The sequence below is a fragment of the Emys orbicularis genome, chromosome 5 (genome assembly GCF_028017835.1).
Source record: "Emys orbicularis isolate rEmyOrb1 chromosome 5, rEmyOrb1.hap1, whole genome shotgun sequence".
NCBI lineage: Eukaryota > Metazoa > Chordata > Testudines > Emydidae > Emys > Emys orbicularis.
The window spans coordinates 125,571,895-125,716,073 of NC_088687.1; the positions used below are offsets into that span (position 1 = coordinate 125,571,895).

At 41.7% G+C, this 144,179-nt stretch overlaps 3 protein-coding genes across 4 annotated transcripts in view; 2 read left to right on the forward strand and 1 right to left on the reverse strand.

Annotated features, from left to right (window-relative positions):
• Positions 1–379: 379 nt before the first annotated feature.
• GRK4 (G protein-coupled receptor kinase 4) lies at positions 380–70,408 on the reverse strand. 2 transcript variants are annotated; one of them, XM_065404697.1, is made up of 16 exons: positions 70,357–70,408; positions 48,692–48,784; positions 46,605–46,717; positions 37,077–37,154; positions 33,617–33,717; positions 29,433–29,525; positions 28,070–28,133; positions 27,535–27,675; positions 13,170–13,360; positions 9,300–9,337; positions 7,184–7,273; positions 5,277–5,485; positions 4,146–4,283; positions 3,220–3,357; positions 1,823–1,954; positions 380–433 (listed from the first exon to the last, which is right to left on the reverse strand). In XM_065404697.1, the coding sequence occupies exons 1-16, from the start codon at positions 70,406–70,408 to the stop codon at positions 380–382; spliced, it is 1,725 nt and encodes a 574-aa protein (XP_065260769.1). The 2 variants fall into 2 exon arrangements, with proteins under 2 accessions (XP_065260769.1, XP_065260770.1); XM_065404698.1 differs by lacking the exon at positions 70,357–70,408 and having other exon boundaries at positions 1,817–1,954; positions 48,692–48,782.
• Positions 70,409–70,947: 539 nt separating this feature from the next.
• Positions 70,948–117,097, forward strand: NOP14 (NOP14 nucleolar protein). The gene is made up of 18 exons (XM_065404974.1): positions 70,948–71,471; positions 78,187–78,321; positions 79,818–79,959; positions 82,132–82,277; positions 84,010–84,147; positions 88,644–88,766; positions 90,131–90,262; positions 91,702–92,008; positions 93,222–93,352; positions 93,627–93,712; positions 95,531–95,666; positions 97,617–97,718; positions 105,213–105,366; positions 108,307–108,466; positions 111,310–111,457; positions 114,817–114,935; positions 116,279–116,434; positions 116,847–117,097. The coding sequence occupies exons 1-18, from the start codon at positions 71,274–71,276 to the stop codon at positions 116,944–116,946; spliced, it is 2,613 nt and encodes an 870-aa protein (XP_065261046.1). The 5' UTR covers positions 70,948–71,273; the 3' UTR covers positions 116,947–117,097.
• Positions 117,098–131,872: 14,775 nt separating this feature from the next.
• MFSD10 (major facilitator superfamily domain containing 10) overlaps positions 131,873–144,179 on the forward strand; it is a 31,231-nt gene continuing 18,924 nt past the window's right edge. Inside the window, exons 1-3 of the mRNA XM_065405620.1 lie at positions 131,873–131,886; positions 137,292–137,484; positions 142,234–142,330. Coding sequence (XP_065261692.1) covers positions 131,873–131,886; positions 137,292–137,484; positions 142,234–142,330 — 304 coding nt within the window. The remainder of the gene's footprint in view (positions 131,887–137,291; positions 137,485–142,233; positions 142,331–144,179) is intronic.

Genomic DNA, 144,179 nt, shown 5'->3' on the forward strand with positions numbered 1-144,179 from the left:
AATAATATTCTGAGGAATAAGAAACAGTGCCTTTCAGTAGAGTTGCCAGGAACAACAACAACATAATCCCCAAAGCCAAGTAACATCCATATCACAGATAGCATAAGTTTCTGTACTTTAAAACCCTTAAGTATTTCCAGCTTCATTCCAATTAAAATACATAATATATCACACATACATGCTTACACTTAAGTGGCACTCATGACTTTTGTACAATAAAGATTTAGTGAAAATATACATCTTGACACTTAAAACTAAAGTACAAATATACAATATCTGTAAGCCCATACATAATTTTTTACATTTATAATACACTTTACATAGATAAAAACATTCAGAGTTCACTCATCCTTTTATTTTTTGGCTACAATTCTCTGATTTAGAGTCTAGAGAACTCCTCTTCATCATCAATGTAACCAGATTTAAAACAGACCTGAGAAAGAGACAAGACAAAATGGCTGCATTTAGTTAAATAAGTGCAAAGCAAAACTGTGGTCAAAAGACCAACATTTTGACTGCAGCCATGCTAGCCTAGGAACTATTGGTACATTTGCAAATTATTTTTCATTCACTAGCTGGGATAACACAGTGCCTGCAAAAGCTGAAAACAGTATTTTGTTATGTAGTCTCCTGTGGATCAGCCAGAGATAACTGTACTGGATGAATCAGTAACAAAATGTCATATTACTGTATAAATTAACCTACATATTTTGGTTCTATGTTTCAAGGCCTTAGTGAATTTTCTGATACTCGGACAGTGTAGGGATTAAAATATTTCTTCTTTTATATTTCTCATAAGAATAATTGAATGTCCACATTCAATATAAACAGTTTCAAATCAAAATAATGCAGATGTCTAGTCTTCCCTCAGTGTAGCTATCTAGCTCTCAATAACTTAAATGGGAATCATTCATAGGCATCCAAAGACTAGATTCCTGAATAAGGTATAGGCAGGTAACACATCATTCCTATGTTAAAAACAAACTGGAAATTTTCTTATAGGTATAGATCAAATATATTTTCTAAAAATGGTACTCTGTTGTTTTTCCTTGTTTAAAAAGTCTTTTTTATCGTAACCAAAAGGTCAGTTCACACCAACATTCAAATGCCCAATCGATGACAAAAATGTTTAATGTGCTATTATAATGCACAGCTATAATGTGGATGCTTCATGATTTGTTCCTAGCAATTTAAAATAATTAAATCTCTATTGAAAGCCAACATTATTTCTATGGTTCTTTACTGGGATGAACTCATCCTTCCCAAAACAATTTCAATCTGAATTTGTATATGCAGAGCAAACAAAATTGTATATGCTGGTCTGCATGTGAAACACACTAGTAAACAGCCTATTTTGGTCAAATATATATGCAAGTAGACTATATTAAAACAACCTATGTTTCTCATGTCTTTTATGGTAAATATTTTGAGGTGCGATTCCTAAAGATTGCTCAATTTTAAGATATTTTAATATATTTATTAAACATTAGGTCTTAGAAGTGGAGTCAACTTGCTCACTGGGGAACCCATGTATATCTATACCATCTCCCAAACAACAACTTATCTCAAAATATACACACACCCCTAAAATATCCTGATGTTTGTCTCCTAACATTTCTTCTTCAGAGTCACTGTCCATTCAGTGATCATATCAGACATCTACAGTTTTGATGATTTTTTTCCATTATAAGACTTTTTTATAAATAGTGAGAGACTGTCATTTGATAAACATTTTAAATTAATTTAAAAAGCAAAGGCAAAAAAGTATTATATATTTGTATTGTAAAAGAAAAAAACAAAAAGCCATAGGTAGTACTCTTACCCCTCCCATGAAGAGTCTGTGAAAGAAGCCTCTCTTTGGTCTAGGAGTATCTTTGCTCATATCTAGGTCTCGTGACAAAGTGACATCAGTTTCATATATATTGACCTCTTGAAAGCATTCTGTTTCAATCATCTACATGGAAAGAGAAGATACACAAATGAAAAACTCAGTCATATAAAGACCCCCAGACATTATTCCAGTTCATGCAAGATGCATAACAACTGGATTCTTTGCTAAACCAGGGCCACACAGAGGAAGACACAAAATAGCTTTAACCACCTTTGTGCAACCTAAAAGGTATTTTATTTTACAATTAGCTTCTCTCAGTCCCGGAAAGCCAACACAGCTGACAGGGATCAGCAGGACACAGCTGTTTCTCTAGCCACACCCTCTCTATTGCACAGGCAAGTCCACTAAATTTATGGCTGCTTTGTGACAGTGATCATGCAAAAAGCAGAGACAGCATAGCCATAAATCTGGGCCCTTATGTGAAGAGACTAAGACCAGCTTTCTATAATTCTTGTTTGAAACATAACATAAAAGCACTCTTATAAGAGTGCCCCACATCCCTCCGCCCCAACACACACACACACTTTGCTGCTGAATTTCCATTGCCCAAACTGCAACATGCACAACTTCTTGAACTGGATTTAATCCATGCCAATACATAAACATGGATATCTCTTTCTCCCATCTTCTGTTTCAGGGCAGCCTAACCTGGAGTAGGTGAAGCTGGATATGCAATCTCATTAATTACAATCAATCCAGTGTGCCAGCCACATTGGTAGGGGGAATTAACTCTATACATAGTCCTAAATGAATTCATTCATTAGTCAGTTTGGGATACTTATTTAGGAAGCAATATCTAGTAATGTTTGATTAAAGTAATAACTGCTTGTTCTGAAAACCTAGAGCAAGGATAGTCCACAGAGTTTCACTGTGGCTCCTGGCTGCTCTCAACATGAATACACAGGTATGATCTATTTGAGACCCCTGTAATAACAGCTAACGTTGAGTAAATTTATTTTTTTGTACTTTGAATGGCACTCATTCAGGTCCCACTGCTTTGAATGATAATATTAGAAATCTTTCAGAGACAGGATCAAAACAAGAAGTGTGCTCATTGTAGCGGATGCTATTGTTTTCTGGGCAGCATTCACTAAAGCATAGGGTGATTCAGCTTCCATCTGTTCAATTTTATGCAAGTTAAGTGTGGTCCTTGGGCTCCTGTCAAATCGTCAATGGGGCTGTTAGTTGGGAACATTCTGGAGCAAATACCTGAAGTAAAAAGGAAGTTTCATCATAAAGCCTGGTTAAGGAAAATTAAACAGTTTTGTATTTTTTAATGTTTATTATTGTTACACTAACACAAACAGGACTTGTTCAAAGTACAGTACCTCATTTTGCCAAGGGATTGAGACGCAACCTGTAACAAATTTGGAATAGAAGTCATCATCTGTAGTATCCAGGTTCACTCCTTTTACTGTGGAGAATTGCTCTATATCCAAGACATCCTTACAATACACTGCACGTGGCTGCAATATGAAACAATGATTGATTCTTTGACAGAATTTTTATTTTCAGAGAAAACTGGGCAATTAAAAAAAAAAAAATCTTAGGTTCACATTGTTGCCTATTCACTATTTATTTACCTGAACACCAAAAGGATACTACTACACCCTCTAGCCTAGTACTGCTTAACAAGTGGTGTGAGACCTGTAGGGGGTCATGAAATGACACCCAGTGGGTTGCATGCAACGAAGAGCAGCAAAATTAATGGTCACTAGGACCCAGGGGGAGCCCTGACAGAGAAAGGAAATACTATAGCAACTTGGTCCCTCTCACATCCTGAGGCTGTGGCAGTTGACTCCTGCTCTGCCCACTGACTCCCAATCCCAGGGAAGTTTCTCAGTGCCCAACCTTCATTTGTCAGGGTAGGGGAAGTAGTGATTTAAAGAGCTGGGGACCAACTTCACAGCCCCTTGGAGCTGTACTTGGACATGGGTCTCAAAACCCTTTACAAAAGGAAGTGCCATATAAACAGCTAAATATCATCATTAGACAACACTGAATTACATTTGCATTATGTTGCCCATTTAAATAATTTTGTCAGGACTCTCTGGAGATAGGGCTCTCTTAAGTCTTTGCACAAAATTCAGGTCAATCATCTACAAATATTGCCACCTCCCTATTCAACCCCCTTTGCAGATAATAACTAGCTTCTGCATGCACCCTTCCTATTTTCCAGTGCAAATTGATTTAATTAGCACAGAAGTATATTGTGTCTATTTAAGTACTAGATACATCTGTCTCATCTACTTACATCTGGTAAAAACGGAGGTTCTAACATGTTTGCTTCCAGTCTGTTGAAGTTAATATTCTTGAAAATGGGATGCTGCTTTACAGCAGCAGCCCCATCTCCAGTGCACCCCAATCGTTCCTTTGGATCTTTGGCAAGTAACTGCACAGAAATAGTAAATATACCACTGATTAGTCTTTTATACTTGCCCTTTTAAAAATTATCTTTACAGTATTTTTCAATAGAAATATATATATAGGATTTTTTTGGCTCCTTTGCTTACTGAAATCTGCAATTGAATGCTGTACCAAAGTGTTAACTTTTAAAGAACTGGAAATCTGAAATATGTGGCTTAAGAGCATTAAAGTATTTTCGTTAGACCAGTTTAAATTACAAACATTCTGCTTTTTAATTATTATAGGTTCTACCCATAGTTTAATGAGCTGCTAAGTTATCTCTATGTACTTATGTTTATATACTTGGTGATCATATATGCTTTGCCACATATCTTGCTTTCCTCAAATGCAGATCTAAAATTGTTTCAGTATGTTAGTAACTCTAGACAAGATATTTTTGTAAATCAACCATAACAAACATATATATTATAAATATTATTTTTCTAAAAAACTCTTCAACTGTGTAAATGCATGTTATCTACCAAATTTAACTGGATTTTACTTCAGTCAATAAAGGTAAAAAACCCAAGCTGTCCTATTACATGGTCTTTTTCTTTACACAAGAGAACTAATATGCTGCTTTTCTACCACATCTTCCCCATATTAAATCCCAGTTTTTTTCTGTTGAGATGGCTTAACTCTGCCCTTGGTTATGCTACGTTCAAACTGTGGTTTAGCTTGAGGCTATGGACTACCACATCTATAAAGTACACCATTTTGTAAGTTACAACGCAACAAACATGAAGAGAAGTCCTCAGTTCCTAAGTCGACAACAACAGCATGGAACTGTTTATGGACTTCTATCATATCAATAGTTGAATCACAAAAAGAGATGAAAACGACCTATGCAGGTCACCTAAGCCATGTCACCTGAATTATGAAAAATTTCCAACAAAATAAAGACACTAAAATTTAAAATTTCAGCTCTTTAAAGAGTGTTAGAAATTTAATTTCCAAACCTCTACGTCTCTTCACCCACCATCCTGCAGATGGATTTTGCCTCCTCTGAGAATTTGTCCGAGTACACTTCCTGGTCTTCCTTCACTCTTCGGTCTATCTCATTCAGTTTGACCTTTTCCTTACGCTTCCTGAATGGTGATTGTCCCTGAATCATTTCATAAATTAGGCAGCCAAGACCCCACCAGTCAGGGCTGAATGTATAGCTTTCATTGTTGAGGATTTCTGGAGCTACCAAAAATAAAAAATAGAAAGATTAATGTGTTTTAGTTTTTTTCCATTATTTGATCAGTAAAACATATCCACTAAGCTAACATTGCACTCTCCTAAAAACAGTCTGTACAGTAATAGTGGATGTCCAGAATTACAGGAAGTCCTCATTCCCATATTAAGGACTCTTTTGCTCAGCTAACTGTAGGTCCTTAATTGCTTCTTTTCTAGATCAATATGATCCTTAAGCCATTTTTTAAATGAAGGTAAAATTTTCACAAGCTAAGCACCTAAGTGACTTAGGAGTCCAAGCCACATTTTCAAAAGTGACTTGTGCACTTAGGAGCTTAGAGTCAAACAATGTCAATGAGATTTAGGTGCTTTTGAAAATTTTACCCAGAATAATTAACTTTCTGAGATGGCTACATCTAAAATTTAATTTTGTAATTTTATCAAACATGACCTTGTGAAGCTGGCAGACCAGGTGCCAGCTCATGCCAAGGTGCCTAGGCCTCATTGAACACTTTCAAATGCATCGCTGGAAACCATTCTTGCTTACTTGTTTGTTAGCATTATCAAAATAAATATTAGAGTTATAACAATGTGTTTAGACTTTATGGAATGCTTGTGGGATGCTGCATGTATTAATCCTACTTATATCTGTATCCCATGTTATAAGGTAATGTTTAAACGTTTTCTCTGTAACTATAAAAATGTTTGTTAAGACTGTAAATTCCTCTCAGTCAGGAGACAAGCATTACCATGTGCGAAATATTAATTTACCCCAAGAGGTGTTATTTCCTGGCCATCTGGAAGGACTACTGAATCCAAATGGGCCACTGCGGAACAAAGACTTTGTCAATTGTTCTCCCCACCCACCCATGAAGAGGTTATGTGCAGGAGCACTTATCCTATCAGCTTGGATTCTATGGGGGGGGGGGGAGAGAGATAAAAATCCCTGACAAGGAGAAACTGAATGTTTTATAGTTTCTGGACTCTCAGGGACAAATATTCCTAAACATAAGCAAGAGATCCCCATGCTGCCTAGCATGGGCCAGCCCGAAAGGACATATAGAGCTGCTTATTATAGAAGCTTATAGTACCTTTTTAACCCTAAGGCTAACTCATTTGTGTACATATGTTTTTTAACCTTGTTAAAAAAAACAACTCTTATTTATTTTCTTAGTTAATAAATCTTTAGTTAGTTTATTACAGGATTAACTACAGGTGTTGTACTCAGATCTCAGCCCAAAGACTACTGACCTGAGGTAAGAGACTAGTCCTTTGGGACCGGGAGTAAGCTGAATTTTGTGATTTTTGGTATAAAATGACCATCTATCACATAGTCCAGCTTGCCTGGGTGACAAGATAGACTGGAATGCCCAAGGGGACTGTCTGTGACTGCATAGTAAGACTGGTTAGTATGTTAGTAGTTCACACTTGTTACTGGGTTGGTGAAATCTAATGATATAATATACAATCAGATTGGGGTTTCTACCCTGCTTTTTGACAGTCTGCCCTGAGGCTGGAACTCACGGTTGTGAGCCATTACAGACAGCATGACACACCTATTCACATACTGTATCTTTTCTTCACACTAATAATGTCCCAAAACCAAATCAAACCCAGTATGATTCTGTATTCTAGAGTCACCTATACTTAAGCAAGTGTAATTGACCTCACTAGTATGGTTTAGCTAGCTACAGGCATTTTACATACCCATGTATCCAACTGTTCCAACCCGCCCTCGGACTGTTTCTCCTTCTGGGATCTGCACAGCTAATCCAAGATCAGAAATCCTGATGTGTCCTGTTTACATTGAAATTAATTACACAAATTCAACAAGGAATGAAGTATTAGCATTTTCAAATATATGGGATTTCCATAGTATCCTTCACCCTCCATCCCACCAAATCACTTATTAGACCTAAGACATTACCTACACAGACAGAAGGGCTTCTCCCACGGGCATAGGTAGTATATCTCCCCGAGAGGTGGTATTTAGTTCAACCGAAGAATTCTTCGGTCTACCTAGCGCTGGTCTATAAGGGGGGTTAGGTTAGTATGGCTACATCTCTGAGGGGTATGGATTTTTCACACCCCTGACAGACTTAGTTATCCTGAAGTAAATTCCACACCCCTGAGAGACATAGCCATAAGCTCTTTAATCAATTTAATCAAAAAACATCTTTGTGTCGTCTTATCCTTCCATTTTACAAATTGGAAAAAATGAGGCACAGAACTGATATGCTCAAATTCACACAAGAAATTTGTGGCTGAGCATGGTACAGAATACTTCACATGAAAACATGACTGTAGGCTGAATAGGCTTTCTGAGTTTCCATTTCAACTCCTATGTTTATTCAGCAGCCACAGGAATGGCAATATAGTATCATATTTAAGTCTTTATTATACTGTATTAAGCTTCTTGACTTCTTAGTAGAACATTGGAGCTTGCTCCATTTCATTCTTTACGTGAGAAAGATTATGCAAAATTGTCAGTTTCCTCTCAAAGACATTGTAATAACTAGAACAGAGTGAAAAGTAGAATATCCATCCCACAGGAAATTCTGATATTTCAACATTTGTTTCACATACTGAATCAAAATGTTTCAAAGAACAAGTTCCAAATCAAAAATTTTTGAAAGTGTAAAATTAAATTTAATTAAGTTCAAATCAGTTCATTAAACTGCATCAGCCAATGGTTCTGCAATGCCTCAAGGAGTTGTAATTCAGATGTGTCATGCCCTTATTCCTCTGCATAGGCCAGGCTCTCTAATCAGATTACGTCTACTATAATACACTACACTCATTTAACTCCCATAAGGCACCATGTTGCTTGGTGAGAGGGGAGACCACAGGGCATCAGGGGAGAGAGTCCACCCAGGGAGCCCATTCCATAGGGAAAAATGGGAGCAACACAAATTACCCAAACTACAACATTCATGAGATACTGTGTCACTGCAGGCAGTTGAAATTTAATGTTGAACTGACTCAAAATTAAATATTTTGGTTCAGTTCAACAAACCAAAATATTTTGATTTGGGTTGGATCTATTCCTAACAAACTAATTGATTTTTGTGCTGCGAGAAAAAAATCAAAATAATCAGGCAAAAAATCTAAATTTTCCCCACACAAAAAAAAATCAGTTTGGTAGAAACTGTATTTTCCATTGGAAAAATCATTTAAATGGAAAATTTCCAATCAGCTTTAGTAATAAGATAAAGAAAACACATTTTGATAGCTTTTAGGACAGGGGCAGTGTCTTCATACATGTTTGTACAGTGCCTAGAATAGTAGGGCAATCTCAGTGGGGGTCTCTAAGCTTAACTGTAGTATGAATATTACATAATTTTGCATAGAGCATTTAGAAGCAACTGATAAAAATTAAGAATATCAAATATAAATTAGCACACAAGTGGAAGATCCTAGACGATGATGCCCCATTTTGTAAATGTCTCAGACCAAGTCTTTTACTCCTGGGGGAATTCTGTACTACTGTGCATGCCTGTATGAATTCTTGTTTGCAGAATTCAGGTAAAATTGTCTTCCAGTCAACACCGTGAAGACCTCAATTAGCCACATTAGATCCAGTGCTAAAAGCTGTCTGAAAGAATCAAGGAATGAAATTGCAGTGTGTTCTATTACTTTCGGTAAAGCAAGAACAGCCAATCTTTTTTCCACTCATATAAGCACACTTGCATGCTAATATTTTATTAATTATGTCTCTGGTATTGTAGAGAAATTGCTAAACCACCTTAAATATCTTTGCACTATACACAGAATACATTTATACATTTTTAGTGTACATGCCAAGAAGTTTATGTTTATTTACCACAGTCATCAAGGAGAATATTTTCAGGCTTCAAGTCTCTACAAAGCAAACAAAACAAAAAGCCAGTTATCTAAAAGGGAAAATTATAGCCACTATCAAGTGTGGGTTTTGCAGAAACTACAAAATTGCTTTCCGTAGAAAACCGTGACTTAAGTGTGAAGAGACTATAAGAATCTCAAGTTTTGCAACTTTATTGTTTATAATACATATTTAAACAACAACCTGATGAACTATAGATTAAGAAGTTTTAGAGTAGAAATTGTCAGAAACTGATCCCCTTCCCTGCAGAAGACTTTGATGAATTCAAAACAAAATTTCCCTGGAAAATGTTGACTTTGGGAGATGGGGGAAAATCTAAACCCATACACATCCAAAAGATGTGAAAAAGATTTTAGGCAAGACCCGGGTGTTGAGTGTTTTGACAGAAAAGTTGACTTTTCCTTGGAAAGCAGATACTCTTCAGGAAAAATAAAATGTAGCTGATTTTCAATGAAACATTGAGTTTTCAGCTACATTAAATTTTTTTAACTTGAATCTGATACCAATATAGGTAGAGAACATAAGAACATAAGAATGGCCATACTGGGTCAAACCAAAGATCCATCCAGTCCAGTATCCTGTCTGCCGACAGCGGCCAATGCCAGGTGCCCCAGAGGGAGTGAACCTAACAGGTAATGATCAAGTGATCTCTCTCCTGCCACCATCTCCACCCTTTGACAAACAGAGGCTAGGGACACAATTCCTTACCCATCTTGACTAATAGCCATTAATGGACTTAACCTCCATGAATTTATCTAGTTCTCTTTTAAACCCTGTTATAGTCCTAGCCTTCACAACCTCCTCAGACAAGGAGTTCCACAGGTTGACTGTGAGCTGTGTGAAGAAGAACTTCCTTTTATTTGTTTTAAACCTGCTGTCCATTAATTTCATTTGGTGGCCCCTAGTTCTTATATTATGGGAACAAGTAAATAACTTTTCCTTATTCACTTTCTCCACACCACTCATGATTTTATATACCTCTATCATATCCTCCCTTAGTCTCCTCTTTTCCAAGCTGAAAAGTCCTAGCCTCTTTAATCTCTCCTCATATGGGACCCGTTCCAAACCCCTAATCATTTTAGTTGCCCTTCTCTGAACCTTTTCTAATGCCAGTATATCTTTTTTGAGATGAGGAGATCACATCTGTACACAGTATTCAAGATGTGGGCATACCACGGATTTATATAAGGGCAATAAGATATTCTCGGTCTTATTCTCTATCCCTTTTTTAATGATTCCTAACATCCTGTTTGCTTTTTTGACTGCCGCTGCACACTGCGTGGACGTCTTCAGAGAACTATCCACAATGACTCCAAGATCTCTTTCCTGATTAGTTGTAGCTAAATTAGCCCCCATCATATTGTATGTATAGTTGGGATTATTTTTTCCAGTGTGCATTACTTTACACATTTATCCACATTACATTTCGTTACCCAATCACTTAGTTTTGTGAGATCTTTTTGAAGTTCTTTACAGTCTGCTTTGATCTTAACTATCTTGAGCAGTTTAGTATCGTCTGCAAACTTTGCCACCTCACTGTTTACCCCTTTCTCCAGATCATTTATGAATAAGTTCAATAGGATTGGTCCTAGAACTGACCCTTGGGGAACACCACTAGTTACCCCTCTCCATTCTGAAAATTTACCATTTATTCCTACCCTTTGTTCCCTGTCTTTTAACCAGTTCTCAATCCATAAAAGGATCTTCCCTCTTATCCCATGACAACTTAATTTACGTAAGAGCCTTTTGTGAGGGACCTTGTCAAAGGCTTTCTGAAAATCTAAGTACCCTATGTCCACTGGATCCCCCACGTCCACATGTTTGTTGACGCCTTCAAAGAACTCTAATAGATTAGTAAGACACGATTGCCCTTTACAGAAACCATGTTGACTTTTGCCCAACAATTTATGTTCTTCTACGTGTCTGACAATTTTATTCTTTACTATTGTTTCAACTAATTTGCTCAGTACTGACGTTAGACTTACCGGTCTGTAATTGCCGAGATCACCTATAGAGCCCTTTTTAAATATTGGCGTTACATTAGCTATCTTCCAGTCATTGGGTACAGAAGCTGATTTAAAAGGACAGGTTACAAACCATAGTTAATAGTTCCGCAATTTCACATTTGAGTTCTTTCAGAACTCTTGGGTGAATGCCATTTGGTCCCGGTGACTTGTTAATGTTAAGTTTATCAATTAATTCCAAAACCTCCTCTAATGACACTTCAATCAGTGACAATTCCTCCGATTTGTCACCTACAAAGGACGGCTCAGGTTTGGGAATCTCCCTAACATCCTCAGCAGTGAAGACTGAAGCAAAGATTTCTCTTTACATGCCTCTTCCCCAAAATATCATGTTAATATGTGTCTGATAATTCTGTTCCTTACTATCATTTCAACCAATTTGTCTGGCAATGAAGTTAGGTTTATCAGCCTGTAATTGCCAGGATTGCATCTCAAACCTTTTAAAAAAAAAAAAATCAGTGTTACATTAGTTACCCTCCAGTCATCTGGTACAGAAAGCCGATTTAAGTAATAGGGTACATACCACAGTACATACCACCGTTAGTAGTTCTTCGATTACATACATGAGTTCCTTCAGAACTCTTCGGAGAATACCATTTGGTCCTGTTGACTCATTACCATTTAATTTAAAACTTGCTCAGCAACTAGTGAAAGCTACTGCAACTGTCATCCACTTCTATAAACGCTCATTTCACTCAAACCATTTAAAAAAGGAAAAGGAATCAAATGCTGTTTATGAATAATTGGCATATTGCTTCTTAATTAACCAAGAAACACACTAGTACAGATATAGACAGCAGAAAAGCCTTTTCATTATTGTTATGATAGACTACTAACCCAGTATGGAAGAAACATCAATAGTTATATACTATTAAAGAAAGAAAATTGAAGTACTTTCAAATTAAAAGTAAGATTAAGGGAAGAAGGATGATTTTGTATTGAAGCCACAAGTCTGAAAGACCTGGATTTTATCTCTGACTCTGCCATTGACTTCCTGTAATACCTTGGGCAAGTAATTTGACCTTTGCATGTCTCAATGTCTTCTCCTTTCCCAACATTTTATCTATGAGGAAAAGAGTCCCATTTTTTTATAATTTTATGCACACACTCACAAGCCCAGGTTATACTAGGTGCTTTACAGAACAAATAAAGAGGCAAGATCCTTGACCCAAAGTGTTTACAATTGAGTTGCTCCTCACTCATTGCAGCGCATCTAATGTACAGTAGAGGTTAATGACAGACGCAGACCATAACAATAAAGTCACATGGTTATTCAGTTATGGTCTGTGCACATCTTGATGGTTCCGTTAATTTAATAAAAAAAAGTCTTGTGGGAGCCAGAGCCTGGGCTAGGGAGGCTGCCATGGATTATGAGACATATATTTTAGATGGGTGCCATGGCAAGGGGCATTCCCTCGTTGTACAGCATTCACCACCACTGAATTTGTACATGCAGGGATCTCCTCTCTCCACATCTGAATATTGCTATGTCCCTGACACACATCATTTTCCAGGGAGAATTCTTCTGTTATTTTATAGTCAACCATGGATCAATGCTTATTTTAAGTGTATACAGACTTTTTGGATCAGAATTTTAACGGAAGAGGGACTAGGAAACAGCATTTCCAATCTACAGTCAGAAAAAAAAACACCGTACAATTCAATGGAACTAATAGATCATTAGCACACAGAAATAGGTATACAAAATAACTTAACAGCTTTCAATAAGAAAAGTCAATTTAATCCTATATGCAAACATGCAGAGTTGACAAGTTTCAAGGCATACATTCTTGCAGTTAACACTTACCTGTAAACAATTCTCTCTCTGTGTAAGTCCTCCAAGCCGCAGCAGAGCTCTGCAGCATAGAAAACAGCCCTTTCTTCATCAAAGCCAGGATTTCCCATGTTGTAAATGTGAAACTTCAAATCCCCTCCATTCATAATGGTTAATACTAAACATAGGGCATCTTTAGTCTCATAGGTGTAGGATAAACTAACCTAAAGACAAAAAATACTTGTTGGTTCATTCATGACCCCCAATTTCATCCCTTCTTTCTAATTCAGTCAGTAGATAGTACTTTTATAATCAGCCAATTAAGCAATAGGTTAACTCTGCTAAAGTTATGTTTTGGACAACCAGCCATTTTAATTTCCCAGAGAGTACGGGGAAAACCCACAATCAATCACCACTGTTAACTTTGGGGCAAAAGAGTCCAAACTGATTATTAGCCGAGACCAATACCACAGTATGATGAAATCTTGTACAGGAGAATGGCTTATGCCCCCTGAAACACCACCCAGATATTGGATCTCTTATTGGCTGTGCCCTTCCGTTTTCAGTCCACATGGATGAAGATAACTTGCACACAGAGTACCTTTCCATGAACACTTAGAAATGCATAATCACGGTTTGTAAAAAGTGAGACTTAGAGAAGCACACAGAGAGGCTGTAAATTGCCCCAAGTCAAACAGTCAATGACACACCATGATATATAACCCAGAATGCCCAACTTCAAGTCCCTTACTCTAGCCACTAGAATAGTTATTTCCTTTCTTGATAACAGCATCCTCTAACAGTGAAATGAAGAGCTGCATGAAGCCAAGCATAGTATCTCCTCTCATTGGTTGGCTGGAGGCACAGTATCCAGAATGAGGCATCAGCAGGGCAGGCAGAGAAGTGAAAAAGCCATAGGGGTAGGAGGAGACAAACAAAATAAAAATACAAAGTGGAAAAAATCTACATCAGAACAGCCACAGGAGTCTGTATAGCATCCTGCATACAAAATACATCTCAAAATGTTTGATTAAAATTCAATACAAACAGAAACACAGATCATACATTGTCCAAGAAGTGAACTATGGACAGTATGGTAAATAAAAGTGAAACACTCAGTTATAAAGCCAATACCCAGACACTTAAGGTATGTCTACACTGCAATTAAAAACCTGCAGCTCCTGGGGGTTGCGCTGCAAGGCTGTTTCATTGCAGTGTAGGCTTCCAGGTTCAGGCTGGAGCACAGGTGGGAGAGTCCTGGGCTCCAACCTGAACATGGAAGTCTACACTACAATGAAACAGCCCTGCAGCTCGAGTCAACTGGCACAGGCAAGCTGCAGGTGTCGTCTAACTGCAGTGTAGACATACCCTAAGAGCCACAAACAAGAAGAGATTATGTGCTTTAAGAAATAAAATGTTGATGAGATGAAGAAATATAGGGATGCTGTTCCAGACCACAGAACTGAAGAAGGAAGCCTAGTACCTGTGGCAGGATTGTGTGAAAAGAGGTAAGACTAGAGAGACACCTTGTGGCTATTTCTAGACTAGAATTCTTGCTGAGGCTGGTACTCAAGTTAACTGGCAATTAAATGACTTAACACCACAAACATTTGTTCCAGGAAACGGAACATTGTGGTTTACCCTAGAATTCAGTGGGTCTTAATTAGCATTTACAAAGGTGTTAAGCAACTTCAGTTAACTGGCAGTAAAATCTCTAGCCTAGACATATCCTGTATGTGAAGCAAAACTGTGGAAATATTTAAAAATGCAGAAGGCAGTTTTAAACTGGATCCTATTCAATGTACCTGGGCAGTGGCAATTTTCCTATCAAAACTGTGTCTCATTCATATTCCTCATCCTGCCCATGTGCTATACAATGGCCTGATCTACACTGGGGAAGGGGGGGGAAATCTATCTAAGTTACGGAACTTTAGCTACGTGAATAACGTAGCTGAAGTCGATGAACTTAGATCGACTTACCATGGTGTCTTCACTGCGGTGAGTCGACTGCTGCCGCTCCCCCGTCGACTCCGCCTGCACCTCTCGCCGAGCTGGAGTACAGGAGTCGACAGGAGAGCGCTCGGGGATCGATAAATCGACATACGCTGGGATCGATCGCTGCCCACCGATCCAGCGGGTAGTGTAGATATACCCAATGTGTTCATGTCTGTGCATGTTTGGGGAACTCAGCTATTCCTTGTTTCCTCAAGGTGCAGCAAGACAGAAGATTGTTTCGCACATGAAGCAAATAAACTTTGAGATATCTTCCTACACAAAATCTTGGGCAATAAGGTGACTGGCTAAGAGAGGTACAGATGGTTAGGCTGATGCATCTATGCAACAGAAAAACTAGGTTAGAACCAAGTTGCAGCCTGATAATCCCATTCCAGCCCTGACTGTAAGTAGGGATGACACATGATACACTCACAGTATTAGAAATAGTGTGTCAAATAGGGGCAAAAGTCAAATGCAGAGTCAGTCATGTTATAACCTTATAACTGCAATGTAGACAGGTCTTTAAGGTGTCCTGCTAGTCCCACTAGACAAATGCAACTCCCAAGTGAAATGAAGTCTGAACCAGCCTCTAATTCTTTCACATATAAATCCCATGTGAGGGAGATTCAATATTACATATTTTATTTCTCAGAGACAGACAGAATGGTGGCCACCCTTATCAATTTTTCAGCAGATTCTATATTGACAAATTAGGTGATACATGAGTTAGTGCTTAAAATTAACTGGCCTTCATTTTTGAATTTGAACATTTTTGCTTTGAAAACTAGCTATATGCTCATTACCATGAACAGATGGGTTTAGCATTGGTCACAGAACGGGAAGAGAGTCAATAGTATTACTAGATTAAAGCCAGAGGGAACATTATGATTATCTAGTCTGCTCTCCGGCATAAAAAACACCATAGAATTTTTTTATGTGATTCCTGTATCAAACCCAATAACATCTGTTTGAGAAAGAGCATATATTTTAGAAAGACATGTATTCCTGTCAAAAGATGGAGAATCTATCACATCCCTAGGTAAATTGTTCTAACAGTAAATTATGCTCACTTAAAAATTTGCACCTTATTTCTAGTCTGAAGTTGTCTAGCTTCAGTTTCAACCATTATATTATACCTGGTCTACTAAATTAAAGAGCAATTGTCCAGTGTCCAATTAGCTGATAAACCAGTATTGGAAGGGGATTTAAGGGAAGGTCTCCTGTAAAGAAGCTTGGGGCTCCTAAAGTCTGATACAGTGGGGAAACAACCCTCCCCCCCTTTCCCCAGCCTCCCTTAACTTTCATATGAGGAGCAGGCAACAGGGTCCCAGCAATGGCCTGGGACCAGGTTGGGAAAGGGGAGTCCCAAATAGATGGAAATAGAAGAAAGAATGAAGACCTGAACTGTATTCATAGATTCATAGATTCTAGGACTGGAAGGGACTTCGAGAGGTCGAGTTCAGTCCCCTGCCCTCATGGCAGGACCAAATACTGTCTAGACCATCCCTGATAGACATTTATCTAACCTACTCTTAAATATCTCCAGAGATGGAGATTCCACAACCTCCCTAGGCAATTTATTCCAGTGTTCAACCACCCTGACAGTTAGGAACTTTTTCCTAATGTCCAATCTAAACCTCCCTTGCTGCAGTTTAAGCCCATTGCTTCTTGTTCTATCCTTAGATGAACAAGTTTTCTCCCTCCTCCTTATGACATCCTTTTAGATATCTGAACACTGCTATCATGTCCCCTCTCAGTCTTCTCTTTTCCAAACTAAACAAACCCGATTCTTTCAGCCTTCCTTCATAGGTCATGTTCTCAAGACCTTTAATCATTCTTGCTGCTCTTCTCTGGACCCTCTCCAATTTCTCCACATCTTTCTTGAAATGCGGTGCCCAGAACTGGACACAATACTCCAGTTGAGGCCTAACCAGCGCAGAGTAGAGCGGAAGAATGACTTTTTGTGTCTTTCTCACAACAAACCTTTAATGCATCCCAGAATCATGTTTGCTTTTTTTGCAACAGCATCACACTGTTGACTCATATTTAGCTTGTGGTCCACTATAACCCCTAGATCCCTTTCTGCCGTACTCCTTCCTAGACAGTCTCTTCCCATTCTGTATGTGTGAAACTGATTGTTCCTTTCTAAGTGGAGCGCTTTGCATTTGTCTTTATTAAACTTCATCCTGTTTACCTCAGACCATTTCTCCAATTTGTCCAGATCATTTTGAATTATGACCCTATCCTCCAAAGCAGTATGATTTATTGCTGGGTAATCCCAGATAAGTTAATACAGCTGCCACCTAATTAAGCTACATCCATTGCATACTCATCCTGAGTGGCCAGGATAAAGAGGAAGTTGTTTTCCTAAAAAAAGTTCAAAGTAGTACCAATGCAAAACAAGATTTAAATCAATGAATTAAAACAAGGTTTCTTGCTTTCTAATTAAAAATCATGATTAAAATTGGTGATTTAAAATCAATGTGATTTAAATCAATCCACCCTACCTGTAATGGTCTCAGTCATGCCATATAACATGGTAATATTGCCTCCCTATTTCAACTTGATATATTCCTACCTAGAGATCCAAGGATCACATCTGCTCTTTTAGCAACCACATCACACAGGGAGAGTTAGAGTAAGATTACTTTTATTCTTTTGAAGTGATGTTACACAATTGGAATCTCCATCATTGGAGATTTTTAAGAGCAGGTTAGACAAACACCTCTCAGGGATGGTATAGATAATACTTATCTTTGAAAAGTCACAGAAGACGGGAGAGATTCCAGAAGACTGGAAAAGGGCAAATGTAGTGCCAATCTATAAAAAGGGAACATAAGGACAACCCGGGGAATTACAGACCAGTCAGCTTTATTTCTGTATCCGGGAAGATAATGGAGCAAATAGTTAAGCAATCAATTTGCAAACATCTAGAAGATAATAAGGTGATAAGTAACAGTCAGCATGGATTTGTCAAGAACAAATCGTGTCAAACCAACCTGACTGCCTTGTGGATGGGGGAGGAGGGGGAAGCAGTAGACATGGTATATCTTGACTTTAGTAAAGCTTTTGATACTGTCCCACATGACCGTCTCATAAACAAACTAGGGAAATGCAACCTAGATGGAGCTACTATAAGGTGGGTCCATTACTCTATGGGAATGGTTTTCCAACCAGTTGTTATCAGTGGTTCACAGTCATGCTGGAAGGGCATAATGAGTGGGGTCCCGCATGGATCAGTTCTGGGTCCGTTTCTATTCAGTATCTTCATCAACGATTTAGATAATGGCACAGAGAATACACTTATAAAGTTTGCGGACGATACCAAACTGGGAGGAGTTGCAAGTGCTTTGGAGGATAGGATTATAATTCAAAATGATCTGGACAAACTGGAGAAATGGTCTTAAGTAAATAGGAGGAAATTCAATAAGGACAAATGCAAAATACTCCATTTAGGAAGGAACAATCAGTTGCACACATACAAAATGGGAAATGACTGTGTAGGAAGGAGTGCTGCAGAAAGGGATCTCGGGGTCATAGTGAAACACAAGCTGGGTCAACAGTGTAACACTGTTGCAAAAAAAGCGAACATCATTCTGAGATGTATTAGCAGGAGTATTGTAAGCAAGACACAAGAAGTAATTCTTCCACTCTACTCCGCGCTGATTAGGCCTCAACTGGAGTATTGTGTCCAGTTCTGGGCACCACATTTCAGGAAAGATGTGTACAAATTGGAGAAAGCCAAGAGAAGAGCAACAAAAATGATTAAAGGTCTAGAAAACATGACCTATGAGGGAAGATTGAAAAATTGGGTTTGTTAAGTCTGGAAAAGAGAAGACTGAGGCCTGGTCTACACTATGACTTTAATTTGGATTTAGCAGCGTTAAATCGAATTAACCCTGCACCCGTCCACACAACGAAGCCATTTATTTCGAAATAAAGGGCTCTTAAAATCGATTTCTGTACTCTACCCCGACGAGCAGAGTAGCGCCAAAATCGATATGGTCATTTCGAATTAGGGTTAGTGTGGCCGCAATTCGATGGTATTGGCCTCCGGGAGCTATCCCAGAGTGCACCATTGTGACCGCTCTGGACAGCAATCTGAACTTGGATGCACTGGCCAGGTAGACAGGAAAAGCCCTGCGAACATTTGAATTTCATTTCCTGTTTGCCCAGCGTGGTGAGCACAGGTGACCACAGATAGCTCATCAGCACAGGTAACCATGCAGGCCGATAATCGAAAAAGAGCACCAGCATGGACCGTACGGGAGGTACTGGATCTGATCGCTATATGGGGAGCTGTCGGAGGCCTGTATCCCGAGAAAGGGAAAACGGTTCGTAGGCAGGAGATTTAGACCGAGCTGGATGAGCGAGCATCTCAGAGGGGTGATTAAGAAAAAACAGAAAGCGTACAAAGAGTGGAAGAGGGGAGGGATCAGCAAAGAAACCTACCTTATTGAGGTCAGAGCATGTAGAGATGGAGTGAGAAAGGCCAAAAGCCGTGTAGAGTTGGACCTTGCGAGGAGAATTAAAACCAATAGTAAGAGGTTTTATAGCCATATAAATAGGAAGAAAACAAAGAAAGAAGAAGTGGGACCGCTGAAGACTGTAGATGGAGTGGAGTTTAAGGATAATCTAGGCATGGCACAATATCTAAACGAATATTTTGCATCGGTCTTTAATGAGGCTAATGAAGGGCTTAGGAATAGAGGCAGTGTGACAGAGGGGAATAAAGGAGGGGGGGTTGACATTACCGTATCCGAGGTAGAAGCCAAACTCGAACAGCTTAACGGGACTAAATCAGGCAGACCGGATGATCTTCATCCGAGAATATTAAAGGAACTGGCGCGAGAAATTGCAAGCCCGTTAGCGATAATTTTTAATGAATCTGTAAACTCAGGGGTGGTACCGTTGGACTGGAGAATAGCTAATGTGGTTCCTATTTTCAAGAAGGGGGAAAAAAGTGACCCGGGTAACTACAGGCCTGTTAGTTTAACATCTGTAATATGCAAGGTCTTGGAAAAAATTTTGAAGGAGAAATTAGTTAAGGACCTTGAGGTCAATGGCAATTGGGACAAATTACAACATGGTTTTACAAAAGGCAGATCGTGCCAAACCAACCTGATCTCCTTCTTTGAGAAAGTAACAGATTTTTTGGATAAGGGAAATGCGGTGGATCTAATATACCTCGATTTCAGTAAAGCGTTTGATACGGTACCGCATGAGGAATTATTGGTTAAATTGGAAAAGATGGGGATCGATATGAAAATCCAGAGGTGGATAAAGAACTGGTTAAAGGGGAGACTGCAGCGGGTCGTACTGAAAGGTGAACTGTCAGGTTGGAGGGAGGTTACCAGTGGAGTTCCTCAAGGTTCGGTTTTGGGTCCGATTTTATTTAATCTATTTATTACTGACCTCGAAACCAAATGTAGAAGTGGGCTGATAAAGTTTGCGGATGACACAAAGTTGGGAGGTATTGCCAATTCGGAGAAGGATCGGGATATCCTGCAGGGAGATTTGGATGACCTTGTAAACTGGAGTAATAGTAATATGAAATTTAATAGTGAGAAGTGTAAGGTGATGCATTTAGGGATGACTAACAAGAATTTTAGTTATAAGCTGGGGACGCATCGGTTGGAAGTAACGGAGGAGGAGAAGGACCTTGGAGTCCTGGTTGATCGCAGGATGACTATGAGTCGGCAATGTGACGTGGCCGTGAAAAAAGCTAATGCGGTCTTGGGATGCATTAGGCGAGGTATTTCTAGTAGGGATAAGGAGGTGCTGCTTCCGTTATACAAGGCACTGGTGAGACCTCATTTGGAGTACTGTGTGCAGTTCTGGTCTCCCATGTTTAAAAAGGATGAACTCAAACTGGAACGGGTACAGAGAAGGGCCACTAGGATGATCCGAGGAATGGAAAACCTGTCGTATGAAAGGAGACTCGAGGAGCTCGGTTTGTTCACCCTAACCAAAAGAAGGCTGAGAGGGGATATGATTGCTCTCTTTAAATATATCAGAGGGATAAATACCAGGGAGGGAAAGGAATTATTTCAGCTCAGTACTAATGTGGACACGAGAACAAATGGATATAAACTGGCCGTCGGGAAGTTTAGGCTTGAAATTAGATGATGGCTTCTAACCATCAGAGGGGTGAAGTTCTGGAACAGCCTTCCGAGGGAAACAGTGGGGGCGAAAGACCTCTCTGGCTTTAAGATTAAGCTTGATAAGTTTATGGAGGGGATGGTTTGATGGGATAACGTGATTTTAGTCAATAGGTCAATAACGTGCCATCGCTGATAATTAGTATCAATGGTCAACGAGGGTCTGGCTGGAAAATCTTGCCCGCATGCTCGGGGTTCTGCTGATCGTCATATTTGGGGTCGGGAAGGAATTTTCCTCCAGGGTAGATTGGCAGAGGCCCTGGAGGTTTTTCGCCTTCCTCTGCAGCATGGGGCAGGGGTCGCTTGCTGGAGGATTCTCTGCGACTTGAAGTCTTTAAATCATGATTTGGGGACTTCAACAGCTGAGTCAAGGGAGAGAATTATTCCAGGAGTGGGTGGGTCAGCTTTTGTGGCCTGCATCATGCGGGAGGTCAGACTAGATGATCATAATGGTCCCTTCTGACCTTAAAGTCTATGAGTCTATGAGAGGATTCAGTGCTAGCAGAACTTCGTTCGAAAAGACGAAATGCCAAAACTTTTGAAAAAATCGCCAAGGGCATGATGGAGAGAGGCCACAATAGGGACTCAGATCAGTGCCGTGTGAAAGTCAAGGAGCTCAGACAAGCCTATCAAAAAACAAAAGAGGCAAACGGTCGCTCCGGGTCAGAGCCGCGGACATGCCGCTTCTATGCCGAGCTGCATGCAGTTCTGGGGGGGGCCACCACCACTACCCCACCTCTGACCGTGGATTCCGAGGCAGGGGTAATCTCATCAGCTACACCTGAGGATTCTGCGGACGGGGAAGAGGAGGAGGAGGAGGAGGACGAGCTTGCGGAGAGCACACAGCACTCCGTTCTCCCCAACAGCCAGGATCTTTTTCTCAGCCTGACTGAAGTACCCTCCCAACCCTCCCAAGCCAGTATCCAAGACCATGACCCAATGGAAGGGACCTCAGGTGAGTTTACCTTTTAAAATATAAAACTTGTTTTAAAAGCAAGCGTTTTTTAATGATTACTTTGCCCTGAGGACTTGGGATGCAATCACGGCCAGTACAGCTACTGGAAAAGTCTGTTAACGTGTCTGGGGATGGAGCAGAAATCCTCCAGGGACATCTCCATGAAGCTCTCCTGGAGGTACTCCAAAAGCCTTGCCACAAGGTTTCTGGGCAGTGCAGCCTTATTCCGTCCTCCATGGTAGGACACTTGACCACGCCATGCTAGTAGCAAGTAATCTGGTATCATTGCATGACAAAGCCTGGCAGCGTATGGTCCCGGTGTTTGCTGGCATTCAAGCAACATCCGTTCTTTATCTCGCTGTGTAATCCTCAGGAGAGTGATATCGCTCATGGTAACCTGGTTGAAATACGGGAATTTAATTAAGGGGACAGAGGTGGCCGTTCCTACTGGGCTGTTTGCCTGTGGCTGAAAAGAAATCCTTCCCTGCAGTTAGCCAAGCGCAGGGGGAGGGGGGAAATTGGCCCTGAGCTTTTCGCATTTGGCTAGCAGGGATCTTCCCTGATACCAGCCACGCGGTGGGGGGAGGGATAAAGCGATCATCCCAGAGAATTGGATGGGGTGGGGGTGTTAGTTTGTTTTCTGCTGCTGAAGGTTAACAGGAAAACCGCAGCAGTCAACGGGCTTTGCTTGGTATGTGGGAAAGGAGGGCGCAGAAGCCGAAAGACAATGGCTTACCAGGGCCGCATGCAAGCTGAATTCTGTTGCCCGGACCTGCGTCTGTGATCTCTAACACCAAAGCCACAGGCACTCAATATTAAGATGGAAAATGCGACCTTGTACTGAAATCACATGTGCTATGTAATGTGAATAGTGTTGTTCACCATGAAAGAGTATAAGCATTGTTCTGTAAAATGTATCATTTTAAAAACTTCTCTCCTTTTTTTCAACCCTCCCTCCAGCAGCTGCAAATTTTTCAAGCCTCCCTCCTCTGTCCCGAAGGCTATCTCAGATAAGGCGGCAGAGAAAGAGGATGCGAGACAAGATGTTCTCGGAAATAATGGAATGCACCTGCAATGAAAGAGCTCATTTGAATGAGTGGAAGGACACGGTATCTAAATACAGAAAAGATGCCAGTGAACGTGAGGTCATGAGGGACGCTCGAGATGAGAGGTGGCAGGCTGCAACGCTGGGGCTGCTGCGTGATCAAACGGACATGCTCCGGCGTCTGGTGGAGCTTCAGGAACGGCAGCAGGATAACAGACTGCCGCTGCAGCCGCTGTATAACCTCCCTCCCCCCTCACTATGTTCCATATCCTCCTCACCCAGACGTGTAAGAACGCGGGGAGGGAGGCTCCGTGCACCCTCCCACTCCACCCCAGTGGACAGCCCAACCAAAAGGCTGTCATTATATTGAATTTTTTCAGTGGCCTTTTACTTCCCTCCTATCCTCCTCCCAAACCTCACCCAGATTACCTTGTCGGTTCTCTCCCTATGTTTGTAATCAATTAATAAAGAATACATGATTTTTAAACGATAGTGACTTTATTTCCTTTAAAAGCAAGCTGTGATTTAAGGGGGGGAGGGTTGTTTGCTTACAGGGAATGAGTCAATCAAGGGGGCAGGTTTTCAACAAACAGAACTTTCACACCGTAGCCTGGCCAGTCATGAAACTGGTTTTCAAAGCTTCTCTGATGCGCAGCGCTTCCTGGTGTGATCTTCTAATCGCCCTGGTGTCTGACTGCGCATAATCAGCAGCCAGGCGATTTGCCTCAGCCTCCCACCCCGCCATAAAGGTCTCCCCCTTACTCTCACAGAGATTGTGGAGCACACAGCAAGCAGCAATAACAATGGGGATATTGGTTTGGCTGAGGTCTGAGCGAGTCAGTAACGAGCACCAGCAACCTTTTAAATGGCCAAATGCACATTCTACCACCATTCTGCACTTGCTCAGCCTGTAGTTGAACAGCTCCTGACTCCTGTCCAGGCTGCCTGTGTATGGCTTCATGAGCCATGGCATTAAGGGGTAGGCTGGGTCCCCAAGGATAACTATAGGCATTTCAACATCCCCAACGGTTATTTTCTGGTCCGGGAAGTAAGTCTCTTGCTGCAGCCGTTTAAACAGATTAGTGTTCCTGAAGACGCGAGCGTCATGAACCCTTCCCGGCCAGCCCACGTTGATGTTGGTGAAACGTCCCTTGTGATCCACAAGTGCTTGCAGCACCATTGAAAAGTACCCCTTGCAGTTTATGTACTGGGTACCCTGGTGCTCCGGTGCCAAGATAGGGATATGGGTTCCATCTATCGCCCCACCACAGTTAGGGAATCCCATTGCAGCAAAGCCATCCACTATGACCTGCACATTTCCCAGAGTCACTACCTTTCGTAGCAGCAGCTCAGTGATTGCTTTGGCTACTTGCATCACAGCCGCCCCGACAGTAGATTTGCCCACTCCAAATTGATTCCCGACTGACCGGTAGCTGTCTGGCGTTGCAAGCTTCCACAGGGCTATCGCCACTCGCTTCTCAACTGTGAGGGCTGCTCTCATCTTGGTATTCTGGCGCTTCAGGGCAGGGGAAAGCAAGTCACAAAGTTCCAAGAAAGTGCCCTTATGCATGCGAAAGTTTCGCAGCCACTGGGAATCGTCCCACACCTGCAACACTATGCGGTCCCACCAGTCTGTGCTTGTTTCCCGGGCCCAGAATCGGCGTTCCACGGCTATAACCTGCCCCATTAACAGCATGATCTCCAAAGCACCGGGTCCCGCGGTTTGATAGAATTCCATGTCCATATCCTCATCACTCTCGCCGCCGCGCTGCCGTAGCCTACTCCTCGCCGCCTGGTTTTGCAGGTTCTGGTTCAGCATAAACTGCACGATAACACGCGAGATGTTTACAATGTTCATGACTGCTGTCTTGAGCTGAGCGGGCTCCATGCTTGCCGTGGTATGGCATCTGCACTGTTCACCCAGGAAAAAGGCGCGAAACGGTTGTCTGCCATTGCTTCCCTGGAGAGGGGGGAGGATATACCCAGAACCACCCACGACAATGTTTTTGGCCCCATCAGGCATTGGGATCTCAACCCAGAATTCCAATGGGCGGAGGAGACTGCGGGAACTATGGGATAGCTATGGGATAGCTACCCACAGTGCAATGCTCCGGAAATCGACGCTAGCCCCGGTACATGGACGCACACCACCGAATTAATGTGCTTAGTGTGGCTGCATACATTCGACTTTATACAATCTGTTTCCAAAATTCGAATTATATAAATTCGGATTAATCCCGTAGTGTAGACATACCCTTAGAGGGGACATGATAACAATTTTCAAGTAGATAAAAGGTTGTTACAAGGAAGAGGGAGAAAAATTGTTCTTAACCAATGAGGATAGGACAAGAAGCAATGAGCTTAAATTGCAGGTTGGACATTAGGAAAAACTTCTTAACTGTCAGGGTGGCTGAGCACTGGAATAAATTGCCTAGGGAAGTTGTGGAATCTCCGTCATTGGAGGATTTTTAAGAGCAGGTTAGCCAAACACCTGTCAGGAATGGTCTAGATAATACTTAGTCCTGCCATGAGTGCAGGGGACTGGACTAGATGACTTCTTGAGGTCTAGATGACCTTCCAGTCCTATGATTGATTATACAAATTAAAGTCACGTTAGCATTTTAAAACTTTTATACAGGGAAGAGTGTTACGTATAGGTAGATATAGGAAGATCAAATAAAGTTCCAGTTTTAATATCCAGTGCAGCCTTATAACTTATACTTGTGGGAAAATGATTGTGGACTGTGAGCCTTGTCACAGGTGGAAAAATATTATCCTTTATAAAAGAATCTATTTATGCATGGCTTAAGATGCTAATGAGATTTCTTTGGCCAACATGGTTTCCCTTCTTTAAGATACCAGAATTCTATGTTTGTTTAGAATAAACTATCTTCTCCTATGCAGAATCTATAAAAGCAAAAACTTAGAAGCTCAAGCGCTTTAGAACTCTCTCTGAAACATAAAACAAAATACATCTATTAATGGATTTTAACTAGACATTTACCTATAGCTAATCTTTAAATAATAGCAATTCACTGATAAAGATAGATGATCCTAACTGGAAAAACAGTTTTCTTAACATATGTATTCCTTGAGTATTTTAGACCATCACATCTGTTGTTTAGTGATCAGGGCTGTGAGTTGGTCATAATTTATTGGGAAATATCATGGTGAAAGAGTTGAGACATGGAAATGATGTGGAGTTAAAAACCATCAGCACTCATACTTTTTATTTTATACCCAACGTAGCTTTTCAATCCACCTCCCTTTCAACTTTATTGCATAGGCAGTGAGAACTTTCTGACATCGAAATTGTTATAGAGCAGCTACTTTTCATGATTCCCCTAGGATGTATATGGCATTATTGTGATGAATGTGACTGAAATATCTACAAATATAAGAAACAAATATATACATTTAAAAAACTTATCAGAGAAATAGGTGATCTTATAGACCTTCGGGGAATTATAGTTCTCACTAGTCTAGTATATTGTACCACCACTGTGTTGTCATTGACCTCCTGGTTCCCATGCAGTCCATGGTTGAACTCTGCAGCTCTCCATTATTACCTCTCAGTATTCATCCACTTACCATACTATTCACCCCCATAGCATTCAAAAGAGTCTTAAGAAGTTAAAAGTTGGGTATTTTTGTTGGGGGGAAAAACTGATCATGGAAACCATGATTCCAATGAAAGTCAAAATAAAGGTCCAACCTCCCAAGGAGCTGATATGCATTGAAGTTAGCCCTACCGTAAATACACTTTAATTCAACTGAATATTTCCTCTCATGAAAGTAGGAGGTAGAAGAAGCAAGTATAGATTTGGGGAGAGATGTGGGGCAATAAGACTAAGGAGAACATTACTAAATTGAGTGGCCATATTAGCAATCATTGGCTGCAGCAAAACTAGGATCACATTCATCATTCAGATCACAGTCTGGCCCTCTTTTAAACAAAGAGAAATTTACCAGAATGATATACATTAACATAAGACAAAGCACCTTGACCGTAGACTAGACAAAACTGATAGGCCAGAGATAACACGCACATCCCACGCAGACCTAAAATGTACAGGGTAACATTGCAAAAATAATTGTGTAACTGAACTATTAAGCACAGTTGACCCGATTTTAATTATGAAATTATTATGCTGCCCAGCTGCCACTGGAAGAGACAGGAATAAAGAAAGGCCTATGAGAGACAAACTTGTATATTTCACAAGGCCAGAAATATATACTTACTACAAATCTACTATTCACTTTTTCTAAAATTCTTTTTTCATTTAATGCCATCGATTCTCCTTTTCTCTTCTTTATTCTCTTTTTTTCTAGCTTTTTACAAGCATACATTTTTCCTGTTGCCCGCACTTGGCAAGCGCATACCTAATGGAAAGAGGAAAGATATGTCAGATGTACCAGGTTTTACACTGGAACAAAAACAGTTCTCTCTTTTCTAACCCCCTTGGGAGCCCTGAAGACAAGTAAAATACAGGAGAACCAATTTAACTGTTTCATGGGTGGACACACTGGGTTGTTTGGTTTTGAGGGGTTTTTTTTGTAACAACAGTGGGAAAGAATTGTTACACGAACCAACTGTCTTGTTAGATGCAAGTGTTTAAAAGAAAAAATGCTGCCTTTTCAATTTGGTAAATTGGTGAATTACAATTGATCTAATCAAATCTGTTATTTATTCAAGGAACGAAGAGTGTAAGTTACCTTTTCCCCCATGTTCCCTTCAAGGAGTTGCAAACACAAGTAGAGATCTCACAGTACTCACCTCTCCAAATCCTCCTTTGCCTAGTACTCGGTAATGTCTAAATGTGTTCTTGGTTACTGGTTGCCTAACAGACAGAAAGGAGTCAAGTATCAGAGGGGTAGCCGTGTTAGTCTGAATCTGTAAAAAGCAACAGAGGGTCCTGTGGCACCTTTAAGACTAACAGAAGTATTGGGAGCATAAGCTTTCGTGGGTAAGAACCTCACTTCTTCAGATGCAAGACAGAATGGAATAATTGCTGGTCTCATTTCCAATTATATTTTTTTGTTTTTCTTTCAGAGCCCTGTTTGTTTCTGTTTCTTCTTTCTTTTCCTATATAACTTCCATGACCACCAGACTACACAATGCCTTTCCTTCACTTGAGTGGATGAAAGGATTAGAATACAAACTGAATACCAAAGAAAAGGTGCTTTTGCTCATGGACATGGCTCCCCCTTGTGGGCAGCAAGCAGTCGCTACAAGCAGAATGAACAAAAATTTAGGGTCTATGTCACCGCCACGCATGTTGGTTGTTCTTCTCATGCATGGTTTGTGAGGAGACTGTTTCAAGCTGGGATTTTCAAGTGTTCACCACTGACTCAATTCTTTTCCCACTGAAGCCAATACAAGTTTTACCACCTTGCTTGTTCTATATTTCAGAGGTATTTGGTCTAGAGGTCTGAATAAAAGTTTCCTAATTTTCCTCCTGCATCTACCTCTAGCTTGCTTAAACAAAGATTTTTCCAGTAATAGAAGCCTACAGTGAAAATCATGGTTAGGCACCTAGGAGCCTAAAGGAGTAGGCTTGATTGTCAAGAGTACTGAACATCCAGCAGGGGCCACTGACCTCTATGGAGCTTCTAGGTGACAGCTCTTCTGAAAAAATCAGGCCACTTATTTAATGGCTTAAAATATGGATTTAGGACCCTAAACATAGGCCCCTATTTTAAAAATCTTGGTCTCTATGGTTGGGCAAGTCACTTAACCAGTGCCTCAGTTAACCCACCTGTAAAATCAGTTAATTACCTTACCATACAGTGGGCTGTAATGATTAATATAATTGTATTATAATAGCACCCAAGGCCCCAATCAAGCTCAGAACCCCATTGGGGGCTATGCACTATACAAGCACACAGAAAGATTTTTAAAAGTTTAGAGTAGTTAAATGTAAAATGCTTTGAGGTCATTAAACAGATGCTTTCATTATTAATACATGTCTACCACAGCTCCATTTGTTTGTCATCTCATCAGCCCATTACATCTTGTCTTTTAGACTGTACGTTCTTTGAGGCAGGGAATGTCATTTACTATATTTGTACAATGGGGCCCCAAGTTGGCTGGCTTTTATGTACTACTGCAGTAAGTGTTAAATATAAAAATACCTTACCTTTCCAACCATTTCCACTGTAAAAAACGGGAGAAATAGATGCTTTGTTGGTAAGCCTCAAAAGGTGCTCCACTTAAATAATCCTGGACAATCCTGCAAAAACAATCCACGTTTATGTTGGCAGACTGGTGCTATCAGGGATGAGAAGCTAACCACTTCATTAGACACCAATTTAGATGTATCAATTAATCTGTCGGGAGATGGAGTGAACATATTACTGCACTACACTACACAATGAGTTTACTGTGCCTGCCTCAGAGAGAGTGAGCAGCTAGTACAATTCCATTGAGAACTGCACGTGTAGGGTCACTAATGAGTGCAGAAGTAACAGATCTTGCTTATTTTAGCAAGTTGGAAGCTTTAAAATAATTCTTGAGGAATTAGAGATCAAAATGACTGACCCACCAGCAGAGCTAATTTTAAGGTGGCATGGGAGGTGAGACATCCCCCCATAAGCATGGCCTGTTTGGGAATTGCATGTAGAGGCCTGCACTCCTTTCCCCTTTCGATCATAAGGAGATCCAATTTTGGGACAAGAGGTGAGGGTATCAGGTGTGGAGACAAAAACAGAAGCACTTCTCAGCAGCTTTCCAAGGCCAGCCTGATCAGAGGATGTGGCTCACCTTGAGAGCTGGTATCACTGTCCTATCATGAGTATAGATGCAGCCATTTTAAAAGATATCTGTACATCAACAGATAAGATTGCAATTTAACTAGATCAAAAATCCCTGAAGTGCTCCCACTGTGCTTTTATTTTTTACCCACAAGCATTCCTTTCCCAGAAAGTCTCCATCACCTATACCTTTCCCAGAGATAGCATCAACATAAAGTTACTTTGGCTGCAGTTTCTAACCTCTGCCCATAATTGCTTTTAGAAGCATCACTGAACAGTGCAATCTCCAGCTTCCCACCTACTCCTAAAATCTTGGTATCTGTGTAGTCAGGGGAATGAGTTATCAGACCCAGCTCAGCAGGATACTATGCATCAGTTATTATTTTACAACTGGAATAATTGATTGTTACAGTTTCACTTACACGAAAACATCTCAACCAACTGGGACACAGTCTATCAGGTTACATTACAACTGCCAAAAAATTTCATAGCAAAGTTAGACCTCTGAAGACTCACAAGACAACTGGCAAACACATTTTAAATCAGAGTTATAAGCAGCACAGTTAACAAGGCCTTTGAATTCCCAGATGCAGATCAATGATACAAACAGAACAAAAGTATTTTGTGCCTTGAGATGAAAAAACTCTTTAAAGCACAGACTCTGGTTTGACATAGTTAACCTGTTCAAAACAAGTACACTTAAAGGACTAATTGTTAATAGTTTAAACATGGATTTAAGGCAAAATTCTCCTTTTAAGATCAGTTTGGCACATTACAGAGAGAAATTGTTTTTAAAATGTGATTGAGTACTCAATGATTTTTCCTGAATTCTTTTCAAGAATAATCCAGCTAGGCAGTGGGTGTGTTGAGAATGTTACTTATTAATACTAGACAATCATTTCAGATGAGTTTTATTAAAACTGTTAAAGTGATTTTGGAATATAAGTTCCATTGCTAAGGTGACAGGGTTGCAATGCACAATTTTGCATCCACATCTTTCATTTACAGATTGCATGTAATTGTGCCCACCTAAATAAATGCCTTGTTTGGCGGGGGGGGGGGGGGGAAATAAAAGCCTCTCTTATGCAGAGCAGACAGGGCCTCAGTTTTTAAAGACCAATACGAAGTAATTGCCTAGCATACAAATTATCTGCCTCAGAAGAATATAGAGCTGAGCGGACCCTTCTCTGGGATTTGAACTTGTATCATTAAAACCACTCTTCCAAACCTGATGGTTAGGCCTGTACACCACTTCCCTCAAACTAAGCAACAAAATGCAAGACGAGATAAAAGATGGGAAAGCCTCATCTTGCTGAACACAGACATTCACTGGAAGTCCAAAAAAAGAGGAGGTTATCTGTTTAACTTCTTAGTAGTGTGTATTCTGTGCATCTTTTTTATCTCTTATTCTCAAATTATGCATAGTATTTAGTTTTCAGTTGCTGGGGAGGTGACCCAAGCTGTGACTCAAATGTTGTAGGCTTTTTGGCAGACATGATTAAGCATGCCTAGAAGAACCAGTAATATTAGAAGTGTAAGGGCTCTAGAAGACTGAACATTTGTAAATATGTACTATCCTTTCAAGAAGAGTCCTTTGCCTGGTGTAGGTATCTGAAATGCCACTGTATTACTTGAGAACAAAACAAGTTGTGCTAAATAGTCAGTAATGTTAATCATGATCACTCATTTAAAACTGATTTTCATCCACAATATTGAAATACTGTTGTTGGCCACAGTCACATGGATTCTAAATCTGTATCCCTTTGTTTATCCCTGGACACTGCCAACTTGAAGTCTAGACAGTTTCCAAAAAATTACTTGATAGAAGTTTTGGGTATAACACAAGTCTTGATTTATGATTTTACACTTTCCTTTTTTTAAAAAGGAAAAAATAGTTTCTCTCCTTTACTGAAGTAAAAAAATAGTTCCCTACAAACGAGAGGGGGAAAACAATGAAACTATACATAAAGTAAAACTGGAATAAAGAGAAATATTTTTCTAATCTATTTCAGCTAGAAAAATCTTAGTTCTTACCATTAATAATGGGTACAAAAAATTCAGGAAGTAGTGTGATTTTTTTCTTAATCTTATGTTTTTAAATGCAGTAAATCAGAATATTTCCCTATCAACTTGATTGGTTCACAAGAACAAAATAATTAAGAGAAATGGAAAGGCAGGTTAACAAAACCATGCAGGCAGACTCTGCTGCCCATGAACAGCTCTAAAGACTTCAGCTGGACATTGTGCAATCAGAATGCTCTGCCTCCATAGATCACTTTGAAGAACAGGAGCCTTTATCCCTTCCCACCTTTTCCACAAATATATGCGATTCATACAGCTAAATTCCAGAAAGTTAGTTATTCATCCCCTGAAGTTCAAAGAAATTTGTCCTAAACCACATTTAAATGTTTAGGATTTTTTAATTTTAAATGATGAGCACTCCATCCCCTCCAAATTCCCCTTCCACCAGCAACTCAGATCCCCAGTCACGATGCACAGTGAGGAGGCCTTCAATCCTCATCAACTGTGTCTGCAAAAGGAACATTTGCCTAGGTGAAGGTCTTCTAGCTTCCACCAGCCAATTTATTCTGATATACTGCTTTGTTTCAGTAGAGGTGTAAGTTGCCACCATCTCTCAGAGCCAGCCACTAGTGGGTTCTTAAGAAGCAATAGTTTTTACTGTCCTTGAAGTGACAATCTCAGCTTCCAGAATCATACCTTGTCCTATTTGTCTGCTATCTTGAGATTGGAGCACTTCAAGGACAACATAATGCCTCTTGAGCTAGCAATGTAATTAGTGTTGCCATCTCTCCTGAAAATTGTATGACTGTCCTGCTGTGTAAGCATTGGGCCTGCAATCCTTTTATAAACAGGCTGCTCCAATAAAAGGATTTTCTAGCACAGTCTAAAAACAAGACAAGGAAACTGTCCTCAACACATCTCTGTACATCTAAAATCCTGACTTGTAAGAGGAAGAGGAAAAATATACAGTTCTCCCATATTCAGTTTTTTGAACTTGTGAAAATACCTTCCTGGTAGTGTGTAGTGTGCTATCTATTAAGTCAATATGGAGGCTCCAAAAAACTCATTTAAAATGACAGAGGGGATTTAACTGTTTTTAAGTGCAAATTTCATCAATTTTAAAAGTAGAATCATTACTGAATCCTCCATAAATACTAAAAGGGGTCTGCAAACAATAACAGTTGCAGAACTTCCAGAAACCAAAAAACCTAGTTTTAGCTCGATAAACATGTTTTTGGTCTGTATGTATTCTGCTCTCGCATTGTATTAGTGTCCCAGATTCTTCTGTCTTTGGACACATTTGCACAACTCCCACTAAAGTCAAAGGCACAATAATAACGTCACTTCTGTTACAGCACAGAAGCAACTCTAAGAACAACATGAGTTCTGAATACAGTACACAGGAAAACAAAGAGCACTAGATTCCTAGTTGTGTCCTCACCAGAATTCATTTGATAGTGTCCCTTTAAACTTTCCCTGTAACCGCCCTGGAAATACAAATTTTCAGTGTACTTTTAGCCAACATTTTTAGTCAACATTCATCACGTACCTAGTGCAGTCATTAAAAAGATCTTTGCAAGGGTTCTGCTCCAGTCTTGTTTTACATTCATTCACTGTATCCTGAGGTATTTCCGGTAAGTGGGCTGCAGACTTTACATGATACAAACCAAAAACAATAATGAAAACAATTAGTAATCTAACAAAGATAAAGAATCATAAAAATGTAGGGCTGTAAGAGACCCTCAAGAGGTCAACTAGTCCATCCACCTGCACCCAGGCAGGATCAAGTATATACAGACCATCCCTGAGAGGTCTTTGTCCAACCTGTTCTTAAAAACCTTCAGTGATGGGGATTCAACAATCTCCCTTGGTAACCTAGTCCAGTAGGTAATTAGCCTTTATAATGAGAAAGTTTTTCCTAATATCTCCTTTGCTGCAGATTAAGCCCATTACTTCTTGGCATACCTCCAGTGGACATGGAGAACAATGGATCACCATCCTCTTTATAACAGGCCTTACAATATTTGAAGGCTTATCAGTTCCCCCCCTCCCCAGTCTTCTTTCCTTAAGACTAAAACATGCCCAGTTTTTTTAACCTTTCCTCATAGGCCTGTTTTTAATAATATCATTTTTGTTGCTCTGGCCTATCTCCAATTTGTCCACATCTTTCCTAAAGTGTGGGACCCAAAACTGGACACAGTACTCCAGCGAAGGTCTCACTAGTGCTGAGGACAGCCGGGACAGTTACTGCCCATGTCTTACATATGACACTCCTATTAATACATGGTATTTGCTTTTTTTTCCCCCCCAGCTGCATCACATTGTTGGCTCATGTTTTATTTGTGATACACTATACTCCCCAGATCTTTTTCAGTAGTACTACAGTAAAAGCTGTTTTATCCAGCATGTTGAGGAAATGGGGGGTTCCAGTAAGTGAAAAATGCCAGTTAACAAAGAGGGAGGGTGTTTGGGTGTGGGGCTGGAGCTCCCCCATTCTTTGTAGTTCATCCTAATTGAGTGACCTCAGTTGGCTCCCCTGGGAATCCAGTCACACCGGTTTAGAGAGCTTTCTGGTTGGTGAAGTGTCGGATAAAACAGCTTTTACTGTACTACCTAGCCAATTATTCCCCATTTTCTATTTGTGCATTTGATTTTTGTTTCCTAAGGCTATGTCTATTTACAACAGTGTATAGAGTACATACACTGCATGCCCTTGAGCACAGGTACAAATAGCAGTGTAGAAAGTGAGGCACTGCTTAGATGAGTTGAGCACAGACATGATGTCAAAGCAGTATGGTCTTTCAACCAGTTTTGCACCCACCTTATAGCTATTTCATCCAGACCTCATTTCCCCAGTTTGCTTATGAGTATGTCATGTTGGACTGTGTCAAAGGCCTTACCAAAAATCAATATATATGTCAGGTTTGTTTGGCATGATTTGTTCTTGACAAATTCACGTTGGCTATTACTTATTATCCTATTATCCTCTACGTGCCTACGAAATGATTGTTTAATAATTTGTTCAATTCCTGGAAAGATAGTGGAAGTTAAATTGATTGGCCCATAATTCCCCAAGTTCTCTTGTTCCCTTTTTAAAGATATGTGATTTTTTTTTGCCTTTCTCCAGTCCTCCGGACCTCACCCATCCTCCACATGTTCTCAAAGAGAATTGCTAACAGTTACAAGACTGCTGCAGCTAGTTTCCTAAGTACCCTAGAGTGAATTTCATCATGCCCTGCCCACTTGACAACATCTAATTTATCTAAATATTCTTTAACTTTATCTTTCCCTAATCTGGCTGGGTTTCTTCCCCTTTGATGTTAATATTAATATTAATTGTTTTATGCATCTGGTCACAATTAACCTTTTAGTGAAGACTGAAGCAAAATAGGCATTAAACACCTCAGCCTTCTTGATATCATCTGTAGCTCTCCTTTTCTCCTAAGTAGAGGACCTACACTTTCCTTCATCTTTCTCCCACTCCTAATGTATTTAAAGAACCTCTTCTTATTGGCCTTTTATGTCCCTTGCCAGGCGCAACTCATTTTGTGCCTTGTTTTTCTGAATTTTGTCTCTTCATGCTTGTGCTATTTTTTCTGTACTCCTTAGCAGTTCACCCATATTTCTACTTTTGTAGGATCGTTTTTTACTTTCAGGTCATTAAAGAGCTCCTGATGCAGCCATATTGGCTTCTAACTATTCTTCCTATCTTTTCTTTGCATCGGGATAGATTGCAGTTCTTCCTTTAATATTCTCTCTTTGAGAAACTGCCAGTTTTCCTGATCTACTTTATCCCTTAGATTTTCTTCCCATGGGACCTTACCTACCAGTGCTCTGAGTTTGTTAAAGTATGTTTTCTGAAGTCCATTGTGCTTATTCTGCTGTTCTCACTCCTTCCTCTCCTTAGAGTTCATTAAATCTATCATTTCATGATCATTTTCACCCAAATTGCCTTTTACCTTCAGATTTGCAACCAATTCTGCTCTCTTCATCAGAGGAAGTTTTCTAACTGGTTTAAAAAACAAATAACTTCAGCTAAACACATTTTAAAACCAGTTAGGGACATGGTGGTTAGGTGGCTTAAGAGGCCTGACCAGTTTTCACTGGTTTAAAGACCATGCCAGCTGTTAAATAAGCTTCCAGAGAAGATGAGACTAATCCAGAGCCTGAGCATTTTTAGGACACCCGCAAGATCCATATCTTCCTCAAGATAAAGCTTCCTCAACATAACCAGAACAATTGGAGAGGATAGGGAGAAAAGAGGATGGAAGTTATATCCCTGACAGAACTTCCGCTAGACAGAATAGGGAGAAGAACAAAGACTCCTTGAATTCTACCAGGGACATCTCTAGGCATATTTAATTTACCAGGGCAGTAATCAGATATTAATAAACTCAGTAGGAGCTGTGGGTGCCCAGCATCTTCTGAAAAATCAACTCCTGTGTTTCTCAAGCTGGGCAGCCAAAACCTGAAACACTTTTGAAAATTTAGACCTAAGTTCTCAAGTCCACACGACATGTCAGCTGCAAAACCAGATCTAGTACTCAAGAGTTCCTTGCATTCCGATGATTCTCATGTCTCTAAACCACACTACTTTAAAGTAATATGCTAAAACAGCAATTTAGCTACTTTTTGATGTTTAGATGTCAATGGGTTTTAGTCCAATCTCACAAAATTCTGCTTGCCCAGGACTAGTAATTAAAAAAATTTTTTTTACCATACATAGAGAAAAGTTAAATGTCATAGTGCTAATGAAAAAATAATGGTAGAGAGCAGTCAAACTTTGTGCTTGAGTTAATGAAGTTTTGCAATAATCTTGAAAGGAAGGGCTAGTCCACATTCCAGAATGACTTGCAAAATTTTATTAGAGTTTCTCATTTTGAGAGTGATTTACTTCTTAATATTTTGAAAACTAAAATACCATCTGAAATTGTTGCAGTTTTGAGCTCTAATCTGGTCAGCTCTTACAATGCAGTCTGACAAAGTATTTTGCAACAGGATATATTTACCAAGTTAGTGAAGTATGTGTCTAAAACTTTCAGACCACAATCTTTACGCTTTTCATCTGAAGACACTTCATACTTGGCCTAGGGAAAAGGAATGAAAATTAAATTAGATCCATTGTTACCTCGTATTGCAATAGTAACTGTGATGCCATGTGATTTCTATCACAAATATTGGGAGGCATCTCACCTATGGATTATAAACTTTTCTCATCTATGGCGTTCAAGAATGTAGGGATTTTTTTAGGATGCATACTGAAACAGATAATTATCCACACCATCTTAAAAACAAAAAAAGTTAAGTATGCCAAAACTGTACCTTTCTTAAGACATATTGAAACTGGAGATTTGATTTGTAAAATCCCAGAAGCTATGCCTTAGAAGTATGCATAATTACACTGAAATTATATTTCACATAATAGGAAGCCTTACACAGCAGGATGATGTGCATAATCTTAGGCTGATTAGTCTGACATCACTCCTAGGCAAAATAATAGAAAAGCTGATATGAGATTCAATTAAGAAAGACTTAAAGGATGGGACTATAATCAACAACAGTCAATACTGTTTTATGGATAATAGGTTTTCAACCTGATTTCACTTTTTGAGATTACAAATTTGGTTGATAAAAGGTAACTGCATACATATAATAGACTATGTAAGACATTTGACTTAGTACAGCACAACAACATTCTGACTGAAAATTAGCACTATACAATATCAACCAAGCACATGTTAAATGGAATAAAAACTGGCTAAGTGATGGATCTAAAAAGGTAGTTGTCAACCTCATTGAATGGAGGTGTTTCTAGTGAGATTCTGCAAGATTGGTCTTAGGCGCAACATTTTTTATCAGCAATCAAGAAGCAAACATAAGAATCACTGCCAATAAAATGTGTGGTTGACACAAAGATTGGCGGAGTGGTAAGTATTAGCTAGGACAAGGTAATCATACAGAGTAATCAGGATTGCATGGTAAACTAGGTCCATTCAAACAAAGTGTATTTTAATACAGACAAATACAAGATCACACGTATAGGAACGGAAAAAAAAAAAAGTAGGATATAACTACAGAATGGTTGACTCTATTCTGGAAAACAATAACTCTGATTATGGGTCACAATGGACAAGCAACTGAACATGAGCTCCCAGAGCGATGCTGTGGCAAAAAGAGCTAAGGCAATCCTTGGATGTATAAGCAGGAGAATAGTGAGTATAGGGAGGTGACTTTACCTCTGTATACAGCACTGAGGACACAGATACTGGAATAATGCATGCAGGTCTGGTGTCCCCATTTTTAAAAGGATGGGGAAAAATTGGAGAGAGTGCAGAAAAGAGCCACAAAATTGATTCAAGGGCTAGAGAAAATGTCTTACACGTTGACTGATTTAAGCTCCCAATCTGTTTAGTTTATCAAAAAGAAGATGAGAAGTGACTTCATTACGAGAAATTATCAGGTACTAAAGGAGTCTTTAATCTAGCAGAGAAAGGCCTAACAAGAACCAGTAGCTGAAAGTTGATGCCAGATACTAGGCACGATTTTATAAAAAAAATGAGTAGGATTACTCATTGGAACCAACTACCAAGGGAACTTGTAGATTCCCCTTCTTTTGATGTCTGCAAATCTAGACTGGATATCTTTCTGGAAGGTATGCTTTAGTCAAACAAGTTACTGGAGTAACTTGGAGAAATGTAATGGCATGTGATATACAGAAGGCCAGACTAGAGGAGCTAATGGTCCTTTTTGACATTTAAACCCCTCCTCCCCCAAACTATGAATACAGAGCTTCATCAGTTCAAAGATAACTGTACAGTACAAACATAACTGTTATCACTCTCCTGTGAGACAAGAAGGTATTATCCCTGCCGTATACACAGACAGACTGCTCAAGATAAAAGTTAAAGGGACACACAACAGGAATCTTGTTAAACTGACTCATGATAGAGAAACAAGGTGAGTGAAGTAAAATCTTTTATTGGACCAACTTCTTGTCTCTCTCACCAACAAAAGTTGGTCCAATAAAAGATATTACCCCCCCCCTTGTCTCTTTAATATCTTGGGACCGATATGGCTACAACAATAGAGAATTCAGATTTCTGATACAGCACCCACTAAATAGTAGATCTTGAATTTAAAAACAAATTAATATCTAAATAAATGTCTTTGAAATAATTTTCTGCTCTCCTGTTGACATTTATGAGGGTCTAATTCAGCAAAAAAGAAACTGAGTGAATGAGTGAGGGCAACATCAAGACTACATATAAAATGCAATTAAAAGCACAAGGTAAAACATGGAAAGAGAAAAAATTGCTAACAATACAGTTACTGAAAGCTTAGGTGTTATTAATAACTACAGCAGGTACATTTTCAAACAAGTGTTATTTCATGTTCAGTGGTATCTCTAAGGGTCACATTTTCAAAGGGAGTTTGAATTGTGTGTACTTAACTTGAAATATCTAGGGGGCTCATTTTCAGAAGCCCTAATACCTATAACTTCAAATGAAGTCAATGTGTACAGGCGCTACACTTCTCCGGAATGAATAAATATCAGGCTCTTCAGTGTCTCAAGTTGAGCACCCAAATATAAAGACACCCAAAATTAGAAGCTATTTTTGAAATTTTGGTTCTAAATGACTTATCTAAAGTCACAGGCAGCGGCACAGCTAGGACTGGAAATCCAGACTCCCTGGAATCCAGTCCCATGATCAATCTAGTAAATTATCCTCAAGACATAGCTTTTCTGCTTGAACATTTTGATCTTGATCACTTCAAAAAAGTTCAACCATTAAACAATTAAGTCAGTACTTTTGCTATCATGAAATTAAAGTAATACCAATAGTGGAAATACAAATTCTGCAGCAGTGATTGATCAACTGCAGCAGCACATTGGGTGTCTTAACATTTTTATATTATGCCAAAGAAGTTAGTCACCTAATATAAACTTTTAGCCTTATGGTTTTATTTCCACTAATCAGGACAAGCATTTCATCTAATTTAGAGGAAGTTAAAGAACACTTGCGTCAATGTCATCTAATTTCAAATATTCTGCATAACAAAAAAATTGAGAAGGAAGTTTGAGTCACTACCTCAAAGTGCAATTTCTTCACACTTTAGTAACCCCCACTCCAGATATTGGAATGGATTTATGGTAAGGTGAGGACTACTTTTGAGGTGACTAAAACCTATTCAATCATTTTCTCAACTCTTACTTTTCTAAAGCCATACAACTGCCATAGGTGCTGGAACTACAGATGTGGGGGGTGCTGCAGCACCCCCTGGCTTGAAGTGGTTTCCATTATATGCAGGGTTTACAGTTTGGTTCAATGGTTCTCAGCATCTCCATTATAAAAACTGTCCCAGCACCCCTGCAACTGCCTGAAGATTTTTCAGGCTATTATCCATCTTAAAACTAACAATACATAAACTATGTAGCATGGCTTAACTCTACCTTGAACTTGCCATTTCAGCCTCCCAACATATTTATGTTGTAGAAATCAAGTTGTCCCTAGGATAATAACAGAAAATACACTAAATTGAGAGCTGCATTAGGCTTGTAGATTTTTTATTTTTTTTTTAAACACGGATCCTCCTTCCCTGACTCTATACTGTATTTCTGTGTCTCAAATATAGTTCCTGACTGAATATGAGGAAAAATTTCAATCCTATGCTGGACAGCATATGCTGAAAAACTTTGAAACCGCTTGTGTTCCCAGGACTCTGTAATTCTGATATGCCAAAGGAGAAAGTTTATAGAAAATTAGAACATTATTTGACTACAAGAAAACTGGCTTGTCTACTTCACACCATTACTTTTGTCTGTTTTAAAAACTTGAGTTAGCTGTCTGAAGCTCAGTCCAGAAAAGAAAGAGGGGATCCTGGTTGGTTGAGGCCCTATCTGGAAGAGATGGCAGATATTATAACTGACCCCTTTAACTAAGAGGGTATGCCAGCCCTTAGACTGTAAGATTCACAACTTGGAGGTTATATTAGATCCTGAAATGCTTCTAGTTTTATCTGGCAACAGCAATTCTCACGAATGCTTCCTCTCCAAAACTTTTCAATTGGGGGGAAAAAATGCAAACTCTCGCCTCAGATCTGGGGCTCACAACAGCTATTCATGCCTTTGTGAGATCCAGACTAATTTAATAGGAACAATATATACAAAGCTATACAAATATACTTTGAGGCCACTCAGAAGATACAGCTAGTGCTGAAAATGGCTGGTGCTTAATTAGCAGCATGGGTCTCACATGAAGGATGACATGTATGGCAAAGACAACATTGCCTAGTGTTAGTTTCTAGGAATTGGTTTTGTTCCTGTTATCTTAGGTATAGTCTATACTACAAAGTTCAGTCAACATAAACTGCCTTGAATTGATGTGTCTACACTTAAAATTTGTCTCCCATCGATGTAAGTTCTCTATTACACAGACATAGTAACACCACCTCCCCAAGCAGCATTGAGCCATGGTCAATATATTGAGTGTCTACATTTCCTATGTCAATCCTAGCAGTCCTCCAGCAGCTGTCCTACAACGCCTGACACTGACCACTCTAATCACAGTTGTGAACTCCACTGTGCAGGGGACACGGAGACTGGAAGCCCAACTCATCCTCTTTAAAAGCCTGCACATTTTTGAAATGCCCTTTCCTGATTGTCCATCTTGATTAACACAACTGGCAGCTCTCCATTGTTATGTGCAACTGCCCGGCTGACTATGCCAGCTACATGCTCCAGATGCGCTCCAGCCTGGAGTAGACTGGAGATATTGGCTCTCGGCCTGTGGGGAGAAAAGGCTGTTGCAAGCACAGCTACGGACCAGACATATAAACATGTACAACTATGAGCAGATTGCACATGGGATGTAGGAGAAGGGGTATGACAGCAATCAGCAGCAGTGCCATGCGAAAGCAAAGGAACTATGGCAGGCATATCAGAAGGCCAGGGAGGCCAACAATTGAGCTGGTGCCAAGCTGCAGACCTGCCACATTTACAAAGAACTGCATGCCATACTTAGAGACCCCCCGCACCGCTCCACACACCACTGTGGATACCTCCGAGGAGTCTGAGTCACAGGCCCCTGGCATGAACAGCAAGGAGGAGATAAAGGAGAAGGATGTGGGACATGTGACCAAGGGGGGGTGAGGAGCCCGCTATGCCCCGAGCCAAGACCTGTTTGAGACTCCACCACAGTCCAGTCAGTCCCAGCAGTTGAACATGGGTGAGCCCAATGCAAGGGAAGAAACCTCAGGAAAACGTGTAAATTTATTTCCCATTAGTGATGGTGCCTCCCAATTTAGCAGGAAACAGCTATTGATTTTTTGTTAATTTACTCATACTAGAAGAGGTAGAGTAGCTATCTACTTTTCACTCCCTTGCAGAGTTAAGCAGAGGGGGCATGAGAAGCAGTTTCTTTATGTACACAGGGATGGCCCTTGAATCCTCCTGAGATATCTTGATGAAACTTTCATGGAGGTACACTGCAATCCTCTCCCAAAGATTTCTAGGGATGGCACCCTTCTTTCTTTCTCCTCAGGAGGACACTTTTCCGCACCAGTTGGAGAACTTCGGCAGGCACCATTACAATAAGTAGGTAACAGCATACAGGCCCCAGGTGGCTCCAGGATGTCAGCAGCAGCTGTGTTCTCTGTGCCTTTGTTACCCTCAGGAGTGAGATATCAGCTAAAATTACCACTGCCTGTGTAAAATGGTGCCAGTTTTCAGTGCCATTGCCCTGTACTCATAGTTTCATGCAACTGAGCAATTCCCACCTCATTTCCCTCACCCGTGGCAGGCCATGCTCGCCATGGCTGGTGCTTTTAGTGGCACCATGCACAAGCACTCCAAAGTAGAAGTGTCAATAAGCATGACTTGTTTAAACCTTTAGGGGAACAAGGGAAGGGAGTTCTGAAACTTTACTTTTGTTTTCCATAGCAACTATACTGACAATGATACCTCTCCACGTTTTATCCATAGCTGCTGCCATTGCGGCCTTGAGGAGTTTCCCCTCCACACCTGTGGAATGCCTGAACCAGATAAGGAGAAGAAAGAAGAGGACTTGGGATGACATAGTCGGCGAGATTCTGCAAGTCAGTGATGCATCAGATCATGACCAGAGGGCCTGGAGGATAAATACTGCAGACTGTATGGAGGAGGAAAGAGTGGACAGGAGAAATCCCTAGGAGTACAAGCAGGAAAATGAGAGGGAGATGACCAAGATATAATAGTCATGCATCCGAAGAAGTGGGCATTCACCCACGAAAGCTCATGCTCCTATACGTCTGTTAGTCTATAAGGTGCCCCAGGACTCTTTGCTGCTTTTACAAGATATAATAGGCTTCTTTGGCTGAAAACACAGATGCTGCAGATTCTTGTGGATTTACAGATTCAACAATCATGGACTAGCTTTCCTTTGCAGTCCATGGAGAACTCCAGTATAGCACCTCATTAGACCCTGCCTCAACCTTCCATGTGGGATCAGGGGCTACATTCCTACCCCGCCACTACACTCAGGAGGACATTAAGGACAACCACAGCTTTACATATACTGACCTGTGAGAGCCACAGCTTATGTATGTGTAGCTAAAATGGATATGAATGGTCCTTCCCTTCTTTAACCTCAGTTCCATACATTTATTAAGGTTCTAAAGTATTTGCTTTTAACTTGCACAGAATTTTTTTTGAAGTGTTTACGTTACTCAATGAAACTCTATTGTTTGGGAAATAATTCATGTTTATTAGTTCCCAATATATGTTGCAGAATGCCTAGCAGTAGTGAACCCACTTACTTTCTTGCTACTGTACAATGTGACAACTCATAGGATCAGTGAAAAACCGTGTAATAATCGTAAATGTACACCAAGCACCACAAAATTAATAGGTGCATTGTCAGTGTCATATTCTTCGATGTGCTTCAAACACCACACAATATTGTGGTGAAATATGAATATTTCACCACAATATGAATATTTCCTTCATAATGGGCCCCCGAACAGCAGGGCCATGTACAGCACAGTACACCACAACGCATTACTGTAGCTCACTGTTAAAGTGTTCTTTCAAAGCCTCCCTGAGCCATATAGCTCTGTGTTGAGCTTGTCTAATAGCCCTTGTGTGCCTATTCAAACTCAGCAGACAGCCATTCCACCTCAACCCCATGGCAACTTTTCCCCCTTTGCTTCACAGACATTATATAGGACACAACAGGCAGCTATAACCACTGGGATATTTTTCTCAATCCGAGCCAACCTTGTGAGTAAATAACACCAGCACCCCTTTAATCTACCAAAAGCATGTTTAACATTCTTCATCTGCTAAGCCAGCAGTTGAATATTTCCTTGGTGCTGTTGAGGTGCTGGTATACAGCTTCGTGAGCCAGAGGAATAAGGGGTAGGCTGGGTCCCCCAGGATCACGATTGGCATTTCAACATCGCCAATGGTAATCTATCGGTCGGCAAAGAAAGTCCACGCTTATAGCTTTCTGAACTGTCCTGTGTTCTTAAAGATACAAGCATCATGCACTTTGCTTGACTAGCCAACTTTGATGTTGATGAAGCATCCCTAGTGATCCGCCAGTGCTCGCATAACCATAGAAAAGTAGCCCTTTTGTTGATGTACTCTGTGGCAAAGGTGGTCTGGAGCCAAAACAGGAATATGCTTCAGGCAGTTTGGGAATCCCATTGCTGCAAATCCATCCACTACATCCCACACATTGCCAAGAATCACCATCCTACATAGCAGGAGATGATTAATGGCCCTGCACACTTGCATCACAACAGTCCCCCACAGTGGATTTTCCAATTCCAAAATGACTTCCTACTGACCGGTAGCAACCTGGCATTGCAAGTTTCCACAGCGGAGAAGTAAACGGCAATAGCTCTGTCAGTGCAGCCCTCATTCTGGTGTTCCAGCTCTGGGGCAAACTCAGTATACAGATCCAGGACTGTGGGCTTGCGCATCCAAAAGTTCTGCAGCCACTGCTCATCATCCCAAACCTGCACTATGATGCAATCTCACCAGTCAGTACTCATTTCTCAGGCTCCATCATTTACAGCTGCTCTGTGAATGCCTCCAACAATCTTGAATTGATTCTTGCTATGTCCCACAGCAATCTGCCCTTCAGGAAATCATCATGTTCCCTCATCTCTTCTTGCAGCTCTGCAAATACCAGAGTATTGTGTCCCCTGTGTTTGGAATGCTCATGGCAATAGTTCAGAGCTCTGCAGGCTCCATGTTTCTATCAGCTATGGTGGAGAGTGACAAGTCCCACATGGGTTCGAGGGATTTTCAAAATAGGCATGAAAATTATAGGATAGAGATGACATTATGCGGTGGAGAAAGTTGCATGATAGGAACTTGTCCCCACAGTTCCAGTCACCCCTGTGTGACTCATTTCTGCCCCACCATGCATTGCCAAAACGTCCTGAAAGACATTGTGTTGGAGAACGGTGAGCTGAATACTGAGCTACCTAGCCATGGTGCATTGCACTGTGCATCAACACAATCATTCCTGGGGAGTACCAGCAGTACCAATGCAAGAAGCCAAGTACGCATGCGCACAAGCAATATACTAACTGTGGAAGCTTTATGTCAAGGTAACTTGGGTCAGCAAAAATTTGTAGTGTAGATGTACCCTTAGGCCAGTGGTTCTTAACCTTTACTGCAGCCTGCAGCCCTTTGGTTCTCAAAATATGTTCTCGCACCCCTTAAACCTAAAAAATATGTTATAGCACCCCTTAAACCTAGATATATTTTTGTTTGTATATTACAGTAATCGTTAAGAAATGTATAATGTTAATAAATACATAGGCTTGATGAAACAAAATAGTTGTACTTACGTGCCTGTGCTTAATTTGTGTTTTCGATGATTTACCGTCTAAAAAAAATCTGGCATGTCTCGCACCCCCAGAAAGGGCATCGTGCACCCCAGGTTAAGAACCACTGCCTTAGGCTATGTCTACACATACAGCTGTACAATTGTAGTGCTACACTGTAGACACGACAGCAACCTCCCTCTCTTCCATCGACCTAGCACTGTCTATGCTGGGGATTAGGTCAGCAAAAATATGTCTCTCAGAGGTGTGGACTTTTCACACTCCTTAGAGAAGCATGTGTCAAGGTAAGTTTTCAGTGTAGACCAGCTCTTAGAGAGCACCTAACTAAACTGATATCAAGTGAGATACTGAAACCTAGATCTATACATAAACAGGAAGAGCATTTTCAGTGAACTAAGGTTTCCCCCAATGGAGCCCAAAATTATTGACCTCTAAGGCACACTACAAGACGTACAAATTTACTCCAGATTTTGTCAGAAGTTGTAGCCATTAAGGGCATTGAATTTCTTTTGCTGAGCTCTTTAGTTGACACTGAATCATTTTTGCTACATTTTAACAGTTGTGGTATTAGTATGCATTTGGAGCTAGAGAAAGTGGCAGGCACATTTTATAAAACTTAAAAATAGGCTACTTGCGCCAGTTCCTAATTCCTCAGAAGAACAAGGCTGGGGATCTTCTAGGCGGAGTCTACTGCTTACCACCGCATCCAGGAATTCAATGCATGTCTTCAAATCTGGCCTAGTGTCACAGAACTGTCTGAAGAGAAGTCTCCCTATTGGCTGCTTGTCACAGAGCTGGTTATAGTTTTTTTCTGGGTAAAAGAAGAGATTAAACAAATGACATCATTACAAGCCAGAGTGCTGTTCTTCACACCCCTTACCTATCCCAATTTGAGACTGCAACAGATAAAGCATCATTTAGAGCAGGGGTTCTCAAACTGGGGGTCGGGACCCCTTAGGGGGTCAAGGAGGTTATTACCTGGGGGGTCACGAGGTGTCAGCCTCCATCCCAAACCCTGCTTTGCCTCCAGCATTTATAATGGTGTTAAATAAATATATAAAAAAGTGTTTTTAACTTATAAGGGGGTGGAGGGTAGCACTCAGAGCCTTGCTATGTAAAAAGGGTCACCAGTACAAAAGTTTGAGAAACACCGATTCAGAGCATTTATATTGCAGATTCCCATTCAGATAGGACCACCAAGATTTCATGTAATCATTAACATGTCAAAAGGAACAGGGCTAAACCAGCTGTAAAGGTTACAAAGGAAAGTGACAGAGACTTGCTTACCACCACTGCTGCCTCCAACATCCCACCATACACACACACACAAAATAGTGTAAAACTTTTATATTAAATTAGCTGCTAATTGCTAATAAATTAAGGAAAAACACTTGATAAGGTCCTGTATATTACATAGTGGAGTGCCAGCCCCAATGCAAACAAAAGCAAGCTGATTCTGAAGACCTTACTCACATGAAGAGTCTCATTACCATAAACAGGACTACTCATGTGACCAAGTACTGTGGGATCAGCTTCCCTATTTGAATTCCACTATAATCACTTGACCAAAATATCTGTGGTCCATATATTCAACATCAGATAGGGTTAGTAATACATCAATTATTTGTATTATTGTAGCAGCTAGAAACCCTAGCCATGGACCAGGGCCCCATTGTGCAAGGTGCTGTACAATCGGTGAACAGAAAGACTCTCTCTATCAAAACAGTCTTACACTCTAAGTAATGCTTGGAGGAAAGTGTAAAAATCCCCATAACGAACTATTATGCAATAACAAGTTAATCAGAAAGCTTCTTCCTAAACCAAGCAGTTGGCCAACATCCTGGAACAAATACGAAATCAACATCTCTACCCTTCCTTCAGACAGTATGCACGTTAATGATGCACATTAAGGAAAAGGGTGTGTTTTTTTAAACAGGTGTGTCCAAGGACAACTGGATCTTGAATTTGGGAGCCTGGGATGTTTTTCTGGTGAGCAAGGGAATAAAGGCCAAAGAGAGAAAAGGGGGGCAGGGAGGACGAGAGAGAGAGAGAGAGAGAGCGCAAAAGCGGAACAAGAGAAAAAAAAATGTGGATTACGGTATTAAACAGTATAGTCAAATTTTGGGGGTGGGGAAATAAAGCTGATAGTTCCTGTTTGTCTTACAGATGCCAAAGCTGATTAAGAAGTTTTATCTTGGTAGTTTTATTTGCAACATCTGTGTCCAAAGTAAGAATTAATGCACTTTCATGGTAGCTTGGTGCTTACGCAGAAGCTTTCTGGTTCAAAAGGTTTCCCACTGAAGGGGTTTACATTTTGATTTCAGTTCTTCAGAGCTAATTTAAAGAGGCTTTAAAAACAAAGAAAAGGAATATCCAATTTGAGGCAATTATAGGTCATTGCTTCAGAAAGGCATGTTGTCACAGTCACAGCAGTATACCCAGATTTCCTTGAACAGGCCACTCTAACATTGTTGCTAGTAACTCGTTAGCATCTGCAATTTTAACAGTCTGATGAGGATGCTTAGTTTTTGAGACCCAAACCAGAACATAATGATGTCTTTAAATCACAAGTTAATGAGATTTCAGGAGCACTTTTCTTGGACACAATCAACAGTAGCTGTGATGATTGCTTTCCCCTCAGGAATTCTCAATTAAATTAGAGGACTTGAGGTAGGATTACAAACTAGCAAACTATCTAGTCAGAAGCAAGAAGAAATACCTTCATTGGATAATGGCATACTCCCAAAAGAAATTAGACTTGTGTATTATACACACACACACCTACCGATTGAACATCTAAGGTCTTCACAATAACTGAGAGGTGGTAACTTTAGCATCTCCTTCCATTTCTTACTGCGTCCATTCCGTTTGCCACACCCTCCTAAAAGGAAAACAAAGCCCTATGTAAACAAGAGTAGTCTACAAGTCAATCCAATGCTACAATATGCTCTCTCTCCTCTGCAGAGCATATATTGTAGCCTTGGGTCATTCTCATTTCTACAGAGAGGTGCCAGATATTTTGCAAGTGGACTGGACTATTTTTTCCTGCAAGCAAGGGAATCTAAACAAGCAAATGTGAGTCTCATAACAATTCCCTCATTGTCTAGAATATCTCTTGTGTATTCCAATTTTCTACCATGGGCAAAAATGTTTAGCATCCAGGCACTTTCCATGCAGATCATCCTCCTTCCGAACCCATAATTCAAATTAACTCTTAAAATTAGACATAGGATTGTGACCCATCCACAAGATCAGAAAAACTTCCATCTATCCAGATGTGCACATTTTATAAGAAAATTCATAGCTTTGGAGAATCTGAAAATATCTAGATATATCCAAGCAGGTTTAGGATAGGCCAGAAGTCTATAGTGAATTTCCTTCCTTTATTAGCATTACAATATCAATATCATATTAACAAGTGTGTTTCTATCATTAATCTTTACAGAAAATAAATACAATCCCACATGTATATTGTGATGCCATACAGAGTTCAATCAATATCTTGAAGGTTCAATTTCAAAGGGTTCTTAAATGCATCTGGCTCCCTTTACCTCTCAAATGGTTTTTCTTTTAAAAAGGAAGCAAAAAAGTGACAGAACAAGGAAACAATGCAAGACTGAAGTCAAGAAATCATGACCGTTAAAGTTAAGGAATTAAGCACTTAAAACTCAGGTTTTACTGCAATGTTAAAAAAACAAATTGTACATAAATAGCCTTTTCTATTCTATTTTCCGTGTAAGAATAAGCATTAATACTACCACTATTATGACAGTACATAGGGGCCCAAGTCATGGACCAGAACCTCGCTGGCCACTGTACAAATACATACTGTATGTTTTATGGTACAGACTATATAATATACAGGGTAATCAACATGACAGAATTAATCGCTGTAGAAACTGAACCTTTTGAAGGCTATCAACTTTGATGTTATATCAAGAGTAGTTTTTCACATTTCATAAATACAATCAGGATTTCTTTATTAATTATCTCATGAAGGTATATTTAATTCACTTATTGTAAGATGAAGATAACAATATAAGAGACTTTAACCTCTCTACACTTATCAGACCTTAAGATCACTATTTTCTTAACACAGTGAAGATGTGTATATGTATACATTTTGTGGAGAGGCTAAGTGATCAATAGATATGATCATTTTAAAAGAGATTGTTATGAAATGTATCAGTCTAAGCATATCAAAATATTTCACAGTTATATAAACTTCATGCTTCACAGAGGTTTTAAAAAGCATTTAATTTTACATACTGAACCAATACAAACGTGTATCCGCATGACAGAGCAGAAGCAGACAGTGAGACATTTTCGAAGCCCTACTCTTTAGCAATGAAAATATCACAAGATATTGTTAACCACACTTGGGAGGGGACAGGAAGGGTAGCTGTGCACAACACAGTTACAGGATGCATTAGATTTACCTCACTGTTCTGTTTTTCTCTAGCTCTACCCAGCCTCTAAATTCACTACAAAAGTGCAATATTACAATATCTTCACAACCAACCATCCCAGTTTAGGAGGATATCTTCAATGCTCCAGTAAAAAAAGTTTAACATGTCTGTCTGTCTGTGTAGTCTGATCTTTCAAAGAGACCCATCTCTGGTGGGAGAAGTGGGGGGCCTATGAATCCAGGAGAGGTCAACTTTGAAGAAAAAAAAATGCCAAGTCGGGCAAGACTATGTATGGTAACATGTCTAGGGACCCTAACAGGCATGCATGCACTAGGTTCCCAAATGCCCCATTGGTCTTGGGTCCTGCTGAACTAGTTCTCTGTTGGCATTCTATTGTTACTTTTCTAAAGTGGGGCTGACAAGACAAAGACACGGCAATTGCAGCTTTGAACAGGCAATGTTGTATAAGGTATCAAACAACCCAGTTAGTGTGTTTGATGACACACTATGCAGATGGGGAGGAGACATGCTTTGTGACTGCAACATTTTGTTGCAAAAAAACTTCTGATCTAGGACGTATGCTAAATAAACCCGCTTCTAAAGACACAGAAAAAGTAAGAAACACCAATAAGACCAGTGCACTGATCACCGTAGTTCAGGCCTCAATACTGGTAAATAATCAAGAATGCCTGCTGGTACTTTGCCCCAAATATTGTGAGAAATTTATAAGTCCTTTGTTCCTCGGTTTACAAAAAAGGGAATTTTTGAAGATCACAATCCAGTCACATTCATCCTCTTATATAAAATCAAACATCTTGTTCATGATATACTACAGTCAACAGCTTATTTGATTCACTGCAACCAGCCTGGTTCTTTCTATGTGCTCTGGTTCCTATTATAATTAGGAACATATCTACAATATGCATGTAAAGAACAAATCAGGCTATCCAATATTGAGAAGACTGAATGCATCATTAGAGGATCCAGCAAGGTTTTTTGGTTTTGTTTTTTTAAAAAACAGACTCTTAAATACGCTGTTTCTGTTAAAAATTGTGCAGGAGGGCAATTTGCTTTTCAGCTAAAGACTCATCTTATTGTGCATCTTGTTACATTTCTGTAGCGATTCAAAACCTGCTATAACTGAGGCTGTAATGATTATGCTCTGTGGCAATATCTATTGATTCCAGAGCTCCTGCCCTGAAATCTCACTGCTTCAGATAAATTCTTATAGAAAGACCAGTGCTGTGCTTTGCCAAACAGAAATGAAGAAACTGACAGGTTCTGAACTCTCTGCTTTATGGCTGAGCAACAGGCTTCAAATGTAAGAGAGTCCTAGTTAAACATAACACATGAAGGCAAGCAACTGAATACTGACAAAATGTAGAAGTACTTATATACAAAGTCTAAATACTAAGATGGGCAAACTAGAATGCCTGGCATTAAATGAGAATATTGATATAATAGGCATTAAGGAAACTTGGTGGAATGAGGATAATTAATGGTGCATGGTAATACCAGGATACAAAATACACAGGAATGACAGAGTGGCACCATATGTGAAAGAAAGCAGAGTCAAATAAGTAAAACATCTTCAGTGAATCCAACAGTACCATAGAATTTCTATAGATAGAAATTCCATGCTTGAACAATAAGAGTATAGCAGTAGGAATATACTACTGAAGACCTGACCAGTATGGTGACAGAGACTGTGAAATGCTCAAGATTATTATTGCATTTTCTGCCTTTGTAGCCACTCTAATGGAGGATTTCAAAATAACCCCATATTGACTGAGTATGTGTCATCTAAGGATGGAATGCAGAAATAAAGTTTCTAGACACCATAAGTGACAGCTCCTTGGAGCAGCTTTGCCTGCAACCCACAAGGAGAGAGGCCATTCTTGATCTAGTCCTAAGTGTAGCACAGGATCTGGTACAAGAGGTGACTATGATCGCTACTACCGAGCAGTTCACCTGTAATGTAATTTAATTTAACATATTTGTAGGGGCAAAAAATGCCAAAGAAGCCCAGCACTGTAGCATTTAACTTCAAAAAGGGAAGCTACACAAATATGAGGAAGCTAGTTAAATGGAAATGAAAAGGAACAGTCACAAGGATGAAATGCCTGCAAACAGTATGGAGACAATTTAAAAATACTTTAGAGACTCAAATGAAATGAAACTGAATTGATCTTCATGAATGAGGATATGAGGGAGATTCCCAAACCTGACTCATTCTTTTTAGCTGACAAATCTGAGGAACTGTCCCAGATTGAAGTGTCATTAGAGGAGGTTTTGGAACAAATTGATAAACTAAACAGTAATAAGTCACCATGACCAGATGGTATTCACCCAAGAGTTCTGAAGGAACTCAAAAGTGAAACTGAAGAACTACTAACTGTAGTCTGTAACCCATCATTTAAATCAGCTTCTGCACCAAAATGAGTGGAGGATAGCTAATGTGACGCCAATTTTTTAAAAGGGCTCCAGAGGTGATCCCGGCAATTACAGGCCGGTAAGCCTGACTTCGGGATTGGGCAAACTGGTTGAAACTATAGTAAAGAACAAAATTGTCAGACACATAGATGAAAATAATTTGTTGGGGAAGAGTCAACATGGTTTTTGTAAAGGGAAATCATGCCTCACCAATCTACTAGAGTTCTTTGAGGAGGTCGGTCAACAAGCATGTGGACAAGGGTCATCCAGTGGCTACAGTGTACTTAGATTTTCAGAAAGCCTTGACAAGGTCCCTCACCAAAGGCTCTTAAGCAAAGTAAGTGTCATGGGTTAAGAGGGAAGGTCCTTGCATGGATTGGTAACTGGTTAAAAGATAGGAAACAAAGGGTAGGAATAAATGGTCAGTTTTCAGAATGGAGAGAGGCAAATAGTGGTGTCCCCTTGGGCTCTGTACTGGGACCAGTCTTATTTAACATATTCATAAATGATCTGGAAAAGGGGTAAACAGTGAGGTGGCAAAATTTGCAAATGATACAAAACTACTTAAGATAGTTAAGTCCCAGGCAGACTGCGAAGAGCTACAAAAGGATCTCTCAAAGCTAAGTGACTGGGCAACAAAATGGCAGATGAAATTAAATGTTGATAAATGCAAAGTAATGCACATTGGAAAACAAAATCCCAACTATACATATGAAATGGGGTCTAAATTAGCTGTTACCACTCAAGAAAGAGATCTTGGAGTCATTGTGGATAGTTCTCTGAAAACATCCACTCAATGTGCAGCGGCAATCAAAAAAGCAAACAGAATGTTGGGAATCATTAGGAAAGGGATAGATAAGACAGAAAATATCATGTTGCCTCTATATAAATCCATGGTATGCCAATAACTTGAATACTGCGTGCAGATGTGGTTGCCTCATCTCAAAAATATATATATTGGAATTGGAAAAGGTTCAGAAAAGGGCAACAAAAATGATTGGGGTATGGAACGGCTGCCGTATGAGGAGAGATTAATAAGACTGGAACTTTTCAGCTTGGAAAAGAGACAACTAAGGGGGGATATGATTGAAGTCTATAAAATCATGACTGGTGTGGAGAAAGTAAATAAGGAAGTGGTATTTACTCCTTCTCATAACATAAAAACTAGGGGTCACCAAATGAAATTAATTGGCAGCAGGTTTAAAACAAACAAAAGGAAGTATTTTTTCACACAACGCACAGTCAACCTGTGGAACTCTTTGCCAGAGGATGTTGCGAAGGCCAAGACTATAACAGGGTTCAAAAAAGAACTAGATAAATTCCTGGAGGATAGGTCCATCAATGGCTATTAGCCAGGATGGACAGGGATGTTATCCATCCTGCCAGAAGCTGGGAATGAGCAACAGGGAATGGATCACTTGACGATTACCTGTTCTGTTCATTCCGTCTGGAGCACCTGGCATTGGCCAGTGTCAAAAGACAGGATACCAGACTAGATGGACCTTTTGGTCTGACCCAGTATGGCCGTTCTTATGTATGCAATGAAACAAAAACCACACCCAAAAAAAAAACAACCCCAAACCATAATGGCAAAACAGAGTAAAGAGATGGTTAGAGGCAAAAAGGCATCCTTTAAAAATTGGAAGTCAAATCCTAGTGAGGAAAATAGAGAAGAACAAACTCTAGCAAGTCAAGTGTAAAAAGTATAAAAAGGCAGGCCAAGAAAGAATATGAAGACCAATTAACTAAGGACACAAAAGCTAACAGCAAAACTTTTTAAGTACATCAGAAATAGGAAGTGGAGAAAATGAATAAGAAAGTGTTATTCACCACTTCACACAACACACAAACCAGGGTCACCAAAGGAAATTAATAGGCAGCAGATTTAAAACAAACATGTGTAAGTATTCTAAACATCACACCATCAACCCCTGGAATGCATTTGCCAGGGATGTTGTAAAGGCCAAGAGTATAACTGAGTTCAAAAAAGAATGAGAAATTCATGGAGGATAGGTCCATCAATGGCTATTAACCAAGATGGTCAAGATGTGTGTCCCTAAACCTCCAACTGCTACAAGCTGAGACTGGATGACAGGAATTTTTTACTCAATAGTTGCCCTGTTCTTTTCATTGCCTCAGAAGCATCTGGACCATTGGTTTGACCCAGTATGTCCGTTCTTATGTTCTGATGAGCCACTAGTTTAGCCTCCTTCAGATGTATTTATGGGCTAGATAGGTCTCCAACAGCAAGTGATACATCTTCATATGAAGGCGGAGGGGGGGGTAAGGAGGGGAAACCTTTGTGAGAATGACACTATGGTTATGACTGAAGAGGCACTTTAATAACACATTTTCAAGCACTTACGAAGAGTTTCCCAAAAAACATTACCCCATGGGATGAAATTTCTCATGTTTACTTTCAGTGTAAAGAGGCAGAGTTTTTCTTCTAGGAAAGTTCAGTGAGATTCCATTAGATCAGGAATGGGCCAACTTTTTGGCCCGAGGGCCACATCTGGGTATGGAAATTGTATGGTAGGCCATGAATGCTCACAAAATTGGGGGCTGGGGTGCGGGAGGGGGTGAGGGCTCCATCTGGGGGTGCAGGCTCTGGGGTGGGGCCAGAAATGAGGAGTTCAGGGTGCGGGAGGGGGCTCCGGGCTGGGGTGCGGGGAGGTGGGGGTAAGGGCTCTGGCTAGGGGTGCGGGCTCTGGGGTGGGGCTGGGGATGAGGGGTTGTGGGTGCAGGAGGGTGCTTCGGGCAGGGACCGAGGGCATTTGGGGGGGGATCAGGGCTGGGACAGGGGGTTAGGGGTGCAGGCTCCGGGCAGCTCTTAACTCAAGCAGCTCCCAGAAGCAGTGGCATGTCCCCCCTCTGGCTCCTACACAGAGGCGTGGCCAGGCAGCTCTGCGCGCTGCCCTGTCCGCAGGCGCCACCCCTGCAGCTCCCATTGGCCGCGGTTCCCGGCCAATGGGAGCTGCGTGGGTGGCGCTTGGGGTGGGGGCAGCATGCGGATCCCCTTGAGCCAGAGGGGGGACATGCCACTGCTTCCGGGAGCTGCGTGGAACAGGGCAAGCCCCCGACTCCGCTTCCCGGCTGGAGCTCGAGGGCCTGATTAAAACATCTGGAGGGCCGGATGCAGCCCCCGGGCCGTAGTTTGCCCACCCTTGCATTAGATCATTTTTGAGTTATCAGGGCAGGATACATTAAATGTTTCCAGCTGTTTTTTTAAACATTCACCTAATAATTTTTTGACGAAAAGATGGTTGGTTTTTTTGCTTACCTTATATGAGTCCTCAGTGAAAACAAAGGTGTTTGTTGCAAAGAAGTCTTACATATGGCAATGAAGAAATCTTGTTTGGAAATAAATTTTAGGAAGCTGAGCATATTTTTCAAAGCAGCAGATGATTTTCCTCTACATAGTCAGCCAGAATGTGGTCACATTACTATCCACATTAACGTGCATTTCTTTCAGTGATTACACTACTCCTGGTCTTTCTGGTGATAGGCAGAAGTGGAGAAATTGGACTCTGTACTATATGATCAAAGTCTTTATTAGCAAAGTAATGGTAAGATGCTCCTAAGTAAATCCATAAGATCTATGCAATAAGATCCAGTGGCTAGAGCAGTAGAAAATTGGGCAAGTCATGACATCTTTTTGTGCCTTAGTTTAGCTACCTCTATATTGCAGATAAAGTTCCTATCCACCTTTGCAAAATACTTTGAACTCTATGGTTGAAGAGCACTCAGGAAGTGCAATACTATAGGTTCATGTTTGCTTCCACACAAATACTTGCACAACTAACTCCAAAAGCCAAACAATCAGATAACATTAGATGAGAAAGCCAAGTCAGCCCCACCCAGCAGAACTCTGAAAGCACACAACTGTATCAGAAACACACTACATGCCTTTATCGGAATATGTGATCAAAGGGTTGGTCTTCATCATTTTGTTTTTTATTTTGGGGGGGGAAAATAGGTTCAATGACAGGAGATAAGGAGAACACAGACACAGAGTTGCAATTCCCCTCCATCCACCATAAACTTGCATAGTACATGATGTACAGGCACAAACCCAACGGTATATAGTAATATACAGTACCATTTATGCACAAGCGGGTCTAAATAAAGCTGAGGGAATCACAATTTTTAATTTTCTGACAATTCTGTGTTTACATTTTTAACCATAACATATCAATATAAGGGGACTTCTTCCTTTATTCTTTCTATTATTTAATTGAGTTGGTGCAAAGAATCAGATTATGTTACATGGGAGCATGTACAGTAACTCAATAGTCTTTAAATTGTTAGACAGTTTATGCAGAAGCAGAATACACTGTACAGGGCTTAGAAAAAAAAAGTCAAATATTTAAACTATCTAGGACTCAAAGAGAAGCTATTTCTTACCCTGACCCCCACAACTCTTTGCGGCCCACCTTTCCTCAATTATATCATGCTGCTTGGAAGTAAAAGCAACTGAGATTTTTAACAGGATCCTGTTGCTGCACCCTTCTTGGAGGCTTTTATATTAGCCTTTGGTTTGTAGCCATGCTCCAGGCCAGCTCCAGGGTTTTTGCTGCCCCAAGCAGCAAAAAAAAAAAAAATAAAAAAAGCCGCAGTTGCGATCAGCTCTACCGCGACCGCTTCAGTCTTCGGCAGCAATTTGGCGGCTGGTCCTTCGCTCCGAGAGGGAGTGAGGGACCCACCGCCGAATTGCCGCCAAAGACCCGGATGTGCCGCCCCTCTCTGTTGGCCGCCCCAAGCACCTGCTTGCTGGGCTGGTGCCTGGAGCCGGCCCTGTAGCCATCTGATAAACTGGAAGCTCCATACTCCTAGTTGCTGGCAGGTCAAAGGAACTTTCCTTCTTCGTTATTCTACCCCATCACACAAGCCTCCTCTTAGCAGGCTGTGTGGAATGGTTGAGTAGGGACATCCCCTTAGAAGCTGCAAGGAGGCTTTAAGTAAGAGGGAAGGGGAGCAAGAAAGACATAAAATTCTTTCTCCCTTCCAATAGTTTCACATTTATCAGACCTCCACAAACCAGAAGCTGATAGGAAAGGATCTCCCAAAAGAGTCTGGGGTTGTATCCTGGCAGAAATCACAGCAACCCCCCTTATATTTCATGTCTACATCTGGCTGGTAAGATTGGTCTTCTGACCAAGTGAAAATAACAGGAGTACTTGTGGCACCTTAGAGACTAACAAATTTATTAGAGCATAAGCTTTCGTGGGCTACAACCCACTTCTTCGGATGCGAGAAGTGGGTTGTAGCCCACGAAAGCTTATGCTCTAATAAATTTGTTAGTCTCTAAGGTGCCACAAGTACTCCTGTTATTTTTGCGGATACAGACTAACACGGCTGCTACTCTGAATTCTGACCAAGTGGAATCTGGTAAATTTTTCCATTCATGTATATTTATTTTTTCAAGCACTTTGTGTCATTCTGAATGAGGTGACTCATACACATATACAAAACAGAAGATCCACGGGACCTGTTTTAGGGGTTATGCTGACCAACAAACATCCACCACTTTCAACTTACTATCATCAAACATTGTGCTCCATCCAGCATTGTACTTCCCTAGACAATCATCAGCCCTGCCTATGTGATACAACTGCTCCTCTAGATCAGTGGTTTTCAAACTGCAGGTCATGATGCAGTACTGGGTTGCGGAATGTAAGGCACTGGGTCATGGCAGCTCTGCTAAGCACTGCTGACCAGGCCAATGGGAGCTGGGGTGTGCCTGCGGGCAAGAGCCGCACAGAGCCGCTTGCGCGCCTCCGCCTAGGAGCCGGACCTGCTACTGGCCACTTCCGAGGTGCAGCGTGGTCCACGGTGCCAGAACAGGCAGGAAGCCTGCCTTAGCACCCGTGCTGCGCCGCTGACCAGGAGCCACCCGAGGTAAGCCTGTGCACCAACCCTGCACCCCAATCCCCTGCCCCAGCCCTGAGCCCCTTCCTGCACCCCAAACCCCTCATCCCCATCCCCACCCCAGAGCATGCACCCCCAGCCCAGAGCCCTGACCCCCTCCGACACCCCAATCCCCCGCCCCAGCCCTGAGCCCCCCCAAACCCAGAGCCCCTTCCTGCACCCCAAACCCCTCATCCCCAGCCCAGAGCCTGCACCCCCAGCCCAGAGCCCTGACCCTCTCCCACACCCCAATCCCCTTCGCCAGCCCTGAGCCCTCCCAAACCCAGAGCCCCCTCCTGCACCCCAAGCCCCTCATCCCCGGCCCCACCCCACAGCCCTCACCTCTGCACCCCAACCCTTTGCCCCAGCCCTGAGCCCCTCCCACACCTCAAACCCCTCATCCCTAGCTCTGTTGGATCATGGGCATCAACAATTTTCTTCAACTGGGTCGCCAGAAAAAAAGTTTGAAAACCACTGCTCTAGATTAACATTAGTTTACTCATCTCACACATCACTTCCTTATTATCTCCTCAGAACGGAGAAAAAGCTACTTCTCCCAACAATCCCTTACAAGGACAGAAAGAAGAGAGTGAAATTGCTTTTTCAAACTGAGCAAACTTTCTAACATCTTTTATCTCAGAATATTCAACAGGTATTCATCTGCCTTGACCAGAACATTTCTGTAGGCTGTGAAGCTATAGCGATAATCCACAGTATGACCAAAACCACAATTTAAGACAGACATACACTGCAGAATTATTCTGTTTGTAGATGTCAAGTATGAGACTATTTGAATGTTAAGAACAGCAAGAACTGGCAGATGTACCAGTCCCACCTGTATAAGCGTGTGTGCTAGATGCAGAATATGTTAAAAGCAATAATGAAACCAACACCAAAGAAACAGATGCAGGGAAGGCAAGTTAATTTCTCTCTTCCTATTTCACATTACTCAGTATGGTCTTTGACGAACTGACAGGATGGAATAGTTGTGTGAATCGGATACGTCCTTACAAAAGCCAGAAGGAAAAAAAATCAGGAAGTGACCCTTTTAGGCTCAAACTTTTTGGGACAGCCTGTAGAAAAACTGCTGTATTTGATCTTCTTTGTTTAAAAAAATAAAAAGATCTAGAAAGAATTTCAGATCTGGACTTTAGCGACTTAGTGCATTAGATTTTCATACATTTCATACAACATTATGTGCACATCTGTGCGGCTAGATTATGTGCACAATAACTCACAGATCCCACAGCTGAAGCCACTAGAACAAGTAATTAGTCCTTTACAATATACGGCATGTCCAATCTCAGTGAACAGTTAGAAATGCTAATGCATAAACATTTTAGTTTGTGCAACCAGTATCCATAACCTACAAGTCTCCCATATTCCCTCGAACCTGCTCATCCAGTAAATTTACCTCAGTTGAAACTAGGGTTAGCTAATCTGACCTAGAATTTAGTATTGTTATTTTTCAATAGGATGTAAAACTAATGTAACTGTAGACCACATTCTATTGTAATGCATCCAGTAGAGATATTTAATTAACAGGATGAAGTGGAACAAAATAGACACAACTTCAACTTTACATAGATAATCTCTCACCCTCCCAATTATTTTTAAAAAGTATTTTAACATCCCAAATCTGTTTCTGTACCTATGTTCTCAAGCATTTATAATAATTTATATTATGCTAGCATTGCAGACCCCAAGCAGGCTTAGAGCCAGTAATGTAGAGCAGTGGCTCTCAACCTTTCCAGACTACTGTACCCCTTTCAGGAGTCTGATGTGTCTTGTGTACCCCAAGTTTCACCTCACTTAAAAACTACTTACTTACAAAATCAGACATAAAAATACAAAAGTGTCACAGCACACTATTACTGAAAAATTGCTTATTTCCTCATTTTTACCATATAATTATAAAATAAATCAATTGGAATATAAATATTGTACTTACATTTCAGTGTATAGTATATAGAGCAGTATAAACAAGTATGAAATTTTAGTTTATAGTGACTTCACTAGTGCTTTTTATGCAGCCTGTTGTATAACTAGGCAAATATCTAGATGAATTATTGTACCCCCTGGAAGGCCTCTGCATACCCCCAGGGGTACACAAACCCCTGGTTGAGAACCACTGATTTAGATAATAAGGTAGTATCTCTTTAAATACATTGGGAGACCTCTAGTGTGCTCACTGCGCTATATGTTTCAGAGAACGCCCAGAGCAGCAATGTGCATAGATAACTAGGCCTTGTATATTGTGCATATTTAGTAACATATTTATTTGGACCCCAACATGCCCACATCATTTCTTCTTACTCTTTTTGTCATAAAAAAGGGCAAAAGTCAAGACAGCCCTTGACAGTACAAACACAGGAAGACAGATTCTCTGCCACAAAGAGCTTACAGTCTATTTTAAAACAAGATGCAAATAAGTGAGTATAACAAGCTATTATTATTAGATGCTCTTATGCCTTGTGACACAAGGCAACCCAGTCTTTGCACCTCCTTCTGTCTAATGCCAAGTTTCTTACTCAGTTATAGACAGCTCCATCTTATTCAATGGTTTTCTTATACATCATCTGTTGTCCTTTCCCTGCCTCCCCCATCTTCCACCAGGTGATAGCTAATCAAGGAAGACAGTTTTCTGACATTTGTACATGTCCAAACCACTTCAGCTTCTTTCTTAAATCATTGTCTCTACAGTCTACTGGCCAGTCCTTTATAACACATCAGCATTGGTTACTTTATCCCACCAGCTGACACCAAGTTTTCTTCACAAGCATCTCAGATAGAATACATTAAGTTTTCTGTTGTGGGTTTCCTAGCATTTGCCAAGTTTCAGAAACATAACAATATGGGTATCACAATAGCTTGCTCTTATAATTTGTGAGTCAACTTGTTCCCATTCTTGTAGAGCTTGTGTTGCCTTTTTGTTGAGGAGTACTCTAACCTCCTCTATGAGAGTATAATCTTCCTGAATAGAGTACTGAGATACCATCTGAAAGGAGTCTTCCACACCCAGCCCATCTCACAATTATTTCTATAACTGACACATATATACATTTTAAAATACGTGTGTATGTGTCGGTTATAGAAATAACGCTGAGATGAGCTGGCTGTGGAAGACTCCTTTCAGATGGTATCTCAGTAGTCTATTCAAGAAGATTATACTCTCATAGAGGAAGTTTATATACACACATAGATAGATAGATAGATAGATAGATAGATAGATAGATAGATAGATAGATAGATAGATAGATAGATAGATAGATAGATAGATAGATAGATAGATAGATAGATAGGAAGTTTGCCTGACTCACAGCCATGGGACCACAGGTCCTTATTCAATATATTCAGAGCAGCCCATGTTATGTATGGGGTATCCTCATCCATCACCTGAGGGATGCACTTGGTAGCTTAGGATGCCCCAAACTATAGAAGGAAAGGGAAAAGGTAGCAGTATTTACAAGAGCTAAAAATGTCTTTTTAAAATGAAAGCTTAGATTCTGCAGAAACTGATGACACTCACCACTGATGAGTGGATTTTCAAGACCTGTATGTTTTTATAATACAGATGATCAGAGAGTATGGATCTTTATTTACAGTCCCTGAAAGCACAAGTCTGTGTATACCCCAGTATCACTTGCCCACATGTTCTCAAGAAATAATATGAAAGGTTTTGTTCATTTTTCTGTCAGTTATAGAGGCTTAGAAGAAACCATCCCCATTGGAATTTGTTTCCTACTTGCAAGGTCTAGTAGTGTGTACATGTCAGAAGATGTCTGCCCAGGTATCACTGTGACGGTGCCCCCCATAAGGCTTTATGGAAATATGCTTATGAATGTATATATGACATAACTGGAATATGTTTTATGCTACATATGGCATGTAACATATCTCTGTAAAGGTTATGATCTACTGAATCTATTAATCCTATTTGTATGCATGTATACTTTTTGTTTTCAAAGTTATGAATATTGGCTGTGTACTTGCTTGATTTTTAAGTAGCCTTTGTAAAGCATTTGGTCAGCTTCTTGAGAAAGGAATGTGCAAATTAAGTGCCCAATCAAGAAGCACCTAAGGGACAATGGATCTTGGAAGGCTCCAATCCACAAAAGAAGTCTACATGAGGATGTTCAAGGTAGCATGTGAGCAATGGCTGCTGCCTGCAAAAATTGAGTCATGCATGGACACGTGACTTGCCCAGGTGACTCCAAAACTCCATCTTGGAGCTGGACTTTGCATAGGATAGAGGAGGGGGTCCCCACCCACAAGAGAAAGTCTATTTAAGCCCGTGAGAGACTCCTCCATTTTGTCTTCAGCTGGCTAGAGAGATAGCCTCTCCACCCCCAAGGATACCTGAAAGAAACTGGAACAAAGGACAGTAACTACAGGGGGTGTGAGTGATTGCTGGATCCAGACTAGAAGGAGACTAGTCTGTAAAAGGAAGCTTACTGGAATTCCTTTGAGGATGAGGTTTTATCTATATTCAGTTTTCTTAGACATAGACTTGCGTGTTCTATTTTATTTTGCTTGGTAATTCACTTTGTTCTGTCTGTTACTACTTGGAACCACTTAAATCCTACTTTCTGTATTTAATAAAATCACTTTGTACTTATTAATTAACCCAAAGTATGTATGAATACCGGGAGGGGGGAGGGGGGAAACAGCTTTGCATCTCTCTCTATCAGTGTTATAGAGGGCGAACGATTTATGAGTTTACCCTGTATAAGCTTTATACAGGGTAAAACGGATTTATTTGGGGTTTGGACCCCATTGGGAGTGGGGCATCTGAGTGTTAAAGACAGGAATACTTCTTAAGTTGCTTTCAGCTAAATCTGCAGCTTTGGGGCACGTGGTTCAGACCCTAGGTCTGTGTTGGAGCAGACTGGCGTGTCTGGCTCAACAAGACAGGGTGCTGGAGTCTCAAGCTGGCAGGGAAAGCAGGGACAGAAGTAGTCTTGGCACATCAGTTGGCAGTTCCCAAGGGGGTTTCTGTGATCCAACCCGTCACAATCACCACCTATAGTATTTCAAGTTAATAAGAAATACCTGCTTACCTGAGGCAAAATCCTGCTTGCCTTAAATACAGGAGTAGTCCAATTGACTTCAAAGACACTCTTTGCATAGGAAATCAAATGTGTACTCTGGGGCAGGGGAGGGAGGAAGGTAATGTTATTTAGTCTTCAGAAATAGAGCACTTAAACTGGTAAAATTCCAACATCAAAACAAGAAAATGCAGCCTTTAACCTCTTCCTACACTAATACTTTCCTAACAATTGGCCTGATGTTCAGTCAGACTTAGAGCTGGTCAATACTTAGATTGACCAGCTATGTTGCTCAAGACGGGTGTGAAAAATTCACATTTCTGAATGACATAGTTAAGCCAACCTAAGTCCCTGCATAAACAATGCTACGTCGACGGAAGAATTCTTCCATCGACCTAGCTACTGCCTCTTGGGGAGGCAAATAACCTCCCATCGGCGTAGGTAATGTCTACACCGAAGCGCTACAGCACTGCAGCTGCAACACTGCTGCCGGGCCGGCGAGTTATATGGGCCCGTGGTGCCTGTACTCCAGGAATATTCAGGGCCCAGGGGCACGACTCCACTAATGTTCGGGGCTAGGTCTCCTTCCCAGCCCTGCCTGCCGTCCCCACGAGCCTCCCCTGGAGTGTCTCCTGGTCCTGCCTGCTGCCCCCCGGAAATTTAAAAGGGCCAGGGGGCCCCCAGCCACTGCCGCCACCACTAGCAGCACAGTAGGGCTAAGGCGGCTTCCTGCCCACCTCGCTCCACGCCACTCCCGGAAGCGGCCAGCACATCCCTGCGGCCCCAGGAGGGGTGTGTGTCTCCGCGTGCTGCCCCTCCCCAAGTGCCGACTCCACAGCTCCCATTGGCAGGGAACTGCAGCCAATGGGAGCTGCGGCGGCAGTGCCTGTGGGCAGTGGCATGCAGAGATCCCCTGCCCCCCTCTCCTAGGAGCTGCTGCCAGAGGGGTGTGCAGATCCCTTTTGGGAGCTGCCTGAGGTAAGCGCTGCCCCCCTCACCCTCTCCCACAGCCCAACCCCCTGCCCCAGCCCAGAGCCCTTACCCAAACGCCCTCCCAGAGCTGTACCTCACCCCCTCTTGCACCCCGAACCCCTGCCCCAGCCCAGAGCCTGCACCCCTCCTGCACCCAAACTCCCTCCCAGAGCCTTAGGCAGGTGGGGGGGCGGGGCGGGACTTGGACCTGTTCTGGGCACCCCCAAAAATTATACAAACCTGCTGCCCCTGGCTGCTGCTGTGCCACTGTAGTGTTTCAAGTGTAGACAACACCTTAGACATCTAAGTTTTCTTTATATTGCTTTGGCTGTATAAAGTGAGTGTAAATGGGCCCAATGCGTTTAAGAGGCGCTCTGGGGGCCAGAGCCTCAGGTGGTGTAAATGGATATTGATTTCAATGGAGGTATGACCATTTACACCAGCTGAGGATCTGCTCCACTGGAGTATTTATACACCAGATTACTTTAAGCAATGAAAAAAGGAGCAAGATAAAGCAAGATATACATTAGTGATATGAAGGAAAGCAATTTATCACAAGCTACACTACATTTCTTTTTATTTGCCTTATAGAAGACTGAAATGAATATGAGGCCTACATATTTATATTCAAAAATGTAGCAAGCTAGTGTATGATGCATAAAACAAATTATTGATACAAAAGCAGTAACAGAACAAGAACTGAATGGCTTTTCTGAACTTTTACAAAATTATTTCAGAATAATCAGTTTATATTTGATAAATTATTTTTTCCCCCTATGGATTCCCTCTTCATGTCTTCCAGGAAAGCTAATATTACATGAAACATTTTTGCTAGAAAAAGCAAGTGTAAGTATTCATTTCCCCACTTTATTGTAAAGGTAGAAGTAATCCAACTATTTTTTCTTTTAAATATAAAAATCCCTGCACAGGAAAGTTATGTATAAAAATGTACAATTTTTTCATGAAATCACAAGCATTCTGGCTTTGCTCTCATAACTCCCATAATTGCTTTTACCCTTGTACAGCCTTTTACCTCAGTTGCTTATATAGTACATAATGTAGTGCCCACTGCATTCAAAGCAGCTTTCCAGCTTTCTTTATAATTTCTCTTTGCAATAGCTCATCACTTCCAGCAAACAAGGGTTTTTTTCAGATGAAACTTTCCATACTTGGGCTATCTTGAATTCCTCTCCCCTTTCTTCCCTCCTCCCCCACACCTATCTTAATAATAATAATAATAATAATAATAAAAAACCTAAATATCTGAAGTGTTATTTCTATTTCTTCTGATGATCATTTAAGTATTCTTAATGTAGTGGGGGGGGGGCAAGTCTCATTACCCTCCCACATATGTATAAAGCCATGCCATCCCAGTTTGATTTTTAAAATAAATAAATAAATAAATAAAAGCATCACTGACCTAGATATAAGCCAGGCAGATTTCTACAAAAATGTGAGGTAGGACCAAGGAGTAATAGGAAGTCCTGTCTTTGGACATAATGGCCAGACATACACGATGAGCTATTGCCTAGCTGCTAAGTTATGTAAAAAGATGTTAAAAACTACAGTGAATATTTCCCCATACAAGGAATTGCTGTAGTTGCTACAGGGATGTTATGTGATTCATGTTGTTCCAAGGTACTAGTCCTCAATGAGAAATATCTAGGACAAATTTAGAGTTTCTAGACTCAGCTGTTTTTGGATATAATGTGAAAACATGAAGGTGCTAGAGGGAAAATTGGACTAATGGATTAATAAAGACTGGCATCGTCAAGCAGATTGAAATATAAATTTAGTGACACAAGTAAAGGCATATTATGCAAAGATCTCAGGAGACAATCAAAGTCTCTGGATATTCAGTGACTGGGATAATTGAGAGTTTAACTAAAATTCAGTTAATTTGATTTTATATTTTAAATTATTCCTTCTGATTCATTAAAGCAAACCATACTTTAAGCAGCAAGTGTTTCCATACCCACACATCTCTTCTAGATTGTCAACATAGCAGCAGAAACACTTTATACTTATTTGGCAAACAATTGGCAGTACTTTTGTACTATCAACTGCCAACATCGTTAGGGCCAGCCAAACAAAAAAGAGGCAAGAATTCAGAAGTTATTTTGTTTGAAGTCATTCTTAGAAGTCACAAGATCTGATAGTTTCAAGCCAGCATGAAGCACGGTCTAGTGATCTGATTTAGCATCTAAGGCTACGTCTATGCTACGGACCCTACAGGGTCTCCTGTGCAGCTGCTCTATGCCGGCGGGAGAGCTCGTTCCCACCAGCATTACTGAACCATCCCCAACAAGCAGCGGTAGCTATGTCAGCAGGAGATGCTCTCCCACCGATATAAGGATGTCCACACCAGCGCTTTTGCAGATGAAACTTGTATCAGTCAGGGGTGTTTTTTTTTCACACCCTTGACTAACAAAAGTGCTAGTGTAGACAAAGCCTGAGAGTCAGGAACTCCTGAATTTTAACGAATGCTTTGAAGTAGACCTTTTCTATGGATTTGAGCAAGGCACGCAACACCTCTGTTTCAATTTCCTTATCTGTGAAATGCGGATAATAGCCATCTACCTCACAAGGATGTGAAGGATTAGTGTCTGTAAAGTGCTTTTAAGATTAATATTTTGCCTACCCCCATCTGTGTCATGAGAAAGTCTCAAGTTAGAAGAGCTGTGCAGTCCATAATTGAGAACATAGTCCTTTTTCCTCTATCATGGCTTTGGGAAGTGGAAATGGGTTTAACTTTTCACAAGAGCACAGTAGAGTAGGAAAAATAATTAGCAAATTCAAGTGAAATATTTATGCTCTAATAAAAGTAATGTAACCTGCTCCTATCCAACCTCATGCAATTTCCCCATTTCATAGGATGAATTATTGATGTACTCCAACATTATCTGCAAGATCCTTGGAGCTGTGCTGCTTTAGACCAACTGAGGATTTGACCCTTTATGTAAGAAGCAGCAACTATGCACTTCCCTAGTCTCTCCTGCCCCTTCACACTATGCAATGAGAGATGAGAAAAACGGCAGCGGGGAAGGAGAGGATGTCTCAGAGATCTGGATGGTTTTTGCCTCACCTGTCCAGCTCTCTCCAAGTGAACAGTTACTCTATTTCTTATGCATCCATCATCACAGCATCTGAGTCAGTTTCATGCACTCACAGCCCTCACACTAACTCAGGATAAAGGGGACAGCAACTAAGCTGATGTGGGGTGTTCCTGATCAGGGCCGGCTCTAGCGTTTTTGCCGTCCCAAGCAAAAAAAAAAAAAAAAAATAGCTGCCTGGACTGTGCCACCCCAAGAATGGACGGAATGCCGCCCCTTAGCATGTGCCACCCCAGGCACATGCTTCCTCCACTGGTGCCTGGAGCTGGCCCTGTTCCTGTTTAAAGCAGTGAAAGAGATCTTTCCAGGACCAATGAGTGCACTCCACATGTGGCAAAAACATTACTGTTTGAGCAGCACTTTGAAAAATGTAAGACACATCAGGATGCCTCCAGGACAGAGACCTAAAAGACCGAAGATAAGACACCCCCCACTAATCAAGTGATTAGGATTCCAAGCCAAAATATGTTGTACTGGCTCATATCTATCTAAGGAGAAAAGGGAGAAAGATAGAAACATAATGTTTACGCACTGTCATTACTACTCACAATAAGTTTAATCTTGGGTACGACTGGTCACATCAAGCCAGCTGCTGTAAAACTATACATCTGAGGTTTGAATAAAGACTGGGAGTGGATGGGTCATTACACAAAGTAAAAACTATTTCCCCATGCTAATTTTTCCCCTACTATTACTCACACCTTCTTGTCAACTGTTTGAAATGGGCCATCCTGATTATCACTACAAAAGGTTTTTTCTCCTGCTGATAATATCCCACCTTAATTGATTAGTCTCGTTAGAGTTGGTATGGCAATACCCATTTTTTCATGTTCTCGGTGTATATATATCTTCCTACTGTATTTTCCACTGCATGCATCTGTTGAAGTGGGTTTTAGCCCACGAAAGCTTATGCCCAAATGAATTTGTTAGTCTCTAAGGTGCCACAAGTACTCCTCGTTCTTTTTGCTTATACATCTGAGAGTACAGTAAAAACTCATTTTGGTCAGTCATACCATCATAATTTATTCTATATATAGTGGAATCTAAATTAAGGAGGCAACCCTATGATAAGCAGCCACTTGAAAGTATTCCCAGTTACCACTCTATCCTTAGTGGGACCTGGCTCCAAGCTCTACTGTGCCCATGTGCTGCCCACACTCTCCCCATTTCTTAGATCATTCCAATGCAAACTCCAAACCCAGGCTGCAACACCACAGATGTATATTGTCAGTGGAACTATATCACTCATCTAGACTGAGGCGGTCTTTTTAACTAACATTGGGAGATGTATCAACATTGTGATCATTATTCTACTTTCTAAACCCAATTTCAAAGCTGAAGACTGATTTTTTTTTATTTTTTTGGTTCAGGCAGCTTAAGACAGATTTCACCGGATACACATACAGTATACATGCCAAACTTATTTAGAGTGGGAGTGACTTGCAAAACGTATAGGGCCAGATTCCTCCACCCTTACTCACTTTGAGTCATCCCACTGAAATCAGTGGGGCTACTCAGTAAGCTACCCAATGCAATTAAAAGTAGGAGGATCAGGTCCAAAGAGAAGAAGAACAGTGGAGCTCAGAGCAAGGATCTACTAAGAGCAGAGGGTAGTCTGAAAGCTTTTATGCAACCACTTATGCAAGTCTGGGGAGGCTTTCATGTAGCCACTTATGCAACTGTGCATTCAGGGGAAAAAAAACCGATTTGAGAGAACAAGATTTCAGACTTATTTAAAATATGGTTGCTCATTGGAGAAGCCATCTCAAAGTTAGGAGACTCTGCAGTTATACAGTCAGACACTTTCATACCAAGCAATGTAAGACACTCAACCTGAAACTGCAGGCGGCATTCATCAGTTACTTTTTACGTTGCCAGGGATTTTGAGGACAAGGCAAACGTTTCTTAAAGTTTTTGACAAAGTTAGAGCCTATTTCAGTTGAATAGGGAGTGTCCTCCTGCTAGTAACCCACCTTCCCATAGTCACTTTTTGAATTAAAGAATACGGTTAAATATCTCTCTGAAACATCCGGCAAAGTCATTTGCACCCAAGGAAGTGGGAGAGCGAAAAAACATTAAAAACTGTTTACAATTAATCCCAAACAAGGGAGCTTTGGCAGGTGCCTCTATTATTTGGATGTTTACATCCTACCTTGGTGAAGTTAAGGAACAAGCTCTCCTCTCCGTTCACGACGCTCCCTAGCCCTGACAGCGACCCCCGTCACCCCCACATCTTACCTTCACCCCCGTTATCCACTCGCTGGTTCCTTTCCCCACCCTCATTCCCATGCCATTCCTCCTCGCCCAGCCCCGGCTTCTCTTTCCAACCCCTCCGCTCCCTACCCCCTCCTGGTCCCCCCCTTCCCCAAACCCTCTCTCCTCAGTCCCCATCTCTCCTCCTCCCCTGGCACTGTGCTCCCCTCTGCCGCCTCCCTCTCTTCTCACTCTAAGTCCTCCCCTCTTGCCCCGGTCGTTTCCCAGCGCCCCCTCCTCCCCCAGCACCCGGTCCCCTCAGAGCCCCTCCTCGGCACGCACACATCCCTTCTTCGCCCCCTCCCCTGCGCTCACCTTCCCTGGCTTTCAGCAGCACCGTGTTGGCCACGATGTTCTCGATCTCCATGATCAGGGCTCCAACCAAGCCCTCTGTCCCCTCAGAGCCACCACCTCCTTCGCCCCCTCCTCCTGCCCCGCCACCGCCGGGACACCCGGGCTCCACTCATCCGGCCCCGAGGGCTAGTGCTGGGCTCTCCTCTCCCCCATCACTCACTCCTCACTCACTCACCGCCCCCTCCCTCCTCTGCTCAGGGGGGCGGAGAAAGGGGACGGGCGGGGCCTGCCCACACTGGGCAGGACTATGCCGCGCTCCCCCGCCTCTAGCCTGACAGCTCCGCCCCGAAGACTACAGCTCCCAGCAGGCAATGCGCTCCCCCGGCCCGGCGACCTCCTGCGTCAAAGCTAGCTCATTGGTAGCTAAGAGTAGTAAGCACGCGCGCTCGGTGGGGTGTTCTCTGCTGGGATTGATAGTTCCTCACCTCTCACCCGCAAGGGTGGAGCATTGCATGCCGGGATATATAGTCATGTAGTTCATACCGCTCCGATCTCTTCTCCTACAGAGCCTAGCCGCTACTATCACTAAGTCCCGCGGGATGTCGGGGTCACCTCTCGCGAGATGTGTGGCCGCGTTGCTGCTTAGCGTACTCTGTACGTAATATGAGTGGTAGTCAGTAGAGACGCTGGACAGGCTTGTTAGGGACCCTGGTCGCCCCTTTAGATCTCACGATACTTAGAAGCTCTCGCGCGAGGTGGTTCGTTCAGACAGCAGGGGGCAGCTTGGGGCAGTTTAAGTCGCCCTCCTCCCCAGTCGCCATTTTGTTTAGCGTGGCTCGCTCCCCAGGCCCATTCCCTCTAGCTCAGGAGCCTGTACAAGACCGTAGTCCTGGTTCTTTATGCTGCTGAGTGAGTATTGACCCCACCCACACACTAGGATGGGGAAACCAACTAAGCAGAGGAGAAAGGGCCAAGTGGCTGCCAGGGCCAAGGGCCCCAGTGGGGCAGGGACAGCGTTGGTCAAGAACAACCCTTTTGAAGTGAAGGTCAACAAGCAGAAGTTTAATATCTTGGGGAGGAGAACCAAACACGACGTGGGGCTGCCGGGCGTCTCACGGTCCAAGGCTGTCAAGAAGGTAAGACTGGGGGAGGGCACTCATGAGATGAGGACAAGGTGTGGATCCCACCACTCTGGAGTAAGCCCTCGCTGCCAGAGGGGGGCAGTGGTGGTGCACACCCACAGATTGTGCAAATGATGGTACGCAAACTGTTTGAACTCAGGATTCTATAGCAGGGGTCGGCAACCTTTCAGAAGCGGTGTGCTGAGTCTTGATTTATTCACTCTAATTTAAGGTTTCGCGTGCCAGTAATACATTTTAACGTTTTTAGAAGGTCTCTTTCTATAAGTCTATAATATATAACTAAACTGTTGATGTATGTAAAGTAAATAAGGTTTTTAAAATGTTTAAGAAGCTTCATTTAAAATTAAATTAAAATGCAGAGCCCCCCGGACCGGTGGCCAGGACCCGGGCAGTGTGAGTGCCACTGAATATCAGCTTGCGCGCCGCAGGTTGCCTACTCCTGTTCTATAGCATGGCTCAGAAGGTTTGATGGCACAAACCTCACCAAGGCCGCCCTTATGTCATGTTGGGGTACAGCCTAGGGTTACCATATTTCCACAAGCAAAAAAGAGGACACTGGGGGGAGCCCCGCTCTAGCCTAGCCCCGCCCCTGCCCCACCCCCATCCACTCCCTCCCACTTCCCACCCCCTGATTGCCCCCCTCAGAATCCCCAACCCCCCCCCCCGCTCCTTGTCCCCTGACTGCCCCCTCCTGGGACCCCTGCCACTAACTGCCCCCTAGAACCCCACCGCTTATCTAAGCCACCCTGCTTCTTGTCCCCTGACTGCCCCCTCCTGAGAACGCCCTACGACCCTACCTGTCCCCTGACTGCCCCGACCGTTATCCACACCCCCACCCCATATTCACACCCCCGCCCCCAGACAGACCCCCGGGGACTCCCATGCCCTATCCAACTGCTCCCCGCCCCCGACAGGACCCCCAGAACTCCTGACCCATCCAACCCCCTCTGCTACCTGCCTGCCTCGACCCCCCTCCACACCCCTGCTCCCTGACAGCCCCCCCAGAACCCCAGACCCATCTAACCCCCCCGTTCCCTGTCCCTGACTGTCCCAACCCCTCTCCACACCCTTGCCCCCCTGACAGCCCCCCCCAAACTCCCAACCCATCCAACCCCCCCTCCCTGTCCCCTGACCGGCCGGCTTTAAAGAGCCCAGGAATCGGGCTGCGCTCCGGCCGGGGTTGCGGGGCTTGGGGCCGGGCCGGGGGTGCTGGGGCCCGGGCCGGGCCGGGGGTGCTGGGGCCCGGGCCGGGCCGGGGGTGCTGGGGCCCGGGCCGGGCCGGGGGTGCTGGGGCCCGGGCCGGGCCGGGGGTGCTGGGGCCCGGGCCGGGCCGGGGGTGCTGGGAGCCGGGCCGGGGGTGCTGGGGGCCGGGCCGGGGGTGCTGGGGCCCGAGCCGGGGCCGGCCTGGGGGTGCTGGGGCCCGGGCCGGGGCCGGCCTGGGGGTGCTGGGGCCCGGGCCGGGGCCGGCCTGGGGGTGCTGGGGCCCGGGCCGGGGCCGGCGCTGCTGGGGCCCGGGCCGGGTCCGGCGCGGGCCGGCGCTGCTGGGGCCCGAGCCGGGCCGGGTCCGGGCTGGTGGTGCTGGGGCCCGAGCTGGGCCGGAGCCGCTGGGGCAGCCGGGTGCCGCTCGGCCCGGGCCAGAGGGAGCCGCTCGGCCAGGGCCGTGCCTCCCCGGAGCTCTCCTCCTCGCGCCCCCCCGCCCCAGCTTACCTGCTGCTGCCTCCTGCCTGCCCCTGCTTCTTTTCAGACTTCCCGCAAAGATCTGATTCGCGGGAAGCAGGGGAGGGGGAGGAGCAGGGGGGCGGAGCGTTCAGGGGAGGGGAGGAGGGGGAAGACAGCTGCGAGCCGGACAGCATGGTAAGGCTGCAGGGGATGGGGGGAGCCGGGAAGGGGCTTTGGGTGCCCAGTGGCGCTTGGCCGCCGCTTTTCTATCTATAAATAGTCGACCGGGGGGAACCGGGGGGAAATCCCGGACATTTTTAGATTTTTAAAAATCCCCCCCGGACGGCTATTTATAGACCGAAAAGCCGGACATGTCCGGGGAAATCCGGACATATGGTAGCCCTAGTACAGCCGCATTCTCAAACTCTATAGCCCTGGAATAGAGTATAGGCCAGTGAGTAGGGATTTTTTTCCAGCCTTTGTTGTTTACTTGCTCTGTGACTTTTGGTAAGCCACTTTATTCTACTTGTTGATGGTGGTGATGATAACAATGAACATTTGCATTGCAGTATTATCTAAGGGGCCCAGAGAGGACTGGAGCCCCATTTTAGTTAGTGCTGTATAAACGTTGATAAACCATCCCTGCTCTGGAAAATTGTCAAGCAAAAAGATTGCTCTGTGCCTTGATTTCTCTGACTTGAAAATGACATTTACCTCACTCAAGAATTGTGAGCCTTAATATTATAAAGCCTTTTTGGACCCCCAGATGAAAAATGCTATAGCCTAAAGAAATATACATCATATACTTTCACATCTTGAATGCTAGGTGCGGATCTGGTGTCCCTCCGCCCACCCCCAACTCATCTCAAAAAAGGATATATTGGAATTGGAAAAGGTATAGAGAAAAATGATTAGAGGGTATGGAACAGCTTCTGAATGAGGAGAGAGTAAAAAGACTGGGACTATTCAGCTTGGAAGAGATGACTAAGGGGGGGATATGATAGAGGTCTATAAAATCTTGACTGGTGTGGAGAAAGTGAATAAGGAATTTTATTCCTTCACATAACACAAGAAATTGGCAGCATTCAACTTAATAGGTGGCAGGTTTAAAACAAACAGAAGTTCTTCACACAATGCACAGTCAACCTGTGGAACTTCATGCCAGGGGATGTTGTGAAGGCCAAAATTATAACAGGGTTCAAAAAGAACTACATGAGTTCCTGGAGGATAAGTCCCTCAATGGCTATTAGCCATGATGGGCAGGGATGCAACACCATGCATTGAGTGTCCCTAGCCTCTTCCAGAAGCTGGGAGTGAACGACAGGAGATGGATCACTTGATGATTGCTTGTTTTGTTCATTCCCGCTGAAGCACCTGGCACTAGCCACTGTCTGAAGACAGGATACTGGGCTAGATGGACCATTGGTCTGACCCAGTATGGCCGTTCTTAACTACAGAATCCTTTTTTGTGATTATTATGTTGATCCAAGCTACACTGGTCGAACTGGTGTTGTGGAGTAGACAATGTCAGGATGCAATGTGATGATGCCTCAAAATGCCCCTTTAAGGGTGTTCATGAGTTCATGAAAACTCAGAATGTCTCAGTGAGTTCTGTATGTCCCACACCCTGAGACCGGCTCTACTGTTAATGACTATCCCTGCTGTTGATATCAAGGTCAGAGCTCTGTCTTCAGGATGTAGTGACTTATTAATCACTGAAAACTACAGCCACGTTGGTTGAATGGTGAAAATACATAAGCCTTCATTTCCTTTCACCTTGCTAAGGCTCATAGTCAACATATAAGAAGTGTAGGAAATCTAACATAAATGCTCCCAAACTGCCTCATAAGTGATTCAGGCTTACTGTCCAAGGAAGATAATATTGTAGCTTGCTGGACTTACAGATGAGGGTATGTCTGTGCTACTGTGCCACAGCTGCAGTTATGCCAGTGTAGTGTAGACACTACAGTGACAGGAGGGGGTTTTCCATTGCTATGGTAAATCCACCTTCTCAAGAGACAGTAGCTAGATTGATGGAAGAATTCTTTCATCAACCTAGCTGCATCTACAGTGGGGATTAGGTCAACCTAACTGATGCATGAGGCATTAAATTTTTTACAGCCCTGAGCAATGTGTGTAGGTTGACCTAAATCTTAGGTATAGACCAGCTTCAGACAAGATTCAAACTTCCCCAGATGGTCTATACCAATGTTTCTCAGCGACCGGTCCATGGCAGCCTCCTTGCCAGGCCTCAGATTTCCCTGACACAGTTTAGGAAGGCAGCAAGCCAGTCCCTGGTATCAAAAAGGTTGAGAAACACTGGTTTATTTTGCAGTAGGAGTTTAGGCCCCAAGCTGTCAAATGTTAACTTCATTAATATTTATAGTCTCTTTGATTTCAATGTAAGGATGTGCTTAAGTCTTTGCACTATGGAGCCTTAGACATTTTTTACTTTATGGAAAACACAGTTATCTGAGAAGACAAAGAGGAATAAGCCTGGATTACAAAGGACCTGTACCCAACGTGAACATTGATTAAAAAAAAAAAAATACTACTTTAAAGTTTCCCATCATTGGAAAGGAAATAGTTAGGCAAGTGTTGAGATAAGACTTCTGCTTTTCTTTTAAACTCTGTGTAATCTTATCTATCAAACTACCCTTACCCAATTTGTTTATTTCATCTGTCAGGTGCATCCTCTGCTCTCTATATCCTAGATTGTGAACTCTGGGGGAAGGGACTGTCTTCTTTGTTACTTCTTTGTATAGTGCCTGTTCCTTGATTAGGATTCCTTGATGCTACTGTAATATATAAATAATAGGCCACAGACAGCAAAATCAGAGTGGTTACTCTGACTTGACACCAAGTCCATAGCCAAAAGCACCACCACATTAGAGAGCATCTTGACTACATACATACTATATGTCTGGGAGCCCAGTAATCTGATGCATCCCTTACTGAAGGCACCAAAAGTACTTCCCAATCTGCAAGTACAGCATGAGTGATGTAAATACAGTACTGGATTGTATTGAATCTGTGTTAAATAAATTTATTTTCCTTTACTTTCCTGCTATGTATATACCAGGGGTAGCCAAACTGCAGCTCATGAGCCACATGTGGCTCTTTTACAGTTAAAGTGTGGCTCGTGGAGCCCGTATGCCCTCCCCCATTCTCGACCTAGCAGACTGGGGGAGCTCAGGGCTTCTGCCCTGCAGTGGGGGGTGATGGGGCTTGTGGCTTCTTCTGCCCAACAAGGATGGGGGTGGTCTCAGGGCTTCAGTCCCGTAGGAGGCGCCTGCCGGAGCTTGGGGCTTCAGCTGGAGCAGTGCTGAAGCCCCGAGCCCCAGCAGGTGCACCCCAGCTCTTGAACTTCTTCTGAAAATTGTTGTATGCAGTTCAAAGGGTCAGTAAGTTTGGCCACCCCTGGTATATACCATCCATCAGCAAACAGAATTTAGAGATCTCCTTCAAAAGAAAAACAAATCTATCTGAGAGATACTAGAGCACAGGGGAAACTGTTGTTTAATTTATCATCGTGTATACTTTGAAAGCCCTTGAGAAGCCCTGTATGAGATAAAGTTACTGTAAATAAAGGTAATCAATGAAAGGGTCTGCGTAATACGTGTCAAGATGGAGAAGTGTTTTTTTGTTTTTGTTTTTCCCTAAAAATATTACAAAGAGAAACTGCATCTTGTTAAAAATTCCTTGAAAATTATATACATGGACATAAAATAAACGGATGGAAAGGGAACATAAATTCTACAGTCTCTCATATGAAGTAAGACTTCCATTGTTTAGTAATCCTGACATCTGCAGATTCTGCATCTGTGACATGGGTGTAAAAGGCTATAGCTAGAAACTTCAGCTATTTTGCTGTCCACAGTAGTTTGAGAGTTCACAATAATAATAATAATAAACAATAGTATTTCTCCCCAGGAATCAGCTAAACATTTTTTTAATGTTTTATATTGCCGCTGACCTTTTTGAACCTAATTTTGAAGATAGCCAGCTTGCTGAAAATGTATGGGTTGTGACAGGGGTAGGCAACCTATGGCACGCGTGCCAGAGGCAGCACGCGAGCTGATTTTCAGTGGCACTCACACTGCCCGGGTCCTGGCCACCGATCTGGGGGGTCTCTGCATTTTAATTTAATTTTAGATGAAGCTTCTTAAACATTTTAAAAACCTTATTTACTTTACATACAACAATAGTTTAGTTATATATTATAGACTTATAGAAAGAGACCGTCTAAAAATGTTAAAATACATTACTGGCACGCAAAATCTTAAATTAGAGTGAATAAATGACTCGGCACACCACTTCTGAAAGGTTGCCGACCCCTGGGTTGTGATATTGCAATGTGAGAGCAAGAGATGGTAAACTAGTTTCCCGCCTGCTTTAATATTGGCCCAGGTATTACAAAACTTTAAAATGGTTAATACTGGAAAACTAAATGTCTTGTTTAGTAAGCTCTTGAGGGTTTTTTCCCTTTAAGAAAAAAGTCAAATCAGGTCCTAATATAAGATACTGTATTAACAGCACTAGAAAGAGGTGTAGCTCTCTATTTATCTGCAAAACAGATACAATATAGACATCCCCACACTGGCCTGCCAAATTTCCCTACTCTGACCTTCCAAATATACCTCACTGCTGACCTACAGGGTCTGCTTTCAGGGTGAAATAGGTAGCTCAGTATCTATACCTATTTGATTACTGACCTCTCCTCTGAGGCTGCCAACAATTGTTTCAGCTAGTACTCTGTTTGAGGTTTTATATAGATAGATTCTTTCTTGTACACGAGGAGCTGGACTGAGATGACAATTCTTCATTGGCATTGTTTATAGTTGTTTTAGGAGTATAATAAAGTATACTAATCATTGAATGAAATAAGGGTAAAAAAAAATAAATTTACGGTATTGATTAGAATTGGTCTTTTTATATTCAACTGTAGTGTTCTCATATTCTGTGTGTGTATGTGTTTGAATAAATTAGACCTTAATTCATTGGCTTCAGGTGTGCTTTTGTTAAGTTAATGCATTGATCTGTTTTTCAGCGTACACAAACTTTGCTGAAAGAATACAAAGAACGGGAAAAGTCCAATGTATTTAAAGATAAGCGTTTTGGTGAATATAATACCAAAATAAGCCCAGAGGAGAAGATGATGAAGAGGTTCGCTTTGGAACGACAGGTAAAGTATAGGAATGAAAAATAATTAAAAAAAAATAGATGTAGAAATTTTTAATTTGCCAAATAAAGCTTTCTGTAAATAATACATTGCTTGGCCCCTAAGGATTCTACCAAAACCTATAACATGGCAACCATACCTAACTTTCATTGTTTTACTCCCACACATTCTGTTTTCTGAAAGCCTATCTGCATCTTTTATTCAATCTAAATGAATTCCAGAATTAGAGATCATTAAAAAAAATATATAGAAAATTTCAGAATTTTTGGTGGAAATAAGAAAACCAAAAAATTTTGGCCAAAAACTGAAATAGTTTGGTTGTCGGGGATTTGAGGATTTTTATGAAAAATCAAAATTTTCTATGTAAAGGAGACATTTTTGATGAAAAAACTGTTTTGTCAAAAATCAATTTTTCTATTGAAAAAGTTTTTGCCCAGAAAATCTTTGACCAGCCCAATCCAAAATAAAGATTTTAAAACTGAATTATTTTAACATTTACAAAATTGTGATTTTGGGAGTTAAACTAGACAGAATCCAATTTCATTCCCACAAAATGTAAATCCTTTAACTGTCATTAAACACTATTTCATGTTCTTACCGATACTCCTGAAAAAGGCCGTTTCCCTTGATGGCCCATGAAGCTCATTTTAGGGTCTTACCACTCTAAGACAGTGATTCCCAAACTTTTTACCTCGTTCTCCCCCCTTACCCTCGCCAGGAGTGGGGCCGTGGCTCCGGGAGGGGAGGATATGAAGAGAGGGCTAGGGGGCTAAGGCTGGGGCCAGAGCTGGGGGCGGGGCCGTCAGCAGAGCCAAGGCCAGCAGCCGAGGCCAGGAGCAAAGCTCGGTGGTGCTCCCTCCCCACCCCCTGTGGGGGCTGGCCCAGGCCCGAGTCGCACCCCCCGAACATTCCTCGGTGCCCCCCTAGGGGGGCACACCCCATAGTTTGGGGACCTCTGCTCTAAGAAATGGAATCGGTTTTGAATACTACTTCCATCTACATCATGTTTGGACTCCTGAGTTAAGCAGCATGATTGCATGTGCAGAAAATTCTAGGAATAAGATTAAGTTATTGGGAAGGTTAACTAATTTTTTAGTGGTTATTAAGCTTGAAACATTTTATTTTAAAAAAAAACCTTTTTTTTACTTTTTTTACTTTTTACATACACAAAATCTAGGCTTGCTTGTTCAGTAATTTTACCAGTCATTTTTTAACTAATAAAAACGCCCTTCCCCAGAATACTGTGCCTGATTCACCACTTACTTACTCACAACACTGGTTTAATTCTGTAGTTTTTACAATGGATTTAATGGAGAGTAAAAACTGTTGTGAGACGCTAACCGTTTCTCGCTTTAATGTATCTGAATGAAATTGTAGGCTTGTTAATGCTGTTAAAATAACAGAGAAGTGAAATAGGGCTCTCCTGTGCTCTCTCTTAACTGGTATTAATCTGAAAAATGTCTCATTACTAAATTGGTTGGTTTGATTATTTTTCACAGCAAAATCATGAAAAGAAAAGTATCTATAATCTCAATGAAGATGACGAATTGACCCATTATGGCCAATCTTTAGCAGATATTGAAAAACTTAATGATGTTATTGATAGCGACAGTGATACTGAAGAAAGAGGAATATTGTCAGGTAAGAAAAATCAAACTGATACCTTAATACATTTTTATCCAATGTAATTTTCATTGTTAATATAGCTGTGTGAATTGTTGTGTACCCTGCTTTCATTGAAAAAATAATGTAAAGAAAATGTTCAGATTTAAATCTCTGTTCTCTTTAGTCTGATAGAAAGTGGTGATTAGAACTTGATACGTGCCAATATCATGTTGTAATTTTTAACCATTTGCGATTTTAAGAAATATGTATAATATTTCATCACATCATAATTGACTTTTCACATATGGATTATCGTTAAAGTAAGTGCATTCAGAATTAAAATGAACTCTGGTTTAAAATCAACTATTTAGAGATGCCAGGATGCTTGCAAATATGGTACATTATAGGTGGCACCACCAATAGGAACACCTGTAGTTGAGGCTGCCTGATACATTCCATTATAAGAAGACCCTATTTTCAGTTGCTTTATAACTTTACCATTCTTCAACTATATGGGCTGAAATTTTCCATGCTCTCTCTGTGTGTGTGTGTGTATGTATATATATTTGTGTATATATATATATATATATATATATATATATATATATATATATATATATATAGTTTTTTGGGGAGGGGGAAATTTCAGCACAAACAGGGCAGCCATTTCTCAGAACAAGTTAGGGGAAAAATGCATTTTTTTGTTCATGTTAAAACGAATAACTTAAATTTTTTTTGTGTTACACATTTCTTTGGACCAGATCATGAACCTTCTACTTACAATAGTGAGCAGTTACTCATGCAAATAATCTCATTGAAGTCAGTGGGATTTCTTGTGTCAATAAGTGCTCACTAATGTGAGTAAGCTGTTTGCAGTCTGGCCATTTGGGTATAGCTGTTCATAGGAGATGTAAATTAAAATTCTTTCCATACTGATTTTTATCTTTTCTATTTGGCAAATCTGGAGCTAGTTTCTGCAACCCTTAGTCATGTGAGTAATCTATATTTATGCAAGTATCTCCCTTGGCTTGGAGAGGTCTACATATATAAATAAATATTGCTCACTGAATAAAGGTTGTTTGCACGATGTTTGGGTAGATAGATAGGTAAAAGCCAACCTGGCTGCTTTTTGTTTACTTCCTTTAGTTTATCTACGTCTTTAATGTCAATAGAAATGTGCACACCTCTTACAATTGTGTTTGTGAATGTTCTGCTAAGGAGTTAAGTGGTAGGAGTTCATGCAGTGTAAGCCCTATTGGACTATTGCACCTGAGCAAAGCAAATTGCAGGATCATGGCCTTAGTTATGTTAAAACAGTAGCTGATTTCTTTTTAACTTGATGAAAGATAGCTTTAAAGAAAAAATAGATATTTAATTCTGTAGCCCATTAGATTATAAACACTTTACATAAAAATTTTGTTTTAAACAGGTTTTCAGGTTATTTTGTTTTGGGGTACTCGTTGAATAAAAGCACTGAACACACAAATTGTGTCTTAAATGAAAGTTAGGATAGTGAACACAAGCAAAAAAATCCATTGTTGAGGCTAACATATTATCCTAGGTTCCTCTCATGAGGCATATGTCCTTGTGATGTCTGAAACTCTGGTCCTGCAAACCCTTCTGCATGTTTGTAGTCCAGTGGAATTACTCATGTTCTTAAAATTAATTGTTTCTAAATATCTGTGGGATCAGGCTTAAGTTTATGTGCTCTTATAAATTAAACACAGTCAATGTCTGGGGATTAAAGCACATTCTATTCCTGGCATAGACCTTTTCTGGAATGTTGGTCAAGTCACTTGACTTCTCCGTGCTCTATCTGTAAAATAGGAATAATAATGCTTATCTTTACATTAGTGTTGTAAGGCTTAATTAATATATTAAAGTGCTTTGAGGCCATCAGATAAAAAGTGCTATATTGCTGTCTTAAATCAAAAAGTACCTTTTGCCTGTGTGTATTTGAAAGGAAATTTAACAAAGTTTGGAAATCCAAGGTCATAGTGGGAATCCTTTTCTGAAAAGTCTTATCTTAACTTAGGCCAAGCATCAATCTTTATCTGCAGAAATGGGGTTTAAACCTTGGTTAACTTTATTCTTTCATGGAATCCATCAGTTGCTCCTGTGCCTTAATAATAGGGAAATAGCACCCCAACAGCTTAAGGAGAGCATAAATCTATAGATTCATTATTCCTTTCAATTCTCTTTTTTCAGCTGAGCTAACTGCTGCTCACTTTGGAGGGGGTGGAGGTCTCCTTCGTAGGAAAGCACTCACTGGGGAACAAGATGAAGAGGAGGAAAAACCTAAATCTCGCAAGGAGCTCATTGAAGAGCTGATTGCCAAATCCAAACAAGAGAAGGTGAGTTTATAGCCTTTGAATAAAAAAATCTGGACTGACAACATTAAGTACCACATCATTTTCCATGTGAAAACTTACAGAAGGCAGAAAACATTCAATAAAACCCATTATCAGCTTTAGGACATGGAAACCACCAAATCCTCTCTCTTCACAGGAGAAAAAATATTGGTGGCACAGTAAACAGAGGGGATATGGCTTTCTAAATACAGAGCCAAAAAATCATATACCTGACGCTGTTTACCTTGGGAAAACTGTATAAAGTGTCTGCCTCTCTGTAGGTTCCCAAACCCTCCACCTATGAAGTCTGTTAGCATGGTTAACTCGTTTTCCATGCTCTGCCCTGGAGTCACCCATTGCAGGTTTGTGCTGCTACTTCTGCTTAACGCTGCAAAATAGGAGTTGATATGAACTAATTTTTTATTACATATATGGTTTTGACTACATATGGACCTCATTTGCTCTTGATGCTGCAGGTGACTTCCTTTATTTCTGGGGGGATTCTGTGCCACTGCGCATGCGCAGAATTATGTCCCCTGCAGATTTCTTTGCTTCCCTGCAGAAAAATGACTTTCTGACTGGGAAGCAAAGGGAAGCCACAAGAGCGGTCATACGACCCTCCCCAGCAGTATGTTTCGGGTGCCCGGGCAGCCAGCAGAGGGGTAAATCACTGTGGGGCATGGGGTGGGACTGAGGAAGACCCTACCCTGCACCAGGCTCACCTGCTAGTCCTGGCTGGGCTAGGGAGGACAGGACTTCCTCTTCCCCTGCACGGCATCCGGGGACATGTCAGACCTACCCCCAGATTTCTGCTCTGGCTGTAGGAAGCTCTGCAAACTCTCTTTCCCCCTGTTCCTCCCCTGCGCTTCCTGCTTCCATTGCTCTTCAGCTGCAGGGGGATCACTGTATAGGGAGCTGCTCCCCCATCCACCTAACCCCCATGCATCCAGACCCCCTCATACTCAGACCCTTCCGCCGAGTCTCACCCCACACCCAGAACCCCCCCCCCCCCAACGGGCCTCATTCCCCCTGCACCTGGACCACCCTGGCTAGCCACCCGCACCTGGATCCACACCCTACCGAACCCCAGCCAGCTGCACCTGGATCCCCACGCCACTGAGCCCCACTCCCCCAGCATCTGGATCCCCCACCAAAGCCCTCCTGCCGAGCTCTATCTTCCCACACTCAGGACCCCCCCGCTGACCTCCAACCACCTTCACTTGGACCCCCCTGCAGAGTCCAATTACCATTGCACCCAGAAACCCTCCATCAAGCCTCTGTGCATCCAGATTGCCCCATATAGAACCCTCTCAACCCACACCTGGATACCCCCACACTAAGCCCCTCCACACTTGGATCCTGCCTTGCTGAGCCTGCTTGCCCACACCTGGTGCACCTGGCATGGAGGGGCAGGGCCCTGGGGTGTTTCTGGGGCAGGCCCTGTTCTTGCGCTGTGTCAGGGTTGGGTGCAGCCTCATCGCTGAGTCCATGTGCCGGAGGGGAGCTGAACAGTGATCTCTCACCTCTGTGCAGCCAGTGGCCTGTGCTCCCCAATGCCGTGCTGGAGCCTCCACATATATTTGACAAATAAAAATTCTGTGCACAATATTTTAAAATTCTGCACATTTTAATTATTTTGGTGCAGAATGTCCTCTGAAGTATTCTTTGTTCAGTTATATACATTACTGGCCAGTTGAACAATAATTATGTTGTATGCATATTTTTATCTTTCTAGAGAGAGAGACAAACTCAGAGAGAGAATGCCTTGGAACTCACAGAAAAACTTGACACTGACTGGAAAGAAATCCAAACCCTTCTCTCCCACAAAACCCCCAAGTCAGAGAGGAAAGATAAAGAAGAGGAGAAACCCAAGGTAAGGTTTTGGCAATACAGCTTTGTTTTCTTACAACTGATTTGACTTCATTACTGGAACCAAAGTAGTGATTGCGAGTTGATCACTAGTTATTTGTAGCTAATCATTTCTAATTAAAATATTAAAAATAAACGCCCTGTGTTTTAGTTAAATTGAAAGAATTTTACAGTCTTTGAGGGAGTTTCATGTCAGAATTGTGAGGTTGGAAGGATCTTAAGGAGATACTAATTTTAGAGAAATAAAAGGATTCATATTAAGTATTTTAAGACTTATACTCCCAGTAAGTCCATCATAATTATGGCTTCCCTTTGTTCTTTTTCATTAGCTGTTGAATTTGAGAGAGATTCCTTGTTGGATAAAAATGTGAACAATATTCTGGTTTATTTTTAAGACAAACATTTTCCTGACGAGTTAGCATTTTTTCATAGCTTCATAGATTCTAGGACTGGAAGGGACGTCGAGAGGTCATCGAGTCCAGTCCCCTGCCCGCATGGCAGGACCAAATACTGTCTAGACCATCCCTGATAGATATTTATCTAACCTACTCTTAAATATCTCCAGAGATGGAGATTCCACAACCTCCGTAGGCAATTTATTCCAGTGTTTAACCACCCTGACAGTTAGGAACTTTTTCCTAATGTCCAACCTAAACCTCCCTTGCTGCAGTTTAAGCCCATTGCTTCTTGTTCTATCCTTAGAGGCTAAGGTGAACAAGTTTTCTCCCTCCTCCTTATGACACCCTTTTAGATATCTGAAAACTGCTATCATGTCCCCTCTCAGTCTTCTCTTTTCCAAACTAAACAAACCCAATTCTTTCAGCCTTCCTCCATAGGTCATGTTCTCAAGACCTTTAATCATTCTTGTTGCTCTTCTCTGGACCCTCTCCAATTTCTCCACATCTTTCTTGAAATGCAGTGCCCAGAACTGGACACAATACTCCAGCTGAGGCCTGAGTAGAGCGAAAGAATGACTTCTCGTGTCTTGCTCACAACACACCTGTTAATACATCCCAGAATCACGTTTGCTTTTTTTGCAACAGCATCACACTGTTGACTCATATTTAGCTTGTGGTCCACTATAACCCCTAGATCCCTTTCTGCCGTACTCCTTCCTAGACAGTCTCTTCCCATTCTGTATGTGTGAAACTGATTTTTCCTTCCTAAGTGGAGCACTTTGCATTTGTCTTTGTTAAACTTCATCCTGTTTACCTCAGACCATTTCTCCAATTTGTCCAGATCATTTTGAATTATGACCCTGTCCTCCAAAGCAGGTGCAATCCCTCCCAGTTTGGTATCATCCGCAAACTTAATAAGCATACTTTCTATGCCAATATCTAAGTCGTTAATGAAGATATTGAACAGAGCCGGTCCCAGAACAGACCCCTGCGGAACCCCACTTGTTATGCCTTTCCAGCAGGATTGGGAACCATTAATAACAACTCTCTGAGTACGGTTATCCAGCCAGTTATGCACCCACCTTATAGTAGCCCCATCTAAATTGTATTTGCCTAGTTTATCGATAAGAATATCATGCGAGACCGTGTCAAATGCCTTACTAAAGTCTAGGTATACCACATCCACAGCTTCTCCCTTATCCACAAGACTCGTTATCCTATCAAAGAAAGCTATCAGATTGGTTTGACACGATTTGTTCTTTACAAATCCATGCTGGCCATTCCCTATCACCTTACCACCTTCCAAGTGTTTGCAGATGATTTCCTTAATTACTTGCTCCATTATCTTCCCTGGCACAGAAGTTAAACTAACTGGTCTGTAGTTTCCTGGGTTGTTTTTATTTCCCTTTTTATAGATGGGCACTATATTTGCCCTTTTCCAGTCTTCTGGAATCTCTCCCGTCTCCCATGCTTTTCCAAAGATAATAGCTAGAGGCTCAGATACCTCCTCTATTAGCGCCTTGAGTATTCTAGGATGCATTTCATCAGGCCCTGGTGACTTGCAGGCATCTAACTTTTCTAAGTGATTTTTAACTTGTTCTTTTTTTATTTTATCTGATAACCTACCCCCTTCCCATTAGCTATGTTAGGCATTCCTTCAGACTTCTCGGTGAAGACCGAAACAAAGAAGTCATTAAGCATCTCAGCCATTTCCAAGTTTCCTGTTACTGTTTCTCCCTCTTCACTGAGTAGTGGGCCTACCCTGTCTTTGGTCTTCCTCTTGCTTCTAATGTATTGATAAAAGTCTTCTTGTTTCCCTTTATTCCCGTAGCTAGTTTGAGCTCATTTTGTGCCTTTGTCTTTCTAATCTTGCCCCTGCATTCCTGTGTTGTTTGCCTATATTCATCCTTTGTAATCCATCCTAGTTTCCATTTTTTATATGACTCCTTTTTATTTCTTAGGTCATGCAAGATCTCGTGGTTAAGCCAAGGCGGTCTTTTGCCACATTTTCTATCTTTCCTAACCAGCGGAATAGCTTGCTTTTGGGCCCTTAATAGTGTCCCTTTGAAAAACTGCCAACTCTCCTCAGTTGTTTTTCCCCTCAGTCTTGATTCCCATGGGACCTTACCTATCAGCTCTCTGAGCTTACCAAAATCCACCTCCCTGAAATCCATTCTCTCTATTTTGCTGTTCTCCCTTCTACCCTTCCTTAGAATTGCAAACTCTGTGATTTCATGATCACTTTCACCCAAGCTGCCTTCTACTTTCAAATTCTCAACGAGTTCCTCCCTATTTGTTAAAATCAAGTCTAGAACAGCTTCCCCCCAGTAGCTTTTTCAACCTTCTGAAATAAAAAGTTGTCTGCAATGCAGTCCAAGAAGTTGTTGGATAGTCTGTGCCCCGCTGTGTTATTTTCCCAACGTATATTTGGATAGTTGAAGTCCCCCATCACCACCAAATCTTGGGGTTTGGATGATTTTGTTAGTTGTTTAAAAAAAGCCTCATCCACCTCTTCCACCTGGTTAGGTGGCCTGTAGTAGACTCCTAGCATGACATCACCCTTGTTTTTTACCCCTTTTAGCCTAACCCAGAGACTCTCAACACTTCCGTCTCCTATGTCCATTTCCACCTCAGTCCAAGTGTGTACATTTTTAATATATAAGGCAACACCTCCTCCCTTTTTCCCCTGTCTATCCTTCCTGAGCAAGCTGTACCCCTCCACACCAACATTCCAATCTTGTGTATTATCCCATCAAGTTTCAGTGATGCCAACAATGTCATTGTTATATTTATTTATTAGCACTTCCAGTTCTTCCTGTATTACCCATACTTCTCGCATTTGTATATAGGCATCTAAGATACTGGTTTGATCTTGCCTCCCAGTTTTGTCCTGACCCTCCTTTCTCTCTGCCAATATAGCCCACACTCCCTCTTGTTTCCGACCCATCTCCCAGGTCTCCATGTTCCCCACTTACCTGTGGGCTTTGCTCACCTGTCCCCGTCGAACCTAGTTTAAAGCCCTCCTCACTAGGTTAGCCAGTCTGTGTCCAAATAGGGCCTTTCCCCTCCTCGAAAGGTGAACGCCATCTCTGCCTAGCAGTCCTTCCTCGAATAGCATCCCGTGGTCGAAAAGGATTTACTTGAAAAGGATATTGGCTGACTTTGTAAATGCCTTTGAAATGTCTTTTGTACACAAATTCTCTAACTTAGCAATAGCTTTCTGTGGCAGTAACTTCACTTCTGCTTCACCTGGCCTATGAAATCTCGCTTGAGACTTAAACAAAAAAGGGTGGAAATACTAGTGATTTGGGTAGATTCATTGTGAAAGTGAATCCAGAAATTCCAACAGGTAGACAAATCTGTTACGCCATGAATAACTGATCAGGTTTTTTGCTAGGGATAGGCATAATGGGTGTTACATTGAGATGTGAGACCCCTATGGATTTTGTTTTGAGATCTGTTGAATACAGAGAAAATGGGAATCAGTGATATTCTGTTGCATTCGTATGCAGTTTGGGAGATCATTCATAATCTGGTTTAGTATAAGAGGAAAATTTTGTCAGATTTCTATCTCTAATTTTTTTAGACAAGTGGCATGGTCTAGTGGATTACAAGTGTGACTGGGAACTAGGAATTTCTGAATTCCAGTTTCATCTCTACCACTGATTTTGCAGTGTGGCTTTGGGCATGTTGATTAACTGTACCTCAGTTTCCCTATCTGTAAAAAGAGGATAATGCCTTCATAACAGAGATGTAACTCATGTTTTGTACAGTGCTTTGAAGATATAAAATGCTATGTAAGTTATTATTTTATTATTAAATATCTTGTCTGTGGGATTTTTGAAGGGATATATTTTCTTATGACTTCATATTTATAAATGTATGTATGTTTTGTAGAATGAGAATTTTCCTGGAGGGGGAAGTCTTCATGAATTTCAATTTCCACCCATTAGTCTTTCCCTTGACCTTGTATTGTGTTGGCCTTCCTTCCCGCCTTCTCCAGAGCCAATCATAGTCATTCCTGAACGAGCCAGAGGGCTTCCTGTGGAGGAGCACAGAAAAGTAATATATTTATTAATTATGAAATTGTGTATTTCTTTAGCCTGATGAGTATGATATGATTGTTCGAGAACTTGGGTTTGAGATGAAGGCGCAACCCTCTGACAGGATGAAGACTGAGGAAGAGTTGGCGAAAGAGGAGCAAGAAAGACTACAGAAATTAGAGGTACCAGAGTGTTTCAGATTGTGTTGTAGCCCTCCGACTGGTAGTGACCTCTTAAGTTTTTTGACATTGCTTAACCTCAGTTTGAAAGCAGTCATACTAAAAATTGCAGGAAACGAATCTGAGAATAAGTCCCCTGTCCTATTCTAGTGGCACTATTTTCATCACTACACTGATTTTGTGATTTACCCTTTTTTTCATGGATTTTTAATTTGACCATTAAAAAAATGTGCTGAATACTTGACTTGTGAGATTACATAGCAAGAGGACTTTTGCTATGTAATTTTGTTATGTACGAATTTTTTTTTTTTTCCCAGTTAAAAACAAGTAGCACGTTGGCTATGTTTTATATATCATTCAGACCTAAGATGTGCTTGAACTTTTATCAGATGAGCCTGTTTGGTGCACAGGAGCTGAATTAACATCTGGGCAAATCCTGCACTGCTTCCCTCCTGTAGCTGCAAAGGGTCCCCTGGCAATTGCGCTAACGTGATTCTGCTCTGTGAAGGGGTAGGATTTGCCTGGGAAGGTTTGTATGTTCCCTACACAATATGGAGCTCATTGCTCCCTGTGCATCAGTGCACAAAGAATGGGTCTAGGTAGGTCCAAAAGCCTTCTGGTAAATTGATCTTCCCCACGTAGAAGGGTCAAATTAGGACTGCAGGGCTACCTCAGCATCAAGCCTTCTATAGTGACCACAGAGGTGCACAGTAACTACTCATCAAAGTGCGGGGGAAGGATTTTTTTCCCCTTTTCCATGCTGTGCATCTCTCTAGTGCCTAGTCCAACTAATTGCTGGGCAAGAGCGGAATGCCCCACAATAAGTAATGGCTCAGTTACAGCCTGATGAGTCAGTTGACAGATTCCCATAGAGTTAAAATTCTTTTCAAAGCCTTATATTTTGTTCAAACCCATTTTAAATATAGGAAATATACATGCACATTGCAGAACCATAAAACTCTAAAGAAGCTACTACTTTCTGGTAAATAATACGTTTACCAAAATATGTATTTAAGATAATATATGTATATAAATAAATAATTCATTACCAAAGATACACAAGGCTTTTGATAAATGATATATTTCATGTCTTCTAAATAAGATTTAAAATATATACAGTCAGACTAATTTACCAGTCCCACCCACCAAAACAAAGAAAATCAAGAGTTCAGGCTAATATGTTATCATGTCTCTGCTTTTTATTGTTCCTTCCTCCCCTCTGCTAGGTGAATAATGCTAGTTAATAATTTATTTTCTCTTTGATTTTCTTTTCTTAATTATCTGTATTTTCTCCAAAATTTTCATACAAAGTAATTTAGGTCATTTGTACTATATTGTCCCTCTCCTGAATTTATTTTAAATCACAGGCTGACAGACTGCGTCGAATGCATGGAAAAGATGAACAGGAGAACAAAAAGAAACCCAAGCATATGTCAGCTGATGACTTAGCAGATGGCTTCATCCTGGATAAAGATGACAGACGTTTACTTTCTTATAAAGTAAGAATTTGATTGTTTTATGGTGACTTTCAAAGTCACTGAAATGAATTGAAAATCATTTCAAATTAAACAGAACTCTTTTCTGTTTACTTTATTATTTTTATCTAGGTGCTGCACTTTCCACCTGAACTTCATTCCCTGTATTAGGGCTGCTTTGGTCATGTTGGCAATGTAAAGCAGCCTAAAGCCATCATAGAGAACCACCCCAGTGTAGGGACATCACTTGGTGGTGTAATCAGCATTGTAGCTCCTACATCATCCACTTCTATGCAACCAGCATAAGGGCTATAGCTGTGGTTTCCCTCCACCCAGAAGGACCTGACTGGTACACAACAGTCCTAAACTGTGATATTATAAAAGTGACTTAAAGCAAACTTTATTCAATGCCTCCTCCTCCTGCCCCTGGATTGTGCTATGTATCTCTTAGTTGCAGTGGAGGATCAGAGCTCTCATAAAGTCACCTTTGTCCTTCATATGGAGGGATCATTGTGTTTTGAATGCATTGGCTTAGCTGAATGATTATACTCTCTGAAAAATGACCCTGTAAAAACAGCATGGTGGGATTTCATGTTTTCTTTCATTTTCTCAATGTCAGATATACTTGGTTAACAAGAAAAACAAGGGCTCGGTTGCTGCAAATTGTACATGGCATCTGTGTACAACACCCTCATGCATAATCACCAGTAATAAAGATCCTGTAACTAGGTATGGTGTATGAGGCAGACTATAAATAGACTCCTCTCCGAGGTCAGTATTAGTTCTACACTGCCAACAGGAATAAAAGGGAGTGAAACTTTATTCTGGGGGCAAAATTTTCCTTGTCTTACATCCTTTGTAATCTCATTGAGAACAGTTGAGTTACAAAATGTGCAAGTCAGAACAGAATTTGGCCCACCCTCAGCTCTTATTCAGGTCAAGTTGTTGGGGCTTCTGACATCTTGGGATCAAGCCCATATTAAGGGCCAAATCCTCCTTGTCCTATTCGTACAAAAGTCCCATAGAAAGCACTTTTTAAATAGAGTTGAAGTCTTCTTTTTGTGGTGCAACTCTTCAGCTACACACTGCTCCCTGCTGCCCATCTTCCAACTTTTCCATCCCCAGCACTGCTTTTCTTGCATGTCACCTGACTGCCTGTCGCTCAACTGCTTCCAATCCACCCCAGCTTTCTTCCTCTTGGTTTCTACTTCTCCATCTTCCCTCTACAACTGATACCCTGTCTTCTGTGTATTGTCCGAACCAAACTTTCATCTATAACCAACTGATCCACCTGATATACCACTGGATTTTAAATAAGATTCAATTTGTATCAAATTCAGAGATGAGAGGGTCATAATCTGATGTGTTTCTAGTAACACAAGTAAGGATGTTATTTTAAATTATAATTTTAAACCTAGCAGTATTCTTGTAAGCTATTGTAGGTTTCTTTTCTCTATTAATAGGGTGGACAACTCAATGTTGGAAATGAAGAGGAGGAAGAAGGTGGGAATGAAGAAGAGGAGGGAGAGAGTGAAGAAGAAAGTGAGGGAGAGCCTGGTGGAGAAGATGAGGAAGAAGCAATTGTTGAGGAAGATGATGCTACAGATAGTCCCTCTGACCTGGAATCTGACATGGGGAGTGAGGAAGAGGTCACTGCAAATGAAGAACAGAAGGAGAAACACAAAGGAAATGAAAAGAAACTGCAAAGTGAGGAAGAACAAAATGCTAAAATAGAAGCTGCCAGATCTGAGCTTCCATACACATTTACTGGTAAGATTCCTATTGACTGAATAGGTAGAGGGGGGGTTTGTCTGTTTGTTGGAGCCCTATGTATCTGAGGCTCCACATCATAATTGCACTCCTTCTGGCCGACAAGTACTGGACATGACTCTTCAGTTCTTGAAAACGCGACTTCTTGTCAGCAAGCAGAATTTTTCTGAATAGCATGAGAAAATCCTTTTCTGTTCAGGAGCTGAGTAGGCTATTTCTACTGCCCCTTTCAGCCCTAGAAGTGAAAGACAAAAAGCCTTGATTGAAATCAAGTTTCATGTAAGATTGTGCCCAGTGTTGCCTTAAGACCAAACGTACAGCCTGCACAGAATAGTGTTGTCTTGCAGAAAAGAATGCACAATAATTTTCTAGTATGTATTGAAAACTAGGAACAGGTATGCATTGTGTCTGAAATAAAGTCAGCTTCTCTTAGAAGAAGCTCACAGAAGTGGTATGCTGCCCCTTCTTAACATATAGTCTCTGTAGTAGAACACTGTGTGGCTTAGTATCTCTAGAATAGAACTGTGGTTGTGGAGAAAGAAACTATTCTGCATGCTGTACAGGATATTCATTCTTGTTAACTGAATATTTCACCAAACTAGTATACCAGTAGGGAATACGGAAGTACAGTCTTTAAACGAGCTATGCTGAAATTAGACAACCATTCAAACCACTTGCCAGAGTGTTTGCAGTTTCCATTTGATGGCAGTTGACACAATAACATACATTGAATAAAGTAGTTTAAATTGAATCCAGCAAAGAACTCTAAGGAAATACAATGGTTAAGGTTTTATAAAACACTTTGACTGGCACATATGTATTTTTTTTTCCATTAGTTGGTAGGCTCTTACATTTCTTATATGTTCCATACAGAATGCTAGGTTAGTGTGACTTTAAAATTACACAGTTAGTGCTACTATAAAAACACAAGCCAGAAAATATAGAATTATGGGTAAATGGACCCTGAGCTTTGGGGGAGGGGGGGGGGTGTGGTGTAATCCACTCTTTAACTATATGATTGCATACTATGTCTCAGATAACACAATGTTAATGTTTTTTATTAATGTTTAAAATATGTTAACTTAAAAATGTTTCCAGCAGTTTAATTGTTTTGTTCAGATTTGAAGAAGTTTGTTAACATAGTAAAATATTTTCTAATTTATGTTTAAGTTCAACTGGGTATGCTTGATTTTTGTTTTTATTTTTATAATAGTTCCAGAATCCTATGAGAAACTTAAAGCTTTACTGTTTGGAAGAATAATAGAAGAACAGCTAGTTATCCTAGAGAGGATTCAGAAGTGCAATCATCCAAGCCTTGCAGTGGGAAACAAAGCAAAGTTAGAAGTATGTTTGAGTTTTTAAATGAACTTTGAATGCTAAAGTGAGTTTGCTAAGTATTCAAGGAGCAGTTTGAAATATATTGGTTTTGTATTCACATTATTTGAAGAAAACTTTATCCAGAATGTACGTATGGGAGAACCCTAGGCAGTGTTCATTTGCCATGTTCTGTCTCATTATTTTTCTATGCTTTTAAAAATATCTATATTTAAGTACATATATATACACAAATATAAAGAAAAAAAACTGTAATGGTTTTAACATGATATGCTTATTGCAGAAACTGTTCGGCTTCCTTCTGGAGTACATTGGGGAATTAGCTACTGTGGAGCCACCAGAGCTCAGAACAATTGACAAATTGGTCCTGTAAGTAATAAAACATGTTGACTGTGGCCCCTTTGTGGTGGTTTGAAGGGAAAAGATAGTTGCATGGTAATAAAACACACAGTGCGTTACTTAATTTAAATTCTCCTACTAACATTGAAAGCTACTGGTTTTCTATTTACTTTATTGTGTTTTAACATTGTTTCTTTTAGTACCTTAGTCATTAATTGTATTAAAAAGCTTTCAACATTCCAAAAGGAAATTAATAGAATTCTCAGTATGCATTAGACCTTCCATAGGTGTTAGAGCTATAGAAATATGTAATTACACACACAAACTATTGTAAAGGCAAGTTATTTAGATTACTAAGTCAAGCATTTGAAAGTTAGGCAATGCCAGATTTATGGTTGCCCATGCAACATTAATTTTGTCTTGTGTCCATCCTGTGCACTGAATGAGGCAGGGGACCAAGGGCAAAATGTGATCTGGTAATTAGAGACTGTATCGTAATGAATACGTGTAAATGTGGCATTACCTAACTTTCGAGTGGTTGACTTTTCAACCTGAATAATTTTCTTTCAACATAGAAGGGGGGTTTGTGTATGTAATTTCCTGGTGTGTAATTTCCTTTTATTTTATTTTATGTTTTAAGGAAAGAGTAAAAAATTTATCATATGCAATTGAAACAATCTCCCCATCATGCATCATAAACAGGATTTGAACCTTGAACTGTCAGCATTGCAGTGCAGACTTGAGATACAGGACTATCTGTGTTAGCTTGTAGCAGGAGAAGGTTGTTATCCCAGAGGGGATGATGGACCTCTAACACCATGTGCATGTCCAGGCAGTGGTGTTGGAATCCTGGCCTGGTCTAGCACTCTTCGCCCTGAGAGACGGAGGGCTCCTGCCCGTAGAAGATAGAGATGGGAGGCTAGACCCATGTTCTCGGTCTCGGGTTTGTGGTCAGGGAAGGGGGAGCCTGGCTCTACTCTTCTCTCACCTCACCACTACAGTTGATCTGAGCACTCCCAGATGCTTCCTGTGCAGAATATTTGTTGCTGGCATCACTTTGGGGGTGGCATGGGCTAGACCATTTAGAATGTTTAGTGTTGTTGTTTTGGCAGGCTACAAATTTTTCCTGAGGCATGCCAGCAAGAGAGAGGAAATAGTGATTGTTAGCAGTTTACATCTCAGCTTAACCTGAATGGAATTTCATGGGACAAAAAAAGGACTTCTCTAGCCTGAGGACTTTGTCCCTACTCAGTTCCAAAACCCTGCTACAAACAATGGAGGAGTTAAAGCTTTTTTGGGGGGGGAAATAAATCTTTTGTAATGGAAGATGTAAGGCAACCTAAATACAAGGGTTGCTACCACCGTCTCCTTATAACAATATGACCTTAAAATGCCACATCTGGGAAAACACGATTAGATGATGAAACTATGTCTCATTGCATATTGAGCAGAATCTAAGCATCAGAGCATTCTGAACACACATTCCATTTACTTCAGTACCTAGTCACAATAACTCTAGTGGTCATGAAATTCAGAAAGAAGTCTTCAGATCATGCTACCTTAACATAGTTTTTGAGTACAATAATATATTTATGCATTAGAAATTTATATTCATATTTAAAAAACCCACAAACCTATAAGTGAGGGTGTATTTCACAAGCCCTAATGAAAACCAAAAGCATAACAGCCATATGTGTGCACCAGTTAATTATCTTCTGCAGAAATAATTTTATTCAAAGTATGTGTTTAACCTAGCACAAATAACATTTCCAAAGGTGTTTAAAAATCATAGTTCTTTATTAATATAAATGGTGTAACTTCATGGTGACTTGTGTTTCTTGTTAATAGGCCGTTGTACAGTCTTTGCCAGATGTTTCCTGAAGCTGCAAGTAACAGCGTTAAGTTTGTCCTCCAAGATGCTGCACATGACATGGAAGAAATGATTGAAGTCAAAGGCCGTGCAACATTTCCAGGGCTAGACATGGTAATTAACACATTTTTTTTTAGAAAAGTCTTTTGCCTTTTCCTTTAGTGTAAAATACCAGGGTGACATTAAATCTTGTTTTGCATTTCACAGCTTATAATTCAAAATATGACACATTGCAGCTTCTGTGGGTTTTCTATGCCCTGAATCGCCTGTCTTGGAATAAACTAATATTACAGAACAGAAGCATGGCAGCAAAAATATTAATTGAGGAGAAAACCCTGTTTGATTAACTGATTTTCAGGTTTTTTATTCAGTCTTAAAATAACTGAACATTGTTTTGCCTGAGGCTACATCTACACTACAGGGGGGGGTCGATTTAAGATACGCAAATTCAGCTACGCGAATAGCGTAGCTGAATTCGACGTATCGCAGCCGACTTACCCCGCTGTGACGACGGCGGCAAAATCGACCTCCGCGGCTTCCCGTCGACGGCTCTTACTCCCACCTTCGCTGGTGGAGTAAGAGCGTCGATTCGGGGATCGATTGTCGCGTCCTGACGGGACGCGATAAATCGATCCCCGAGAGGTCGATTTCTACCCGCCGATTCAGGCGGGTAGTGTAGACCAGGCCTGAGACTTGAGTGTAGGATTCTGTGTGTTTCCTGCAACACTTGATAACATTGCTAAAATTACTGCCACCTAGAGCAAGGTTGTCCTTTCTATCTTTGATCAAATGAAAAAAAAATTTCTCAGTTAAATAAACTGTTTAAAATAAAAAGTCTCCACAGAGATTTAGTATCCTACAGTGCAAAAACTTTTCTGCATCATTAACAAACAGAACTGTGGATGTAATACAACATTTTTTTTTTAAGATGTAGATATAATAGACAATAAATTAGGGACCTTGGAATGAAATAGTTGAGCGTCGCTCTTTATTAGTGCTTCACAGTTCTATTGGCTATCCTAAATCTATGAATAGACTTTCTTCCAAACTATAGGCAATTGGCTATTTGAGAATTCAGGATGGGATGCATTTAAAATAGTGACAAGCTATTTTCATGTTTGATAACATGCTTAAAGGACAAGCTATAAGTCAATGTTTGATTCGAAGGGAACTGCTTGCCTCATCTCTCCAAGCTTAATGGAGTAGTACAAGAGTGAAACAGACTAAGAGGAGACAATTAGCAGGTTTAAGAGATTTTAAAGATTAGGTAGGTTGGTTTTTCTCGAGTCGTTATTCCAATATGGTTTGGGCAGTGCTTGTGGATGCATCATGGAAGACTGTATCCACTTCTAGCTTCTACATTTACTATGTCACTGTCACAGTTACCAGGTTAACTGAACCTCTGACCTCTTCTGATCTTTTGGGATGGAATTCTTAGACTGGGACATAGGTTGAAGTCCTCTCTGATCAACCATGATTGCCTCAGCAGGCCTGATTTATCTTCAGTGCTTGCAGTTCATTTCGCTCTGAGATCCAGTAACCAAACAGCCTTCTTAGAGCAAAGTATTATTTATTTAGAACAAAAGCATTGTAGAGAAAACTATCCATCTTCCATATAGGAATCCTGGTAGGTCTGAGCTTCCGAACCTTCCGATACCAACAGGGTGTGGGTCTCTTCTCTTAACTCACCAAACAGTTCTCTGTCCAGCTTCAAGGAGAGTGCTCTTTAAAAGCTGTTTAGTCCTTTTTGATCACCCACATTGTCTTTCAAATTTGTGCCATGATGTCCTTATCTGGGGAGCCATTGTATTGCCTGTTTGTTCTTATAACAGCTCCCATTGAAGTAAAGCAATATAAACACATAATAAATATTCCACTGCTCCAATATGTTGTACAGACTATCTCAGTAACTAGGTTACATATCAATTATTACTTCTCAGTATTCTTGAGATTACTACATAGCAGTTCCACGTCGAGAGTCACATTATATGTAAAACCAATTATGATACTCAGAATGTTATTTACTGTATTCTAACTTCTTAATCTGTTTTATTCTTTTTTCAGCTCATTTATTTGAAAATTACTGCAATACTGTTTCCTACCTCTGACTTCTGGCACCCAGTAGTAACACCTGCATTGGTATATATGAGTCAGTTACTTACTAAGGTATGTCTGTAATATGTTACTTCAGTATAAGGCTTCAATCTTTCCATTTCTTTCTTATGCTCCAATTTAAAATGCAATGAGATTAAGATATATATTTAGAACTTTTTTGAAAGAATAGCTAGGAATATGTTTTGGTAGAATGTTATATCAGTAATTGTCAGGAAAATATTTTTGGTTGAGAAGTCAAGTCTCACTTAGAGTAAAGCCTTACTCTTACAAGATCACATCCACTGAGTTGTCATACAAAAACTCCACACTTGAACTTGAGTGCCTAGTATTAAATGAGGATGTTGCTATAACAGGCATCATAGAAACTTGGTTGAACAATGATAATCAGTGGGACACGGTAATGCCAGGGAACAAAATTTATATGACAGAATAGTTCATGCTATTGGGGGAGTGGCATTGTGTGTGAAATAAAGTAGAGTAAAATATAGAAAAATCACAAATGAATCAAACTGTGCCATAGAATCTCTTATGTCTAGAAATTCCATACTTGAATAATAAGAGCATAGCAGTATGAATATACTATCAACCAGTTGACCAGGATGGTGATTATGAAATGCTCAGGAAGATTAGGGAGGCTACAAAAATAGAAAACCTAATAATAATGGGGGATTTCTACTATCCCCATATTGACTGGGGTCAGACGGATGCAGAGATAAAATTTCTAAACGCCACTAATGACTGCTTCTTGGAGCAGCTTGTCTTGGAACCCACAAGGAGAGAGGCAATTCTTGATTTAGTCCTAAGTGTAGCAGAGGATCTGTCCAAGGTGAATATAGCTGAACCACTTGGTAATAGCGACCATAATGTAATTAAATTGAACATCTTTGTAGGGGGGAAAATACCAAAGAAACCCACCAAAATAGCATTTAATTTCAAAAAGGTAACTACACAAAAATGAGGAAGCTAGTTAAACGGAAATTAAAAGAAACAATCACAGGAGTGAAATGCCTGCAAGCTGAATGGAAACCATTTAAGAACATCATAATAGAGGCTCAAACTAAATGTATACCCCTATGACATTTCAGGGTACAATCCAGACCAGTGGGAGGTTGTGTCACCACCTGCCCTGCAACCTGGGATGTGTCACAGTGATTTGCTGTTGTAGCTTTCAACCTGGGCCCCTCACAAACATCCAAACAGCTTGTAGGTCACACCCTGAGTGCCTGTGTATAGCTGCAGCATGCCAGCACGCTCCAGTTACGCTGTGGATTTCACCAGTCTTGATTATCATTTACAGAGTGACCGCAATAACTTCCAGTCCTGAATTTTCCCCCAAAAGGTGTGTTGTGCTTTGTCCAGCTCTTTCCTTGACAGTTCAGAAATTTTAGGTCAGTTGCCCCAGTAACAGAACAATATCCAACAGTTTGCTACTTTAAATGGAGTTACCCAAACAATTCAGTTTAAATGCAGCACTGGATTAGTTAGATAAACTTGTTTTATTCTTTAATCAAAGTACAAAGAGAGAGTTTGTGAGTACAAGTACAAGGCATTAAAGTCAGAAATGCTTACAAGACAAAGATAAAATGCTTTCTAGTACTAAAACTTAACAAACTAGACTTTGTTCAAGGTGGAATTGTTACCACATGCTCCCAGCAACAGGTCTGACCAAATTTCAGGTCAGGATCTCTCCCAAAGTCAAATGGCTATTTCTTTTGCCTTAGGTGAAAGATGGATAGGGGAGAGATACCTTGGGGGGTGTTTTTGTCCCTCATTTCTATAGTCCAGTTCCTTTTTAAAATGCATTTTCTGTGGCCTACCCCTAAATCAGGGGTCGGCAACCTTCAGCAGGCAGCCCTTCAGGGTAATCCACTGGCGGGCCACGAGACATATTTTTTACGTTGACTGTCCGCAGGCATGGCCCCCTGCAGCTCCCAGTGGCTGCAGTTCGCCATTCCCGGCCAATGGGAGCTGCAGGAGGCCGTACCTGTGGACAGTTAACATAAACAAAATGTCTCGCGGTGCACCAGCGGATTACCTTGATGGGCCATGTGCCAAAGGTTGCTGAACCCTGCCCTAGCTAAACTTTATTTCCGCTGTGAGGATGGAGACAGGGAGGCACATGGTGAAAGAGAATCCATGCTATTGTTTGCTAAAATGCAGATCTGTTTGTTCTGGTTACCCTTCCTTACTAAACAATGGCCACTTGACAGGTGATTGCCCATCAACTTTCATCACACCTGGCTAGAGGTGTCTGCTTGTCTTTTGTCTGTGAGGAACCAGTTTATCCGCTTCCCAGATTTGTCTGGTAACCACAGTTGTTATCATTTCAGATTATATTCATAACTTTACATATAGTGTTGCTACATACATTTCACCATGATATTACTGACCAGTGAGTTTAGTTTTCAAATAATACCTCACAAAGCATAATTTGTACATATTATTACAATAGTGTGTAGGCTGTGAATACTCGGGTGAATTTGGTCACAACCCCAAATTAAAAAACAACAGAGGACAAAAAAAAAATGCCACCATCGCTAAACCACTGAGTAAAAGAGGTGTTTAGAGGCAAAAAGGCATCCTTTAAAAATTGGAAGTCCAATCCTACTGAGGAAAATAGAAAGGAGCATAAGCTCTGGAAAGTCAAGTGTAAAAGTATAATTAGGCAGGCCAAAAAATAATTAGAAGAGCTACTTCCAACTATAGCAAAAGACACAAAAACTAACAGCAAACATTTTTAAGTACATCAGAAGCAGGAAGTCTGCCAAACTGTCAGTGGGGCCACTGGACAATTAAGGTGCTAAAGGAGTTTTCAAGGAAGAAAAGGGCATTGCAGAGAAACTAAATGAATTCTTTGCATCGTTCTTCATTGGAGAGGATGGGGGTGAGATCCCATTCTTTTTAGGTGACACGTCTGAGAAACTGTCCAGGACAGAGGTGTCGGTAGAAAACATCGTGGAACAAATTGATAAATTAAACAGTAATAAGTCACCAGGACCAGTTGGTATTCACCCAAGAGTTCTGAAGGAACTCAAATATGAAATTGCAGAACTGCTAACTATGGTAGGTTATTATCTTATCAGGTTTCAGAGTGGTAGCCATGTTAGTCTGTATCAGCAAAAACAAGGAGTCCTTGTGGCACCTTAGAGACTAACAAATTTATCTGGGCATAAGCTTTCGTGGGCTAAAACCCACTTCATCAGATGCATGGAGTGGAAAATACAGTAGGGAGGTATACATTCACAGCATATGAAAAGATGGGAGTTGCCTTACCAAGTTGCCTTACCTTAATTGAATTGGCTCGTTAGCACTGACCCCCCACTTGGTAAGGCAACTCCAATCTTTTCATATGCTGTGTATTTATCCCTACTGTATTTTCCACTCCATGCATCTGTTGAAGTGGGTTTTCTACTGACACCTCCGTCCTGGACAGTACATCAGAAGCAGGAAGCCTGCTAAACAATCAGTGGGGCCCCTACTGTATTTTCCACTCCATGCATCTGATGAAGTGGGTTTTCTACTGACACCTCCGTCCTGGACAGTACATCAGAAGCAGGAAGCCTGCTAAACAACCAGTGGGGCCCCTGGACAATCGAGATAAAAAAGGAGCACTTAACGACGATAAAGTAATTGCGGAGAAACTAAATGAATTCTTTTGCTTCGGTCTTCATGGCTGAGGATGTTAGGGAGATTCCCAAACCTGAGCCGTCCTTTGTAGGTGACAAATCTGAGGAATTGTCACAGATTGAAGTGTCATAGAGGAGGTTTTGGAATTAATTGATAAACTTAACAGTAACGAGTCACCAGGACCAGATGGCATTCACCCAAGAGTTCTGAAAGAACTCAAATGTGAAATTGTGGAACTATTAGCTATGGTTTGTAACCTGTCCTTTTAAATCAGCTTCTGTACCCAGTGACTGGAAGATAACTAATGTAACGCCAATATTTAAAAAGGGCTCTAGAGGTGATCCCAGCAATTACAGACCGGTAAGTCTAACGTCCGTACTGGGCAAATTAGTTGAAACAGTAGTAAAGAATAAAATTGTCAGACACATAGAAGAACATAACTTGTTGGGCAAAAGTCAACATGGTTTCTGTAAAGGGAAATCATGCCTTACTAATCTATTAGAGTTCTTTGAAGGGGTCAACAAACATGTGGACAAAGGGGATCCAGTGGACATAGGGTACTTAGATTTCCAGAAAGCCTTTGACAAGGTCCCTCACCAAAGGCTCTTACGTAAATTAAGTTGTCATGGGATAAGCGGGAAGATCCTTTCATGGATTGAGAACTGGTTAAAAGACAGGGAACAAAGGGTAGGAATAAATGGTAAATTTTCAGAATGGAGAGGGGTAACTAGTGGTGTTCCCCAAGGGTCAGTCCTAGGACCAGTCCTATTCAACTTATTCATAAATGATCTGGAGAAAGGGGTAAACAGGGAGGTGGCAAAGTTTGCAGACGATACTAAACTGCTCAAGATAGTTAAGACCAAAGCAGACTGTGAAGAACTTCAAAAAGATCTCACAAAACTAAATGATTGGGTAACAAAATGTCAAATGAAATTTAATGTGGATAAATGTAAAGTAATACACATTGGAAAAAGTAACCCCAACTATACATACAATATGATGGGGGCTAATTTAGCTACAGCTAATCAGGAAAGAGATCTTAGAGTCATCGTGGATAGTTCTCTGAAGACGTCCACGCAGTGTGCAGCGGCAGTCAAAAAAGCAAACAGGATGTTAGGAATCATTAAAAAAGGGATAGAGAATAAGACGGAGAATATCTTATTGCCCTTATATAAATCCATGGTACGCCCACATCTTGAATACTGTGTACAGATGTGATCTCCTCATCTCAAAAAAGATATACTGGCATTAGAAAAGGTTTAGAGAAGGGCAACTAAAATGATTAGGGGTTTGGAACGGGTCCCATATGAGGAGAGAATAAAGAGGCTAGGACTTTTCAGCTTGGAAAAGAGGAGACTAAGGGGGGATATGATAGAGGTATATACAATCATGAGTGGTGTGGAGAAAGTGAATAAGGAAAAGTTATTTACTTGTTCCCATAATATAAGAACTAGGGGCCACCAAATGAAATTAATGGGCAGCAGGTTTAAAACAAATAAAAGGACGTTCTTCTTCACACAGCGCACAGTCAACTTGTGGAACTCCTTGCCTTAGGAGGTTGTGAAGGCTAGGACTATAACAGGGTTTAAAAGAGAACTAGATAAATTTATGGAGGTTAAGTCCATCAATGGCTATTAGCCAGGATGGGTAAGGAATGGTGTCCCTAGCCTCTGTTTGTCAGAGGGTGGAGATGGATGGCAGGAGAGAGATCACTTGATCATTACCTGTTAGGTTCACTCCCTCTGGGGCACCTGGCATTGGCCACTTTCAGCAGACAGAATACTGGGCTGGATGGACCTTTGGTCTGACCCAGTATGGCCATTCTTACGTTCTAATAATCGGTCAGTTTTCACAATGGAAAGTGGTAAACAGAGGGGGGTCTCCAAGGATCTGTACTGGAACTTGTGCTGTTCAACATATTCATAAATGATCTGGAAAAAAGGGTGAACAGTGAGGTGACAAAGTTTATAGATAATACAAAATTACTCAAGATAGTTAAGTCCGAAGCAGACTGCAAAGAGTTACAAAGGGATCTCTTAAAACTAGGTGACTGGGCAAGAAAATGGCAGATGAAATCCAGTGTTGATAAATGTAGAGTAATGCACCTTGGAAAACATAATCCAGTACATACAAAATGATGGGTTCTAAATTAGTTGTTACCACTCAAGAAAGAGATCTTGAAGTCATGGATAGTTCTCTGAAAACATTTGCTCAATGTGCAGCAGCAGTCAAAAAAGCTAACAGTGTTGGCAACCATTAGGAAAGTTATAGATAATAAGGCAGAAAATATCATCAGGCCACTATATAAATCGCTGATATGCGCACATCTTGAATACTGTATGCAGTTCTGGTTGCCCCATCCCAAAAGCGATATATTAAGATTGGAAAGGGTACAGAGAGAGGCAACAGAGCCAATTAGAGGGGAGATTAAAAAGAGAGACTGTTCAGCTTAGAAAAGAGACAACTAAGGGGGAGATATGATAAGAGTTCTATAAAATCATGAGTGGTTTGGAGAAAGTGAATAGGGATGTGTTATTTATCCCGTCACATAACAAAAGAACCAGAGGTGCTCAATGAAATTAATAGGCAGCAGGTGTAAAACAAACATAAGGAAGTACTTCTTCACACAACATACAGTCAACGTATGGAACTTGTTGCCAGAAGTTGTTGTGAACGCCAAAAGTATAAGTAGGTTCAAAAAAGAATTAGATAAGTTCTTGGAGGATAGGTGCATCAATTATTATTACCCAAGATGGTCAGGGACGGAACCCCATGCTCTGGGTGTCCCTAAATATCTAATTTCCAGAAGCTGGGACTAGACAACAGAAAATGGATCACCTGATAATTGCCCTGTTCTGTTCATTCCCACTGAAGCATCTGGCATTGGTTGCTGTCAGAAGACAGGATACTGGGCTAGATGGACCATTGGTCTGACCCAGTATAGCCATTCTTTTGTTAGTATATAAAGTCTATGAGAGTCATGGAATACAAGTGGGTACATGAATCCTATTAATTAGTGATGCTATCTTCCATATATGCTAATAGCTCTTATTTAAGAGAGACAGTTGATTTTATTTATAAAATATCTATTCTGTCCCTCCAGAACTTGCCTAACTACATTGAAATATATTGAACAAAAGTGTCTCAATTTTCAATCCTAAAGCCCTATTTATATAATTGAAATGTCCAGATTCAGTTGCTCCTATCTCATCTGAGGTGCAGAGTTTCTTTGAAATCTGGTTGTTCTTTAGTTCCTTTCTAAAAGTGGACATCACACCATTGCGATGAAAACTGTAGGACCTACATTTAACAACAGACAAGCAAATAATAGAATAAGTATATCAGAAACAAGGCAAGATATAAAAAGGAAGGTTTCAGAGTAGCAGCCGTGTTAGTCTGTATCCGCAAAAATAACAGGAGTACTTGTGGCACCTTAGAGACTAACAAATTTATTAGAGCATAAGCTTTCGTGGGCTACAACCCACTTCTGGATTGCATCCGAAGAAGTGGGTTGTAGCCCACGAAAGCTTATGCTCTAATAAATTTGTTAGTCTCTAAGGTGCCACAAGTACTCCTGTTATTTTTATAAAAAGGAAGTAATTCTTGTTGGGCGTTAGTGCCCTCTAGTGGTTAAAGTAGTTTTGGCAAGGTTTCTACTGAATGCTGCACATCCTCCCGTCAATGAGATAAGGTGTCAAATTTTACTAGGGAGCAGCAACATGTATTAAAAATGACCCCAGCAAAAAATGTATTAGGTAATTTTTTAAAAGCTGCTAAAAATGACCAGTTGTTTAGATCATACATTTTTGTGAAACTTATTAAAATCTCTCTATCAGAGGTTATTATTTTTGCTCATGGCATAAAGCCATAATTTTCATACTAATATGTTAATGCAGGGTTTTTTTTATTTTTTGTTAGTGCCAAGTCATGACACTACAAGATGTTGTTAAAGGATTGTTTGTGTGCTGTTTGTTCCTGGAATATGTATCACTGTCTCAAAGATTCATACCAGAACTTATCAATTTCCTCGTTGGAATACTTCACTTATCTATACCTCAAAAACGACCACAGGGTAAGTTTGCTTGGAGTGATAAATATGAATGTGCATTGTTTTTATACTTCAAGCTTCCTTGCAATTAAAAATTCCACCTTGAGAGCTTTATGTTTCAAATGAAAGACCAAGTCATCTCCTAGATAGATCTCCTGAGCTGACCAGGAAACTAAGCTCTCAAATGCTGCAGTTCCCAGGAGATCCACCAGACACAAGCGCCATCTGCATGAAAACCGCCTTCTTCCACACTGCTTCCCAGCCCCCATAGAAAAACAGCTCCTTCCCCTTTGGGCACCACGGTATAGTGAGGAAACGAGTGTGAGTTAATGCTGTTAAAGTTCATTTCTGTGGAGTTGTGGGGGTAGCAATTGATGCTGTAGACTGCAGTTGATGCTACCCCCTCCTGACCTGATAACCAGAATGCCAAAAGAACTGCAGTGGGGCTTCCATGCAATCAGGATACAAGGGAGGTGTATGCCACAAAGCTGATACTCTTCCTCCTTGCATACCTGTCTGGATTTGCCTCCCCTTGCACTCATATTAACAGAGGGGACAGTCTGGCCTGTAATGTAGAGCAATCTTCATATTTAGCACTTTTCGACAACATCATTTAATGAATACCATGTAGACTAAGACTGTCTCTTTAATTTGGCCTTTTCTACTTGCTCATGATTTCCCTGCCAGCCTCTCTCTTTCTCTGGGCACTCTTCCTCAGTGCCCCATTTCTAGGTTAAAAAATGACGTTTTTTTCTTTGTCAGGGAATTTAGTGACAGTAATTCACCTATAAGGGGAAGAGGAGAGTTGTTGCCAAATCATGGAAATCAAATGCTTGCTTGCAATACCTTCTCCATTGTTCAAACTTTGATATGATTTATCGTCTATAGGTCTGTAAATTGTTACCAGTGTGAAACTTCCCTACAAGTACTGCTGGTTTCTAATTATGTGTGTGGTGAGGGAAAGTTAAATAAAATGTCTGTTAGTGGTACAGCAACACTCACCTTATAGATATTAATTACTTCCACATAGAATATCACAGTAGAACTACTGAGATATTTGCTGTGCAATTCAATATGGCTTTGGCACGTACCTGCCAAATACTTGCTTCGTATGATTTCCTGGCAGCTTGGTTGTCTGTTGACACAGGATATTTAAAGATGAGTTCACACCAAATTTTGTGATACATATTGATATGCTATCATACCAATAAATTCCTTGACATTTCTTTTTAACAGCTAGTAACATAATTTAATATAACTCCATTATTTTAACATTGAGGGCCTGATCCATCTGCCTTTCCTGTGAGGAAGTGATATGGAACAGATCCTAAGAAAAGACTGAGAGAGCATGTCTCAAATGCAGATTCAGATGTACTTAAGGCTTTAGAAAAAACTGTTCCCCTTTAAAAAAAAAAAAAAAAAAAAAAAAAGTCCATTGTTCTTCCTTTGGGGGAGAAGTGTCATTTTTAGGCAGGTAGCCTTTGGTAACATATTGATCAAACATGCAGGTAGAATAAATACTGTCTGCCATTCTCTTAGAAGTAGAGCAGATAAGTATAACTTAAACATTCAGGCCCTGATCCTGTGGACAGTTGTGCACATGCTTTATTTCACTACCAGGAGTAGTCGCATTGACTTACTGGTACTACACACAGTAGTAAAGTTAAGGATGAGCATTTGCAGGATTGGGGCCTTAAAACCAAAACCTCATCTATCTTTACCTCCTGAGTCATTTTTGTACTTTCAGGGCAGAGAGACTCTTGCATACGTCTAAAAAGCCATTTGCATCAATGTCAATATAATATATAAATAACTTAATAAAATTATTTTTATTTTTGTTGCTAAAAGGTTTTGAAATGAGCTCCTTTCTAAGCCTGCAGGGCTTAAAAACATGTTCATTGCACAGATTTATTTTTCTTTATCAGGATTGGCAATTTCCCAGGGAGAACTAGTTTAGGACTGGGTGCTGGTAAATACTGGCTTAAAGCCAGTTTAAACCAGGAAACTGGGGGAAATTATTGCATCATTATCCAGCAAGTTCAGCAAGCATAGAACAATTTTTTTCAAACTTTGGATACATCCATTCAGAACTGAGGAACAGTTTTGGTCTAACCACTGTGTCAAAGTTGGATTTCTGCTACAGAATGCTACATGACCAAATGGCCCTGGACTGGTAGTCGGCAACTCTGCAGGCTTCTGATTGCTTAATGCTTCAAGCCTACAACTCTGCATTATTGTCATTTTCATATAATGAAATATCTTTGACTTTTGTTTATATAATATTGAAAACTGAAATATGAGTCATGACAGATATAACTTCCTTGAGAAAATACCGAATCAAAATGCATAGAAATTCCGATGTGCAGTATTATAATTACATATATTCGTATTACACCCACTGCAGTTTTACTTTAATTTAAGGTTGTACAAATAAAATCTATGAATCTCTGGTTAATTTGACTATGTAACTAAAACTAAGTGTAGTGCGGTATGCATTAATTAAACCGATTTTAACCTAGCAAATTCCTTAAACTGGGGCTAATTAGTTTTTCACTGGGCGGCAAAAACTGTGATTTAACCTGGTAAAAAACACATCTGGTAAATACCATGCCATCCCAGTTTTTTAGATAACCACATCAAACTAACCTTTCTGATTCTCCCCTAGCTGTGAAACTTTTCCTGACACCACTATCCCTACTGGTTTGCAAGTTCCCTCTTCCAGCTGATCTCTTATTCTAGTCCCTACAGGTGCCACTGTCTTTCTCTCCTACCCCCGCTGACTTTACCATTGGCCTAATGTTTTGTAAAAAGATTAGCATTGCGTATATTTGAAATAGCCTAATTTTAATAAAGGATCTTTATAAAACTATAAATTTTCTATAAATCAACTTTTTCCTGTCTTAAGACTAAGTTTTTTTATTTTGAGAACTAATCTGTATATAACCGTTGTAACTGGTTTTTTAGGCTATATTCTAGTGCATCCTTTCAGACCAGCAGGAAAAAATTCAGACTTACTCTTGGTCTGTGATAAGAAGGATATGGAGACCTGGAAAAAGCAAAATCTGCCACTCAGTATTGTGACTAGATTAAAGGAAAGCAGCAAAACAGAAATGAATCATTTCAGGTATGTGAAGAATATGTAAGGGGAAACTCCAAGTTATTTCTTGTGTAACTTCGGTGACAGTGTTCTGTCAAGCATGTTACCTTCTAGGATAAAAGCAGAGGGTGGACAACTGTAATAAATTATTTTCATCATATGGTTCTTGTAGCATATTAAATAACAAAATATACCATTCTTAGGGTCTGATGCTGCAAAGTGCAGAGCACTTTCTGTGGGTGCTAAGCACCCCCAACTCTTTTTGGCTTCCTTGAGATTTGAGGATGCTTAGCACCCCACAGGAGTTGCTAAACATTTTGAAGGGTCAGACCCTTAAGCAGCAAATAAATCTTGATTACATGCAAAAATAACCACATCAAAAGAACATTATTAAGATCGCAAAGTCAGGCGCTCAGAAGTTATGAGATTCAGCCCAGTTGTGGATATGCATTGTGATTCATTGTTCAGTTACATGATCACATTCTGTTTTTCCACAGTCCGAGCCTTATTCAGTGCACAGAATGGATTATATTTATTTAATGAGCAGCTACTGAATAGTTTCTCCTCGTTGTTCCTTGTGTGGCCATTGGCCTTATTTACTGCACACTATTCAGATCCTACTCTGAAGACAGAATTATTAATTTCTTCCTGGGCTTTTCTATGGCACTCATCACTATAATATCTGAGTGCTTCACAAACATCAATGAATGTATCTTCACAAAATCCTTGTGAAGTAAGGGAGTGATATTATCCCCATTTTACAGGCAGGGAACTAAGGCACGGAGATTAAGGTCAAAAGTTTCCACTAATTTTTGGTGCCAATTTGAGATTCCTGGGACCTGACTTTTTGGAGTATGTTATAGCACTTTATATGCTCAAAGCATCGCTCCTACTGACTTCAGTTGCAGCTGTGAGGGCTCAGTATAGCTGCAGATCTGTTCTCAGGGCGGGGGCAGTGCCTGGAACCCCATGTTTCCCCCCTCTCCTCCCCCGGAGCCGGACCCGCTGCTGGCCACTTCTGGGGGTGTGGCGTGGTGTTGGAACAGGTAGGGACTAGCCTGCCTTAGCCGGGCAGCACCGCTGACGGGACTTTTAATGGCCCGGTTGGCGGTGCTGACCAGAGCTGCCGTGACCCAGTGCCTTACATTCCACGACCCAGTACTGAGTCGCGACCCACAGTTTGAAAACCACTGATCTAGTCTGACCTGCACATTGCAGGTCACACAGAACCTCACCCACCCACTTCTGTAATAGAGCCCTACCCTCTGGCTGAGTTACTGAAGTTCTCAAATAGTGATTTAAAGACTTCGTTACAGAGAATCCACCATTTACACTAGTTTAAACCTGCAAGTAATCTGTGCCCAGTGCTGCAGAGGAAGGCGAAAAACCCACAAGGTCTCTGCCAATCTGACCTGGGGTGAAATTCCTTCCCAATCCCAAATGTGGCAATCAGTTAGACCCTGAGCATGTGGGCAAGACCTACTAGGCAGATACCTGGGAAATAATTCTCTGTAGTAACTCAGATCCCTCCCCATCTAGTATCCCATCGTACCATCCCCTTGCCCATGTCTCCCCACTCACTGTCTCCCTGTCCCAGTCACTTTGCACAGCAAGTCTTAGTTCTTCTTCTGCACCCTGGCTCCTGGTTGGATCTGTCTCCCTTCCTCCCCCCTCCTTACCCAATTGCCCATACATATGCTCTGGTTCCTAGTCCCAAGCACACACACCCTGTCTCCTCCCCACCCCAGCCAACTGTCTCTCATCCCCCCCGCCCCCGCTGCCATTTTCTTCTCTGACTTCCAATCCTAGTCGTCTTGCCCAACCAGTGCCAGCCTCCCCCATCTCTCCAGTCCTTGTCTCACCAGACCTCTTGTCCCCTAGTCTCCAGTCCTTGTCTCACCAGACCTCTTGTCCCCTATCTAGTCCTTTCCTTCCCCTCAGTCCTGCTGTTGTTCCCTCTGCCTTTAAATTAGACAGCTTTCTGTTCCATGTTGCCTGAGTGCCAGGGAACATTGAGAGTTTAGGAGAGATACATTCCCTGCTCTCACTTCCAGCCCTTGACATCCCTCTGGTTGGGAGCAGTCATTGTAGGGAAAGCTGGGCTTTGCCGTGTATAGCCCCAAGCTGGAGCATGCTCATTCACTCTGTGGGGATGGCACATGTGGAGTCCTGTCAGCATTAGAAGATGTGAGGGGATGGAGCCTGCTCAGTTGCTCTGTGTGAGGATGGTACATGCATAGTGTAGTCAGCACTAGGAGTTCTGGGAAGCTTGAGCCATGCTCAGTCAAGATGGAATCTTCAGAAATTTAGCTACTAAAATTGAAGTCTCTACTGAGCATGTGCAAACTGAATTTTTTCAGAGGCTTTTAACTTGGCCAGTTTTGGGTGATTTTTCACAAAGATGGCAAAAGGCACAACCCTGACACAAAAGGCAACCTATGCCAAATTTTAAGTGCCTCCTCCAAAACATGAGGACACTAGAGCTTTTCAAAGAAAAGGTTGCAAGAATATTTTACCATGGGCAAAGCAAGATATTTTTTCTAGCCTTATTCATGAAAATGATTGGTTTCAGAGTAGCAGCCGTGTTAATAAATCTGTTAATAAAAAAACAAACAAACCCCAAAGCAAAACAAAAAAAATTAGCCTGAGGCATGCAGAAATGAGAAGAGAAAATTTGGCAGTTATAAGCAGCAGAAAACAAGATCTCATTAAGGTTGCCTGACCCTTCTCATTAAAATAGGTGGCACTATCAGCCCTGCCTATAATTCATTTAGTTTGAAGCTCTTGAAACTTTGATCTGCATATTCTAATTATACAATAAAATTATTGCAGATAACGTTTTAACATGGCTGTGTACATCTCTCTAACAGGTTATCATGTCTAGCCGTGTGTTTGGATCTCATTAAGAAATGTGCAGCTTTGTATGAATCTTTGTCATCCTTCCATGAAATAATGCAACCCATCAGAGTACTTCTTACAGAACATATACCAGTGAGTGAATACCCTAAACAACTGCAGGTAAATGTTCCCCAAAAAACTAATTGCTGATGTAGAAGTTAGTAAATTCTGGGGTCTGAATATGTGCTAACAAAAAACGTAAAGCTAATTAAAAATAAAAACAAAGTGAAATATTTTTTCAAAGGCCAAGCATGTTATCTTTTTAGGATTTGGTGTGCAGATATCTGGGGTATGAATCTATGATAGACTAGCCTGCTGCACCCTAAGTGCCTATGTGGTTCCTGCTGCTGCACACTAAAAATTCTGTAAGGCACATTGATCTACTACTGTTATACTGTAAGTTGGTCTATAGACAAGCCCTTAGACAATTTGAAGACTAAATCGGTGTTTCTCTGGAAAAGTTGGTGTGTGTACATAATGTTTTGGATGGATATTTTTCATGGTGCAGCCAAACCCGCCTTTTTGCAATGTTCCCTCTAATTTTTTACATCCATGTGCAGAATGAATTTTGTTATGTGCACCAATATGGAGGTGATGTGTGGCAGGGGTGGGGCTGAGGGGTTCGGAGTGTGGAAGGGGTCTCAAGGCTGGGCTCTGGGGTGGGGCCAGGAATAAGGGGGGTTCGGAGTGCGGGACGGGGCTCAGGGCTAGGGCAGAGGGTTGGGATGTGGGGGGGGTGAGGGCTCTGGCTCGGGGGGGGAATGCAGACTCTGGGGTGGGGCCGGGGATGAGGGATTCAGAGTGCGGGAGGGGGCTCAGGGCTGGGGCAGAGGGTTGGGATGCGGGGGGGGGGGGTGAGGGCTCTGGGGTGGGGCTGGGGATGAGGGGTTTGGGGTGCAGGCTGCCCTGGGGCTGCAGCGGGGGGAGAGGACTTCTCCCCCCCCACACACAGCCCCCTCTCGCTGCAGCAGCCTGGGGCCAGGAGAGAGGTGCCTCTCCCCTCCTACACAGCCCTTGATAGCCTGCTGCGCAGTCACGCAGCTTAGAGGGAACTTAAGTGGAGAGGGTAACATTTAAGGCATCTCCACTGTGGTAACTCTTTAAGTAGCTCCTTTTATAGGACTAGCATTCTGGCAGTGCTGTTCCTGAGGCTCTTGTATGAATCTATAAGTCACTGGTACAGTCAAACAAATGTATCAAATAAAGGAATAGATACCATGGGCATGGGTACCTTAATAAAATCAGTACACATATATATTGTCAGCTTCACCAGTTAGTTAGTTAGTTCTTTTCCAGAGATGGAAGGATAAGATGATCTGAGTGTAGCCTGACTCTCTTCTGCATTCAGTGAGGATGGACCCTCTTACTTAGCAGTAGCGTCCTCTCTAGCAGAAGAGGCAGCATAAAGTACACCTCTACCACGATATAACACTACCCGATATAATACGAATTTGGATATAACGTGGTAAAGCAGCGCTCCGGGGGGGCGGGGCTGCGCACTCCGGCAGATCAAAGCAAGTTCGATATAGCGCGGTTTCACCTATAACACGGTAAGATTTTTTTGGATCCCAAGGACAGCGTTATATCGGGGTAGAGTGTATGTTAGAGAATAAGCTGTAATGTCGATGGCATGGAAAGGCTATGTTAGAGTCACAAAATTTAACCCTTAGAGCAATGAATATTCAGCCTTAAAGTTTTAAGTTATAGACTCATAGACTCATAGACTTTAAGGTCAGAAGGGACCAATATGGTCATCTAGTCTGACCTCCCGCATGATGCAGGCCACAAAAGCTGACCCACCCACAACAGAATCCTCCAGCCTGCGACCCCTGCCCTATTCTGCGGAGGAAGGCGAAAAACCTCCAGGGCCTCTGCCAATCTACCCTGGAGGAAAATTCCTTCCCGACCCCAAATATGGCGATCAGTAGAACCCCGAGCATACAGGCAAGATTCTACAGCCGGACCCTCATTTTACCCGCGATGGCACGTTAATGCTTAATTGACTAAAATCACGTTATCCCATCAAACCATTCCCTCCATAAACTTATCAAGCCTAATCTTGAAGCCAGAGAGGTCTTTCGCCCCCACCGTTTCCCTCGGAAGGCTGTTCCAAAATTTCACCCCTCTGACGGTTAGAAACCTTTGTCTAATTTCAAGCCTAAACTTCCCCACGGCCAGTTTATATCCATTCGTTCTCGTGTCCACATTACTACTGAGCTGAAATAGTTCCTCTCCCTCCTTGGTATTAATCCCTTTGATATATTTAAAGAGAGCAATCATATCCCCCCTCAGCCTTCTTTTGGTTAGGCTAAACAAACCGAGCTCCTCGAGTCTCCTTTCATACGACAGGTTTTCCATTCCTCGGATCATCCTAGTGGCCCTTCTCTGTACCCGTTCCAGTTTGAGTTCATCCTTTTTAAACATGGGAGACCAGAACTGCACACAGTACTCCAAATGAGGTCTCACCAGCGCCTTGTATAACGGAAGCAGCACCTCCCTGTCCCTACTAGAAATACCTCGCCTAACGCATCCCAAGATCGCATTAGCTTTTTTCACAGCCACGTCACATTGCCGACTCATAGTCATCCTGCGATCAACCAGGACTCCGAGGTCCTTCTCCTCCTCCGTCACTTCCAACCTATGCGGCCCTAACTTATAACTAAAATTCTTGTTAGTCATCCCTAAATGCATCACCTTACACTTCTCACTATTAAATCTCATCCTATTATTGTTACTCCAATTTACAAGGTCATCCAAGTCTCCCTGCAGAATATCCCGATCCTTCTCCAAATTGGCAATACCTCCCAACTTTGTGTCATCCGCAAACTTTATCAGCCCACTCCTACATTCGGTTCCGAGGTCAGTAATGAATAGATTAAATAAAATAGGACCCAAAACCGAACCTTGAGGAACCCCACTGGTGACCTCCCTCCAACCTGACAGTTCACCTTTCAGTACTACCCGCTGCAGTCTCCCCTTTAACCAGTTCTTTATCCACCTCTGGATTTTCATATCGATCCCCATCTTTTCTAATTTAACCAATAATTCCTCGTGCGGCACAGTATCAAACGCTTTACTAAAATCGAGGTAAATTAGATCCACCGCATTTCCTTTATCTAGAAGGTCTGTTACTTTCTCAAAGTTGAGAGACAGGAGCTGAGTTAAACTAGGGTTAGTCTGTTGTCAGTCATGCCAACCTGGCCTCTTTTCTCTTTGGCCACAGACCCTTCTTGCTGTCCATCACAGCACCCCCTGTAGACCTTGGAAAGCCTTTTGAAACCAGCCAGACCTGAAGGTTTAAAATTCTTCAGGACTAGCAAATATCCTAAAGGTTAATTGTGATCTTACTAAGAGAGAAGATAGTTTGTTGAGGATGCCTTAGCCAGGAAAACATTATTCCTGAGACAGACGATAACTGGTTTGTAAAATGTGATATCTTTGATTAGCTTTTAAAACCCTAACCTCATTTGCATTTTCAGGAGTTGCATCAAAATGCTCTGAAAGAGCTAGAGGACAAAGGAAAACAGTATACCCCGTTGGTGTGTGAGAAAAAGAAGCCTGTGCCATTGAAACTGTACATGCCCAAAATTGTGAAAGTGTAAGTACAGTAATCCTTATAGAAGTGAAGAAAGCAAAACTGCAGGTTAGGCATTGAGGAGCATGGAGATAGGCTTCAGCTAAAGCCTCTTTGTCATTCTTTTCTAAATTTCCAAGCAGAGTAGGCTTCTGGAAAGTAGGAAAAACAAGGGAAATGGAGTTGCGTCTCCTACATTAGGTGCACACGCTGCCAAGGATGGACTACCCTGAGAAAGGGAAGGAGGAATCCTGAGAAATGGAGGACGGATTGTCTTGATTTATGGCTAGAGTGTAGGACTGGAAATCAGGAGATATGGAGGCTATTCCTGGCTCTCTTATTCGTTTCTCCGTCAATAATAGATTCATAGATCTTTAACGCCAGGAGGACCATTATGAGCATTTGATCTGACCTCCAACACAACATAAAACACAATCTGGGTATCTACTTTACACTGGTTCTTAATTTGGGGGGTCTGTCTAGCCTTCTCAGCTTTCCTGGATTCCCAGATTGCCACAATGGCCAGAAACACATTTTTTATGTTTGGCTGACCAAGAAATTTCACCCCTTCCTATCAGATATAGACCTTTCCACATACACATCATATGTATCTTTTTGTGTTCTGGGTTAGATTATAGCAACATCCTGATTGTACTTGGCATTAACTTTGAAAGATATTTGGTAGCTTTTACTAATACCAAATGCAGTTGCACTGTGACTGGCAAGGGCATATTACACCAATACTCTTCACTGGCTGCTGATTCATTTCCAGACAGAGACACTACTTACTATCAAATTATCTTACATGTTGGTCTCCGTTAAGAGACTGCATCTGCCCCACTATTTGCATTCATCCTAAACTCCCTCTGGCTATTTGCCGAAAGGGTGAAACAGATCATGTATCCGCCGTTCCCCCCCACACACAGACACACCTTGCCCCCCTGTAATTTATTATGAGAAATATTAACCTTAGAACACATTGTGAGACTCCATTTTTGTCCAGGTTTTCCACTAACTGCAGATGCTGACATTCTGGATTTAGCCAGCTAGTATGGTTCTCTCAGCCTCTATACTTCTGAATGTAGTGCTACATGTGGAAGGTTGCTGTGTATTGGCGCTCTGGAAAATGTTATCTGCTCTTTATCTAAATTATATAACGTAGTCAGATACTTTTGTTATGGTATCCTATAAATACGTAATTATAAGTGAGACTGTTAAGCCCTTGGTATTGAGAGTTGCCATAGGAGTGTGCAAAGACGTAGAATATCAAAAAGTAGCATCTATATAAAAGCTAGTTCCTGTAAAGTATAAAAGAGTATACTTGACATAATATATTATGCTTGTTCATACATGCATTCTAATTTCAGCCTGGAGTTTGGGAGGAAACAGGGAGGCAGCAAGGAGGAGCAGGAAAGAAAGAGGCTGATTCACAAACACAAACGTGAATTTAAAGGAGCTGTTCGGGAGATCCGGAAAGATAACCAGTTCCTGGCTAGAATGCAGCTTTCAGAAATTATGGAAAGGTAATATATGGTTACTGGCAGTGGCAGTTATGGCAGTGGAGTTACTCTGTATGCTGGCCAATGTTCACTCTTGGTCCCTGTCAGGACTGGCATGTTGGTCAGCCATATTTTGAGGTCAAAACAGTTGTCTGACAACTTGGCAGCAACCACTACAACACTTGCAATCAGAGTTACCTTATGTTTAATGCTCATCAACCGCTATATATTTTGAATGTGTTGGAATTTTGCTGTTTCATTCATATAATCACATAATGTGTATTTCTAAGTAATATATCTATAATATGTGTAATTTAAACTGTAGCAGAGGCGGTGTTTCAAAAATGCCGCTTTTTATAAATATTAAAATACATATTGTTTGGCCTATTTTAACTGATGTCAGAATAAAGATTTAAACATATGTTTGTTTTTATAGGGATTCTGATAGAAAAAGAAAAGTGAAAAATCTTTTCAATAGCCTTGCTACACAGGAAGGTGAATGGAAGGCAATGAAGCGGAAGAAGTTTAAAAATTAGACATTGACGTTCTACAACAGGAAACCCTGGGACATTATATTTTTACTTTCAGGTAAAATATAAACTGATGGATTTTGAGGAGACTTTATATCTTGGTGCATTCCTTTTGTGGAAAACACGTGCCTTCAAGAACGGTCTGAAAAAGGATTCTGATAAATTGGTTAGCTGGCTGTATTTTTTCATGTGAAAAATAAAGATAACATCCTTTTGTATTTGTTGTACTTACTATCATATTAATGAGAAATATTTTGGTGAATAGGTGTTCAGAAAACTGTACAGACTGTGCGTTCTTGACAGGAACTTCTGACCAATTCTGAGAGTCCATATTATGGTGCATTGTATGGGTATTCTAAAAAGAATCAAGTAACAGGCATAGACTTTTTTGTGTATTTTTGATACAAACGCTCCCCGGGTTACGCAAGACCTGACATATGAAAATGCGCACTTATGGAAAAAGTTCCATAAGCCAGAAATAGGATTTTCGAGTTGCGGAAATTTTTGCATAACGTACGGGTATACGTTTCCGGCTTACGCAAAATTTGAGTTACGCAAGGCTTTCCAGAACGGAACGATTGCGTAAATCGGGGGGGGCGTCTGTATTGTAAAATTGCTGACATTGAATTAGCATCACAACTATATACTACTTGGAGTTCAAGCAGTAATGTTTTAAATAGCATTTCGCTTTAGGAAAGTAGGATTCCTGTACTCTAGGTCCTAATGGAATTAGTTTGTTGACAGTTGGTGTATGGTTAAAGCCCAACATCCATTTATCAGTTCAATAACTGTTGACATTTGCTTCATATGTATTGAATCTTAATGTTGATCTCAATTTACAGTTCTAAAACTCTGTGTATCAAGGGTCAGTTAAACAGACTAGCTCAGCACCTTCATAACTATCTGATTGGCTCACAGCTTTAAATCATTTTTACATATTTCATAACAAAACAAGTTCAGTTACTTGGGTACCTGAATGACAGTTGGAAAACATTTGTACTCTATCAGCTACATTTGTGCAGAAACAAGAAGTATTTCACCCCTACTTCACTGTGTAAAGTTGGTCACTTGAATTGGATCACCATCCCAAGATTCATCACAATCTGCCTAAATCCATCCATGGCTAATTATATGTGCAGTGAAGAAATCTATAATTACTTTCCAGTTTCAAAATACTTAAAGTTGTTCTAAAGAAGAGGCTAAGGGTTCTAAAGAACCTCTGCAAAATTAAACCATTTTTACTTCACAGCTGCACAAACATGAAACCCTTAAAGTGCAGCTTTAAACTTACTGTTAGCCCTACAGAGCCAGCAGAGCAGTGGGAGAGTGAGTTGGATTCTTTTCTATATGTATCATTCATAGATTTGTTCCCTTAGGACCACTCGTGTGTGAAGCTACTCATATGCGCAATGCTTTGCTGGGTCAGGGCTTAAATTCCAGTAGGAAGGCCAGATTCTAGCCTCAGATCCCTCTATGCAATCTGATTCTTTTCTGTCTACATATTTATACCATACTTTTCACAATGGCATCTAGAATCCAGATGGATCTCCCTACACATAAGCATACAGTCTTCTTTCTTCTCCCCTTTTAAAAACCTGAAAACTAATTTTTTCCAAGATTCTGCACTCAGCTATACCTGTACATAAGGACAATGTTGCACAGGGGATGTCAACATTGGTCCTGCAGGATTTTTATTAATGGTGGTGACGTATATGAGCCAGAAAAAATACAGCTTATCCTTTAAATGCCAAGTTGAGTTTGCTACTGGTTAGAATAAACATCTTTTTACTTTTAAAGTAAGATAATTTGATTTGATATATAAACATAGAACTTCACAATGCCATATTTAAAGTTCCGTTTCAAAGTTGAATACGTAGTTTTCTGAACTGTGTCAAAACAAGAGTGTACAGTTTTAATATGCACATGTATTTACCATGATTATGCATCTATATGGCTCCTAACTGTTCACTTCTGTGATCAGAGGCGGCTCTAGGCACCAGCAAAGCAAGCACGTGCTTGGGGCAGCCCATTTGCAGGGGCGGCAGGGATCCAGCATGGGAGCTGAGAACCAACAGGGGGCCCTGGGAGCTGTAGTTCCTTGGTTAGCTCCCTGCCTATAGAGCCAGCCCTGGAGCAGGGAAAGAACTACATTTCCCAGCATTCCCTTGGCCACTACCAACAGGAAAGAGGGGGAGGGAGTGAGGAAGCTGAGACCTCATGCTGCAGCCTGCTGTGAATGGAGAGCTGCACTGTGAGTAGGGATACCATATTTTAACATTCAAAAAATAGGACACTCCACGGGGAGGGAGGGTAGCCCCACCCTGCCACCATCCACTCCCTCCGACTGCCCCCCACAGAAACCCCAACCCCCCTGCTCCCTGTCCCCTGATCACCCCCTCCTGGGACCCCTGCCCCAACTGCCCCCCAGGACCCCACCCCCTATCTAAGCCCCACTGGTCCTTGTCCCCTGATTGCCCCCTCCCGGGACCCTACCCCCTTTCTAAGCCTCCCTTCTCCTTGTCCCCAACTGCCCCCTCCTGAGACCCCCCCCCAACTTCCCCCCTAGGATCCCATCCCCTACCTGTCTCCTGACAAACCCCTGGGACTCCCATGCCTATCCAACTGCTGCCTGTCCCCTGACTGCCCCCCCCCCGAACCCCTGACCCATCTAACCCCCCCCTTCTCCCTGCCCCTGACTGCCCCCCGAACCTCCGCCCCATCCAACCCCCCCGCTCCCTGTCCCTTGACTGCCCCCCCAGAACCCCCTACCCCTTCTCCAACCCCCTAGGCCCCTTACCGTGCCACTCAGACCAGCGTGTCTGGCTTCGCGCAGCGCCAGACACGCTGCTGCATACATGCTGCCGTGCTCCCCTGCGGAGCTACAGCCCTTCCCCCCGCCCCCAGCACCTGCCTTCCAGATTTGAACACCTCAAAATTCAGGAGTGCTCAAGCTCAGTTTGGGCGGCTGTTACTTCATTTCTCCCAAATCAAATATACTGATCCACTGTAATTTGCTATAGAAAAAGTAGGATAAAATTGAGCAAGAAATGCTTCCCAGTGGTTATTAGGACTGGAATTGCTATTTTCAACAGCCATTGCCGTTTGTTTGTTTGTTTGTTTGTTTGTTTGTTTGTTTAAAAGGAAGACAGTGATATTGCATTGGCAAATTCCCCATAGAAAGAAAGAGTGGAACAAAAGAATAATAAAGGCACCTCAACTTTTCCTCATTTATATAGGACAGTCTTATAATATGCATCCAGATATCCTCCAATCACACAAGCTGAAAATTGTTCCACTTTACTGCAGTTCTGTAACCATATGGGAACCAATCCTGTCTGTGTTCTGTGCACACCTAAAATTCCTGCTGAATGACCTGCCCTGGGAGCGAGTTACCAGTGACCCAGGGCTGCAGCGGAAGGAGGGTGCAGGTGGGGGGGGGGGGGGAAGAGCCCAGGGCTGGGGTGGCAGGAGGTGTGTGTGTGGGGGCAATGGTGGGGGGATAAGGGGGAGCCCAGAGCTGGGGCGGCAGGGTGTGTGTGTGGGGGGGGGGAGAGCCCAGGGCTGGGGCGGCAGGTGGGTGCGGGTCGGGGGGGAGAGCCCAGGGCTGGGGTGGCAGGGGGGTGCGGCGAGGAGCCCAGGGCTGGGACGGGGGGCAGCCAAAATGTTTTTTGCTTGGGGCGGCAAAAAACCTAGAGCCGGCCCTGTCTGTGATTGTGTAGGTGTACAATGTACATTCAAATTAGAAATGGAATCACATGTTCATTTTTAAACAGAGTTCTGGAGAGCTGTGATTTTATAATTTGGCCAATTTGTGAATGAAAAATGGTGGATTTGACTTTTTAACTTTTTCTTGAAAAATAATGTAACTCCAATCAATCCAGATACAAAATTTATACTAAGCTGCCTCAAACTAGCCACAATGTTTGCTTCTTACCTTCTCGAATTAGATTTACAATGAAAGCACCAATAGACCCTGAAATATGAGGGTATAAATGAAAAACTGTGCTGATATTTAAATTTTCCCTTTAACTCCAAGAAAACCATACTTCATTTTTGCAAAATGAGACTTTTTTGCGTATCAAGATTTCTGATACAAGAGAGATGTCACCTTATTTGGGAAAGTTAATTTTTACTAAATCTCAAAATTAATGTTGCAATATAACTGATGAGTAAGTAGCATAATGATGCATCAATTTCTCTGCTTTTAAAAACAGATTTATTTGGTGTTAAAAAGCCAGTGCATAATATGTACATGCACTCATGCTGCATAAAAGATGAAGATTTCCTGATCTGAAATAGTTTTGCACTTTTTTTCCAGTGACAAATGTTTAGTTAGCCATTCCAAGAACCAACGAGGATGGCTGCAGTCTTCAGAGACATTTTAAGCGGTTGATGTACAGGTTTGTGTTTCCACCAGATGCATCATGGAAATTCTCCTTTTTTATATCCTCCTGATCTTACAAAATGTCTTGTTTTTAATAAGACGGCAAAAAATTTAAAATGAACAATATTTTCATACTAACTTGCTATTCTGTTATTACTAGGCTTTCTTGTTACAGGGTGCACCACTCACTGCTGGTCTGGCACTTCCTCCTGGTCACTCTTGAGGATTAGCTCTTGAGATCAACATCCCCACACTCGCATCTGCAGCTCCTCTGTCATCCCAGGAACCTCTTTGTGACTCAGCCCTCTGGTCGGGTCATTCAGTGTTCCTCCCTTTCGGGGTAGCGCAGTCCCTTCCACTGCCTTGGTGCCACACCTTCAGTGGCTGGTAGGAGAACCCAGACCTGCCCTCTACTCCAGGTTCCGGTCCAGGGACCCTCACCTCAGTAGTTCTGGACTTTCCTCTCTTAGCCCTCACTGCTCCTTCCCTGGATGGAGAATTTTAATTTTTTTGGCACAGAATTTTTAATTTTGGGGCACAGAATTCCCCAAGGAATAATTAATCTATACTGAAGAAGGGATGAGAAGGATGGGGTGGAAATGGATTGTGCCAATGGCATGGAAAGGGTTGTGAAGCTGGAGTAGAAGGGGAAATAGAGGAAGTGCATATGTAAATAGATTGGCATCATGGTGTTTGGGAGAAAGGGCATAATTTACTGGAGCTGGGGAAAGAATATGGAAAGATTATGGGGCTTGTGTGAAGAACAGTCAAGCAGACCTTTTCCTCTGAGACAATACTGGGTAAAATTAACTTACGTGCTTTTTAAAATTGTGCCTGCTGTCAGTATTTAAGACAAATATAATTCTAATATTATAAACTTGTCACTAATCATAGCACAACATATATATATAGCACTTTACGTGTACAGAGCACTGTACAGACATTAAACAATCCTCAGGACACTCTGTGATAGAGGCTAGTAAATATCCTCATTTTACAGATGAGGAAACAGTGTAGAAATGACTTGTCCAGTGCCACTCACCAAGCAAGTAGCACAGTAGGAATTAAAATTCATGTCCTCTTTATTACCATTCCAGGGCAGGCTATACATACATTGTATGTTCTCACATTAGGGTTGACTATACACATACTTGAAAAGCAGCTTGTAATGTCAGCATATTCATATAACTTCCTTAGGTTGTCCTCTTTCACAGATCCTGCATGCCAGAATCAGGAGGTTTCAAACTGTTGCTTGTTACACTGATATTATAATGCATGTACAACACTATACTGACAATATACTGTATTATATTTGCTGTCTGTCCTTCAGGCTCTTGAGGTGGAGTTTGTTTGGTTACTTTGGTCATTAAATGATTATAAAGCAGTGTTTCCTGAAAAATTGTCTTGCCTGGTCATATCCTTTGCACCACAGGGCATCTGTACAGTAGAATACACTGTAAAAGAATTCCTCATAAATTGTTTCTGCCCGGGGCCTATTTGCCAAAGAGCTCCAGACACTATACAAAACATAATATGTAAACAATGGTTTAAAAACACAGTTCTGTCACTGAGGACAGAGATCAAGTTGGGGTGTGTTCTTGGGTGCACTCAGTTTTGGGCAGTTGAGTTGTGGAAAGTTTCTTCCATGTCTATGTATCTAAGGCAAACTATTCCACAATAGTGTTATTTTTAGGCTGCAAAACTTGTTGATGTGAGTAGTCCTAATGTAACAAATGAGTACCTAATTTCTTGTGCTGAGTGATTATTTCTCTTATTAGGGAATACATTAAATACCTTCCAGGATCTTATTCATAGATATCTTATTTCTAATGGGACCTACCACCACAGTCAGCAGGAATATCCAGTCTCTGCTGCTGCTCCTCCTCCTCCAGGAATTTCCTGTAGACTGCAACCTCTGCATCCAACTTCAGCTTGATATTCAGTAGGGTCTGGTAGTCTTACAGATACATGGACAAATGAGTCTTGGTCTCTAGTAGCTCACATTCTAGCTAGACAATGATTTCCTGGAGCCCAGCCACCTTCTCCAGTTGATGAGCCTCTTTCTCTTCAAGTTGTTTCTCCAGAGCTTCATTCTGGGCCCTCAGAGCATCAATGTGGTTTTCCAGGTCAGTTACCTGAAATGAATACTTGTTGATCTCTCATGATCTTAATATTCTTTTCATAGTTGGAAGCTTGGAAAATCAGAGTTACAACTAATCTTTCCCTTTGTTCAGCTGTATGTTCATCCCTCAAAGTCAACCCATCCCAGAAAATAAATAAATGTTTTGTTACACATTGAGATTGGAGTTCATAAGGTGTGTGTTCCATTCATCAGAAGGACTTTTCTAGTCTGATATTAGCCACCACACACACATGGAGGCCATAGACAACAGCAACAGATCAAACCCCTTTGAGCTGGAGATAATGCTTGAAATCAGTTTTGATCCTATGCACCACATTATCATTTATCAGAGTGTCTAAAAGTTTGCTGCCTAAACCTGAGTAGTCTATTATTACATTAGGATCCAGGGCCAGATTTTGAAGGCGATTACTGTGGAATATATAGACAACTTCTACGGACATTGACGGAATTATTCAGTGTTTGGACCCCTTTATTCCACTTAAATAAACACAAGGAATCAAAGGTGTTAACATGACCCTGAAATTGTCCAACATTAAACAGTAGCAATCCCATTTTCGAGAAAACAAAACAGATCAAACACACACAAAAGAAAAGAACAGCGAAGGTAGAAAATGCAGTTTCTGTTTCTGTTGTTGACTCTTACTTGCAACCTTGCTGCTGGAGACACAGGCACAGCATAGTCTTATCAGCCATTCTGGATCCATTCACACAGCAAAAAAAAAAAAAAAAAAAGGCAAAACCCAGAACCAATCTCAGCCCCAGTCAACTCACTGGGGCTCATAGGGCTCACACTGTGGGGCTAAAAATAGCCATGTAGATATCTGGGCTCTGGCTAGAGTCTAGGTTTCAGCAAACACCTACACAGCTATTTTTAGCCCCATAGTGTAAGCCCAAGTCAGTTGACCTGTGCTCTGAGACTTGCTGCCACAGGTCTTCTTGTTGTTTTGTTTTGTTTTGTTGGCAAACTTGTACCAAGATCAACTGTGGAGATGTGAGGAAAGAAGGCAGAAATATAGGAAGTAAGTGTGGGGGAGAGAGAAGTTACTAAAGGGAAGCAGGAGGAGCTGCTGAGAGACAGTGAGAAAAGAAAAGGTTTCTGAGGAAAAGCAGGAGGGGCTGTTCATAGAGTTGGAGGAACCGCTGGGGGAGGACTTTTATGAGTCAGAGTTTGGCAGCCTCACTGGATTCCGTTGTGAAGCATGTAAATATTCATTCAGCAGGGACTACATTTGGATTAGGTTAGCGGCTAGCGCTGTGGCAGAAAGCAATTCCATCACAGTATGAACAGTGCTGAGAACTGCAGATTAGACCAGAGTTAAGACTGAGGCAGCAAACAATAGAAGGAAGGAAGCGCACAGTTAAAGAGGGGACACACTTGCAGAACCAGAACATTCTATGGAGAGCAGTTTACTGGGACAGACATTTTGTGTGGTACCTTTGATATTACAATAACTCTGGGTGAATAAGAGATTTCTCCTCTCCGATCCAGCTTCTCCTTTTGCCTGCTTCTACAGAAAACTCCTAAGATTTTGTGACGTCATCTTGTCACTATGTGAATGCAGGATGTTTCTGGCCAGATTCTGAATTTGAATGCATTCGTTTCAATGGCAGCCCCATGCACAGAGGAAAGAATACACTTTGGTGATGTGACTTCACTTTAGGATCAAAGAGGAAGCAAAAATGGGATGAATGGCTCAAGTCCTTCTTAAAATTCAAATATATTTGATAAGTGGGGAAAAAGCACATTGGATAGCTATGAAACGTGTGCAAGTAGAATATATGTTTACGTGCTCCATGCTGTGAAACCTGCTCCCCTATGCAATTTTTGTGCTTTATGCTTAGCAGAGGTTAGCGAGGGACAAATATTCCCCTCCCACACACCACATAAGCTATGGAGCAAGAGCAGAATTGTTCTGTGGTCATTATTGCAAACTAACAGTACAACAGGACCCATAGACCCTGCACTCCTTTGCTAACATTTTAACAGAAAGAACAGGAGTACTTGTGGCGCCTTAGAGACTAACAAATTTATTAGAGCATAAGCTTTCGTGGGCTACAGCCCACTTCTTCGGATGCAACCCACGAAACGTGCTGTAGCCCACGAAAGCTTATGCTCTAATAAATTTGTTAGTCTCTAAGGTGCCACAAGTACTCCTGTTCTTTTTGCGGATACAGACTAACACGGCTGCTACTCTGAAACCTGTCATTTTAACAGAACTAGATGAGACCGCGGTCAAAATGTCTACTCCTGATCTACAGCAGAGCTTATATTATTGGTAGCACTGATGCAGCTACTCTTTTGTTTAAAAAAATGGGAAAGGGATGACCTACTGTACATCAACCCTCTGCCTACTCTTTTGGGTTGGGGGGTTGTTGTGCTGCAGCCAATGCAGAGAGTTTCATATTCAGCTGTGAACTGCCTTGTTTTTCTTATTTTCTGTTGCAAGATTAATGTTCCACAGTGTAGTTCATTTTGAGTGATTATTTGGATACATGTCAGTGAAGTCCTTCAGTGAGATTCCTGTGATGGCTGCCAGAATCTGACTCACCACAATCACACTTAATTCTCCATGATAGTCCTCATTTAAGGTCTCAGAGCTTTTTTAACTAAAAAGTTTAATTCTTAGAACAGCCTCTTGCTGGCAAGTGTGTGACAGTGACAGGAATAGAACCCTGGAGTCCTGACCTCCATCCAAGAGTGTAAACGCTATTGTATTATCAGAGCTCAGCAAACATGGGCAGAAATTGAAACAACCAATGTGTATTTAGGGTCTTTTTTTAGAATACAATTCTATTCTATCTAGGTTTTTATACCAAATTATCATCATAGTATCTGAATACCTGTGGCAGTGAGGCCAGGTTTTGTGCTAGAGTGAAGCTATTTATTTAAACATATTTTGTGTAAAAAAAAAAAAAAAAAAAAAAAAAGTTTCCTTCAAAAGAATTAACATTTGAGTTGTTAGAGCAGATGGTAGGAAATTCTCATGTGCTTGTTCTGGAGTTTCTCTGAAATAATGAAATATTCAAGGAGAATGTTGAATGGAGTGGTCAGGACTTAAGAAAAGCCACTGTAGGATATAGGGTGGGTTGGTTCTGAACAAGGTCAGGAGTTCCAGGGCTGTAGGAACAGAGGCAGTGGTGAGAGCAGGAAACAGGACTGCGGATTAGATTGGTTTGGAGGTTTATTAAGCCAATAGCAAACGGGGTCCACAAGTAGGATCATGTCTCCTTTCCTTGCTACCCCAGGCAACACACTTGCAATGATACAAAATTCAAATTCCACTGAATCATTTGGATTCTGATTAGATTTCTGTGAAGAGGGTCTTTGAACTGGATTAGTTCAAACTGAACACTCCGTTGAAATGAATAAGGGAAATTGATGTCTTGGGGCTTGGTCCTGAAATCAGCTGCCAGGCTCCCATTTGACTTGAAACCATTGGTCATCAGTTTATATTTTCAAGGTTCATTGCAGCTAGAAAGGCTATAAATATATTTTAAATTAAAGTTTTTTATTCTGTAGAATTATTCTACACAATACTCCTAATTCTCCAATAACCTTGAAGGACCTTGTTTCCTTGTGCTCCCCATCTACCTGTCTGTATCCATTTGTCTCTTGTCTTTAAGTGTCAGCTTTTTGGGGCAGGGACCATCTTTTTGTTCTGCATCTGTACATTGCCTGGTACAATGGGGTACCGGTCAATGACTGGGGTCTTAGGAGCTAACCCAATACAAATAATAAATAACAATAATAAGGAACCATATCCATGATCAATAGCTGGTGTGCAAGTCCACTCCTTTTTCTTTCACACACTGGACTGGGTAATGAACCACCCATCTAAACAACTAAATCTCAAGATGCTGTGTGAGACCCTGATATCCTGACAGATTAATCCTGATATTTAGACCAACTCCTCCAAAGCTAATCTGCTGGGGAATAAATGCCGGGCATACGGTTGTTGGGAGAATGTAAAGTACTTGCCAGAGTTCTGACGGGCATAAATCCAGACCACAGATGGTATTATATTGCCTTTGAAGAGAACAAAAATCCTTTCCAAGGCTATACAGCTAGACTTGATTTAGATTTAGACTTCCACTTTGTGCCTGGGTCCCTTCTTATTTAAAATCGGCCATGCTATGAGAAAGCATTATAAACCTATTCATAATTGCACACTTACAGTTTGATTTTGGCAGGCCAAATACTATAGCTGGATTTTATGAAGGATTAAAAAGGCTGGTGTAGATAGCCTATTCAAACCCTCTCAGTCTGAAATGGAGCAATAACTTAACATTTTCAAAGAAGGGAGCATATTATGACAGGTGCTTACTGGTCTTTCACAAGGACCTTTTTATGTTTCTACTGGTGTCTGTCAGCCTCTGAGAGATATTGGTTTATCAAAGCCACAACTAACTGCTGCTATGTAGCAAACTCATAGCACAGCAAGATGTGTAGCAATCAGTGATCCACAGTTCCTTTCTTCTCAAAGGAAACTGTCAATCATAAACATTTCTGTTTGCGTCCTTTACTACTACTGCTGCATTGGGCGGGATGGGGTAAAATGGGGCCGAGCTGGGGCTGCCCTCTGATCCAGCACTCTTCAGACCCAGAACTGTGTAGGGGAGACCCCCTCTGGGATACCAGAAACCATATGATATACCACCTTCTCCCCTGCCATGTGGCCTTTTGGAAAGACACTGCCTGAAGCTGGCACAGCAGGTGAAGAAAGCAGTGCAAGCAGGTTCCAATGGACACTGGTGATATCATCAGGGTGCTTTCTGCAACGTTAACTCAGAACACTCTCTCATGCCTGTGCTGCTTGGCAGTTTACTCCAGTCCTTCCTGTCTCCTCCTCCACAGTCTCCAGTCCCCTCCTTTCCTTCCCCCTTTCTAGCTAATCCCCTCCTGACATAACCACACTGAAAGAATTTAAATAACCAAACCAACCAACATGACATTTGGAGCTTAGTCCTGGATTTATAAGCCTATTGAGCCATCACATTGTTCATATTGCTTGTATGGTCTATCCATTTCTCCTACCTTGAATCCGTCTTGTCTAGTTAGAAGGTAAGATTTGGGGGCAGAGGCTGTCTCTTATTGTCCCTAGCACAATGAGGCTCTATTCTTGGTTGACCCCTAAGCTCTACTGTAATAAGTATGATGAATAATGAAAAATAATTGATGATGTCCATAGGCATTTAAAATATAATTTCTTATCTTTTACCTTACAGGCCACAACTTTCCCTCCTTTTGTTGAGGATTTTGGCAAACTTTGGGGAACCAGGATGGTGACATCATAACTTGAGGCTGAAACCTGAGCTACAGCTCTCCAAATGCCCAGCTGATGGGCAGAGGGGATGCTGTGTGGGGAAGGTGTTTGTCTAAAACCTAGCATTCTCTTCATATCGTTTAGGGCAGTGATACGCAGACCTCACCAGTTCAGGAGCCAAATTGGCGATCAACATTACCCAAAAGAGCCACAGTTGTGTGACTTCATTGTTTCATTTACTATAATACTATTCATATTTAAACAGTATGACGGGAAATATTTAGTTTATAATATATATTATTCTCACAGCACATATGTTAATAACTTAGTGCAAATCGATAACTTAATTGGGTAATAACATAGTAAAAGCATCCTGATCGGTTAATAATGTTAATATCATGTGCTGCAAAGAGTTGCAGGAGACACATTAAAGAGGCACTTGTGGTTCAGGTGCCTCAGTCTGAGTATCACTGATTTAGGGGCTAGGAAATATGTAGTTCAGGTACCAATTGCAAGTTATGATGTCTCCATTCAAATACAGATAAACAGAATGCAACGCAGGATCTACTTCACTGTGCTGCTGCTATTGCTGTTTTCTTTAAAATAAATCATGTGTTAAAACTTGTCAGTCAAAAATAATAATTAAAAAAATCTTTAAGAACATGCTAAATTTACATTGTTACTATCAAATCCAAATTTCTTGCTGCTGGTTTTTCACATGTTGCTAACTTACACTTATTTTCTTTTCTCTTCTTTTTAAACAAGTCACATTTCTGCAAGATTTGTGCTACGTAACTTTCCTGTGTCCTATAGGCTGAGTGATGGACCAGTACAATTTTCATTTACTTGTGAGAAACTCAGTTTGACATGGAGGTACAAAAGTGCTTCTGAAAAGAGAATGGGGAATTCTGAAACCTCGGCTGAGAAACAAAAGCAGAAACTAATCTGGGGTGTGGCAGAAAGCCCAATTTTTCTTGGTCTGAGGATCACAAAGTGCTTTGCCAATATTAATGAATTGAATTTTATAGCATCCTAAGGTAGGTATTATCCTCATTTTGCAAATAGGAGACACTGAGACACACAGAGAGTAAGTGACTTGCCAAAGGTCACACAGGAAGTCTGAGGCAGAACTGAAAATAGAATCCAGGAGTCCTGACTTTCAGTCTTGTGCTTTAACCACATGACCATCCATAATCTAATTGTACAAGCCACTATTCAAATACCAAATGAGACACAGCATTTATATGAATGGGCAAGGGGGTAAGATGTTCCGTCAGAAGATAGACTAGGAGAGTGGACCACTGCCATGGTGCCAAAGTTTGGTAACAATATGTACTGATGGGGAACAGGCTGAGTGAACTGGCTGTGGCAGTATAGATATGAAAAATTATGTTCCAAAATTCTCTCACTTTCCTAGACATTAATTATACGTAAATATATGTAACCCTGAAATATACACTGGGCCAGATCAGGGCCAGCTCCAGGGTTTTGGCTGCCCCAAGCAGCCAAAAAAAAAAAAAAAAAAAAAAAAAAAAAGCCGCAATTGCGATCTGTGGCGGCAGTTCGGCGGAAGGTCCTTCGCTTCGAGCGGGAGTGAGGGACCGTCCGCCGAATTGCTGCCGAATAGCTGGACCTGCCGCCCCTCTCCGGAGTGGCCACCCCAAGCACCTGCTTGCCAAGCTGGTGCCTGGAGCCGGCCCTGGGCCAGATCTTCAGCTGCTGTAAACCAGCACAGCTCCAGTGAGTGAAGTCAATTCAGCTATGCTGTATTACACCAGCTGAGGATCTGCCCTAACTCAGCCACCTTAATTTTATTTCTTTTTCCTTGTGATTTTCTGTCAGAAGAATCCACACATTTCAACATCCAGAGTTTATTTGTAAGAGATTAAACTTTTTCTTAATAAAAATAAGCATGTGCGCACACTAAAAAGTCACATTGTGTTAGCCTTGATTCCACTAGGGAAATTTTGCAAATATTTCCTGCTGAAGCTAACACTGTAGCAACAGAAGGGCTTGTGTAGGCAGGAGGCTGCTATTTTATGTACAGTGTCTTAACCACTAACACCAGCATCAGCCAGTGACCCATTTATACCAGGGCTTCCAAGATTGCTACTGGTGTTGGAGCTGAACTGCTGGGCAACAAAGGGAAATGTTTGCAAACTTTCCCTAATGTAGACAAGACTACTGCAAGAGAGAAGTGTGTCTGAGCACAGAATTAGGAGTCAGAAACTTCTGTTTGTATTCCAGCTCTAATACTAACTCTATGGCCTTGAGGATACCAACTTCTGCCTCCGTTTTTCCTGCTGTAAAAAGGGGATAAAATGATGATCTCACAGGGATTTTATACTATCAGTGGTTTTCATAGGATCTGCATTACATTTGGCATCTATAACACAGATGTTTGTACAGTTGACGTTGTATGACAACCCTAATACTCTCAGTGAGGAGTCATAGGTGAAAAATAAAAACATTTCCTTTTAGATACGGATGTAATCTCAACATTTTTAACCAAGATCTTTATACGTTCTTTGCTGGATGTTGAAATGTTTGGCCAACATTAACCTTAGATTGGAGCTAAAGTCTCAAGCTTCAGGTAGGGCAGTTTACCTGGCTGTCTCAGGGGAGGAGCAGTTAACAGGCTAAGGCAGTTTGTGGGACTGTCTTGAGTTTGGGGGCCAGTTTGGGGGATGTCTTGGGTTTGGCTGGTCAGTTAACAGGCTGGGGCAGTTTGTGGGGCGTCTTAGTTTTTTGTGGGGGGGGGGGTTATCTAAATGAGGCGGGGGCTCTAAAAAAGAGCTGCTGAGGGGGACTTTACACACTGCCAACTCGTTCCTCAGCAGAGCGGGCAACTCCCCCATTAAATGAATTCTCCTCTGAGGGCGTTTCCCTCCCGGGGAGTGAGGCTGGGGACACAGTGGCACCCACAGAAGCTGTTCTCTTCCCCCTGGGCAGGACTCAGCCCAGCAGCAGCAGCCCGGAAGAGGAAGCGCCGCGGCCGTGTGGAGCGCTCTTCAGCTGTTGGGAAGCAGAGGTGGAGCTGGTCCCTGTGCACCGGGCAGCTTGCGGCGCCCCCTCCCTTCCCCGGCCAGCATCGCGCGGGGGAGGAGCGCGCCGGGGCGGGGTGAGCTGAGGAGGGTGCAGATGGACGCGGACAGGTGAGGGCTTTGTGCCGGGGGAAGGATCTGTGCTGGGCACAGTGAGCAGGATGCGGGGCTGTCTCCGATGGGGGGGCAGTTTGCAGGGGATATGTGTGGGGGTGTGTCCCGGACGTGGGGGTGGCTACAGCTCACACCTGGGGATAGGGGGCAGTGACTAGTACGTCAGTCTCCAGCACCCCAAGCCAGAATAATGTCCCCCTAAGTGATGCTTTGGTCTCTGCGTCTCATTCAAACTCCCCTCCCCTCCTCCCCTTTCGCTCGTCTGTCTCTAGTCACGCTGGGGCTCAGAGGAGGTTAAGTAGTTTGTGAAACTGGCCCTGCTGCTCTTTCTCTCTCCAGAATCAAACCCAGTCTCTTAATGAGTCACAAAAGCCTTCTCCAGACTGGCAGACCAATCCCGAGGTGGGAAATACGGGGTTTCCTCCTCCAGCAGAAGCCCAGCAAGGCAAGGAGCTGTGAGGTTGAGGCTGGCCGCTGGCAACTGACTTAAGGCCCTAGGTGTGAGTTATGGACCGGGTCAGCTTCCAAGTCAGTTCTTTTATTGGAACCGGGAGGCTGGTGTCCCTGGCCGGGACTGAATACGTGTAATGAGGGCTGGAAAGGGAAGGAGGAAGCAAGTAACAAAGAGGGGAAGACACAGGGGATTTGTGGAGGAAACTCAAAGAGGGAGAGGTTCAGGTGTCCGGACACAAACGTGTTCCAGTAAGTGAAGAGATTTCTGTCACAGTTCTTGAGGGAATTGCACCTCTGACCCCTTCATGGGGGCTGCCCTCTGAGATCTCAGACTTCTAGCCATCACCTTTCTTCGGGCAGCATCCCGCAATCTGCTCCCTCCAGACACGGGACTCAGCTGCAGTTCCTCCTGCTTCACTGTGATTCTCTCAGAGGTCTGATTTCAGTTCAGCACCCACACTTCTGTTCTCTCAGGGGACAATAATAGGGTTAACCAGTGACCAGCCTACTCTCATAAAGCAAAGTATTGTTTATTTAGAACAAAGGCATTATAGAGGAAGCATATCTTAAAGAAAAGAAAAAGTTTATAGGCATGCCTAGCTTATCAGGTGTCACCCATCTTCCCCATGGAGACCCTGGCAGGTTCCAAAGTACTTCAGGTCCTGCACAGGATCTGTGCCTCTTGGTCACAATCTCATGTCCATTTGTGGATCAAGGGTGACTGACCTCTCTCCCGGGTGAGAGTTGTTTCTTTATACAGTTTTCAGTTCTTTGTTTGCCAGGCCTCTTTAACCAGATCAAACCACTATATGCTCTTTCCCCAGGGGGTAAAACTTCCACAGACTTCTTACCTGCATAAGAGATTTGCATTAATTACCCGCAGTGCTGTAACTAGGCATATTGGTGCCCGGGGTGAGCAACTATATTTGCGTCCTCTACCATTTTTTTCCCCATTTTTCCACCCAGAGGTGACATGTGGGAGGGTGAGGGGGGAAATGCATGGTCACATGCCTCTCCCCCCAAGATTTTTTGGTTGCGCGCCCCTCCCCCCAACCCAGACAGGCTGGATGGTCTGCTGAGATGAGTCAGAGGGTGGCGGTGGTGTCCCCTCCCCCCCCCCCCGACCAAGCCCTCGCCACGCCTCTATTTGTGCCCTGGGAAGATGCCCTGGTTATGGCTCTGATTATCCCTCAGTGATTTGAGTTCCTGCATTGAGCCAGAAATGCAATCACCAGCTAGCCCATAAAGATACATATAACATTTATAAAGCTGATACAATTGTCTTTGACTATTCCAAGTGTTCATAGTATCTGTCACATCTCAGCATAATAGTCTTTGAATGTTCCATGCTTCCAGAGCATTGCATCTGTCACTATTTCCTTGAACTAAAATATTCCCTAGTATAGAATGGCCATTGCAGGAAGCAAGGTGGGCTGCCATGGCAGAGATGCGGTGTTGCTTGTATTGAATGAAGAAGGGTGGTTATGTATTATGAAGTGCAGTTTGGCTTGCTTGCTGGAGAAGAAGGCGAAGGCCTGCACAACAACCTCTCCTGACCACTAACCAGAGAAGAATGAGAATGGAAAAATTCCTGGCCCAAGTGTCAAGGCCAAAACTAATGCTCACAGTTGACTTCAACTACCCAGATATCTTTTAGATAAATAAATAATCAGGGCTCCTGATTTTTGGTTTTATGTGATAAACATCCCTGATTTAAAAAAAAAATTGAAAGTGGTATTTATCCAATAAACACGAGAAATGGTTACTTGTATCTAAGGGCTTGTCTTCGCAGAGTAGTATGTGGACTGCAAGGGTATGATTTCTAAAGTGCACTAATGTGGCATATTAATTAGTCCATGTAAACACTGCTGGTGTTCCCTAAAGTGTAGTAGTATTTGAAACAATGCTAAATTAAAGTGCACTAAAGAACATTACAAAGAAGTTACTCATTACAATATATACTTTACTGGTTACAATATATTCAAAGAGCCATAAATCCTATGATTTTTTGGACCGCTACACAAAATTCAAAAGTTGCTAATAAAAAACCCAGAAAAACAGAGGCCCTACAACTAATGCTAAATGTTTATAATTAGAGTGACTTGCAATTAAAAAAAAAGTGTCATATACTCTTATACAAAAAGAAAAAACCCGTTACATGCAGTAGTAGGTTCAGCTGCATTATGGCAACAATTGTTGTTAATAAATGGATTGTAAGTGTCCTCCTCTTTTGTTTACCGGAGAATGTTAGTTCTTTAATAGTTTAGGTGCAATAATCAATAACGCAATACTAAAGAATTGTAGTGAAAAGATCTATCTGTGAACACAAATAGTTTTAAGATCTCCAGTGAGTGTTACTTGGTTTAGCACAATTTTATATCCCCAGTGGTTTGTACCTGGAATACAGAGTATATCTTTAATATAGAACTTATGCCAGAAATTATTCAGTGGGCCTGATCCTGAGCAATGGAAGTCAATAGTAGTTTGGCTATTAATTGAAGGAGGATAAAGAGGTAGTTTTCCCCATTTTTACTGCTTGTTCCAGTAAACACAGAATCAGATTTTAAATTTGTTTTGTTTTTTTGGGTTGTCGGGACCTTGGGAGGGAAGATTGTTATGTGAAGTGTAGAGAAATTGTGCTGCAGTGTTTTGACAATATCATGGATAAAAATATATTTTTAAAAAAAGGATATATCAATTTAACAATGTTTCTTATTTAAAGTAAATACATTTTTCTTTAAAAAAATTAACCTGTTTTAAAATTAAATTTGAAATTGTGGCAGCCTATGGTAAGGCCTAAACATACTATAATCCATTAAACTCACTAAAATAAAAATAATAAAATGCTGCATCAATGAGGCCTCCTAAAATTTTAAAGATATTAAAAGGGGCTGCATTTTTAACTATGTACAGAATCAAGGGGAATATCTTTAACTTTACAGAATCAGAGGAAGCATATTTAATTTTTCAGGTCAACTCAAGCTTTAAATGTGTCACAATGTCATGAACTTTATTAAATGTCTATGTTATTTTCAGCCTTTACAATTGAATGAATGATGGTATTTGCATTTTCACAAATGTGAGTACTTTCAATTTCTGTTGTGCAGAAAAGCTTCTGCCTTAATTGTGTTTGATTTCAATTTAGCTAGCAGGTGCAGAGAGAATATTTTCTTCATTTGGATCAGTTTAGTCAAAGTTGAAAACCTGATTGGGAGTTGAAAAAGCTGGAAAGATTTTTTTCCCCCTCTTCTAACCTATGAAAAAAACCAGGTGGGAGAGGATAAGATCTATTAATTCTAATATCTTGAAGGACATGCGGTCAGATATTCAAAGGTATCTAGGTGTCTAAAGATGCCAATAGGCACCTAGTGCTTTGGTACTCTTGAAAATCCTACTTGGGGCCTATCTGTATCTAAATACCTTTTAAAAATCTGGTCCATAGTTACCAGAAACAATCCGTCAATTCACTAACTTCAGTTAATACTATATTTATTTAATAAATAATTTTAAATGCAAAACATGTTATGATACATTTTAATTTTTTTATGTATTCAGCACATTTAAGCAAGTGTAATTTAACTAATAAAAACAATTTTGAAATGCTGTTGTTGTACATTTTTATTGAATCCCAATTTTCATCCAAATGCGGCTTGACACAAATCCCAAATAAAAAATTATCATCTAGTAAATAAGAAATGCATTAGTCACCATTTTCTAATATTAAAAAGTAAAAATTAAAAATCTGAATAAATATAAATATTAAGAATATGAATAAATGTAAGAGAAACTATATAATTGCTTAAATGAATGTATATAGATGCACAATATCTTCCTAGTTACCAAAAAGAAGTGCCAAATTTAGTGTAAAGACTATATTTGTTTGCAAATCATCATATTTAAATGGTTATACCAACCAATGAGAATGAAACTTTCTTTAGGGAAATAACTAAAGTACAAATACAAAACAAGTTTAAAAACAATTATTTAAATTAATGTTTCATGCTTGCTGATTTAAAACACTTTAATTTAAATCACTCCACCTTGTTTGACAAACTGCTAACTTTCTGTAATATATCACAGACAGACATATAGACAGACTGTAAACTCATTAGGACATGGACAATCTTCTGTGTTTGTATAGTACCAAGCATAATGGGGCCCCAACCCTGGCTGGGGTCTTTAGGTGCTCCCAGAATACAAATAATAAAAATATTTTGCTGATAGTTCTGCTAGCAGTACAAGAAATTAAAATAAGATCCTTGTAAAGGGTCAGCTGCCTTACAGTTATGCCCCTCCTATGGTTTTGTATAGATTTAAAGACATATTAGTAATTTCAAATTGAACTTTGTTTTACAGTGTTTCTTGAGTTGCCATTGCTGAGCAAAACACCCTCCCTGAAGTGATCAGCGAGTCACGCTGTTGTAGGTGTTTATACAGCACTAATCACTATAGTATCTACTGTAGACATAAACGTTGTTAGTTACCTGCCTGAGGAGACATTTCCATTCCATGATTATACTTTAATGCTGGATTGAAAACATTTTTACAAAATAAATAAGTCCAGAAAAATTGTTTGTATTTAAACATGAAAGAGGTATAGTTAGTAAGACTTAGCACTTGTATCCTGTTAAGACACAGATTCATTTAGCTGGGACTGATTGTACTGAGTGCTTGAAGTTTTCCTTTGAACAGTGGTTCTTGCCATCATGCTTCACTTTTACCAGAACAAATGAGCTGAGTGACTAAGGTCCAGGAATTGTGAGGCCGGGGGCCTGTTCTGTTTTGCAAAACAGCCCTCTCCCTAGTGAACCAGGATTCTAATCTAGCAATTGCTATACGGTTGCACTGGGGGAAATGGAGTAAAAATGAGTCAGCAAGTTCTTCCCCTTTGGGTGAAATAACCTCAGTGCCTGAAATGCTTCAGAGTGAATGCTGTTATGCTGTTTCAGAAGTGCGACACCTGACAACATGGCCATGAGAACGGGGGAAAGTAGCTGCCCCACCAAAGGCAAGTCAGAGGCTGAAGATGGCTCCAGTCGGGTGATCACCATTGTCTTCCTGGCACTCCTTATAGACCTGCTGGGATTCACTCTTATTTTGCCACTCCTTCCTTCAATCCTTGAGTATTACAGCAAGAATGATGTAAGTAAGAACTAAACTCTACCTGCTGAAAATACAGTCTGGGCATGAGGCAATTTGAAGAATGGGATGCAGAGGGAGGGGGAGATAATATATGGAGATATACCTATCTCATAGAGCTGGAAGGGACCCTGAAAGGTCATTGAGTCGAGTCCAGCCCCCACCTTCACTAGCAGGATCAAGTACTGATTTTTGCCTCAGATCCCTAAGTGGATCTCAAGGATTGAACTCACAACCCTGGGATTAGTAGGCCAATGCTCAAAGCACTGAGCTATCCCTCCCCCTATGTGAGGGGTGCCTGTTCCCCTGATACAGCTCAAAAGCTACATGCAGACTAAAACCCACCCACAAGTCTGGAGTGTATTTAGATTGTTCTTATGGATTTGATTGATTTGTTTGCTCTGCCTAGTAAGACTTTCTCACCTTTGCCACTGAGTTGGGGTCAGGTGTCTATGGTTTGGGGAAATCCAGAGATTACTGAGTGGCTACTTCTTGTAATTGTCCTGAATTTGCCCTCCGCCTTGCTGTTCTTTTACTCACTTGTGGCTGTGGCTGCCTGGTCTCCAGCAATGAGTAGTCAGATGAGAGGTTTCCTCTAACGCTGGGCTTCCTGCTGCTGTGTGGCTCAGCCAGCCGAGTGAATCTCCATGAGGCGTGAAGCCCTTGTCTCTTGGTAACAGAGTCTGCAGTCTCTGTTCTGTCTCTCCTGGCTGTGTGAGTGAGGGGGCCAGAACTGTGTCTCAAGATCTGTAAGGTAGAAGGAGCTTTACTTTGGCTTCTTAACTCAGTCTTAAGTGTCCTTTACAACACAAGCCCATCAAGGGTTCCTCATCCATCTCTTGCGAGCTGTCTGGCTGACTTGCCATTTCTCTCTCAGCTATTCTCTCTTCCCCGATGTTCAAATCTATTTACATGACTACTCAATTACCAGTGCCAGCAACTAGGTTGTAATGGAAAATATTGAATTCTTTGTTGGCAGTAGGTTTTATGGGTAAGTAGATGCCTCTTATTAAAGCAATACACAGAGCTAGCTCTCTGGTGATCTGTTTTTGAGATAGAATGAGGTGGGGGGACTATCATTGCCTTAAGCCCTCTTATTCTATCTCCATCACTCTAATTCCCTTTCCTGTGGCCGCCCTCTTACCCTGCACTGTTTGGGTGGAGATGGGACATATGCCCTGGTCCCCAAGCACTTACGCACTTATGATCAGCAGGAGGGAGAAGTCCCCACTACTGGGTCTTCTTCAGAGCAGATTAGCAGAAAGCAAATTGATGGAGCAATGAGCATCTGGATACAGCTAGAAAAATGCCAGTCAGCATGCTACTGAGGTAGTACTGAACCCCATGATTCCATGTCAAATTTGGTACTGTTCGTGTAAACTGGGGACCCTCTTGAAGCTTTGCTTCCCCCTGACCCTCACTCCAAAGGCAGAATTCATGAACCCCAAAAGCCATATATGGCTAGACAGTCTGTACCTGTCAAAAACCAGCACCTTGACTGACAGAGTCATGAAGAAACATGTCACAGATGCACAGAATCTGTGCTACACCCCAGCTTTTAAACAGTCTCTTGGAAGAACTCCTTCAACATGGCTGACCCCCAGGAGTCCCACTTTTCCTTCAGGGAAGGCCCTGCAGTCTTACTGCCTCCTAGACTGTAGCCTCTGGGCTACAGCACTCCTGCTTTATACTGAGCTCTGCCCAGTGAGTGCAATTAAAATAGACTTGTACTATTTTACTCTTCAGGGACTAATGCACCCTTGCAAGTATTTGCAGTGACACCTAAGCAGCATTTTCAAAACAGGATAGGAGTTATTAGTCAACTGGAACATAGCACTGGAAGTCCTTAGGTTATCATGGAGAAATAAAGGTTAAAGCATAGTTCATTCTGATCAAGCCAGAGCAATTCACCAGGCCAAGCTGTAGTGAACTCCATTTTCTAGCTTGCTCTCTCTCATTTCCTTACTCAGTCCCAGTAGAGAGCCCACCTCCTCCAGAAGCAGAAGCCCACACTAATTCTCTGTCTCTGTCTTTTGTTCTCAAGCTGAGGTCTCTGCTCAGCTTCACTGCTGAGAATGTCAATTCATGAGTCATTGGTGCTTTACTCCTGTGGGGAATTCTGCACCAAAAAATTAAAAATTCTGCCCACAATGTTTTAAAATTCTGCAAAAATCTGCATATTTTATTTGTCAAAATAACACAGTCATGTCAGTTTCAATTATTTTGGTAATCTATTTCAAAATACCTGTCAACAAGTATGTCTGTAACAATACAGACAACAAAAAAGATTCAGGAAATGTTTTTTGACAAATAGATTCTTTACTAGGCATATTTTGTTCATATAAAACTTAGAGTAATAATTCATTTAAACTACAATATAGAAACATATTTCCTGCATCCCTCGGAAGCAGTGCAAAGGCTTGGGGGAGTACGGGGTAATGGAGGAGCTGAGGGAAAGGGAAATAATTTCTGGGAAGGCACCTGGGGAGTTGGGGAATCTTCCCCATGCAGACTCTGTCTGATTCCTGGCCTCTCCCAATCAGTCAGGCACATCTGCTCCTGTCCCCATGTATCATTGCACTCCCACTCAGCTACCCCCTGTCCCTTTTTCCCCATGTTTCCCTGAACCCCCACTCAGCCACCCCTCGTCCTCCTGCCCCCATTTGTCCCTGCTCCCCCTGCCCTCCATCCCCATGTGTCCCTGCACCCCCACTCAGCCCCCCTTCCCCATGTGGCCCTGCACTCCCATTCAGCTACCCCTCCCCCATCCCTATGTATCCCTGCACCCCCCACCCCCAGTGTCCCTGCACCCCTATTCAGCCAGCCTCATTCCCATGTGTCCCTGCACCCCTACCCAGCCACCCCATTCCCTGTCTCCATGTGTCCCTGAACCCCCCCTCCCCATTCACCGGTCCCCATGTTTCCCTGAACCACCTCTCAGCCACCCCACCCCCCATCCCCATGTTTCTCTGCACCCCCACTGAGCCACCCCTGCCCTCATGTGGCCCTGCACTCCTCGTCCCCCATCCCCATGTGGCCCTGCACGCCCACTCCCATTCAGTCCCCACTCCAGTCTGTCCACCCCACTAGCCCTTCTGAACCCCAGTCTATCTGACCCCGCAGCAGCCTTGTGTGCCCCGCTCAGTCTGTTCCCCCCCATCCCGTGCCTTCTTACCTTGCCCCACGGGCAGGGTGCTGTAAGGGACACAGCCTCTGCTCTCTCCCTATCAGATGCTGACTGCTTTGGATGGTAAGCAGTGACCCAGCTGCCTCTGTTCTGGCACCACCACAGCCCCTGCTAGCCGAAAGGCGTAACTGCAGAGCCTCTTCAGCAGAATGTATTTTCTGTGGAGAAAAAAAAATTCTGTGGGACACATGAATTCTGCGCTTGTGCAGTGGTGCAGAATTCCCCCAGGAGTAGAGCTTGCATTGTCTCTCTGGACCCCGTGGTGATCTGGGTCAGTTTCCGTCAGTTTCTTAACAACTCTATTCTGTTTACCCAGACGGCAAGGTGACGCACATACCCATGTCTCTTAATCTGCCCTGAGAACAAACTTAATCCCTTTTCCCTCTATTGGGTAGCAATGCAAATTATGGGAGAAAACTGAGGCACACATAAGCCTCATAGAAATATTACAAAAAGTTCCTACTTTGTCACCAACATGTTCCTCACTCAAGTAAAAGATGAGGAGTTTGGGCTGGGCTGGTGGCTTAGTGCTTTGAATAGTAAAGTGTAAACCTTGGGTCTCCTTCCTAGTCCCAGTCCATTGCTCCCTGAGTTCTAGGAGGTGGGAAGGAGACACAGAGCCTTGTGTTGTTCATCGGCATCCCCCCTGGTTAATTGAGTAACTTTAATGAGGAGCTGTGAAGCTCTTCATAGCCCCTTCCTCTTGGGTAGGAGGCTGGTGACGGAGACACATGGTTTCTAGGGTGGGTGTGCAACGTGGAGGACAAACAGGGAGACTCTCAGGACTCTAACAGGAATGTAGAAGACCTGGCTGGGATGAGATATGAGTTTGTAACTCAAATCGCAGCTCTATTATGTATAAAATCCAGACTTAGCAAGTGTAGGAGTTAATGCCTAGTTCTGTAGCATTTATTCACCATCTTCTGCTCTGTGTTCCGGTCATATGTTTCTGTAGGGCATGATGGGGCAAATTTCTACCCCTGCTGTATGGTTGCTGAGGACTCTACCTGCAGTGGAACCAGCCTAGCTCTGCTGTGTAGGGAGGGGCTAGATGCTAGGAGACAGCACATGGGCTTTGCATCCCATTCCTGCTTCAGAACCCAGCACTAGTCTGTGAGAGTCTGTCTGTGCCACCATGGAAGAGATTTTGAGAGAGAGAGGAAAGGTCAAGGGGAGGATAAATATATCTGGGACTACACTGATCCATCAGGCATATACCCCATACATACACTTGGGGAAGGAAGTTGTCTCAAGTGGCGTCTTTGGGATACAAAGCAATGCTACATTTTTGCAAATAAAGTCAGAGCCTGCAAGAGAGAATTTGTTCCCTAAGTAGGGTGACCAGATGTCCCAATTTTATAGGGACAGTCCCAATTTTTGGGTCTTTTTCACACATAGGCACCTATTACCCCCCACCTCCTGTCCCAATTTTTGACACTTGCTATCTGGTCAGCCTATCCCTAAGTGCCATTACCCCCCACCTCCTGTCCCAATTTTTGACACTTGCTATCTGGTCAGCCTATCCCTAAGTGCCATTAACTATGACTTATGACTCTCTTTTGTAGGATGGTTTCTATCTATCACTGCAGCATGGCGTGGACTGGTTTGCTGCAGTGTTTGGGGTACCTCTGGAGAGGAAGTACAACACTGTCTTGTTTGGAGGTATGAATGAACCTGCAATCTAGTGTCATTTTCAGGTTCTCTTCTATGGTAATGTTTTTATTTATGAACAACTTGTAAACATATGGCACCATTATTAAATTGGGGCTTAAATACCACAGTAAAAGATACCCTAGAAGTACCCAAGAGAAGCAGATTATAAATATTTGGTAAATGGTACTGCTTATATGGAACTGATAGCTCTGACTAGTCAGGCAAGCAGTTCAACCTATTCCTCAGTAATGCTTCCTAGGCCAGGCCTGCTGTGCTTTACTACTTTAGCACTGAGCTTCCCAGGAATGGAGGCAAATCGGCAGGGGGTGTCGAGTGAATAGAGGCTCACCATTTATACCTCAGCCGGCAGCCACACTGCGGTGTCTATGGAAGGGGCGTGGCAACTGTTCTGCAGAGTGCAGTACTATTTGTTGCCACCAGGGCACTTCTGTTGTGACTGAGTCTTCTCCAGCTCCTCCATGAGTCATTGAAGGCAGCAAAGCAGTGAATCAAGGCCTCTGAAAGGCTAATTCAGATTTGTTAATAGTGAGCAAGGGAAGGTAAGAGGCCTGTGTGTTGGGCCAGGTGTTTAAACAACCAAGTTCACATTCTTGGCATAGGTTGTGGTGTTGTGGTTTAAACTGTACCATCTGCATTACACTACCCTTCACTGGTGCGTCACACTTCATACATCCAAGAGACATGAGTGAAAATTTCAGGATTCTGGCTGAGAATGAGGAGCAACTGTTTCCCCCGCCTTCTTCCTCCCTTCCCTCTATGAGACAGAGGTAGTGAGGAAGGGGCATACTTGTAGGTGCACCAATCATTTTGGGCACCAGCCGCCACAGCAAATGAGTATCTGATGTTGGCAGCCATCTGTGGTGACCGCTGCTTATCATTGCAAATGTAATCATCTCTTTGTTACTTCGTACTTCCATCCTGCATCTGCCTGTACCTACCTGTTGTCTCTTGTGTCATACTTGGACTGTAAATCTCTTCAGGATAGGAGCCAACTGTTTGTTATACGTTTGTACAGTGCTTAGCATAATGGATTTGAAGCTCAGTTGCTCCTTTAATGCTAATAATAATAATAATAATAATAATAATTAATGTCCATCCAAATAAGAAAGAACCTTGCTGCCTTCACTTGTGAGCTAAAGCTGTAAGTGGGTGTATGGCTTTTGTTTTGTTTTGGTTTTTTTGTTTTTGTTTCATTTTTTACTTTTTTGTTGTTGAGCAACCACAAAGAAATTATTCTCCCCCAGATACTCAAATACTTGAGGTGAAATCCTGACTCCTTTAAAGTCAAGGGGAGTTTTACAGTTTTACCATTCAGTGGTGCAAAATTTAACCCATGGCCTCTGTGTGCATTTTCAACCTTGATAGGTGGTCTAAGTAAGACATATAAGCCAGCTCTCTCCTTTAAAGAAAAAAACTGTGACAACAAAGCATTTTCTTGGCAGTTTGTCACAAAGGTATTGCAAATTAATGAGGGCACTGAGTTAGAGATGGCAAGAGAGGAGAGGAACTGAAGATCACAGGGACAGAATGTAGGTTTCAAGGAACCTCTTCAGATATGTAGACTCACTGCCATTTATGTGAGGGTGTCACATACCCCGATGTGTCTCACTGCTGCCTTTGATACCAAGGGGAGAAAATATAAGCTAATTAAATGTGACAGATCCAAGTTCAGTTAATCAAAAAAATACTTAAAAGAATTGTGTGTTACACTGACTGGCTCTTAAATCCTATATTATCCTCTCTCCATGAACAGTAAGAGTTTGCAGTCAGAGATAGCAAATATCAGAGAATTTGCATTTTACTGACACACCCCTCCTTCCCCCATAAGTCCCATCTT

Bases quoted from the DNA above. Each gene is read 5' to 3' on its own strand.
- NOP14 (XM_065404974.1), top strand. From the start codon at position 71,274: ATGGGGAAACCAACTAAGCAGAGGAGAAAGGGCCAAGTGGCTGCCAGG. The intron at 82,278-84,009 runs GTGAGTTTATAG...TTATCTTTCTAG, and splicing joins CCAAATCCAAACAAGAGAAG to AGAGAGAGACAAACTCAGAG. The intron at 108,467-111,309 runs GTATGTGAAGAA...TCTCTCTAACAG, and splicing joins ACAGAAATGAATCATTTCAG to GTTATCATGTCTAGCCGTGT.
- GRK4 (XM_065404697.1), bottom strand. From the start codon at position 70,408: ATGGAGATCGAGAACATCGTGGCCAACACGGTGCTGCTGAAAGCCAGG. The intron at 37,155-46,604 runs GTAAGCAGTAGA...CCTTTTCCCTAG, and splicing joins TTGAATTCCTGGATGCGGTG to GCCAAGTATGAAGTGTCTTC. The intron at 28,134-29,432 runs GTAAGGTATTTT...TCTGTCTGTTAG, and splicing joins CAGTGGAAATGGTTGGAAAG to GCAACCAGTAACCAAGAACA.